Below are 101,182 nucleotides of genomic sequence, written 5' to 3'. Positions count from 1 at the left end.
GGAAGAGAAAAAGAGGCAAAGAAAATGAAAAAAGGAAAGGGAGAAAAGGGGGAGAAAAGGGGAAAAAAAGAAAAGGAAAAAAGGAAAATATGAAGAAGAGGAAAGAAAGGGGGGGAAAAGAGGAAAAAAGTTAAAAGAAAAAAGGAAAAAGGAGGGGGGGAAAGTCCCTCAGCCCGCGCGGACGAGGTGCAGCACTGGCCCCCACTCGCTCCCCGACGGCGGGGGTACGAGGGCTGGCGCGGCGCCCGCTGCCCGGCGGAGGGCTCCCCCCGCCACGCCGGCCTCCCCTCTGCTCGGCCCCGGGGCGTTTCGGGGCACCCGCGAGCCCCGTCCCACCTCCAGCCCCGGGGGCCGCGGCGCGATTCCTCGCGACGCCCCTCCGAGCCCCCGCGGCACCGCCGGCCGCGGCGCCGAGCGACCTGCAGGAGCTCGAGCCCCCGAAGCGCGCTGCTCCGCGCGCTCGGCTTTGCCGGCGGTAGAGCTGCACCAGAGGGAGTTACAAGTTGCGCGCTCCCCCGAAACGCGGCAGCGTACCCCTGCAGCAGGTGTCATAGCTTTTAATTCTCCCCAACAACAAATTTCTGTGGACTAGAAGCCCAGCAGAAAGCAATCACGGACAGTTTCATTATGGCTTTCAGCTGATTATCCAAATTACAGCTGAGAGCAGAGGGCAGCCTTTTTATTATCACCACTGCTGTACAACTAGAAAATGCTGATGAAGCTCCACAAGAGCAGAAATTCTCACTTTTGCTAGTATTTCTCCTTTTTATAAGCACTCCCTTGGGCAGTATCTTAGTTTGATTTAACACAACGGGAACAGGTATGTAAGTGGGAAGGGAGAAGATCAGAAGAGGGAAAGGGGGCAGCTCTCCATTTCAGCTAATCTATCAACCTCTGCAGTCTGGTCCAGGTTTCACCACTCTTCCAGACATATCTAATTCTTAGAGCCCGGCTGTAAATAATGCTGCATTTGCTACACTGGGGACACATAAAATCCAATTAAGAGCCAGGTAGACATCTGCTGGCTTGCTCTGCGCTTCTGTTTCCTTTTTACTTTTATGAATATGTAGCAGAGCAACCAGAACAGGATTAAATATGGTATAAGCGCAACTACAGCTGATAGGCTTGTTATTTATCTCTGTGGCAGTGTAGGAGAGCACAGTGCTTTATGTGCATACAGCACCAGCCATAACAGTGCCTCTGAACGAAACCCTACCACACCAAGCCCTGGGGAGACGAAAGACAAAGCGTTTCCCTTCCCGAAGAACTTGCTGTCACTGTTAATAAATTCCATAAATTAATAGGAAATTGCTTTACCTTTAATCCCTGTGCAGAAGGCGTTAGTGCAGCTCCACCGTCCTAAGCAGATCAGCCGGGGAGCCCTGCTTGTCCCTCTCGCCGCTGCAGCCAGGGGATCCAGGCACGGGCTGACGATACGTGTTCCTGCAGACGTACCCTTATACCTTCCACCTGCTAGTGTATTTTTCAGCTGGGCTGGAGCAGTCCCTGGCAGGAAGAGAAAGGAACAAGGTGGTAAATATTTCTGCGTTTAGTTCTTTCTCTCAACAGCCTGCAGTGTTCACCCAGATAAACAGCTTTGTGAAGAATACCGAGACTTTCAAAACATTTCAGAAGGCCGCACGAATCCTACAGAAACGCAACAGGCGCGGGAGTGAACATCTTCCCGCGTGCTCAAGTGATTTAAAAGCCATTGGCTGGCAATAGTGATTTAAGTTGCTTCTCACCATGGATGCCTAGTTATTCGCTTGAAAATCCTGAACTGTATCAATATACTGTTTGCTTTTTATATATACCTGTGCAAGTACACACCTTAAAATACTGTGGGAAAACAAAACCATACCATACTGTAGCCATATTCAAAGTTAAAAGCCACGTGGAACGATATGCTGAGTAAATTAATGCAAAACGTAATTTCTAACAGTGACACAGACTTTAGCAATGACTGACATGAGTGTGGTTGTTTGTAAAATGCTAACGAAAGTACAGGTAAGTAATATTAAAGTAAAATCAGGAAAAAACACTGCATTTGAAGCTCTTCTTGCTGGACTTGTCAGTTATTACTTAGCATTATTTGCACAGATAACTGCACACATAATGTGGAGAGTTAGCATCTAACAGCCTCGCATGAGGCCTGGGACCCCTCCCCGCCTGCCCAGGGAGGGAGCGTGAGCACCCTGCAGCGCACGCGGAGGCTTCCCCGGCCGCCCCCTGCACGGCCCTGGCCGTGGCAGCTACCCGCTGCTCTTGAAACCTCCTTGCTCCAGTCTGCACAATGCCAAGCGCGGGAGAAGGGAGGCAGCGAACCCTACGTGTGATTTTCGTGATGGGTGTATCGCAGCCTGGAAACTTTTCAGACATGTCGTTTTTGAAATATCACGTTGTGCTTTAAAAAAAAAAAAAATCGGCCCTTGAAAAGGAAACAGTCCCATAGTGTAGTTGACATGATAAATTAGTGTGGCCCTGGCAAAGCTCTCACTCTTCATTGGGCAAATACTTATTTATGGACTTTCAAATTGTAGCTTATGTAACAACACGGTGAGTGACTTTCAGAAAACCTCCACCATTTATTGACCTGATAGAGCCTAATGGGTCCTTCAGAGCAATTAGGATTTATTGTGTTAGTGTCTATTGTGTATAGAGACCATTTAAAAAACGTGTTATTTACCTAGAAGGCAGTAATGACTGTTTAAATACATACAGATAGATGGTTTCTGAAATGGTTGCTGCTCTATATATTGCAAAGTTACTCCAAGTATTTTTCAGAGTTAAATACTTTGCTCCACTGAGATTTCCGAGCAGGGTGATTGGCCTGAACGTACACTTGTATGCTTAGAGCTATAAGCGAATTTGAGCCGTAAGGGAAGCTGCCAAATGAGCAACTCTGAAACATGAAATCTGAGAGATTTCCCTTGACCACAGGAGTAGTGCTGGCCCCAACCGAGAGCGCAGCATACTTTCCACGGGCCACAGGCATTTTGGCCTGTCTGAGCCAAATGTCCAGCCAAGGGGACCTTCACAGCAATAAGGCAGTGGTTTTCACCATGGCGCAGCCAACCCCTTGCTTGGGTGCAAGGTGGCCCTTCAGCCCTTTCCCTGCGACCTCCTGGGAGCCAGCTCGCAAACACACAAACGTTGGCTCCCAAATGCTGCTGGGGATTTGCAAAGTTAACCTACGCCCGGCTCACCAGCAGGCGCGGATGAGCACAGCCGTGCTGCCTGGCCAAGATCCGTGCTGACTTACACAACTGCCAGCCTCACCACGAGCGCAGAGCAAAACCAAACCCCAACTCATAGGCAAGAGCAATCAAATTCCTCTATTAAACAACAACAATATAGGCTAATTATTACCAACGCTCTTTTGGTCAATGCCATCTCTAGGTAAATATTTCCTTTTCTTGCCTTCTCCACTGCCACGAGATACCATCAGGGTAAGACTGTTCAAGGCAGTTCAGCCTTGGCACATAGCTTTCATTACCATGCTTCAGACCAAAATGTTTGGAAACTTGTTTCTCTCTGTTTGCTTTACACCCTGATTTAAATAAAATCTGTAAGTACGCATTATATAAGTACTTCCAGAGGGAAAAGTACTAAGCAGTTTTCTAACCTAGCAGAGAGAGACAGACTATAGGGACCTCTGGTTGAAAACACAGTGCCAAGTACTTCAGAGCTGGGACGCAAGTTTTTAATAGCCAACATGAAAAATCCCCTATAGAAAATACTCAAGCAACTTGAGCAACGCTCAAGCAATTGGAGCTGGCTGAAACTCAGAATTTCCATTCTGTGGAAAATTCCAATATTAAAAACAAAGTAAAACACCCATTTATGCCAAACAGGGCAAGTTGCCTGTATTCCTGAGAAAACCAGTAGCATCAGGAAAAGCTATGAGATTTCCTGCCATGTAATGGAAAGGGCTGGAAGCCCAACTGCCCCAGGAGGACCATGGGGGAGCCTAGAGCTGGGGATGGGGAAAGCCTGGGGTTCCTGGAGCTGATCGGGAAGCAGGGCAGCTTGCAGCCAGCTAATAGCCTGACAAGCCCTTGTCTGTTAGACCCTGCCTTGCTCTCAGAGAAAGTCAGGCAGGAATGTGTCCAAGATACAGCCCGTCTACGCTGAGCTGACGCTTCACAAAGAAACCGCTATCAGTATAAACATCTGCGGTCACGTGTGGTCCCTTAGGGCCTTAAAAATCCCTGAAACCAGAATGATAACAACTGTCACTGCTAAAAGTGACTTCAGTCTGTGTTCGGACTAATCCACGTTCAGTCTGACCTTTCCCGAAAATATAAAGATTCATATGACCAAACCACTTTGACTGCATTTCTCCACTGATCTCTCAAGAGGCTGTGATCAAGATTTTCCAAATGCAGTGATTGATCCTGGACCCGATTGAGGCCACCTGAAGAGATCTTTATTTTCATAAATGTTTATGTATCTGTCCTCTGGAATTCAAGCATATTGCAACCCATATTGGCCACCCAAGATTACAGGCAACCAAAAAATCACACATCGGTTGAAAATTTTATCCTTTATGCTTACTCATCTGTACTGGTCTCGAAGGAGAAAAAATTTACATGCACTTCACACATGTTGTGCTTCTAGGTTTTCATGAATCAGTTAGTAAATATAAGGCCGGAGACCTCCCCAAACAACGTTCCCTCTCTGACCTTTCAGGCATTCTTGCTAAGACTAGGCACTTCAGAGTCCCAGTATATGCTTTTGACATCCTTGAAGTGCTTGATGCAGAGTTGGAGGAATATTTGGAGCTAAGAAGTAGAGAGTCATGTCATTCACATCAAATGAACCAAATTATGTTGAAATACAGATTTAAATCCCTGCATAATCAACATCTATTGGACACAAGTAGAAAGAGACAGAAACTGAGATGAAAAGGCAATTAACACTAGCTGAAACTATACATGTTTTGCTTACTTCCTTCTGCAAGTCATTCATGAGATAATACAATACATAGGTCACAGTGATTTTGGAAAGGATGCTGCTAGCAACCTTCAAATTCATGCTTCTGTTAAACATGTAGAATTAACAAATGCAAGTGAGCTACAGAGCCAGATCTTAAATAGCAACAGCTTTAACAGGAATTGGTGTTACAAAATCGGAGCACACGAAGAGATTTGTGGGGCAAGAGAAGGCATCCATGCTCTAAATCCTACACTCCACTGTAATACGCAATGCTGTCAAGCATGCAATGATGTCACCCTGCTTAGAACATGATCTAGTGAGGCAAAAAAGAGCTCTGAAATATTTCCATCTTTCCACAAATGCTGGAGCAGAGTTGCCAAAAATCTCTGCTGACCAAGGAGTAAATCCTGTTACAGGCTCTTTTTTACCAAACTGATGCAGTCAAACTGGTTTTACATAAACAATAAGCTAACAAAAAGGTAGGACAGCTTCTACAGTGATGGATTTGGGCTCACACAGACCAGCATGTTCCTTATGGCATAAAACCAGTTAAGTATCTTGGTTTTGTCTTTTTGCTCAGAGAAGCCTGTCTGGCAGCAGCAGAATTCACTCTTCGTTTGCGTGCATTTCCTTATGTTAACAAATTTAACCATTCTGCTGTTTGGGGCAGGGAAGCAAGGAGCCCTTTCCACACCTCATGGAAGGCAAGCACTGTACCGTGAAGCAGACGGGCCTCAGCTGGGCATATGCTAAGGAGATACCACGCAAGCTTCCACCAAGCAGCTGCGTTATCTGCCCTTCCTTGTGCCAGGTGCTGAACTGACCTGCTGAGGAACAGCTCTTGGGCTCAACAACCACAGAACAAAACATGGGAAAAAGAAAAGAAAGTTCTCCCTGTTTTTGCAGGTAGAAAAATGACCCGAGTTGTCCACATGGCCACACAGAGCTAGGAAATCAACTCTGACATCCTCAGCCCTTAGCTGAGAAAAGACTATTCTGGCTCCTGCACTGCTCTCTGTCTCTGTTTCTCTTCAGCATATGAGCTTGCTGACCACGGGCTATAGGGCAGCATGTCCCTGTGGTCAGACTAGAATGACTGTCCTGGGACCTAATTTTGTTTCCAGTAGACATACACCTTGGGGGGTAGATCTGCTGACTCCTCACCTTAGCTGCCAGCAATCCTTGCCTACATCCTGATGGGACTAAACCTCCTTCATTGGGGGGAAGGGGCAGGACAAGATGAGGAGACAGTTTAATCCTTTCAGCGGAGAGCCTGCCATTAACATTGCTAATTAACACAGTGTGGAAGTGTTGGGGTTGGTGAGAGACAGACACGCTCTGCATTGCTAGATAGTGCCTTAAACCAAGTCACTACCTGCGTGAAGCACAGACACTGCGAGGGCTCCAAACGACACTGGCAGTGTGAGAACATTGCCAATAACTCCCACTGTAACTCCCCCAGTAACTGCCAATAACTTCCTGATACCAACCAAGCTACACTCGGCTTTGTGCGAAACCCATGATGGGATTCGGGGTGGGCCAAAAGTCTTGGTTGTGAATCCAGTTTTCACTGTCCCGATCCAGTCAAACTGACTCTGTATAGACCCACAGAATGGTTGTGGTTTCCAGGCCTTGAAAAAAAGACTGGTACTAGAGCTATAACGGCATTTCCCAAACTTGTTCAGCTATCTTAGAGAGAAAAGTGTAGCTGAGAGATGAAACAGGGAGTTGTTTCCAGTCTCTTCCTGAAAAGAGACTGCACTCCATAATTGTACACACACATGTGCATGTGTGTCATTTCTGTGCATTACAGTTTGGGAATGTTTCCAGCAGAGACTACTGAATTTGGTGGGTTGGCATCTGGCCTAATTTGTACTGAGTTGTATCCACGAGAACTCAGCATGAGCTCTGTGGGGTCTCGTGTTGCTGGGCCTGAAATCCAAATCTGGTCTAATATTCCTGGATTCAAGGAAAAACGAACGGCAAATCCATCAGCTGAGAATAGCTAATAAACTAACCACTAAGCCCCACTACAGCTATTTCCCTATAAATTTTCTTTACTTTCAATCAGAATTTAAAATAAAAGGAATCACTCAGTATTTTGGCTATTTACACTGGGTTAAGATCCCTTGAGCTTCTCTTCAATACTTAAGCATGTCTTTATGAGGTTAAACTGGCTTATGGATCTTTTAACTTGGCATACTCCTGAAAGCCACAGCCAGGATGGGCCAAAATGTGTTTTAAGAAATTGTTAGCCCTTATCATACCGGGAAGGGGCACAAAATGAGGGAAACGAGTGTTTGCAGGGAAGAGGAGATTGCTCACGTTCACACTGTCACACCTCCATGAAGAGGGCAGAGCAAGGTTTGGTTTTCAACCTCAGCATACTCCTTGTAGCTACTGAGCTGACAGAGATGCTGTCAGGCCTTTACCTAAACAGCCTTTGAAGGCCTATAAACCTGATTATTTTATGAATAAAGAGGGAAACAAAGGAAGCAGAAGACCAGAACGACAGTGGCGATCTCTGCGGTTCTGCTGGGGGAAAGAAGAGCAGGCCATGGACAAACACAGCCCAGCCACAAGGCGCATCATGCCAGGCTGCAAAAAGGGACAGATCTGCTTTAAAGGTCCTTGAAACAGGCACAATGGTGATTCCAAAATCATACCCATATGTCCTATTCTGGTTGCAAAATATCTCATGTAATTGGCTACAAGCTTTAGAGAACGAAATCCAATTTACCTGCCACAAAGAAGAGCTGGATGGGGCCTCTACAGAGTGTGGTGGGTAAAGGAAGGCTGCCAATTCCCATCCCCTGGCTTTTCCCCTCCCTTCTCCCAGTTGGATCCGGTGGGAAGGGGGAAGGGGAAGCAGTGGCAGTAAGAGCAGGAACAAGCTGCTGGAGAGCCACCGCGCTCTTTGCAGTTTGCCCACTAATTACTATTAAGCCCTAGTTGCTTTTTGTGTTGCGAGGGGCGTCTTCAATGTGGCACTGCTTCTTGGGCCTTTCATGTGCCTGGGCTAACCCCTGAATAGCAGATTCTCCCCCCCTTCCTCCTTTTGCTACCTCTCGCTCTCTTTTTCTTTCCCCCTTTTGCTTTTCTGATAGTATTTTCTGTCCATGTTGTGTAAGGCCCTAAATGAATCTTGACTGCCCCTACGGCCGACTGGAGACGCACAAAAGCGGCCCATTCCAGTGGCCACAGCGCCATTGTGTGCCCTAACAATGCACTAATTGGCGGTGACAATTGTGCGGCTGGGGAGGAAGAGGGGGCTGGAGGGGGGACATGGGTCTTTTCCAATCACTGAGCGGGGTCAATAAAAAGAAGAGAAGGAGTGTGAGGAGCGAGAAAGACGCATGCTGCTCTCCGTCTCTCCCGTGTGCATGCACCTACCAGTCCCAAGCAGTTTGCTCCAAGGTCCCCCCTAAATTCATAAGAACAACCAAGCTCGTAATTTTAATCGGTGTGTAAGCAGAGCAAGACGGTACAAAGTAAAGGGGTCATCTCAATCTCCTAGGCTGCCTTACCATCCCAGAGGCTGAAGAGCTCATGTGATGAGGACACCACTGAGATATTCATGGGAAAAGATCACATACAAAGCCAAAGGGCTGCTGGTGCCACAGCACTCTGCTCTGGGTACCTGTGTAGGACAGCGTGCTCACCTCTGACAAAACAGAGCTTAAAAACTCCTATTTCTGCACAAGGCCAGGCAAAACCAGGGACAGGGTGTCCTACAAGTGCTTTGCTGGGGTAAGTGGTGGTCCTGTGGAGCTGGAGACTGACATCATGTTGATGAAGTAGGGGAACACATCTTCAGCGCTGGCTGAGCTGGAAACCCAAAGAAATAGCAGGAACCTCAGGTGACACGGCAATGAGCCTGTTTATTGCCACTGTGGCACCTCCCAGGGCTCTAAGGAGGGACCAGCTCCCAGTTTTCACCACACTGACTGGACTGAGTCCACTGCCTATGAGACAGCTGCTCCAGTGTGAAACTCTGCTTAGAGGTTGATGATGCACTTGATGAGTGAGAGACAGATTTCAGCTCTACTCATTAGCTTTTAAGATAAAATCTGGGGAAGGAAACAGCATGGACAATGCTGCCAAGAGAGGACATGATAAGAAGTAAGGTCTTAGAGAAGAAGGCTGATCTAGTGGCCTATGCCCAAAATTAGTTTGGCCAGCTGAGGGAGGTGGGGTCAGATATTGAAGTGCTCAACATCTATCCACCCATTTCACAAACAACCCTAATCAGCTCCTTGGGAGAACAGTGAAGACTGGCAGGCATGGAGCACTGCTTCCTGACAGACAACACAAGGGGACCCTCTCAACTTGCCAGCATCCTGGGCTCACAGCATCACTCAGGTTTATGAAGGGTTTTGAGAAGTCCCTTAAAGACAGAGGTGCTTTCTGTTTTCTGAACACGGCTGATTTTTGAGAAGCACTGTTTGGAGCAGCATCAGGAAGCAGGTATCTCTCCCATACTTGGGCAGGACAGCTCTGAGACTGCTACAGGGGTGGGGGGAATGGACTACTGCTAAATACTTTGATGGAAAAGAATTATCTCCTTCACGTGGAAAGAAGCAGCACATCACCTTCCCTTGCAGTAGCATCCAACAAGAGAACTAAACAGGAACCACATCTAGTGAAAGAGTAATGCCTTTCTATGTTAAGACTAATGGGTCCTACTGTACTGGGAAGGTTCAGAGAGGAAATATTACTGTAACTACAAGAAATGAAGAGACAACAAGCAGGGGAAATAAACTGGAGTCATAGACTCACAAAAAGCGATGCACTGTGCCTGGCTCCAAACTCCAGCCCACAGCAAAAGCGTGCTGAGCCCAGGGTGTGCTGGAGAGAAGCCCTGGTGCACAGGAACAACCCTCTTAGCTTCATGGCCTGACCTTTTGGCTGCTGCAATACAGAAACTGCATGGTGACTAGCCGCATGCTCCTTGCTTCATGGATGCTCCAACTGAAAGCCCCAGAAGTGGGAGGATGAAGATAAGAACATCATTTTCCCCAGGCAACTAGTTCAACCCACAGCTACCGGAGAAGCAATTCAAAGAAGGCTGCTCTATCTGGCAGCAGAGGGATAGGGTGGAGGGCAAGGGGGTAGCAGGGATCTGCTGATCCTTGCAAGTCAGAGTGAATCTCTTCTAGCACAGCTCTTTTCATTGGGGGGTTATATAGGAACCTGAGATTAGTAGAGGCTAAAGCTCTGTAGAAATCTCCTAAATTTTGAGACTCTAATAATCCCCACCTCTCTGTACATATTGTACCTTGGCCTGTTGTCCCTGCATTGGAAGAACTGGGAAAAGGAACATGTATTAAACACACGAATGCTATATTACACCTGTTAGTGCTGCCCTGTGTTTAGAAGCAAGGAAATGAAAAACCACTGTGTATCGTAACATACCTCTTAATTCATCCTCTGCTGCAATACGCACACCTTTACCCCTGTTGTCCAACCCAGGCAGTGTACCACACCCTGCGCCGAACCCAGCTGCAGCAGCACTGCCATGAGCACCCTGGTGGCGGCACACTTCCCAACAGCCAGAGGGACTGCCCTGTTCGTTAAGACAGAAGGCCACGCTTAGCTAAACATGCTAAGGTCAACTCTCAGTATTTGTGGGCCTTGCCAGCATTTCTATGAAATGTCAAAGGATAATTCAGTTCAAATAAATCCCTGCTCTCTGGAAGAGCACTCACCTCTCTCCATGGATTGCAAGGCAGACTCTTCAGCTGCCTAAGGCTACTAAAATTGTGTAGTGGGAATATCCTCTCCGAGACAAAAATCTCTAGTTACCTGCTCTGAATGTAGCAAATAGGCTGCTTCTGCTCCCCTTCCCCTAGCAGGCCTCCATATGGCTCCTACTGACAGCTATGGAAAAATTTGCATGGATTACCACAGGAGCTGGAGGAGGGTCTTATATAGTGAGACTTTTCTGTCTCCCCTTTGCCCTAAGCCCTTCACAGAAGTACTTTACTGTTTTATGACAGTGCAGTAACACTTGACATAAATTTCTAAGCACAGCTAACAATGTCAATATTGTGTAAATACCTACAGTAAAGACCCATACTTTTATTATACTTTCTCTCTCTCTCTCTTTTTTTTTTTTTTTTACCTGCTATCACCCAGGGCTAATTCTGTGAAGAATGCACATCCAGTTATTTTGTTTTACAAGGAATCTGCCAATTTTATAAACTGCTACAGCTCACGTCTCTAAACACTGAGAGCCCAACTCCGGTACTTTTACAAACTGCAGCTTTCACTGAAGTCAGCAGAGCTCATATCTGCTTAAAGGATCGATCATGCTCTCTGTTAAATCAAAGAGACTAATACTCTTCAAAAGTGCAGAGTCCAAGTCAAAACAGGACATTTTGCAATAAGTACACAACAAACAACATGAACCAATGTCACAAGCCATTGCACACCAATGTCTGATGACAGAAATAAGCTGGGATCTCAGTTCTCCCATCCCTAACCCTGCTCCCACAGGAGTCTGCATCCTGTTGCCCACGGAAATCAGGGGAATTACTTGCAGGGGAAGGCACAGTTCAGTAGAGAGCTGCTCACCACATTTCACGCCTTAGTCACTGTACTTTTAGTACTTCCTGCACTGTTAGTCACAGGTGAGATTAATTTATAAACTTCAGTGCGATGAAGATACTTTGGACTGAACTGCTCCATGCACACTGATTACATCTATTACTTTATTACACAGATTAAGTAGGTGTGTATTCTTACATTTAAACAATATTTAATGTTACTAACAATTTCTTCCCGTTCACTTTTAAACATATCTTATTGTACTTATGCAATAAACACCTGGGAACTATCAAGTCTATATGAAGTTCAGCCCTTCACACAAGTTCTTATCTGACTTCTCTTGCTTTCCAGATGAGCCTCATAACCTCATTTTTTATATCTGAGGCTAATGCCTCAGATTTAATTATAGAAAATCAAGACTTTTACTGTAAACAATGAAGCCACTTTTTAGCATGTTTGCAGCCTCAGTGCCAAGGTTTATATTTGTCTGTGCTTAAAATGGTTGGAATTTATTCCTGCTTGCCTTGGAGACTTTGTCTGGTTTTACTTGTGACACCTAATTATCTGAGATGCTTTTCACCACCTTCTCATATTAGTAATACTAAGGCCTCTAGATGGAACCACTGTTTTGGAGAGTATTGAATTAAACAAGAACTCCATATAGCCCAGAGCTATATGCACATGAAAGCCCACTCTCAAGAATATTTCACTTGCCCTCAGCATGCCTTTTTCAGTGAAAAGCTATGGTAACCTCAAAACTGGAAGGCCCCTCCCCAGTGGGAGAAAGCCAGCCACATTTGGGTTAATTTATTATTATAGTGTAATCTGGACTATGTCATACACATAATGGAAACCTGACAAATTGGATGAAAAAAAAAAAGCATCTTTTTGAGCCTAGAGCACAGTTCTGAACAGAGAGCTTGGGCCATTTTATTTTAAATAGTGTCCTCAAGACTTCTTAAACTTGTAGACTTACCACTGTTACTTATTCCTGGAAGAAGGATTATGTTCTACTTATGCCACCTTTTAGAAAATCAATCAAACAAACAATAAACCTAGTGATAAAGCGGGAGACTTAACCTCAGACCTTTCAAATTCATCATTTAGGAAAAGTCTTTCTGTTCTGATACTGCAGGGTGCATTCTCCTTTGTCACAGAAAACTCATCATAGAGACAATTCCTGAATTAAACCAAAGTGTTAATTTTGGTCTAAGGGCTAGAGAGTAACTTTTTTTTTTTTTTTTTTTTTTTTTTTTTTTTTTTTTTAATGAACTGTTCTAACCTTTAGGGGAAGAGCTGGAGCTTGGCTTGGCGTGTTCAGGTCTATATAGTACTATTCACAGGACTTGGCCACACTGGTTCAATCTACCATAAAGCATTTAATGTGTGAAGAAAATATGGAAGGACAAAATCCAGAAGGCTGTATGCTAGACTTAAGGGGTTGCGAGATTTGCTTCTGATCTAATATTGCCTAACACATAAGCCTACATGGTTATACTACCTGCCCCACCAGAATGAGAGGTGTCAACCATGAGGGAGACAAGGTTGGTGGATAGTTTGTGGGTGCTAGCCTGTCCCCATTGCTCAGCATCAGAAGCAAACACCAGTTTTTCTACTGTTTCCCAGGGGACCTGGAAAGGCTGAGGTTTTCCGTGGCCTGCTGAGCTAAAGGCTAGTTGATAAATTGCAGAAAAGGTTAAGAGAATTACCCAACAAATCTGGCTTTTGGGGGATTAAGAACAGGGCTGTCAATGTAAGGTTTTATTGGGATAGTTATACCTCACTGCAGGGCACAGCTTCGTTGTGATGACAACATAGGGCAGGAAGAAAAATCCCAGTGATTCAGTTCCTGACCGAAGCCAGAAGAAATGTTGCCTGAAACTCTAGCCCCAGTTTGCCTTGTGACTGCTATTGGAATATGCTCTTTTAGCGACTCATTTCAATGATGGGTTCATACATTGAAACAGAGCACAAAAAGGAGGTCGGAAAGAGATGGTGAGGGCAGAAGCTGCACAAATACAGCCGTGTGAGGACAAGAAAAACAAGCAAAGGCTAATGCTCCTCCCAAAGCTTACCAGACCCATCATCTCCATTCTGCAGCGATGCTTCCTTCCCACTGTCTCTTACTCCGACAAATAAGGAGTGCAGGGGGCAGTGAAAGGGGATGGAGGTGTCGTAACTGAATTTGCTCACCTTGTAAAGCAAGTAAGAAGGAAGAGATGGTCATGCACATGGTTCCCTCATGCAGCTTGTGTGGTCCCAGTCAAACATTAACCCGTTGCTCATAGCCAATTTCATCGTGTCGATGAAGTCCAAAGGTACCTGCAGGAGAGAGGGTTGACATTCCTGGTGGCCTCTCGGTCTCTCTGAGGAGGAGATTGAGAGAGGGGATCTCACCTGTCGTTCTGGGGGGCTCTTTGACAGTAGGTTTTAGTCTCTGGTTCTGCTGCAGAGACTTTGCAGTCTTTACAGTCCTTACTAAATCCCAGGTCTTGGGGAGCTGCTGAAGCTCCTTGCTCGGTGCACCAGGAGAAGGCAGCTCAGGAGAGTGGCAACCACACCTTCTCCTCTAGCCGCCAGGCAGAGCTGCCTGAACCAGAAATCGCTACAGTGAGGGCATGATCCTGCTCTCACAGGGCTTTAGCCCTTCAGTACAACTGGAAGGTGCCTCCCTTCTGGCCCTTAATCTGGACCTTCTAGTAGAGGTCCACAGGGTAGCCGTGCACAGAGGCTGCATTGTGGTGGCAGGAGCAGCAGCCTTCCTACAACTCCTGCATGCCATGCAGGAGCTTGGTGTCCAAAGGTGCCAACCATCGCTCCCGGTAAGCTCCACTGGGAGCTGCTGAGGCTCTTCACCTTTAAAAATCCTGGCAATTATGACTTCTGAAAAAGCTTAAGAGATTTAATTGGAAATCCAAATACCCAAAACCTGGAAATACCATCAATGACTGCACCAGAGACTTCCTGGCTCAGACCTGAGAACAGTAAATACGATAATTTGCTTAGATTTGGAACATTTTCACCAGCAGCTTAGTTTTCTTAAGGAAATCAGTATTCTTTCAAAGCTTTTGTCCTACCCATGGTGCAGTACCCAGCAGAAAGCAAATTAAACAGGACACAAGTAATGTTTTTGTAGTATTTATTGAGAGTTGCCTTTATACACGAGGGACTGCTGCTCTGATGCTGTCACAAATGACCCAAAGAAACCCTGCTCAAGTGTCAACAAGCAATTCAACTCACTTAATTTAAATTATAATGTCATTACACATCAATAATAAATTAAGACTATTGCCCAACAGTTGCAGATTAATTTAAAAAATCCTTGTCAAAAGTAAATAAACCGAAACAAACAAGAGCAACGAACACAAATAATGATGTTGCCAATAAGTTAACAGATAGAGTACAGCAACACATAGTGGTTTCCAAAAAATTTGGGGTGCACTGCCACTAATGCTAAAATCCATCCATAAGTGCTGTAGGCGACCTGGGAGCTCAGGAGGGAAGGAAAGCCCAGATCGACACAGACAGAGGCAGCTCAGCTCTCTGTCGGTCAGACCCAGCTTCACCCATTCCACCAAATTGCTCTGAAGTCAGTTTTGAAGCTGTCTTTATAGTTTAGGTGCAAAACCTTTCAAACATCCTTTTTGCTAATGAATTTTTACTTTGTTTAGCTCAAGTACAGAAGGGATTATACGGCTAACCTGCTATATAATAGGTGTCAGTGTCATTAAAAATCAGTTTGAAAACAAACACCTTTTTAAACAAGATCAACTTCGTAGACAAGTGCATAAGCAAAACTGAAATAAATCCTTTTTCCACTGAAACAGCAGTGTGTATTCAAGGATTTATATTACTTTAAAGCAGCGATTAGGCATGAATAAATAAATAATTGAGCCATTAACGCTTCAGTATGAAGACAAAGCTTAATACACTTTGGTCCTAGACAGTTAATAGCTTTCCAGGCCTGGACTGCTCTGGTGCTGCCCATGAGAGGTGTCCTTGTGATTTGGATTAATGACTACCCTAAGGGATTTGGAGGCAAATGGCATTTGAAGATATGTCCCAAATCAGTGTGCACACTGTGGTTTTCAAGTAATGAAGGACCACGCGCATTATCCTCTGGGCTGTCTCCTCACTTCACTGCTAAAATGCAGTGACAGGACTGCCATTTTCAAATGGGATTCCTGCTACTGGTGTCAAAAGTGGACTTAACAGATCACAATCAGTATAGACATATGCCCAGGACCGAAAAACACACACTAAAAGGGTTAGCTGCTTATTTGCTAAAATTTAAGCAGATAACCCCCTCGCTAACATAAAACTGCCCAAATTCTTGCTGGATTAGCCTTCAGAGAACCAGGCTGCAGTCAAACCTGGCTTTGAGGCAATGCCTTTTCCACCACAGTACTGACCCCACGCTGCAGCGTGGGCAGGGAGGCCAGGTAGGACACCCTCTCCATGTAGCATGCACTGGCCAGTGGTCTCATGACCTAAGCCTGTTCCCATGCCCAATGCTTCTGAGTATTATAATGTAAAACTCCTAAAGGTCTCATGTAAGCACAACTTCATTTGCTGCTGAAGAGAAGCCCAGCTATTCTCCAGAATATCGGTAATCAAAATCAGTACCTTCTCCATGTTAACCTTTCCCATCTTTTCCTCTCAAAGCAGAGATAGTAAATAAATTTTATGGTTATCTACCTAGCAAGACAGGAACTGCCAGGAGTCTTCATTTTTGAAAATTTAAGGCACCAAGTTAAGCAAAAGTGAAGGGTTTCCATGCAGCTTGGTGATATCAGAGCTGATGTATGTAGTCTGTAGAGCTCAATTCATGAGGGCAAAACAAGCAAACTGATTCACTCAGCTGCCCCTGCAAAGCAGCCTGTGCAACCATGGGACAGCTTCGGTTTAAGTCTACAAGTTAATCAAAAGCAGATTCAATCAGGAAATCCAAAATAGGAAGATAGATGCTAATATACAGTACTGTAAGGCACTCCTACTAGAAAGGGAAAATTGGAAGGTAAATTACGAAGAAGAGAACGATTAGTCTTGACTGGTTCAACATCAACACAATGAGCTACAAAACCTCAAGTCTAGGTTTAGACTCATCACTGTGAGCAGAGATGACAGAGAGAAAGTGAGAAGAAAGGAGAGGAATTGGCTTACAGCAGAGCAGTAGACAACAAGAGATAAGATTAAATGATTATTTGATTAAACTCCTTTTATATAGACCAAGAGTTGGTTGTAATCCAGCCCCTGACCTTAGAAAGCACAGGGAACTCAATTGCTTCTGTTGCTACAGGGAGAAAACAAAATAGAACTTTGCAGCTTCCCCATTTCATTGTAATCAGACATCCTATGTTGCTTTTTTTTTTTTTTTTTTTTTTTTTTTTTAAGTCTTGCAGGACATCATCATCAATCAATTAATATATGCACAGCATCCTGGTATTAATTATTAAGAAAAGTCTTAACAAGAGCATCGCTAGAGGTACCTTGATGATTCATTCCTAAGAGGGCCATCAAAGCCTGTGGAGTACCATGGTCATCCTCATCAGAATTCCTCATCAGAAAGAATCTTATCTCACTTATCTAAGAAACCAGCAAAACTACGAGTTTCTATCAGTCCAGCAATGAGTCCATACTGGTAAGTACCAACCAGGATATTGTGTCATATCATGAGGTAATTGTTTTTCATCACCTAAGACAGACGCAGAAAGGTGATAGAAAGATTTCTGCATGAGAGATCCAAATATTCCAGGACAGGGGAAGTAAAGGAATCCAAAATGGCCATTTTCCTTTTCCTAATTTTAGTGCAGCAAGAACGCTAAGAATCAACAAGAATAGTTTACCAGTAAAAGCCCAAACACAGATGCCTCAAGATGCATTTTACAGACAGATTAGGACAAGGACGGATTCAGACATCCAAATTCGGTGAGACTTGGTGAATTTCTTGTTCTATAGTTTGACGATATTAAAAAAGCTGCAGTATGCATCCCCTGGATACACCCTTCCCCCATTAAAGGAAAGCTAAAAGGCATGGATGAAAGAGGAAAAGACAAAGGGTTGAATAAATATCTCTATGTTGCCCTGTGTTAAACAATCTCAGACTAACTAAACTGAGATTTGAAATATTCTGTGTAGTTGTAAAGAATCAGGCAACAGTCAATTTCCATGAAGCACTCTACTTCTACATGATTCTAAGCTCTGTACAAGCAAGTAACAGCAGTAACTGGATGTATGGATCAATGCCTCCTCCATAAGCTAAGACAGCACTTTGTGAAGGAGACAAGCAGCGCGTTTTCTATTTGATTCACAATGAAATGTTATTGTCCAAACTTACTTCATGCACGGACAGAACGAGATGAGAAGTACCAATATATTAAGTTCCACTTGTGAGTAGTGGGGAAGAGAGATTCACCCAGTCTGGAGAGATCCCAGGTACTTTTCCAGCTGGTGCCCACCCAGAAGTCTACAGACTGCAGCATGTGGCAGGCTATGGGAAGCAGAATGGGAAAACAGTAGCACTGGCGACCAGCGTGCAGCAACACTATGTAACGGCAGCAGAGACAACCACGCGAGAGTGGCTGGAAACACTGCTGTCGGAAAGCCAAACCACCTACAGAAACCAAGGCTGCCTCCCAGCTACCAAGTGGCTTTTGTAGGAAAACTGTCCCTTTAGTAATACGAGCAGTAGTTTCTGTTTATTCTTTTGCCTTGCAGTCCTGAAAAATGAACTGGGTTTGTTCCTACTCCATCCATACTTTCTGAGGACAAGATCAGGTCTTAGTTATGTTCTTGAAAGAACAGACGATTAGACTCCTGTCTCCGAGGCAGAACACTACATTCTGCCATGCACATCTATACAGAATGACTTTTTATGGATAGGAGCTAAGCATCCCTGAGAAGAAAATATCTTCCACATTACGGTCTACTCCTACAGCTGCCAGAGGAAGTTATGTTACTTTTCCAAGGTGGAAATGAACATATATCCATTTTAGAAACTGGCTCTCAAATTCCAACACACTACAGTATGAAAAACACCACTTTTTTTTTCTTTAAATGACCCACCATTATGTCTGCAGCCAACTCAAAATAGCACCTGCAAAGTCCTGACAGTTTCTGAGCTACTGCCTTTACCATAGTACTGGTCTCAGTGACACATGCTGAAAATAACATGGGAGTGTACTGTTTATTCAGCCACTACTACTGCAGTTCCTGTTTGCATGACTAATTCCACAGCACATCTCCTGGTGTTTGCATTTGTGAACATGCAGGGAATTCTTCACGTGGAAATGGACCTGCAAGGAGCATTATGGATGATAGCTGAAAGCAACTCATTTCACATAAAAAACAATGAGCTGAGGCACAGCAGTCCTTGTGTAGAGGAAGTATTAATTTTAGTAATAAAAGTACATGATTCACCAAATTTGTTAAATATGGGAATCCCTCTACTATTTCGCCAAGAACATGAAAAAACCCCTCACTTCCTTCTTAAAAAAAAAAAAAGAAAGAAAGAAAGAAAAACACCACTGTGAGGAGGACTTCTGGAAAAGAAAGGCACTGGTTGTCTAATGTACACAGATATAAACATGCTTCTATATGTATAGTACTTGCACTCATTTGAAAAAGCTCCGACTCAGCTACTTTCTTTGACTGGAAGCTGGAAAAGGTAACTACCTATACTCCAGTGCAAGGCAATTCTTTGTAGCTTTCTTGGCCCTTAACATAAGCATTATGTACCCTGTTCTTTTATTTAAAACAGGTCAGTGACTAGTGAGCTGCTTCAATGATTGAGACTGCTTTCTGCCTTGAATATAACAGCCCATGGATTATATAGTAAGCAAAGATCAATATTCTGCATTTTAACAAACCTGTGTGAAAGGAGAGAAAAAATACACATGCATATGACTGTGGATTTTTTCCTGAAACCATATTTGCTTTCTATAGACACATACATATATATGTACATATATATGAATGCATTCATATGTATGTAATACACATTACTGCAGGGTCTGCAGAAAGAGTTAAGAATGTCAATTCAAGTGAGGAGGATCTCCAGGTACTCACTGGAGGTGACACCATAATGAACTAAACATACTATCAGTGGTGACACACACATATTTCCCCAATCAAATCTATCACATACTCCTCTTTCACAATATACACAATGTACTGTGTTTAATACTTCCCTGTGTTCCAGGTAAATGAGGCAGAACCGTACCTCGAAGAACATCTCTCTCCACCATGCAAGTCACTATAGAAGTATAAAATCCTTAGAGCTTCCAGAGAATGTGGGACACAAATTGCACGTGAACACAGCAAAGGAAATAAATATGTTTCACAATTTTGGAGATATTTTCTAATTAAGGAGGACAAGACACTTTTCTGTCTAGCAGTCTATGACGTTGAGGTTAGAGAAGCAGGTCAAGTAAACTTCATGTGATAAAATCAAAAGTAATGTGAACACCTACAGTGTCTTCAAATGTGAGACTAGCAGGAGATCAAAATCAACATCATCTTACTGGAGATGAGGATGTGGCCTCAGATAGACCAAGAATAACTATCGTAAAACTGAATGGACTTCAGTGAGGAAGCATGACTGATATACCTAGACTGAAGAAAAATAGTAGTAAGTTCCCTGCTTATCTGCTTATGTAGTATTCCACAGGGCTGGGTATAAATATATAAACATAGCTAAAAGAATTCTTCTGCATCTTAGGCTTGCAAGCATCTTGAATAAGGTTAAATGGGAGATACTTTTCTTCCCTCAGGAGGAGTGACAAATGCACGCATTGATCCTTTAAAAATACCACTCTCCGGTTGGAAACATGAGGAAATGCAATCCCACGTCCATGTCAGATGGAGCAGGTAGGCTTAAAACCACTCCTGCCCTATTTGGTTCTGTAAAACCAAACCTCACCAAAACCTCTGCCAAGGCTAATAATAAATAATATAGATAAATAAGTAGATGAGCCATCAATTCTAAATGAGCAACATCAAAAATAATAACTAAGAATGTGGTCATGGCAAGAAATATTTTCTGCCTTGAGAAAAAGTCTTTTCTGAAGGTGGAATAGAAAAGGTTGGGTGCTTAATTAGTTAGACCTAAAGCATTTCAAGTAAATCACATTTTGTATGAGAGCTACCAGCTGGACTTCAACGCAAAATGCAATTTGGCCATCAGTATTTCAAAGCCAATAAGGCTTTGTGGCCACTTTGGCAGCTGCTATTCACAGATGAAGAAGGTCAGATATTATTTTGTAAAAAGATTTCTGCCTGGCTAAGTTGAGAAGTTTCTTGAACTGTCAACTGGGTAAGAGATTCTCTTCAGGCTGGCCATTGCCTTAAGGCAGTCATGTGTTCTGATATGACAGCTCAAACATATTGTAAGACTCTTCAAAGTTTTCATCCATATTCAGTCGCCTCCAGAAGGATTTCTGCTTCTTCTGTAATTCTTTACGCACGCACCGAGGGCATGGTACAGCCTTCACTTTGCACTCAGAGTGGAAGACAGCACCACAGCTTTCACACCTGCAAATACAAATTAGCATCAAAATGAATGACAAAATATGACCAGAGCATGCAATGGACTTCCAAAGGACTGTGGGCAGCAGACATTCGTCCAAACAGCTGTAGTAGCTCCAAGAGTGCTGAGGTTCAAAAGCAGGAAAGCTGCGTAAGACACGAGCTTCCCCACACCTCTACTGCTGTAAAGCCACTCAGGGCTACCAAAATCAGTTGACTTCCATCTACTTGAACTTGCTGAGAATCCCTCCCAGCATTTCCACTTTACAGACAGAAATTATTAAAAAGATTAATACTTATCTTCTTAAAAACTAGCATTCAGGTCTTTCACAGAATAGACTTTTTTTCTTGTTTATGAAAGACAAGTCTGCTGCTTTGGTTTCTAAATGAAGAAATATTTGTTTTCATTAAGATGCATTTTGGCATTAGGAACAATAAAGATGCAACATTTTGCTCATTAAAATTCCAGTGGTGTGGTCAGCTATTCTGGAAAAAGTGAAGTGCAGGCTACTTCAACAGCAAGAAAAAAGTCATTCAACAAACAAAAAAACACAGAAAATGATTAGATTATATTTTCTGCTCTGTGTCATGTGGAAGGTTGCACTAGATCATTGTAACTAGGTCCTGGCACTCAAAAACTGTGTTATTTTTTTCTAGAATGTGATACGATAACATCGGACAAATGAAATGCTCTGTGAAGGTGGCTGGATTACTTCGAGGGCACTCTGAGCCCACGAATGTAATGTCATGGCAGGTCAATGCCCAGCTCTGGATGGCTCCTGTGGAGAGGGCTAGAGCTGAAGAGCTGGACAGTCGCATCTTTTCAATGCAAATAACTGTCTGTAGAGATGAGTAAGTCATTGTCTTACTGCAGCAAATGGATCAAATGAAAAAGATAAAAGGATGACAGTGTCAGAGGTGCAAAGTCTTAGTTTACATTTGCATAAATAAATAATGAAAGTAACAAAACTTGAATCTTTAGAGCAATTTTTCGATAAATGAGGGGCACTGATCAGCCTTGTGAGTTCGTGGTAAGTCTTGCAATGCCTTGTACTTTACTTTCCTTATGTCGCAGCTACTATAGTTGAATGATTATGTGAGAATCTGAGCCTGCATTATTATGCCTTTACTTTTTTTTTTTTTTAAAAAAGCAAGGTTCTTGACTTCAAGACTGAAGAAAAATTGAAAACATGAAGAAATAAACGCTAAAAAAAAGAGAGAAACTAAAAGGCAAATAAAAGCTACCTTTAAAAACAAATCTGTGATATTTGGCTTGCAGTCTGGCAACACAGAGAAGTTCATAAGGTAATACAGACAGCTTTATTAACTATATTGGCTGCATTGGCCTCTATAACGTTTTAAAAGCAATTCTTGATCTGGCTATGCTTTAAATTCTATACATGACTCCAAACATGGTCTAAATTTTAGTCACTGCAGAGCTCAGAGAGGCAGATTCTTAGCTACCATAATTTGATAAAATTCAAATAACAGAAAAAACAAGTAACGTTAAAGAAGCTAAATGAAGTATAATGCCTTATATCTGTTCAATATTATGCTTTTTACACTAAAATTTGATTCTTTTACTCACATTTTTAAGTCCAGCTGATGCGTCTGAATTAGTTTTTGAATCAAGAAACCAGCTCATGCAGGTATTTATCATTTGTGTGATCAGAAAGAGAATGCGTGTTATGGCTCTGTTCCAGTAAAGCACATAAACACATTCTTACGACTGATATCCTTGTGATTTCCTTGGGATTAGTGATCTGCCTAAATAAAGCATGTGCTTATGTGCGCTGCTGGATTGGGATCTCCACAAACAGACACACTAATGGATGAGAGACAGACAGATTGGACAGCCACGTCTTTAAAACTTTCCATCATTCTGAACAGACACTGATGGTGATTTTATCAAGCTAATTCACCCTTGTTAGTCAGCAATTTACAACGCTCTGGAAGCTGCTAGAGGGTAATGATTGATGAGGAGCATAATTTTATGTTCTGGCACTGCCACTCCCTATGCTTGCTCAATAATTCTCCCCAGTACTCACAGAAGTGACAAAACTTATCAGAAATTGCTGCTGAAATGGATGCCAGCAGGATTAGAAAGGAGCCAGCACACCTGCTCCACCAGCCAAAGGTCATCCACAGAGAAAACAATTAAAGATTAATAGTGTAATTCATTTTTCAAAAATAAGCTCAGTGAAAAAAATTAACAAACTTCTCATATCCCTCAAAATCAAAACAGAGAGAAGAAATGTCTGCACTGTTATTGTGCTGGTGGAGTAGCTGAAGCCCAGAGCAAGACCCCACGCTGAGGCATGAAGCAGACGCAGCACAGACGGACAAAGCTGCCTCTTGCTCTCTGGAAGGACTGTCTGAGAGGATGACTACATTAGCTTTCACCATGCGTCTGTATCTTCTCACTGCTAAAGAAACTCCACCATCTAGGGCCAATGTTGCTCCTGTTCTGCATTTTAGGAAATGGTAAGTTACTCCCTCTAAAGTGATGGAGCTATACTAGTACAAGCCCCTACCTTTGTTTTTCATCATGCCAAATTTAAAGCCACAAAGAGGAATTTATACAAACAGTGTTAAGTGACCCTGGAAAATCAACTGGTTAACCACTCCTCATCTCTCTGGGAGAAGTTTTCCAGTGATAACAAAAAAGCTGCACTAAAACTATTTCTTCTTGGAATATTACAAACAGATTGCCTCTTACTTAATCCTGAGGTCTGATTTTACCTCCACTGTTGCATCAAAAAAGGGCCATCAGGGCTAAGAACATCAGCCTGGTGATTCTTCTTGATCATGTGTTCTTAAGTCTGTTTCTTGGTATAAAGAACTTGGACAGATGGATTCTGTATTTCAAACAATATATTTTTGTTTAACAAAATAAACATCTTTCTCTGTATGCTATGAAATAAAGACCAAAAGACAATGAGTCCTAGAAAAGCAGTACTGGGGTCTTTCTCTCACCTGAAGGGTTACATACAAAATGCTGGACTTGCAAGATTAAATGGTTACATATTGCTTAAAATATTGCGCTCAGCATAAGAAGCTGCCTTCCAAGAGGATTACTGGACACTAAAACATCAAGGCTACTTTGTACTTTAGGTGTTGATCCCATACTCAGTTCTGCTTCACAGCTCTAGAGTTGCAGAGGTTACTCTTAAAGGCATTCAGGAATTCTCCCTGTTTGGATTAATATTTTTTCCTAGATTCAAAACTCCACGTAAGCCCCATTTTGATCTTGTGGATACTCTTACATACATTAATATTCAAATACCCAGTTCAACAGCTTAACTGCTTCATCGATTGCCCTTGTCACTCAGGAGCTGCAAGTTCAATAATGGGGGGGAACAACACAACAGTTAACAAAACTGATCTGAACTTGAACTGGATTCCAAAACTAAAAACCTAATTTACAAATACTCTGATCAAGCTGCATGCATGTAATGCATACCATGCCATGACAGAGCCCTAACAATAGAGATCACTTCCCCACCCAACCCGTCTCCTTTGCAAACCGAGGCATCCAGAAGTAGGATTAGTAGCAGCTGCATCTTGCAAAGGCAACAGCAGCACCTGTGTTAGGAAAAAGGGTGGTCTGCCTGCACTTCTGCAACGATACTTGCTTTGCAAAACTACCTCACTTACAGAGCTCTTTCTAAGCCTCTCTTTACATCATTTTGTAAAGCTTCTGACAAACAGAACAGCATTGCTGGAATCTGCAGAGAATAAAAGACAAGAACTACCTTTTTACTTTTTAAGAAGGCAGAGAACAGAACAAATATTAAAAAGCTGGAATTTGTCAGGCTGGCAATCTGGGCACCTACACAAGAGTAAGTGTTTTGACGTGTCTATGTGACCAAACACTTCTCTGCTCAACGACGGAGAACATCAATTTTCCTCTCTGACAAAGTCAGCCAGTGATTTTGCCTCCCTTGGCATGATGATTTACAGAGCGTTTTTTCCTCACTCCCATCCCATAGGACCTCCTGCAGTCTCGCCAGAGCTGCCACAGGTTTCTTCTCATGCCCTCTCTGGACTCTGATCATGGCTGCCATCCTCAGAGAGAAGCAAGGAGACCTGTCTGACTGACCTGTGATGGAGGAACTGCTGGGGTTGGCGATAGCTGCTGGGTCAAACAGTGTAGCCTCTTCCCTGTGCGAACTGAGAGATCAAACCCAGCTCTCCCTCCAATAAGAAAATATTGATGCCAGGGGACATCAGGCCAGGCACGCTCTTTCCTTTTCTCATTCACACTACAAATATTAAATGTTAATAACATGCTGCCCTCTGCTTTATGAAAAAAAATAAAAACCTGACAACTTCACAAAACTATCAGCTTTCCTTGGCTTCCACAGCTTCCCTAGGTCCAAATTTTAGAAAAACCTGGCTATGGCTATTTGGCTTCGAAGAGTGGCCTCTGGAATATCTGGGAACATAATGTGTGCCATCCCTTATCCACACAGCATCTGCACAGGCAGCCTATGCCTGCCAAATCTAAACTCTGCAGGGTTCCTTTTCCTTACAGTAAGTAATCAAAATCACCACTGAGCAGAGTAAGCTTCAGCATAAATTAGTTACATCTTCCTACCTCAGTGTCCCCATACATCCCCATCCAGCAAACACTGAAAATACTTCCGCAAAACTCCTCTTTCAGATACATAGGTGCTCCCAAGAAACAGCAGTAAATCTAAGGCAGATTCAGGTCTGCTCCAGCCTTTTTGGGGGTCCTATTCATCCCAGCACTTCTGCTGGACTTTCCCAGAGAAGAGGGGTTGAGTCTTCTGTCATCTGATATATTACAATGTCTAGGTCCAGGGCCAGATATTTCAGAAGCACTCTACATTCAGCATGAAAACTTTGCTGAGAAATCTGATAGTTTAAGGACTGTAGCTAGAACAGCACAATTCCATAGTGAACAATTTTCAATCAGCTTGACAGAGGTGCAAAAAAAAAAAAAAAAAAAAAAAAAAAAAAAAAAAGAGGAAAGAGGTGGTTGCCAGTCATCAATACTGTTCATTCTCTGACCATCTAAAACCAGCCTACAAACAGTTTTGTATGGGACTTTCACAGTTTTTCTTTACATCTATTTGCAAACCTCACTGTTTTAAAACATTTTTATTTCCCCAGAGAAGAAATATATTTTGTAGCCTACAACAAGCTTGTGTAATAGTTCACTACACTTAGTTACCTTGCTCTTAACCCTGGTTATTGTCATAGGTAATTCATGGTTCAGGTACTATTTCTGAATCTTCTTCCATTCTTTGGCTAGAGGCCAAAAAGTCTTTACATCTTTTGTGAGACTTTGATATACTACTGATAATAAGCTGATGAGCCTGTAGTTATTCAAGCCTTTCATGTTTTCTTCTGTAATGAATGATATTGTGATACTGCACATTAACAGTATCTTGCTATTTTTCAAACATTATTTGTAGAATTGGTGAACATAGCATGTTGCTTTCATACTGACTTTTAGCCTTTTAAGAAGGCATCTTAAATAGCTTCCTTTCTATTTTGGTATTTTCTCTGTTTCTTTGCTCTTTCCTGATCAGCTCAATTTCTGTTGAGACAATACAATAGGAGATGTTTTGTGTTTTAATGCTAGAGGGCTTTTTTTTTTTTTTTTTTTTTTTTGGAATGCTGGAGTAACAGAAATGCAGAGGATTATTCAGTCCTCTAAATAGTGTCTACTGCATTGAAGAGAGAGAGAAAAAGCAAACCTTCCACAGCCAGACAGGCTTTATATTGCTATTATTACTATCATTATTACTTAAAAAAGAAAACCTTTTCTACATTAAGAGTCAAAATTATTCCATCTGTGCTGAGGAACAGCCAACATTATTATGTCTCATTAAGTATGGACTTTTTATACAAATTCATATCAATATTTGGCAAATTGTAAATACTAGCAAATTCCCACATGTATTTCACAGACTTATTGCTCAAATAATTCTATAGTCTGCACAATCAATTGATCATACTTGTATTTCTCCCCTGTATTAGGCCACCATTTAGGTGCCAAAGAGGGGCTGCTGCACAAAGAGGCAGACTGCCTCAAAGCTCTTTCACCTTGAACAGAGAAAATAAAGCAGGAACGATCAACTGGCGGCCCAGGATGTGGTCTGCAAGGCAGCTTTACCTGGCTTCCAGGAACCTTACAGGTTGGCAAGCTGCCAGCATGACCATGCTGGGATGAAGGTGCTGGAACTGGCCAAGATGAGCCGACTTAGGTACGACGCACAAGGGGTTGTACTGCCCTGGCTTCCAAACATCTAGGCGGGAATTCAAGTGGCCCACAGTTATACAAAACCTGTTCATCCCTGAAACAAACACATGCTGGATAAGAGATATACCAGCATTCCCATTTTACAAATGGGAACAAGAGGGGAACAAGATGGGAACTTGCTTGAGGTCTGCCAGGAACTCTCAGAAGAGCTGAGAAGTAAGAACAGCTCTCTTCTATCCCAGTGCAGTGCTATAGCCACCCACCATCCTTTCTCTTTTGTAATTTTTTATATTTTTAATTTTTTATAGAAGAACAACTTCCCCTGTGCCAGATTTGGCATACATTTGTTCAAAAAGCAATCCCTTGAAGGGAGTTTCACTAAGCATTTGATTTAGGACTGAGCCCTTCATTGCCTAGAACTCTTCAGGTTATTATTTTTCTTCCCCACAAAGAGTGAAAACAAGAAAAAACATGGTTGTTCATTATATTTTCTTTAGATGATGCCAAACACGCACTAAGCATCCAAAGTACTAAGCCATCTGTAACTGGCTATTAAAAAAAAAAAACAAAGGGCAAAACACAGTAGCTTAAACAAGCCTTGTCTAGGGGATTCCATCTTGCACCCCATCCCATGCCAGGCACATGTGCCTGCTGCAAGGACAATTGCTCAGCTGTGAATATTGCACTGGTGCCCTCCAGAGCTCTCAGAGACTTTAGCAAAACACAAGGGAAAAAAATGTACTAGCTTGTGTTCACCGACAAAACAAAAAAGCCCCAAAAGCAATCAATGTCTGACACACACGTGCAGCAATATTACTACAGTTGCCTAGGAACGAATCCAAGCAGCCTGCCTCGGGAAGAAAAAGGGACTCCAGCGTAGTAAATGAATGGAAGAAAGTTGGCACTAATATAGCATTGATTTGCCCCTAGAAGGAGCTTGTTAGGATAATGCCCTCTCTCTCTTTCCTTTCACATCACACTTACGGTCTTTACCAGACAGTCTTTTTCTTTCTTCTTTTCTTTTTTTTTAATAAATACCATACTTAAAAACTGTGATTTTGAAAAAAGAAAAAAAAAAAAAAAGGTGCTGTGGGGGGTCGGGAGGGGGGGTAGAGCCATACAAAACAGAGTCCTCTACCTGCTGCATGAAAGTTGAAATCATTACATGTTTGAAATTCATTCTAAATGATGAATTTAGTGCTCCAAGAGCCAGTATTAGCCAGAGGTGGTGATTCAAAGCATAATCGTAGTTCTCCTCTCCATATCCACTCTCGCTAGGTGAGGCCTACCCTTGGTGTGCTAACACAGCTTGAAGACGTTTCCTGTTCTTTAGGGAACAGCTGGGTTCTGGGCTGGCCTTGGAGGGTAAAGTAATAGCATGAACAACAAACTGTCATGCATCAGCCCAGTGTGTGCGCTGTAGAAACCAGTGTAGAGAGGTGAACTGGTTACAGGTGGCAGCTAGCAGTTTCTGCTGACAGGGCTCACCACGGAGAGCTACACCAAGGCAGGAGAATGACTCACCGCAAGGTATTCCCAAAAACAAAGCAACACCAGGGTTAATGCTCCCTTACACACAGTGTGGGTTAGGTGAGCTGCTGGGGAAGTGCCCCAGGAGGGGAGCAGCCACGACTGAAGGAGCCTCCCATCCCCAGCTCAGCCGGCCTGGGCTTGCTGCCAGCTGCCCATCCAGTCACAGCAGCACCCATGCATGGGCCAAGGTCAACTACATCCAACACACATACAAACTGGTCAAAGGTGTTAAATTTCCATTAAATTTCCATTTGGGAAAAAGCAGGCAGCTTGCTGGAGGGGAGAGAAAACCATTAGCGCCCCACCAGCAGGGGGGAGCCTCAATGTCATCTCCTCCCTTATGAGAACCAGCAAAACACAGAGTAGAGAGAAAAAAATGCCAAGCTGGCCTTCGCTTTGGGTGCTCACAGAACAATTTGTTATGGACTTGGGCTGAACAACAAGAATGGCTTGATTTAACCACCTGCTATTTTCCAGTGACAGTTGTGTGTACACACTGAGCTACCGCACCAAAGTGTGGCAGCAGGGTCAAACAGGAGCAAAGAAATGCTGCAGCTCTCAGATGCCTCTCTCTGCAAAGCCCTGTCGCTCCCGATTAAGGAGGGAAATGTGTCCTCAACTCCTACCCCAGCTGTGGCTGCAGTGATTTATCGTGCATTTATCCACGTGTGTTTCCATTCCATACTTGCATTCAACAGGAGAATTAAGGAGTGACTGTGCACCTCAGCACTGCATTTTGTGAACCATGTGAGTTCAAAGATCCCAAGCCAAGTAATTTGGCTAGATTGGGGCTTGTTCACAGCAGTTCACAAGAAACCAGTAAAGGGACACTAAAGCCACTATTAAAACATGCAATCTGAAACAGCAGTGTTAAACTCTAATCAGCGGAGCTGAGTCACTCTGGAAACGGGAAAAGTCCTACACATGATAGATCCTCTTTCTGCAAACAACTGGAGAGGCTGAGGTGCCGCAGAAACTCAGGTGTTTACACTGCTGAAACCCACATCCTCTGCCAACTGCCACACCATGAACCAGACTTGTCCTCTTTACCTCTCATACTGTTAGTATACTGTATTCACAAAGTGGTGGTTGAAGACCTAAAAGCAAATAACTAGATAGTATTATTTATAGTTATATTAATATTATGCCCTCAATCATCGTAATCTGATTGTACGACTTTGTACTATTTTGCATTTTTCTTTAAATCTCTACTCTTGGAATCCTGTGATTAGGTCAGAATTTTTGTTCTTCTTAAGAGAGAAAAGCAAAGGCTTCTGGATTTTACAGTTCTGCTGTAATGCTGAAGACATGCTCACCTCAACCCAAAATGAAAATAAGGAACTTGACATTTAAAAAATAAAGCTAATGAATGAATAGCATGATTCTTAAGGCAATCTTAGGATTTCGGAACACTTAAGAATCAGTAGTGTTGCCTTTCGTGGGCTAAAAAGGGTAGCATTAATGCACAGGCAGCATTGCAGAGGTCTTCCTGCTTGAAATACATCGAGGACCAAAACTGGTCCCTGGTGACCTTCCCTCTATTCCTCCACTATTGTATAGCAGCAACAGAGGAACAGTAGTATTACTCACTGAGAAGTACTGCTGAACTGAGTTGAACAAGCGAAGTCACTTACATGTCTGTATTTAATCAGGCTTTACACAGAACATATCTAATTAACACCATTGTGACATGAGGGAGGTAAAATCAATCTCTCAAACTAAGCCAGTTCCAAAATACAGTGCTTGACAGAACAGCCAGTGTATTGTAGGGAAAGGGGCGTAAGCAGGCTAGTGCCTTCTTTGTGCACATTCTAGGTAAAGTTACATTGCACAGACAAAAACAGAAGATTTGATCCAGAAGATTTTTGACTAGTTGCAAGAGATTCAGGTGAAACTAAATTATCAAGTGAGCTTAGCATCTCCAAGTTTCTTTAAAGAAAGTCCTGAGCAGATCACTTTGGGGTGCTTTTAGCCAAGCTTTTAAAACTATCAACATCCAATAAACTACTCTCTTTTGAAAATTACTAGCATAGCTCAGTGGAACTGGGCCTGGGGAAGGGCTGTCCAGCGTAAAACAAACTACCAAAGGTAAAATGGAAAATAATACACTTTGAGTGATGCATATGAGCTCTGCCAAGGTATTTTTTGGAAGTGCTCTATGCTACGTATTTCAGTCTCCTCTCCTAGTATACGTCTTTAACATTCCCCCAAATGCTCAAGGCCATTTTTCTCCAGTAACAAAGTATCCACAACAGAAGGAGTTGTAATCTTGCAAAGACTTTGGCATGTTCATAAAGTTAAGTACAGCCTCAGAGCCTTTAGTAAGACTTCTCACTATGTGTAAAGCTAAGTACATTCATACATCTTATCAGGATGGTGGCCAAAGGCATCCAAGCTGGTTGATACAGTCAAGCCTGTTCTGTGGCACGTCTATTTTAAACTTGGGTCTTCTGGTTTGTATCTATATCGATATGTCCTTAATTGATCTGCAGAACAAATTAACTTTGCAAAGTGAAAACAGTTTAGCCTTGATAAATGGATATGAACACAAAAGAACCATTCTCCATGGTTCACATACATCCACAGGGACCACATAAAAGGCAAACAATTGACTAACCAGGTTTTAATCAAGTGAGCAGCTCAACCAACTAACCACAGCAAATCACCCAGGAGAGCAGTCACTCATGTGCCTACGCACTGGTAAGATCAAAACTTTGTTAACTGGGTAGCATATACTAATTTTAATCAAAACTATTAATTACTTAATTACCTAATTAAAGAGAAAACCCTTGTACTGAATAAATCTATACTCTTTCCAATGGCATTTTTCTCAGTATTCCTAAAGATTTAAAACTTGCTAGAGGTGTTTGAAGTCATAAAACAAATAAGGTCATGTATTACAGACTACAGTATCACTGCATGGGCATTTTTTCATTTCTGCTTTTATTTTTTATTTCAGGAGGAAGAAACAAAGTTTTCACCATAGTAATGGTGACAGCTCAAGGGGCAGTGCCTAACTGCTAATAGACAGACAAGGATGAGCTAACCAGACAGTTTATAATCAGGCATATTTAAATTTATTTCTCAATACTTTTGTAAATGAAATTAATGATTTCTTTCATCCAAGAAATAAAACAGGAGGCAGATGCTCAGATGTTTTAAGTTGCCAGAGCTCCAGCAAAATCAGAGCTGTGACAGTTTACATTATTTGGCAATTTGTTCCTTGAAATGTGTAATTAACTCAGGAGACTTTAAATGTAGTTCTCATGATTTAAAGACCTTCTGAAAGGGGCAGATATTGTGAAATTCAAAAAAAAGATGTGATGAACTCTTACATAAATGAGAGGGAAAAAAGACAGAAAGTAGGAAATAGTGAACAGAGGAATCAAATAGATCGGAAGACCCCAAAGGATAGGCCAATTTTTCAGATTTTCTTTAACTACTGAATTACAGCCTTCATTAAGCTTCATGCAGAATGGCCACGTCCCATGAAAAGCCACAGAAAGGAAATATCATTAGAAAGCTTCTGACTTTGGGAGCCCCCCCCTTAGGCTCAAGTTGCTGCAGCAAGCTGCTGCGCTGCACTGGGGAACAGGCCCAACAAGGGAGCCTGCCAAGCACAGCCCACAGACCCACTAATTAAGTGACCTGATTGTGTTTGTTTTGGAGCAGTTTGCCAACAAAGGAATGTGTCATGCTGATTAGGGAGAGGAGGGTATGTAATATATGTGTATTCAAACCCCGTGGAGTGCATATGGAGTGCATAACCCAGGTATTCGCTCTGTTTGCTCGAGGACTGACAAAAATGACTCTTAAGCAAATAACCTGACCAAAGAGAAACTCCAACCCTCAAGAGCGGCCCCCATTTTCTCTCAGATATAGCTATCTAAACAAGAGCCCATCCTTCATAAATTCCAACTGAAGACTGCTCTAGAAACTGCTGGGAACATTTTGGAGAGAAACAATCTCTCTGCCTCAAAGCTGACCTAAGAGACCAGAAAGCTGGAAAGTTAACAGCCAGCTGAGAACCACCTTGGCATTGTGATGGCTGCTCTGACAGCTGTCACTCTTCTCTCCAAAGAGCCAGAGAGGTCAGGGAGGTAGCCAGAAAAACAAATGCCTACTCAACACACACACACACACACACAGAAAAACACACAAGCACACTTCACTTTTCAAACATTCTACAGGGAGGCAAAGTTTGCAACAGCTGCCATGCGCCCACTTTTGTGTATCTCTAACCTGGCAGCCCAGTTTCTTGATAGATTAGTAGCACACTCAAAGTAGGTGAGCAATATCTGAAAGCAACAAGGAAAACCAGGTCTCCAGCATTCCGCTGTTGCGTCAATTCAGCAGCTACTGCTGGGGTACTTTTTAAAGCCTAGGCGGCCATGAGTATTAGATGCGAGTACTACGATGTAGGTTAACAATTCTAAAAAAAAAAAAAAAAAAAGTGGAAAAAGAGAACTGTAGTCAACTCCCACTACACACTACGGATTCAAAACAGTACAACTGAATTATGAATATGAGTTAAGCATTTACTCAGACATCTGTATTAAGCTTAACTAACAAGCAAAGCCAAATATACAGCATCAGAGATTTCAGGTATAATTGCAAATCTTCACATTAACTTTTTGCAACATGCAATTACATCTGCTTCAGTTTATTATGCACACCTACCTACTTCTAACTTACCACTTCACTTTATGCATCTCACTGTAGTGGTTAGGGCACCTACCTCAGACACATCTGTCATCTGTGTAAGATGGAAACAAACACTAAAACCTCTCTACCAGTCCTTCTCCCCCACTGCTTTACAGCTGATGGGGTTGCACAGTAAAACGCAGAAGTTTCTCTGTTAGCATGACTTGCCTTCAGCTTGAAGGTGGAGAAGAGCAACAATACGAAACTGAAATAATCTTGTTAGCTTCATAGAGGCACATAAGCACACATGAGTAGTAATGAGATGAGGAAACTAACAAGGAAGGGAAATGGAAGAAGATGGGGGAAAAAAACAAGGTTTAGTGGTGAGGAACACAGAAGGAGTAAACAGAATGACCTCTGACAAAAAAAAATAAAGAGAAATATTGGAGAACTTTTCATGCCAATTGTGTTTTAATTAAAACTGTTAATGAAGAGCACTGTCTTTGGCATGAGATCAACCACAATTTTACATTTGTGAGATACGAACAATAGTAATTTCTGGCTTCTAACTCACATAAAAACAAGAGATAGCAGTTTCTTTTGGCTTTTACTGAATGCTGACAAATGCTATTTGATTTCAGAAGTTTTTAAACTCTGCAATTGCAAGGTATGTCTGATCTCAAACGAAGGACAGGGGAGTAATATCTACCCTGTAATGCTTTTGTGACCTAAATTCCCCCAGGCAAATCAAACACACAGATATTTCTAGTGAACTTGTCTTCCTAAATACTCTTATACGTTTCTATCAAGTTTTGGGGAATATTTTTAATTGCCTTATATAGTCTAAAGAGTTATCAAGCTGTGTTTCGTCTTAGTCTCCCCCTTTTTAACTAAACCTACCTCCTCATCCACCCTAGATACATTTTTTTCTTAAAAATCATTCATAGAGCTCAACTACACACCTTGTTTAACTTATGTCCACTGCTTTGTCTCTGCATTTTTTGGAACGTGGATCTCGAGAAAGAATGTGCAAATAGCCTTTGAAAGTCACGTCAGGCTGAAAATCCCCAAACAGGAGGCCTCGGTTAGAACCAATTTAATGTCTTTGTACATGCAAAGGAATCAGTTTCTAAATGAAACATTTTCAACAGGTTACTCCTGATTGTTTCCAAAGGTGGCTCTCTAATTTTCTTTTTCTCTTCAGCACAACTAATGCTTTGGAGAGCCAATTAAGAGGACTGAGAATCTGAAAGTGCCAGAAGGGTACTTCTGCGTGGGGGGAAATGCTATGCTGTCATATATACCATTTTTCCGTTGCATGAAAAAAAAATTAATTCCCTTTCTTCAAACTTCAAGACATTTAGTACCAATGCTGTGTTGCCAAGTCTGCTCTGGTTTCCTGCATTTTGCATGGTTTTCCATGCAACTGCAACTAGACATAGCCTCCTTTACTTCTTGTCCCTGATTTGTCATCAAGCATTCAATGTATGTTAAATAAAAATTCTTTTGTTCTACTTAGAGCCTGCCGTATACCTATACTTATATATCCACCTGAGAACAGCAATCATTAGAAACAAACAAACAAACTTGCACACATACCCACAGAGGAGTATGCACACAGGCAGCAGAGAATTAACCGTAACATTTCATGGAAAAAACATTTCAGAACAGACAGTTATTACTTTATAATGTAAAGTCCCAGTACCTCATGGGCCTAGTGACATCAGAGACCAGAAAGAAGTCTGATCACTCTGAGAATCCTTTTGGCTTTGCAGGACACTTTGCAAAATCAGAAGAGCTTTGGGCAAATCACACTGGGGTACTACTAGGGACCTTCCCCATTTTGAGCAGCTGTTCTGAGACTTAAAGGGCTTTGGGAAGTAGCTCTTCCCATCTCATGGTGGCCTTCCTGGGCCATTAATCCAGAGCACCTGTCCAGAAATGTAAATCAGTGGGATCCAGTCCCAGTAGGGCTGGAATCTGCAAGGATACTACATGCGAGTCAGATGCATGAATGACATACAGTACCTGCTTGTAGAAACGTCCTCAAAGGGGTAAAGGATTTCTCCATTGTTGCAAATCTCACAGATGAAACCCTTTTGGCTACAAAGGCTGCAGCTGTACACATGAGAGGTGGCAAACTTGATCACCTTCCCCAAGAAAGGAGCCAGTTTTCCTTCAATAACCTGAGAGGAAGACAACATTGAATGAACCCATAAAATTATCAGAATTCCTTGAAACACTGGAATAATATTTATAAATGCAGAGACGCAGCTGGTTAAAGTAACTGGAAAGTAATTTCCCAACAGTTACAGCTGTGTGAAATCACAAATAATAACAGTGGCCAATGAACTGTCAATGATCCAAATGTGGAAAAAATATTACTATCTGTCTCTATATAGCAATGACATACATGAATAGTGATCACTGTAAGCACAACAATGGATTCACATACTAAGTCTCAGAATAGTATATATGAAAAGAGTTTAAGGCTTCCAAATTATCACCTAACCAACAGCTATGGAGACTGTCTTACATTTATGAGTTTCATTTATTGTTAACTTTAACGCACAGATCACTTTGGTCTCTGTTTCCTTTCCTCATAAGCACAGCTATAGCCCACAAGCTATTTCTCATGAACAGACTCCCAGCTTTTCTACTTTAGTAAAGGTTTTGTTCCCCATTGATAAGCATTAAATACATTATTTAGTCATTTATGTAATGAGGTGAATTCTCATATAAACTCTTAAATGGGTACTAGTCTTTTCCTTCAGCATCCAGCTCTCAAATCAAGAAGTCCCTCATATCCCACTGCCAAACAATCCTGTTAGACCATTAGAAGTGAATAGCACTCCCTGTGTTGGCGTGAAAAAAACCTACCATGCAGTATAGATTAAACCGCTAGCCACAACACTCATCTAAATTTGTGACTCAGTGACAATGTCTCAATAAGGGGTGCTATTCAGGCAAAATACTTTCCATTCAGATTAAATTTCCAGAGCCTTTAAGGAATGTTGCTGGTGTAGGGAATAATGAAGATGGAATAAGGCCCTAAGTGTATATTCTTCTCTGCCAGGTTTCCTGTGGTCTGAATGGCAGCCTGCCAGATTAGTGATAGAAACATGTCACAGAATTAGATAGTGACCTCCTATAAAAAGCAAAAAGAATGCAGTAATTGCTGTTTTAAAGCTGTGCCCTGAAACCTAGGAGTGAGGAGATTTACACTTAAATGTATGTCAGATTCTGCTCAGGCCTCCCTTCCCTTCAATATGGTAACATACTGCTTGTAATGGGGGTTTAGCATAAACCTATCTAGAGTAGGCACAGGTTGAGGCAGAGAAGAACAAGAGGGACTGTAGAAGCATTCCTCTCCTATGCAGAGCAGGAAGAAAATAAATTGGCATTGCAGGGTAGCTTTTTCTGCATTAGCTGAGCCAGCCACTGTTAAAGCGTACAAGCAGAAAATGAGCTGCATAGGTAGCATTGATGCTGACGGCATCAAGCGGCATGGGTTGATATGTGCCCCTCTCTGCTTTGAGCTCTAGACTGCTAGCAGCATCTGCAACAACAGGAAGCAGCAATGTTATTGCTAGTACCACAGATAGGACATCTGCTCATGCTAGAGGAAAAATGACACTCCTGTTGTATCCTGGTATAGGAAGATCTCCTTAAACCAGGATATAAACAATGTAGAGAGATTGCTGCATGAAACAGAAAAACGAAGGCACAGTTCAAGGTAGCGCTATTACTAACCTTCTAACAGATGGTGGGATATTAGTCTAGCTCTCCGAGACTGGCTTTTGTTTTTCAGTTTAAAGGAGGAAAGTCTTTGCTTTCAGACTCCAGAGTTACAGAGGGCCATAAAGTCAAAAAGTTGGGAGTAGGGAAAAGCTGCAAAACCTAACAGCATAAAGGGAACAGGAGGAAAGAAACAGTGAATCACCTAGCCAGTGGCACTGCCAAGATCACCCCTCACAAAAAGCCATTTAGCACTAACAGATGATATACACATACAAAGATAATAAATGAACCAAAATAAGTACATATTTTCAAAGCATTTTCATGTTATACTAATCATCTCTAACACGCTATACAAACTCAGCTCAAAATATCATACTGGAAACAGAGCGCCATCAAACTCTAAATCTGGACTAATGTCAGCAAGACTTAAGAGCTACCTCTCTGAATTAAAATTACATTTTATATAATGTAACATATAGATTTACCATATTCTATTACCATCCTAAGCACCAGAGGTTAATTTAAGTCTGTACGAGGTACAGAGGGTTTCCTATCCCAAAGAGCTCACAACCCAAGCAAGATAGACTGAGAACAGTCAGCTGATTCTGTGGAGCTAGTGTTATTTATCACAATTAATTAATTTATTTGTATGGCTCATCGTAGCACTGTAGTGGGTTGACTTGTACCTTTGGCCAGTGCAGACATACAATGAAGATTATAACTTCAAAGAACCATGCATGCCAATTTTGCAATGTGAATTATAGGCCATTTTATTGTATTATGGGAGGAAGACAAAATGCAACATCAAACTGATGTTATCACTATTTTTAGCATCTGCAAATTTTGTGTCATTTTGTTTCATCACAGACCTCAAGGCTGTGCAGAGGATATGACTCCTCCTTGAAGCCTTTTCTCCTTTGTATTTATACCTAATAAAATTCTCCTCTCCATTTACCCTGACAAGCAAAAGAGATGATTTCTAATTGCTGCCCCCAGAGAAGGGTTTCATGGTAATACTTCCACAGTGAGTGCTTTATGGCTTTGGGTTACGGAGCGCAGGACATGTAATCAAAGGTGTCAAAACTCCTCCTATGACTAAGTACGCCCTCATGACAGACAGAGCCCCAGGATGTCAGTTCAGACATCCATGATGGCAGGGTCCCAGGACATTCTCCAAGTTGATGCTGGAGTCAGATCTTGAGTTTCATGAAAACACAAGAGATCAAAGAATAGAAGTGTGTTAAAAAATCTAATCCATTAGCCAGATATCAGAGTAACCCATGGAAAAAAAAGACCTCAAGAGGCCATCTTGGCAGGCCAGTTACATCTATGTCATATATTAAAGTTGTATCTGTTTTTAAAACCCTTCAGTGACAGAAGTGCCACAGCCCCACCCCCCCACGACCTAACTCAGCCGAATTCTATTCTCACTGTTACACTCACTCCTAAACTTTAACCTGAACCTTTCCTGAGGACATTTCAGTTTACAATAGAAGCCGAAATCTCATCTCCTCCTCCAAGGGCATCACAGGGGGGTTTCCTGCCGGGTCTCCAAGGAGTGACCAAGCTTGAAAGTCTCAGTGTGGAGGATAAAGGAGGCTACACAGGCACCATGAGGAGTAGTGCATGCTCCAGCCCTACTGACCCACAAGGCCCAGCTCCTTCCACCCATGCTGCTAACTGATGTGTGGGCCTGGAGCTGACAGCCCTTGCTGACATCTCCCAGGCTTTCTCCCAGCTAAAAGCTGGCCTGCTTCATCCAGAAACTGTTGTAATTGGCAGAGAATTGGCTATCGGCCTGATTAATACAATACCCTGTTGTGGTGAAGCGTTCCAAGACCCTAAACATTTGTGCTAGGTGATATTAACACTTTTGCAAGATGACGTCACGTTTACGTGTGTATCCTCCCAGAGAAGCTTTTGGAGATATGTTTCTCAATAGAAAATCAGCTAGAGGGGGACCAACCCAGTAAAGCAGAGCAGAAATGGAGCATGGAGGGAATCCTCTGAAATTTAAAGAGAGGAGACAATGCTTTCAGTATGGTGCTGGGTATCAAACATGTCATCCAAATCAGATCTGTGAACCTGCTGGAATTAGATGACATTCGGGGGGGGGGAGGGGAGAGGAGGAGAAAAAAGAGCCTCAATTGGCCTCTAAGACTGCAGCTATTATTCACATGTGGAGCAGGGAAATTGTAGTGTCATGTTCAAGACCTGCAGCCAGTACTGGTTTGTTGGAACTAGAAAGTAGTATATATAATCCATCTCTTTTGGCTCTCTCCAGTCTGCCCAAAATAGTCTCACACCACGAAAAGAAAAGCACATTAAGAGAAATGGTAGAGGAGTATGTTTTTCCACATGCCTGTAATCAACCTATCTAAACAATTAATCAAAGGCTTAAAAATAGTAAAATATTACACTGTCGGGAAGAGCTCATGTATGTGACAGGTGTACTGAAAGGATCTAACCAAATAAGGAAAAAAGTTGCACCTTACGCAGCAGCAATAAGGAAGTATTTGTGTTGTATGTCGCACACATCCTCACCACAATAACACCTGTTCCCGTTTGCATCTCCAAAATCCCACTGCAATATTCTCAGGTCCTTCTCAATCCCCTGTTTGCCTGATGTATTCAGAAAGAATCCAGATCTTCAGAGCTACTTAATTCTCTTTAAATTAATGAAAAAAATAAATGTCCAAATCCTTTGATATCTGAGCTAGTAGGAATCAGCTGCCTGCACCAATGAAGTCTCCCACAACTTCTGAGAAAATTGTAAAGTTTACAGACTTTACACAATGTAGAGACCATTAAGTCTAGAGACTGCGAAACTACACATTACAAGCTGCAGAACAGTCTATTCCATTCCATAACAAATGTGGAAATTCAGAACAAAACTTACTAAATAAAGACTATGTCAAAGGAGCAGACACCAAAGACATCAATATTGTCCTAAATCCCTCTAACGTAATACAGTCTTGGCATATATCTGCAAAGGCTTAAAAACATTCCTGTCTCTAAAAAGAAAAATTTAAATGAAATTAAAATTTTGCAAGTTATGGTTGAGTTCAAATTCTCTTCTACCTACAGATGGTAGCAATGGGAGTAAACTATTCCTGTTATAAGGCCCAAGGCAGGTCCTCTCTCAAGAGCACCAGTATTCAGAACAGTCGTTCTGGAAAAACAGTCTTCTGTAAGCTGACACAGAACATAAAGCCATGGTTTTATACATGCCAGGTCCTAACTGTGCATCTCACTGTGTTAGCAATTGTATAAAAATACATGCCCTTTTGTGTGCATACACAAAAGACAGGCCATGCCCTCAAAGAACGATTTACACCAACAAAAAGTTGATTTAACTGACAACATTGGGTTTTTTGTACTATCTGCCCCATATTTCCTACCCTAAATGAGACAAACTCCTTGCTTTGGAGGAGCTTCCCAAGGAGGCTCCCCAGGCTCTGCACTAGGCGAGGTCCGTCCCTCCAGCCAGAGCACTCGGCTGCAGGTGGCGGGGCTGCAGTCCTTCCTCTCTTTGGTATCACAGGGAGAGGAGATCTAAGAGCCAGCAGGAGCAGGGGCTGTCAGCTGCCCAGCCTCTTCCTCTCAGCTCGGAAAAGCTGAGACACTGAGGAAGGCCTGGATGGCACTAGAAAGCAAGAGGGAAAGCAGACAATTGCGTGCAGTAAGAAATTAAAGGCGGATGGGGTATCTGATCAGATGAGAAAGGGTTGTTGGGAGCAAAAGGTTTAGAAACAAAATTGTTTTAGGTGCTTTCTAGAGAGGGAGCTTTTCAGACAAGTCCGAAACTTAGGAATACAGGTAAACCAAGCTTTCTTCTCTCTATCTTTGTGCTATATCCAGCTGGGTAGCAGCACAAATCCAAAGAAACAATTAAGCTCCATATAAGTGAAGTGGAGATGGGGAAACTGCTGAACACTAGAAGACAAACCAATGTTAACAACAGCTGTGAGTGCCTGGGATGGGGAGAGGCCAGACACACATGCACTGGGATATGTTTTTCCTGATTCAGCAGGAAGACATAGAAGATGAAAGGCAGTAGGGGCTATTGTACAAGTCAAAATCCCTTTGGACACATCACATTAATATGATCATGAGGGCAATGTGAGATCACTCAGTTTCACTACTTGCCAGGATAACCACTGGTCCTCTGAGATTTTCTGATTCTTCTATCAAAAGACAAAGTTACCTCACTATGTCAAATTGTATTTCCAGATACAAGAGTGCAGCAAACTACCTCCAGAGAGGCCATGGCCTGCAGCATCCTCCACAGGCAGAGCAATACTCCTTAATAGCCCACTGTGAACAGAACAGAAGGAGGCAGCACCCCAAACCTTCACAGACAAGTTCCAGGAGAAGCAGAAGTAGCCCAGGGTACTCTGACTGGTATCTCTGTCCTCTACCTTCATGACACATTTCTGAGCCCACATTAGTATCAAGCACCAGAGCCAAAGGAGTCCTGTCCCACTCCAAACACATGCTGAGCTACAGCTCCATTCTGATACCATCTCTCATCCCAGCTCACTGGGCTAAGCACATCTCTGGCAGAAGTTCATCTCAGAAGACATCCACACTTCCCTAATCCTAAAACCTTGTCTCAACCGTTCTCCCACCCTGCAGCACAGCACAGAGAACCCCCAAAACAGCCCACTACACACTGCAGAGAGAAGTCAAGTCACTTGGTTTTCATTTTCCAGCCAACAGAGACTTCTTGTATTTACTTAAGAGCAAAGAAGTGTTGCACAAACTAGTCTGACAGGAGAGCCAACTAGTAAGCACGATATAATATGTACATTTTTCATATCAAAAACTGAACTAGAAAAGCAAATGGTTGAAGTAACAACAGTAGAACTTCTCATCTGTGTTAAGATGTACTTCTACCCACAGAGATGGCAATCTAAACTCAGATTTAAATGACGTTCTGTTTGGAAAACAGAACAAGTCAAAAAAGATACCCCAAAAAACCCTATGCAAAATTATTTGTTAGGAATTTCATTCAGCCTAACTAAATGACAGTTGTTCCAGTTAGAACAGTCAGCAGCCTCTGACTGGGTGTCACAGGAAAGCAAAAATAGATTAGATATGGTAAGGACAGAATTCCTCTCCAGACTCAGAGCATTTCATTCTCAAAGAGATAAAACTACGAGGGTTTTAGGGAGACCGACAGGTAAGAATAAAACAAACAAACAAACAGAAAGAAGGACAAGTCAGTTGTAACCCTCCACTGCTTCAAGTAATGCCACCATACTCTTCTGTCCACCTATTAGCTGAGAACCACAGAAATACCCGGCCCTTGCATCATGGCCATATACACCAACACTCTGAAATCTATCAGACATGAGATGAACTTTCTGGACAAGAGAGGGGAAAAAAAAGTACAGTTTTCAGACATTTCTAATGTGTTTGTTTTGAGTGGCAGGGTTCCTGTCAGCAATGCTAGCTAAGAAGTAATAGATAAGGACCCACAGGAGTCCGTATGTTCTCAATTTGTGTGAGGGTCATCAAATCTCCTACTGTATCTGTGCATTTTCACTAACTTCTAAAAGTGCAGGAAATGCTTATTTCACATGGAGATCATAAATACGTTTGATGACCCACATTAGGATTGTGAAGACCTGTGGTATACAGTTTTCAGAGCTTTTAGACATACTGTTCTGCTCAGTGTGAGTAACTGCCAAGGTTAAGATGTACAAATTCTGAAAAAGTGTCACAGTATGTTAGACCACATCAAGGGTTTCTGGATTAAAACAATGGTTTAAATTTGTTGGTATGAATGATTTCCAACATACGCTAAGTGAAAGTGAAATACAGGAAGGGGAAGGGGAAGGGGAAGGGGAAGGGGAAGGGGAAGGGGAAGGGGAAGGGGAAGGGGAAGGGGAAGGGGAAGGGGAAGGGGAAGGGGAAGGGGAAGGGGAAGGGGAAGGGGAAGGGGAAGGGGAAGGGGAAGGGGAAGGGGAAGGGGAAGGGGAAGGGGAAGGGGAAGGTTTTTTTAATCTATAAAGAGCCAAGAGAACCAAAGATCAACAGGTGCAGGATATTTTAATGGAAGCTATCTATGATCTGAGGGAAAGGAAGGGAAATCTACATACATCTGTATATTCTAAGAGCTCTAATACAACACAGAAACAACCACAGTGCACCAAGTAACAGTGCGTCTAGAAATATCATCATCGTATCACTGTGCCTAACTGTTCATAAAATAAGCACTGAGAAGGGAGGTAGGAACATCCCCAACTCTTCTATACCCTCAAAAGAGTATTTGTAATTTCCTCACGTGTCCGAAGCACAGCGGGAAATCCTGGTTATCACCCTCATAATAAAGTAGCTGTCACTACTGCTGTGCTTAACAGCCCCACCGCCAGGGTTAAGTACTCCACGTAAAGGGGTGAAAATACTGTAAAACTCAGGTACTGTATCACTGCCACTGCAAGACCAGCAAAATTCGCCCAATGGCTTTGTGACTCCACCCTTGTAAATCAGCTTGTTAATCATTATTGTCATAGAGGTGATAAAAGCCGTTTTATAAGCTAATACTGAAGCAGTAACATTAACTACTTATGCAGGGGCTGGTGTATTTCTTTGCATATAACGTTTATTTGAAGGTACTCTCTTTAAAGACACAGGTTTGCCTCATAACCTACTGTAGTGCTAAACAATCTGTTCCACTTATTCCTCCAGTCTGATTTACATGTCAGACACAAGTGATGCCTGGAGAGGATGGGTTAAGTGAAACCCCAAAAACACCTTGAACTACAGGTTCAAATCTCAGCTGTATTGTCCTGGCCTCGCCTTCTGACAGAATAAAATTTATGATTATTTCTCAAGGCTAGAAACACACTTGGCTCTATCTGAGACACAGACACAGACAGAATTTGCCAGGAGGCACTTACGCAATGCAAGAGAGACATGAAAAGGCCAAGAGGCACTCAGAAAATAAAAGGGGGGGTAAACATGAACCTCATTCACCATCCCCAATTATATAAATGAAAGGGATGGAAAGTCCTTTAATTACTGGGGTTAGTGTCACAAGTATGCCTAGAAGAAGGAAAGTATCTGAAGCAGCAGTCAACAACAGCGCACAGCTTTCCACCTCTTCTACAGCCAGTTTCTGCTCTTCCTAGTCACTTTCTTTTTACTCCTTCAGAAGCAACTAATCTGAATCAAGCCTTTTGCTAACAATCTTAGAGCTAAGCCCCAGCTTTGCCTAGACATTACAGCAGCAAAAACAAAACCAAAGACAATAAAATCTCCTGAACAAATCATCTTGGCTTCACCACTCTGCCCACTACCTTCCAAATGCAACAGGTGGAGGAGGACTAAATATCCAGTAATCTTTCTTCACCTCCATGACAGTCAAGAAGCAAGTTTTGACGGAACTAGCATTGATATCATAAAAATCAGGGCTGGAAGAACCTCCTCAAGATATCTCCACTTTGTCCCTCATCCTACGGCACAGTCGACTGACAGATGAATTGCTTAAAAAATTCTGACCATGGAGGTTCCACAACTCTCCCAGCGCTCAAAACAGCTAGAAAGTTTCTCCTAACACCCATCTCAAATCCCCTTTGCTGCAATCTAATCTTTGTTTCCTGCTCTATCTCCCATCCCTGTATTTTGCAACATTTCAGAAAACGTTTTGTGACACATTCTCTTCTCTGTCACAGGTGATGTCTGTTGCAAGCCTGGAACAACAAGAGCAGATCTGGGAGCAGGAAGAATGCATTGGTTACCTTACCTATTTGCTAAGTGTAGAACAAGCAGGTTTTTAAGCAATTGTTAAGTGTGGTGATCAGGCATTAAAACACAAAAGGTAAAATGGAAATCTCCATCCCACAATGGATTTCAGCATTGTCAGGATTTCTCCCATGCAAATATGGACTTAGAGACTAGCACACTACAATATGTTTAGCTAACAATAACACAAGCTACAGAGAAAAGAGAGGGAAAATACGTTCCCTGGTTGGGAAGTTCCTAGTCATTTGGATTTAGGAAACGGACAATGCTCACAGACCGTTAATTTCCTTGAGGATTTTTTCCCTTCTGTTCGCCAGATTCTTAACACTGAATTCTTGTTACAAGTTCAATACACAATTAATCTTTAGTTCAGAGGAAAGGGAAATGGAAGGAGGAAGGATGATCATGAGGTTAAAGCCAGGGAAGAAGCTACTGAATCTCAGCTTTGTCCTGGCTTTTGTGCAATGTACTGGTCTGGTCAGCTTTCCTTGCTCCATTTTGACTCCTAGTCATCTCTTTCAGATTGCCTGTCTTGTTTATTTAAATTGTAAGTGACTTAAGGGAAGAATGATTTCTTAATACTTGTGTGTACACAAATAAGGGCTCTTAGGGTGGTTAGAGTCACTACATGTTGCTGTAAAACAAACAAAAAAAGACCCCAGAAATAACTTCAGGAGAGCACAGCTCGTGTTTGAGTTGAACCCAACATGGGCCCTGCTGCCTCCAGCCACCTGGGAAGAATAAGAAGGTATCACAGCAGTAAGAAAAGTCTGAAGATCTAGCTTAAGAGAGGAAGTGTGTTAGATACAGAAGATGATTCGACATTCCTAGGGACAACTTTTCATGTCTTACCAGAATTTGTTCCTGGACGGGGAGAGCAAATGTGGTGTTTTGGCTGTGGGCTGACCTAGGCTGACTGTGAAAAAACCCACCTTTCATGGCCACAGCCTCTACCATTGCCATGCTATGGGCCACACACTCCCAGTTGCTGACAGCAAAGGATATACCGCTCCATGCTCCCTCTTCTCTCCATTCACAGTCTTTGCTGGTCCCTGAGTGTCCCAAGGGGCTGCAGTACAGGTGGCAGCAGGGTGGAAGGGAATGGCGAGGGCTGGCACTGTTTGCCTGCTGCTGACAACAGCACTCTGTGCTGGTCTGACATAATGCCACCGTTTTGCCATTACTGGCCTTGACACACAATGTTACATTGCGCAGCCACATATTGTGCTGCATTAACTAATCACTCACACAGGGCAGAGAACATCCCGAAAGGAAATGTGGTGATAAACACTGTGAAGAACAACAACAAAAAAAAAAAACCTCAAATAAATCAAACCAAAGCAGAAATGAGTGAGAATTTGAATAAACAGAAATCAGTAGCTTTCTTTGACCTCCTTGCACCAGGCAATCTGCACTGGCAGCAGAGCCATTTTCTGTTTGCACTCCTTCGAAACCAGACCACTCTACGTGTTGCTGAGAGATTTGGCATTAATGTGATGTTGCACCCATGCATCAGCCAGTATGGCTCTGAGAGGCACTGAGGAGAAGAGGAAAAAGCAAAACAAGGTCAAGAGGAAATACTGCTAATCTGCTTCCCTGTCCTTACAAGTACATACAGGAGGGGAGCACAGGCAAAAAATAGAGTTATACATTGGTTAAGGGAGAAGAACAAACTCAATACGTAGAGTTTATCCTCCAGTCCAAGGGAATTTATAGCAGAATGCAGAGAGGATGACAAGGTCCCTCCAAGTCCTCCCCCACTCTGCTCAGGGAAAGACTGAAAATTCAGCAGTTCTCTCCACTCAAGCTGATACAAGTGCGAAGGAGAGGGAACTGACTCAGTATAAACAACACGCCTTGCAACAACTTGTGCCAGCTCTGCAGGCAGCCCTGCAAAGAGGCTCCAGCCCCACAGCTTCGGTCTTGCATTCAGTGTTTCAATCCTCTTTCCTCTTTTTTCCTTCCCCCAAGGTTTCCAGGCAGCTACATGTCAATTCTGTCACACCCTGAATTCTCCTAATCTTGTTGCAGGGATGAGTTATAGTTTGTTTTAAGAAAGAGCTATTCAAGCTAAGTTTAAAGGCTTTTTAATCAAATAAGGCTGAAAGAGTACCAGGAATTTGGCTGGTGGAAAACAGAAAGCACCTTCCTTAGCTTAAAAATATACATGACTTTATATACACACAGAGGCAAATAGGCATGCATGCACGTACGTGTGTGTTTGTATGTGTTTCTGTGTGTGCACGTCTTTTTTTTAAGACTAAGCAGGCAATTACATATGCAGGTATTAACTTAGTTTACACATCTACTCAATAGGACATTATTCCATGAATGACATCAAAAAGTTAAAAATTTTTCAGCCTCACACAGGACTGGATGAATGTATTTTAAGGCAGTCTTCTGAAGGACTTCAGAACAAGAAAGCAATACATCAAGGAAACGGCTAGGGTTACATTGGAAAAAAACTCTGTAAGTACAAAGTACATTTAAATTACTTTTACCCTTTTCTCATCTAAGTAGGTAACCCTGAGACAGTATTTTATTTCTTTGATAAATTTTATTGTTTGAGATTTTATTCCTTGGGACATGTCCAGCTGCCTCTCCTGAACAGACAACATTTTACATGAAGTACAGCACTGAGGTTACCACCCAACCCTTCGCACTGCTAACCCTGCTTTTCAGTGCTGGGCTTTTCATTCTCCACAGCAAAAAAAGAACAAAAGAAACCTAGTTAGCACAATGCATTAGAAAAGGGCTACCTTATATTGCTACTGCCTCTTCTAGAGGCTGAAAAAAATCAAGATCTCTGGAGCTCTCAACTCAGAAGCTCTCAAAAATCCACTCACAGCACTGCTGGATTGTTTTAAAGCAAGTTTCATTCTGGAAGGCAGGTCCTACTATACTTACCCCAGGTGGTCCACATTACATGCTCACTTGGAAAAGTACCACATACATTATCTAAGCCTTGTTGAAAACTTTGGTTTCAAGTAGAACAAAAACCAGTTCTGCTATTAAAAATATCTATTAATAATCTTGCTGTATCTCCACACTTCATCTTCAAGATTTTGACACATTTAATTAAACTTGGATGAACTTGTCTTCCTGGCTGTCACCTGCCAAACTCTCCTGGCCTGCTCTCCCGTCCACAAGTCTTTCTGACTCTATCAGGCCCTCTGCCTGACCATAAGTCATTCATGACTGCAACTCATTTGCCCAGCAGAAATTCAGTAAAAAGGAAAAGCTAGTAAAATCTTTGCCATTACCACCAATTGTAAACTGAGCTGTCAGCAATTTGGGGAATTACACACACACCTGGAATATCAGCTGAAGAGTTTCCTGTTCTGCTGAAAGGACACTCAGTGCTAGCAAACTCTAGGGAGTGACAGAGGAAGGTGCCACAGACACAGGAAGCTATCTAAACTGCTTATTTGCTGTTCTGCCACCAGACATTTTGACTTTTATGGAAATACATATTGCACGGGTTTTTTTCGTCCCAGGGTTATTTTCATATTCTTCTGCTAATATAGCTATCTCTGTTGGGGGTGTTGGACTAGATCTCCAGAGGTCCCTTCCAACTCCCACCATTCTGTGATTCTGTGATCCTGGTCATACTTTACAGGCCTCAAAGAAGGGATGTACAGATGGGTATTAACATTATGTTCTTATGGTCCAAGATACTTCTGTCTATTCACATAGTTCAAGTACATACAATTATCTACATGCCTTGCAATCTTTAATGTATTTGAATTATACAACACATTTGCTAAAACACCAACATTTGACTCTAAGACTCTTAAAGTCTGAGCTGGTCAGTCACTCTGTTCCCTTTCGCTTGCAATAGGGGGAAGCTGGCTGCTTCCATTCTAAAAGACATCTAAAATAGGTCAGATGGACTATCCCTCTGAAATGTTGTTTTCCCTCTGTTGCCTTTAATCATGCCTAGGATGACTAGCTTAAACACGTACATAATGAAGTGGGACCCAACTTACCTGAATCCCATTAGAAATGACTTGCCCTGTATCCCAGAGCAGGGGCCGTACCTGACACACCTCTGGAAACACCCATCACTGCTTTAAACCAGCTCTTCTTCCAACTTGTGGTCAGTTGAACACTGGCAGTAACACACTGCAGGACTTACAACTCTGTCACACATGCTGGGTTCACCTCTTGCTTGGGAGGCTGGGGGTGTTTATCAGTGTTTCCACTTGCAGTGCTTAGCTGTGAACTGTGGCTGCTCCGGCACAAAATGTGCCTGGCATTTTGCTGCCCTTGCTGAGCACTGTACACCCCAGCAGAGGACTGGGGCAGACACATCTTCAGTCATCTCAGCAGGATTTCACAGCACTCACTGGCCTGCTGAAACCCTAATACTCTATCTCATGTGCTGCCTCCTGCCCCTCCTGCAAAATAAGGGCTTGTGTAAACTTAAAAGGAACTGCAGGGCACAGCTGCATAGGTAGACCTCTTTTACAAACAGAAGTTAAGCTGATACAGCTTAAACTGGTTCCCTGAATGAAACAAATGATCCCAGCAAAAAGACTTTCTCATTGATATAACCAGGTTTGCACAAATGCTTTTATGTGCAAAGTCATAGCCATTAAGCATAGGATTCTGTCACACACCTATCGAGTAACGCTTCTGAAGTCAGATCAAATCCATATTAGCCAAAAACCAGTTTTGCCAATACAGCCACATTTACACTTCTGGCTTTCACCAGCAAAGTCATGTGGGTTAGTTACTACATCCCATCACCTTCCTGACAGACAGTGCTGTGGTACCAAAATCCTGCAGCACAGACCTGGCCCACACCAGGCTAACAAACTGAGATTTTTTAGAAGACATGTTTCCTCTCCTAGTACAATGCTCTGCAATGAGCTCACTTACATCCTCAGTGAGAGCTAGCATCACTGAAAATCCATCGAGAAAGGCCTCCCATTTCTGTCTCCTTTACACCTCGGTGCTGAAATGCAAAAGTAAAGAGAGCAGGAAGCTAGAAAGCTAATTACACTGCCAGCAGGGACTCTCATCAAATGAAGGTTATATAGTTTGCAAATTCTACTGGGGAGATTGTTTTTATGAGTGAATGAAAATATATTGTTGGACAAGGACAACACCACTGATGGGTCTAGAAGTCGTTAGGCAGTGTATTATAAATCTAAGATGAGTATTCTCAGTAATAATATGAGGACTGAGTGATCAGAAGTTTTAATTCTAAAGAAAAGAAAAAAAAGAGCAAAAGAAGTCTAAACACGTTTCCACATCTCCTTGGAGTCTTTGTTATTGTTGGGGCTCATGTATCAAATAGTCTAAATGAACTCAAAGTTTTGCATGTGCACGAATGCTAGAAAGAACATCTCCAATCTCCTCCTCTGCCTCAGTCTAGGAAAATATAGGGGTCCCAAATTTGCCCCTGGAGGAGGAGGAAAGAGAAAAGTGCAACATGTGGAAAGAGTCTGCAGAAGTGAATCAACCTTAACCATTTCTCTTTTCTTCTAAGGCTTTTTAATTTTGGTCTAACAGGCTTAAATTAGGCTGAACTTAAGCTTCATTAAGTTTATATTTTTCTTCCCCACATTTCTGTTAGGGAACATTATATTTGTAAAATTTTCAACAGAAACATCAGAATTTTTGTATCCTTCTATCAGATCAATTGTTTACGAAAATCCTATCAGAAGCTGTAATCACTACTACGTATGTCAGAGGAAAATGAAATCATTGATCTATCAGTAGAGAAAATACCTTCATAATCTCATCAATAAGTAGTATGTCTATTCTGAAACCTTATAATCTCTTTATTTTATATAGTGTAACTGTGGACATTCTTATTATGGATATTTAATCCTCTCAGAGATGATAAACTTCTGGCCTCAGCAATATTATTGTGGCATTAAGTTCCTCATGCTCACTATGTGTTCTCTAAAGAAGCATTTCCATTAATGAGTTTTATATGTTCCTCATATTCACTGTATGACTTGCGCTGTATTATTGTGAGAAGGGGCTCTCCTGTTCATCCTTCCTCTCCACTATTCTTCACATTGTCCCTGATCTCTTCCCTAATGGTTTATCTACACATAGATAGCCAGGAAAGTTGATCTGAATTAAATGGATGTCTTAATGAAATGTTAATGGATTAGTTTATCCACAATGTTAAAATGGATGAATTGCGCTACATTAAACTCCTGTATAGGCACATATATTCAGAATTAAAACAGCCTTAATATAATTCAGCTTGCTTTGCTTCCAAAGAAAATGGAGACAAGCCAAATGAAAGCCACTTCATTTTTGAACATCAGTATTTACATAGGTGTTCAACGCAGTTCTGTTCATCACATTAAATCCCCATATTTCATTACTTCAAAGAGAACTTTTCCTGAGTGTTCCTATGTAAACAAATCTTCAAATCATCATGTTTTTATATCTCCTATCAGCTTCTGTCCTTGACCTCCAGTCATTTTTACTGTTACATAGCTTTTTTTTTCTTTATCTCTTGGGGGCAGTATAACCAGAATGGAAAAAAAAATAAAATAAAATAAAAAAATAAAGGTACCTCGCTACAGTAAAGAATCTGATTGTAATATACTCTTTGTGCACTTGTATATCTTGTTTTTTAAGATAAAAACAGGCAATATATAGTTACTCTGTGGATTAAGCACATGAGTTTTGAGCTGGTCACAGCAGCGCCTTCAAGATTTTTACTTGAAAAGATACAGTTACGCTGGAATCTAGTTTAAGTAACAAGAACTATTTTTCCTAAGAAAGGCAAAAGTCTCATCTGAGTCAGCTTTGTCCAAATCAGTGCAGTTTAAAAGCTGTTAGTCTCACCAGAAAGTCCCTCATCACATGAAACAAATGGATAATTTTGAATTTCAGTTTGGAAGAACTGTGTGTCCACCTGTCACAAAACCAGTGACACCTCTAGTAGTCATATGAGCAGAGAACAGAGTTGGCACCACTGCAAGGTTTATGGTGAAGCTACCCTAGACTGTGACTGCACCATCACAGACTGTACTGTATATAAAGAAGAGGCATCATTTTCCCTAATATACTATGTCTGCTAAAAACAGTAATTTCAGGAGGTCTTTCTCTTTGAAGCTTTAATTGATTGGAATGGCCTGGGATAAATTGGGTAACTTAAAAACAGTGGAGTTCTAATAGAAGCCTCACCAATGACTCAGGCCAGGGTTGGCAAGGAAAAACCATAGCCAGTGGGGCAGAATAGGCGTGCTGCCGCACTTTTCATTCCTGCTCGTTAAATCTGAAGGCACCTTATTAGTTGTCTTGCGTGCGAATACCTCCAATGACAACAGTGACAAGAGGAGGCTAAGAATACATACCCCACGGTAATGCCCCCAGACAGATTTGCTGTACATTTTGCTGTAGTTACAGGGGCACCGGTTTGCAATGAAACCCTGCTGGGGTGTGTGGTGTGTGCAGTGTGTGGTGTCTGTGTTTGTGCGCACGCGCATACAAATAAAGACCATCACCAGCTGCCTCTTTGATTAAAGGTCAAGCCTACTCACATCTGCACTTGGAGCATCTGTTAATCAGCAAAGGCCTAGCAAAAGCATTACCTCATTGGGAGCTTGGCAAGCTTCTAAAACTAAAGACATTTTGTTTCTATTCTCTCCCCAACAGGCTTTTAATCTCACAGTTATGGTCTCCTCCAGCAGAGCCCTGTCCAAACGGATCCAAACAACAACCATCTCCAGACCATCAGATAGCTCAAGTACATACTCTGCTGCACCTCTAATGCCCAGCCATGAAGCTCTATTGCATACATAAAGAGTTTTAAATTGGATTTCCTTTCAAAGTAGTATTACATCCTACTTCATCTACTGGCAAACATACATTTCAACTTTCTTGCACCCAAGAACAGACCCTCAGATCATGTTGTAAAACCCACTGCTTGTCAGAAAAGGATTCCTTGCCTTCTAGGATCTTTAAAGAGAACCAGGCAACAAATCAGAATTGAGCTGCGACTAACCAGGGTAAGGTTGCTTATTCCTGCAGATTACCCCTCTCTGCTTTTCTAATTCACTCTACATGTCTTATCTTTCCATTAATCTTTAATAAATCTTTCAGTTAATTCCCCAAACACATACAATATACATGACAGCAGGATACAGTGTGAAAGCAGCCCATGGATATGAAGAAACAGGCAGCAGAACAATCAAAAGAAGGGGAAACATTTAGTATCAAAAAACACCCAAACTGCCTGTCAGTGGAAAGCAACGAGCAACCAAGAGAAGGCAGAGGTAAGGGACAAAACCAGGGAGGAGACAGGGCGTTAGTGTTTCTCTGACTGCTGTATACATTTTCTCAATGGGGGCCTCCTTCCTTTTCCACTCTGGTTCCACTTTGACAAAACAGGCAATCTGATTTCAAACTTGGAGCCTCTGAAATGTGGAAAACCCCATCTAGGCTGATAACAAGGACATGGCTAGACTAAAAAGTAAATCCAATTTAACCCACCCTAGTAGAAATGGTAATTGAATTATACTGCCTTCAAATACGATAAGTTTGGGGCTGGGGCCCTGCAGGAGGAGGAGGTGTCTTGCAAACACAAATAAACACAAAGAAATGTGCTAACGGGAATGGCTAAATAAATGGATGAATTGTGACTTCTACACACCCTGCCCCCCACAGGTTGCTTGATAAGCTGCTGATTGCTTCTAAAACATCTACTACCAATGTTAGGAACAGATTAAGCAGCTTACAAAGCACTAGGGTCTAACAGACAGGCCCACCAGGGAGACTGCAGCTCTGGAGTTAAGTAGCTTGCTATTTCATGGCTTGATTATTAAAGATGAGATAGCAGAACATGCTGAAAAGCTGTAGAAACAGTTTTAGACCTCAGATGACTGGCCTTTTTATTTTTTATATATATAAAATCATTTCCACCTTACGGTTTTACCAGCCAACAAAAGACATGTTGCTTCCTGTGGTTCTGCAGTTCCCAGCTCTGAGACACATTTGAACAACCTCAACCTAATGTGTTAACTGAACATGCAAAACTGACTATGTAACCCCTCACCCTGCAGAAAAGGCAAGGTCAAGCACAGGAACCCTCTGTGAAAGCAGCTTAAACTAATGTGTTTCAAATATCACTGGCAATGGCATAAGACTGTGTACACAGATGTGCATAGATCAGCTAGCCTATCTTACCTCATTACTTCAGCTGCATCTGAGCACTCCTTAGCCTCCCTCTCTTCTCTCTCTCTTTTTTTTTTCTTCCCTAATTCTTCTTGTTTAATCTACTATGTGATTATGTGATAAAACTCTCTTGTTCAGGTAGATGCACTGCAAGCTGCTTGCTTAGCTCAATCAATATCAACATCAATGCAAAGACACATCTTGCCAGCACACATCTTGTGCTGTGCTTAAAAATATCACAGAAGCACTGCACAGTTTAATTTTGTGCAGTAGCTCTGCTGAATGTGTTTTTAGGGTTTGTTTTGTTTTGTTTTCTGTTTTGGTATTGTGGTAATACCTAGCAGACTTAAAACTATTCTTTCAGTAAATATTACTTGTCACCTGTGAGCTGAGCCTTAGACGAGTCTCCCCCATCCCACCTCTAGCTTTTGTCCAGATGAAAAATTTCTCACAGCAAAGCTGTCTTTGCAGCCTACACTCTTCTTTCATAACCTCTTTCAAGCCCCATTTCAACTGCAGCTCTAAGGTTGCTTTCTCTCAATCCTAACCCAATGCCCCTGTTAACCCATTTTTGTATCAAACTATAAACCACAGAAATGGCTTGGATGCAGAGCTGCTTATGCTATGATTAGCAAGAAGGGAGAACATGCAATTAGCACTGAAGATGAGAACTTGCTTGGTGTATAACATGTAGAATCAATGGAAGAAACTTACCTGCTGGAGGTCTGCAAGAGAATAAAGATGGATTTGCTGAAGAAGATACTCTCTGGGAAAGATCCTGAAAAAGAGAAAAAATGGATGTGTTGACATCATGCTTCAAAAGGGTGGCTTCTTTTCTGGGAAGCTCAGTGACTCTCTCTCTCCCCCAAAAGACTGCAAATATGACCCTAGAAAGAGAGAGATGGTCAGAATTTGTAATTACATTACCCTATAAGCATCAGCTGCTTTTGCAGCAGTTTTCATGGACACTGATTATTTCCACGAGAATGAATACTGTGCCAGTGTTACTCTCTGCCTGTCAGGTAAACATGTATGATGACATTCATAGCTACAGAACACTCATCTTGGGCACAAAAGCTTTTTGTTTTTTGTAGCAATTAGCCTAGTAATAAAAACAAGTACTTGAAAGTAAAGTTTAGATGTGCTTCTTATATTTCTTAGTAAAAGATTCCTGTGCTGCTAGAAAGCGTTACAGTCAATTTGAGATGCAACTTTTTTCTTTTAAATGAAAGAATTATACTGGGGAAAAAATGTCAGTGCAGATACTGTTCTTCCCATATAAAGTTGATCTATATTGGTAGAGTTACTCCCCTTGGCATACAGAAATATCTGTACTAGTATAGACATTGTAATGACTTACTTGAGAAAGGTGTATTTTTCCTTAAATGAAACAAGATTTAAAGCAAGATCACTGATCCTCTGACAGACCTATGCAGTAAAGCTAAATTACATAAATTTGAACAGATAATAGATGTCCTAATTAAAATCATGTGTAGTAAAATGAACAACCAGGTTAAAGCAAGGTTATGGTGAAAAGTAGATTTTGTAAAGCTAAGTTGATATTAGCAAGGAAAGTTTATGAAAACCTGTGCATCTGCCATGAAAACATCACGAAGAGAAAAGGTGCACCTAATTAAAAAAGTCTATCTTTGTGGGCACACACAGAGGCACGACCAGCTGAATGGCTTTGTTTTGTATCTGCACAGAACAAACACAGCACCATGTTCAGGTATCCTGGGGAGAGGAGAATCATCACTCTTGCAATAAAAGCTACCAGGTACATTAAGAGCAGCATTTTTTTTTACAATGTTGCTTAGAGCAGAAACCATGAACTCAATTCCTAATTTATCATCATGCCATTTTAAAGCAATGCAGAAACCAAAGTCTTCATGTTACTGGATGTCTAAACAAAGCTCTGCTGAAGGTTTGTTTGTAACAACAGAACTGACACACCAAAAAGATCATTGGACACGTGCAAAAAAAGCCAAGCTACTGAAAGGCCAATATGAACTTACATGATCATGACATAAGACTAATGAAAAAGTTCACAGGAAGTCAAAGAAGGCATTTCAGAAGTTGGGACAACATAATTAGCAATAACACAGATCAGCAGGGATAAACATAGTCCCAACTACATAGTGCGAACTTCATTCTTTGACAAAACACTGACTTTAAGAAGTAACTGTCTTAACTATTGTAAGCTGACCTTTTCAAAGATGCTTTGGAGAGGCTCCTGTTAAAGTGAGTGGCTACAAGGCCCCACAGTCTTTCTGTGCCTTTGAAAAAATCCAATTTTCATTGGGATGGGAGGGGAAAAGTCTTGCAAGCAAGGCACTGACAGCTCTGCCACTGCCCATCTAATGGCACACCTCTGGCAGCAGGAATGTGGCCTCACCACTTCTGACTCACCAAGCATGTAGGTCCACCCAGCGCACCTAATCCTCAGGTGCACTCTCCCTGGGATACTGTGCTTTCCCCTTGTAGTTCTGTAGGCTATATCATTGCTCCTATTGGAGGTGAATGTGTTTCAGTGGCAAGTTAGCTGATCTTTGCAAGTGCTCTGAGGCTCTATTACACCATGCCTTCATATTATGTTTGGCACAATGGCAAAGATAGCTAGAAAACAGTCAAAATCCAGATATTAGACACCATGCTGATTCCTCATTTGTACACTAAAGATTATTAGAACTGACTGCTAAGGGGTCGGCACTAAACAGCATTTTGGAGCTATTCATATTTTTCAGCTCTGATAGAATTTTTTCGTTAAAATTTCCCCACTGTTCTCCCCTGATCACACAGGCCAGGCACTAGACAGTGCAGTAGCACTGCCAGGAACCATATTATTTGATGACACCCTCACAGCACTGCTAAGGAAAATCATTAGCTAATGAAAGATTTCCTTTCTCAGGCTAGGTAAAATCTTTAGCCTGAATAGCCCATGAGGCAGAAGCTGTCAATGACTAACATCAGTGACTAATACCTCATTCCCCTGCCTTCCAGGACTGCATTTTATTTCCTGCAAGATCTACTACTAATAAGATTCACAATAAGAGGAGTGCATTTAAGGCACAACCCATGATCAGCTCCACTCTGTCAGGTATTCCTGGCCAGTACAGGAACCGGTGACAGCTGTTCTCTCCCTGCATCAGTTCCCATCCCCAAAGCACGCTGCAGTCTGCCTTTCTGCCTTCCCAGCATCATGTGCTTCCTGTTAGTTTGCAGTAGTTAGCTCCTCAGAGCCAGTATCCAACACTCCTCATCCTTTCTAAATCTGTATCCAGGAAAAGAAGTTGGTACTGCCCTCCCAGTCTTCAGTAAGACACACATGCACCTGCAGAAGAGGCAATCAAGTCAGAGGAGCACTTACTTCTAGTGCTATGGAGACTGAGAGATTAAAAAACATTCAGTAAGTAAGGCTGGTCCAGCCTTAGCTTCACAGTCCTTCTGTTGACCTGAAAATCACATTCTGATTGTGGATGCCCACAGAAAAATAGCTGAGCAGCTAGAATGTTTTGTTTTTGTTTTGTCTTAGAGAAAATGCTAGAGCAGCATTTGCAACGTTCCTTACGTATGCTAGTGCATTCGGCTAGCTCCTGTGTGGTACCCAATGCATGCAGAGGGAAAGAGAGCTCCTGGAGCACCTGCCTACATCGCCAAAGGCTGAGATCCCACAGCTCCATGAGGACAAAGCCACTGAAGAAGCCTAGAAGTAGCTGGCTCAACCTCTGACCTTTCAAAACGCAAACGATGTTCACTCAGCACAGCTGTGGTGCACTGAGTGGTAGTTTCAAAAACACATCTTGTTACGCTGCACGTCTGGGGCTAAGGTTCCCCTTCAGAAAATATCCACCAGTCCCATTTGGGAAGAAGGAAACACACAAAACTCAGCTGATCCCTAAATGTGACTTTTGAAGCCACTTGTTGGCAACCTCTAGTCGATGGAGAACAAAAGCACAAAATGTACCAAAATATCAAACTCAAGCACATTAAAAAAAATCCTCATTATAAAATGCAAACAAACCACTTGGAGTAGGAAATTCATATCAGCAAAGTAGTTCAGCAAGCAACCAAATGAATGATGTCCAGTTTCCAATGGCTAGCTTGTCTGCATGGGTTCTCTCAGCCTAATGAGGTGATGGCTTATTTAAGTCCTTTTCAATAGGGACAGATAGGGCTTATTCAGTGTCTTTTGCTCAGACATCTCATGTAACTCAGAACTGTCTTTGCAATCTCCATCCCTCTGTCAGCTGCGACTGAAATTGGCCAAGGGCATTCAAAGCCAGTAGAGTACAGCAGGTGAGATAAGGTGCACATAAACACCATGCTTTTGCATTAGTGATCAGACAAAATACTATACTGAGGTCCAAGTAGATTTTAAAATCACACTTTGGTTGAAAATCTTGACAGAGACTACAGAGCAGGCTGGGATAACTACACTTAAAAACAATTCAGTAGAAAATATTTACTTTCTGCATGAGATGGAGCTTTCAGTATGTTTGGTTTAATAGAAGGCCTTGACCTGAAAAGACCAAAACGTGCTTGCATTTGTGCTTTAAGTTTTTCTTTAACATAAAGGCCATTTACAAACTCCAAATAGCAAATCCCTGTTTGAAAGCAAAATATAAGATAATCAGTTTCATAAATCTTTTCACTGATGCTCTATAAGGAACTGTTTGCCAATTAAAAGTATTGAATAAACAGTGTACTTTAAGTCAAATTTTAAAACATAGGAAGAACCGCAGTGAGTTAGAGAGGTTAAATGAAAAATGTTAGGACTCATCATAATAAAAACTCAAACCTCTGCAGCTTCAGAACATGACCTGCAGCCCCTGAGAGGCAAACAGTGTTGAGTGCATGTCCCACTAAAAGCATCTCCTAAGCATTTATGCAGTTTGGAAACTCCCAGCCCAGTTTCAGCATCACTGAAAACAGAGCAGTTGTGAATGACGAGACTGCTGCGCTGTAAACTCTGCCCACCAGTCAGGGTTAAGTTTGTAGTGAACAAACTGAGTTCAATGCTAACCAATCCTTTAGCTTCATTAATTCTGTGAACAATGAAATCCAAAGTCCTGTCAGTTAAAGGTCTCTGAATTGCTTTCTTGTAATGTGCTAGAAATAAAAATAATCAAGGCAAGCAGGAAAGAAACCCACCATGGGAGATTTTGGGACAAACTAAAACAAAGAATTGTGCATTCTCAATTTGCAACTATTACAATTTTTTATTTAATACTGTGTAATCTGAAGTATAACCTTCAGGCAAGACAGACCCAGAAATTTCACTCGTTCCCTTTCAGATGATTTTATCAGGCAGGTATCTACACAAACAAAGGTTATCTTCTGGTGTTCCCCTGCAAACACTGATAAGGCTTTGCTTTTTGCATTTGGACAAAGTATGCAGCCATGGTGCTTTGTTAGCACTAAGTAATTGCTCTGCATTTAAAGCCTGTTTATCGTCAGCTTAGGTGATTTTTTCTCCAATGGGTTAAATACCCTGACAGCTCTGCTAAAGCTACAACCAATTAATCTGCCCAAGTCTGACACTATAACCAAAGTACAAATGTGATAAGCAGAGCAAACTCTTCTTTTGACACTGCAATCCAAAGAAATTGAGTTAGCTGGCAGGTGGGCACAATCAAGTCTCTTTTGTGAAAAACTTGTTGAAAACTGCTAAGACATGGAAAAAACAAACAAGCAAACAAACAAACAAAAAAAAGGCTGGCACCATGATTTCACATGCCAGCCAGGAAGGCCTTGTTTGACCAGGTTGATAACTGCTTGACTGAGCTCTGACTCACTCATCTACTACAGACGCACCAGTCCAAAACGCAGTCACACTCAGACATCCTCCCCACCCTTCTGCTGGAAATGGCTACACCCAGAGTTGACGCAGCATGTTAGATACCACATCCATTCCTTAGCCACCACAGTTCATACCCTGGCATAACAATTTGCACCACCATCAACTTACTTTTAAAACTGGTACCAGGCTGTGAACTCAGGCAGCTGACAGACAAGGCAAAACATGCTGCTTTCTGCTGTTCCCACCAGACTGAACACGCTCTTGCCCCAAAAGATGAGCAAGAGTACCTCTAAACTGCCAGCAGCAAGCCCCGCCGGCAGCTGGGGCCATGCACGTGGGGAGAAGCAGTGTGCGCACAGCAGTCTTGCTCACTGCATGTCAGTCTGCAGAATCACCATTTGATCTAACAAGTATAGAGGGATATAAGTTAATTACCGGTCATCCCAGATACGTATGGCAGGGTAAACACATCTCTTACTAGATTTTGTCTTGCAATTCATTTGACGTGCCACCTATTAAGATAAATTAGAGAACAGAGATGGAGATGGAGGGGAAAAGGGAGGATGTTTTCCAGTGCTGCCAATTCTTAGAGTTTTACTCAGGCTTTTGATACATGGCATTTCCTTGAAAACCCTGGCTCCTGGAAGTAGTTAGGAGATCAGAACCTCAGCCTTCAAGTCAAATAAAAAAGCTACTCAGGGAACTGGGGCATTGCAAAATCTGATGATTCAGAAGTAAAAAGTTAAATAAAAACATTTGCCTCCTACCCGCAGATGCGACTTGTTTACTTAATTATTGTGGTATTTGCACCAGATTAATGATTTTTTTTTTCAATTCTAGAGGTTTCGCTAAAAAGGCATTTGTGAACCATTTCACATTCATGAGGTATAAACACTCTTGTGGTTATGTTCTGGGAGCAGACATTCCCTAAATATCTTCAGCCCATATTGAGGGCTAGATTTAGTACTGAGCATGTTTAAGCAAGGTGTTGTTTAACATTGTTAATGAAATTTCGCATGAGTATCCCTAAAAAGAATTACTCTTATCATTCATCAGCAATCCTAAATCAGAATATAAACCTTCTGTTAAAATGTAGCTCACTAAACTCTTCTCTCCTCTGTGGTTACTTGAGCAAGATTACAGCAACACTGTGAAAGGCAAGAACCACTACAGACAAAAAACAGGAATTAAATATCACTGACATGAAAAGCAGGATGCAGAGAATTAGAGGCATGCAGCTTCATTTTGAAATCAAAATAGCTCAGATCCCCCAATTAACTTGAAATGAAATGAACAACCAGCAAACGCTCTCTATTCTTGTCAGACACACTTCTAAATCTTTAGTGCAAGTTCTGAAGTGAAGACACAGGTAATATTTAAAGTAGCAGCAAACTAGTCTACAAAGAAGAAGGAAAACTACCATTTTGAAAAATGTCTAATATTACTGATGTATTTGACAATGAGGTGTAGGTGTGTCCCTGGACAGGAAAATGCTAACGTGAACCAACAGACCAGCCTGTCCTCTGGAAAACTTATTACATACACCTTGGCAAGCTCCTCAGCTTACCACAGTAGAGCACTGGCTCGCATGTTTATAATCTTCCCTTGGCTTAAACAGACTGCAGTGCTGCTGCCACCTCTGGCTGCTCTGGCACATTTCCTGGATCCCCAGCTCTCTGTTTATTACTCTCAGTTGAAATGAAAGCTCAAAGTCCACCCAACTTCCACCCAAGCCCCCTGCAGTTTTAGGGAAAGCTTTTCAAGATCTTTGCCTTGCAAGGAGCCTGCATGCACAGTCACTTCTTCAGAAAGACACAAGAGTTGAAGGCAAAGAGATGGTCTATTTGTAAGTGCTCCACAGACATCCCTTATTTTAGCTAGTGCAATGATTACACACATGCACTATCTATGTAAAACAACATATGCATGTGCATACCTCCCCACATTTCTTTCCTCACCTTTCCTCATTTTTGGTTGTTGTTTGGTCTTAGGTCTGGATCCTCACAGGATATTCAGATATGCCCTTTGGGTGAGTTTCTCCCTCTTTCTAATCACCTGTGCAACAAATTTTCTTCTTCTGTTGGACTCTCATCTAACTTGGAGCCTTCTGCTAGGAAACCACAGCCTTCTGTTCCTTTCCCTTGCCCAAATATTCCTTTTGCAGTCTACTACTTTCCCACGCTATGACTTTGTTCTACTTTGGGATTTTCCGTTCTCCAAATGGCCTGTGTGCTGCAAAGAAAATGGAGAAAACGAGTCTCCTTTGAGGGTTGCACCATGACTTAATGATCTTCTGTCATCCTCTGTCTGAAAGATGACCTGACACAGCCCCAGCTTCACATACGTGAGGCATTTGGTGGTACAATGATTGTGTAAGATCAATCAGGATTCCTGTGATGTGTTTAGGCAGGTTCCCCAATTGCCAAACAAACATTTTGAAAGTAATCTAGCCCTGTGTCAGAAGCGATATTTCTAAGGCCTCACTGTAAAAAGCGACAAGATTCTATTGTTCGGCATCACTGAATTTGGCATCACATTCTGCACTGTGCTGACAGAACGTCAGGCTCAGCCAAGACCATGTGTCTGCAGCACTGCAAGGGGACCTTCAACCTATTCCTGCAACAAACAGCTCTAATATGGTCTTCCTGTAACACACTTAGCACTGGTGTTTTGCTAAGTAAAACTAATATATTGCTGTTCTGGAACTGATAGACAAATGGTATCCTACAGAGGAGATGAAGAACGAGATGTGATTTTTTCCCTAGTTTCTCACTGCTGTACAGGAGGTCTACTTCCAGATAGAGGGCACTGAAAGGAGCACGAACATGTAGGGGAACCTCCTGCAGATGCAGATAAAACTTCTATGTTCTATCACCGTCATCTGTCTAAGAATATCTGAGCAATGCAGCTGAGAGAGCAGAGAGCCCGGAGAGAGCTCTGAAGTTGACCAGGGTTGGCCTACCCCTACAGAAGACATGAAGGTGCCTGAAGACTTTCCAAAAAAAATGCTCTGTCAGCTCCTTCACTAGAAGAGCATTTGACCATGACAAGAATGGAGAACGACAGACTATGGCACAGGGAGAAGCTGTTAGTGTTACTTACGTCTAGAGATAAAGAGAAGAAAGCAAAACCAGAATGACACACCACTTAAGAGTGGCTTCCCAGAATATCCTAGTGGCTTAATGGAGTTGGGGACACTTTCTTTCTCTCCAAGCTATTTGGCTGACTCCCTCCTGTTTGCTTGTGCCACTCTGCCATCATCATACAGTCAGCCAGCTGTGCTGGGATCTGCACAGTTCCACTTGCAATAACTACTTTGGCTCTAGGCTTCAGTCTTGTTCAGTTCTATCTGAACAGCACCCACACGAGCAAGGCAACCAGTAGAAGCAAGCAGAATTTGTTGAGTAAAGACTGTTGAGGTAAATTATGTCCGTTGTAATACTGAGGTGACAGCCACAGCAAACTAGGCATAATCATGCTCCTTGTAAAATAGAGTGCTCAATAACAGGCTAGGATATCAGTTGGCTATCTCAGCGGTACTCTGCTGACTGATGGAGGGTTTGAGTTCACCTCACAGTCAACTCTGATTTCCTTTATTTTTTTTCTCCTTGCAAATGCAAGAAGAATTTAGAAAACATTTGCGAAAATAAATCATTATTAGTGATGCAGATCATTTTCACTTTATGCCTCCTAGCTACTTTAGGATTTCTTTTGCTTCTCTTCCTTCCTTCCTTTCTATTTGGTCACCTGCCTCTTAAAGTTCACATTGTGGTTCAGCCCTGAGTACTCTGCTAGATGCCAAGTTTTAAAAAGTTCCTGAAGTACCTATCTATGGACACCAGCCATTATAAATAACATTTCCACATTTAAACCAACCGGATCCTGAGCTAACTTGGTTTATAGCCATCTGGAATTCTTCAGAAAAAGCAACTTGTAAGCACTGTAAACAGTTTTGTCTTCCCAGAGGACATCAAGAGTTTCCAGATTCACTGCCATCTTCATTTTGAGATCTGAGTTCAAGAGCAAGGTATAGATTTAAAGAATATGATGATACAAATAATATTAATATAAGAAGACTCCAAGTGATCTGCTTTTTCCTAATAAGGCAGGCTCTATCAGTGTCCCTAAGGCAGCAAGGTGCCAATACAATTAATCAGTCTGTTTTTAGTTCACCTTAGACAGCAATATTAACAGTTTGTTTCAGTCTGTTTATATGGGTCTGACAGGCCTTCAAGATGCTGTGTTCACTTGCTTATGATTAATAGTCATTCTCATAGTAAGGTGAAGACCAAGCAGAAAAAGAACATTTTTAGAGCAGGACTGATAACTGGATTCTCTCCCTCAGACTTTCATTTCTAAATAGGAAACAGTACTAAATTTAGGAATGCTGCCTAACAGTATTGTTTTAACTCCCCCTTTTCTTGAAACTTGCTCATGTGAAGAGCCAAAGGGAAATTTAAATTATCTATTTTCTTTGTTTACTTGTCACTTGTGCTCTGTAAAGCCATCACACTGAGCGTGAGGGTCTGTATGCTCATATGCTATATGAAGAAAACAAAACAAAAAAAATAGAACCAGTTTAGAGCAAGGAATAGCTGCTTCCAGAAAAGGGACTTTTCTTTCTTTACATCCCTGCAAATCTCTTATGGGAGACCTCAGGAACCAATCGAGTACCAAAACCAACCCTGACAGAGGTTTCACAATCCAAGAAGGAGCTGGATTCAAGGTTTATTCTGTGCTTTTGAAACATTGCTTCACTGGCTTTTACTGGACTTTGCAAGTCCAACCAGAGTGCAGCTGCTTCCGCAGAACAAAAGTAACACCCTAGCATTCTCACCCTTCTTGGGCTAGGGTCCTTCTCACCAATCTACACAGAGATCAGCTGCAGGCACACAAGGAGACGAAGTTTAAATCAGGGTTATTGTGAACCAACAAAGCACCTCCCATACAACAGTGGCTGCCAAAGTCTTCTCAGCTTTAATCTGAGACAGTGTTAAGGAACCCTTAAATAAGAAAAGGGAGCATTTCCCACACTTCCCTCTTCTGCGAGTTTGGGTGTTTCACTCTGGCAGAGGGAACAGGGCACCAGCGGTATCCAGCCAATACAGCATAAAAAGCTATCACCCAAGCCAGAGCTATGAAACTAGAAGTGACATATCTGCCCACACTGCTGCTTCCTCTTCTCTCTTTATGCTAACCAGAGTTAGTGTTAAATGCTTAATATTTTAATAACCCATTTCTCTTTTTTTTCCCTAAAACATCACACACACTTCTGTGCTATTTTTTGTCCATTCTTTCTTCTCTCCATTTCTTCAGCATTTGTCATCTCTCCCTTTTGGAGGCAAGTTTTTGGGTTCCCTCTTTGTCTTGGTTCCCTCAGTAACTCTTCTCTTCCAGAGAACCCTCCCCACTATCTCTTTCTCTCAGCTCTGGCTCTCAAAATCTCCTCTATTCTCCTGGTTTTCCCTCTTCCCATTTTAACTAGTCCATTGATTTCTTTCTCCGTTTAGGCCTCCTTTGATTTCTTTCTTTTGCTCTCCTACCCAACTCCCTTCAGTCTCTCCTGCCTCCTCCTCTCTATTTTAAGGGCATTCTTTTCTTCAGCATTAATCAGAGGGCATAATTTCTTTTCTAACTCTTTTTCTGAACGGCAGCCGTCAGAAGTCTTGCTCTCCTTTCAGTTTTATTACAGTTGAAGAGGCTGGTATAGGAAAGTTATTACAGCTGAACAGCAAGACAGTCTGCAATATAATACTACCCTCTAGGATAACAGAAAAAAACAATCAGCCTGATTTTTAAAATGCTGCAAGCTGTCCTATCAAGTAATAGGAATTGAGCATTAAGACACACACCCATATTAGCATGCTGTGGATCTGATACAGGAGCTCAGTAGTGCTCTGCAGAAACCTGCTGCTATATCCTTCTCCTTGCTGTTCTTGAGGTAGCTATTCAAAGCAGTGACCTAAGTTATCTGCTGAATAGCAAACTTCATCATCACTCCTCTTCCTGTGACAAAAACACTGGTGTATTTTCCTCCTCCTCCTCCTCTCAGAGAATTCAGGTCCTCTGTCCTTAAAACTTAATGCTTAAAATACAGCCACCAATGCCATCTGCTTTCTTATCAGTTGGCAGCTGATCATTCCAACACAGAGGCTTTCTTTTTTTGCAGGCTTGCCTTACTTGCAAACCTGGACACAAATGCTTACAGATGGGTTTACCATCATGTCAGCTCCATGTGCCTGCAGCCATTCACCCCACCTCAGGGAGCCTGAGGTGCCACACCTAACTAAAAATACTCATGCAGAGTCAGGAAGTCTAAGGAGTCAAAGATGCATTCAGGCCCTATAAAACCTACTGGAACCATTTTCTTTTGACAGTAGGTACCCAGCTGCTCTAAGAGGTCGGGTAGAAGCACAGTGTCTTTCTAAATATGTAACACCTTCAAAATTGGATTGTGGGAACAAAAAGCAAAAACAAAACAAAACAAAACAAAGAAACTATATCCTTGTGCTACATGTTGCACTTGGTCCTTACCTTCTACGCAGGTCTTCAGCCACTGCTGCTCTGCAGCTGAACAAATAGGCCCGGAGAGATTTTAGCTGCTGTCTCAGGCGGACAACAGTTGCCAGAGATTCAACATGCTGGTACAACATGGGATTTTCCTGTTGGATGTCAATCAACGGTTCCTCATACACATATTCCAGGAACTCTTTGGCTTGCTTTGACACCTGAAAAATAAAGTAACTAGTTTAGCCAGGCTTTCCTCCCAATTCTTTTTAAGTGGCTCTTCTCCTCTGTGATGTCAGTCATTCTCTGCTTCTGAAATGTTATTCTGTTACCAGATACAGATGAAGACAAAGCTAAAAGAGATCCAATTGTCTCTGCTTACCCAGCTCAAACTTCATCAAGCCTATCAAAGCTGAATGTATAAGCTAATTGCTCAACCAAAGTACAGTGATATTTTCAGCCACACGTTTTCACTTCAGGGTAACATAGCATACTAGATATTTTCCAAGTCTAAAAATTATGATCAGTAAGGTTCTTCCCTGTCAATATTTTTATGTTTGTTTGTTGTTTTCTTTTGGGCAAAAAGGCAAAGATCAAATAAGTGCAATACTGGAAAAGAAAAAAAAAGCTTGACATTAGAAAAAGAAACATATACACTACAAATCCAGTTGCACTGTACTATCTCAGGGTATAGAATTCCAGTGTACTGTATTATTCCAATTTCTTTCATTCTTAGTTATGTGGTTAAAAAAAAAGATCAGAAGCAGATCTATCAAGTTTTTAAAAATAAAGATAAACAAAATGGGTTTTACTGGCATTATTCTCAATATTTCATCTGGAATAAAATTTTCTTAAGCCTTTTTCATGACAGTGCTCTGTTAGATCTTCACCTGCAAAAAGCTACTATAATGATGATAAATTAATGGGACTTTAATTCTCTAGAAAAGATACTCCTATTTCTGAGGTGAGAAGGCCTAAGACCCTCTCATTCCTTACTTCTGTATTTTATCACAGCTGGAAAAGAGAAGATGGGATTATCTGAAATGAACTGCAAATCACTTGAAACTGTGCTCTAAAAATACTATGTGTTCTGCAATTAAATTAGTCCTCCAGACCCTTAAAGCAGTATTTACACTGAGGCAAGGGAGGGATGAATGCGGCCACCTATGCTACCTTTGCTGCAATTAACAAAAAAAGAAAGGGCACACCACAATCTCCTCAGATTTAGAAGTTATTTCCCTTCTGTAAGACAGCAATGTATGTCCATACAAATAGCAGCACTTCCACTAACAGAGCACATCTGAGACAGGAATTACTATCTACAAGGAAAGTTAGTCCTACCTGTAACCTTTTCACAATGTGTAATAATAATACAGTAAATAACACCCAGGACAGTCTTTCTACCAACAGCTACACAGATAATGCAATGTGCATTTTTAACACAGTAGACCATAATTTCACAGACCTCTCAGGTCCAGAAGCCATATTAAACATATCACTTATTTCTATAAAACATTCCACTCATATTTCTCTCTCTCTCTCTCTCTCTTTTTCTTTAGCAGTGCATGTACAAGGAATCAGGCTGTCTGAATGGAGGAACAGACAGCATACTGTGTAAGGAGCAGCACAGATGACTTGGAATTCATAGAACAAAATTTTACAAATCTTAAATATGTCAAGAGTTCTAACATTAGCAATGCTGATGTTTTATTAGACCCAGTAACTGCAGCGCACAGAAGAGAACGCAATTAAACAACTACTTCCAAGCTGATTTTGCAATCATTAAATGATTCAGCTGTAGTATCTCAGCCATGTCCTAACAACTGCTGTATCTATAGTAAATATTCCTCTTTCACTGATGGGCAACTTAAGCTTTAAGTTTTAAACTCCCGACTTCTGTCCTCTGCAGGACCTGGTGCTTAGTCTTGTCTTTGGAGTCTTACTCCTTTGCTCTGAACCTCTGTTCAAGTGATGGGCTGCCCCCATCTACCTGGTCTGGTGCCTGGGTGATGGGATCCCATTAGCAAGATGGGATTACTGTCAGTATGTGTTACACCCTGGCCCATGCACACTCATACCCCATATGGGGGAACCCACCTGAGATTGCAGTTCAGAAACAAGAAAGCCACAGAACTGAGGTCACCTGAGTGACTCTGCAATATATAAGCATTATGAGACAAAGTTTAAAATGACACTTGTATCTTTCTCTCCTATATGAGCTGAACCTCATATTAGGATAGAGGCTGCACAAAGAGCGGCTATTCTCCATCATCCAGTGTGCAGCTCCATGCCCTACTTACTACACAAATCCAGATCCCAAAGGACAAAGTATTACAGTGCAGCTCCGGTGGAGTACAGTCTGAGTGTAGCCTTTGAGAGAAGGGGAGGGAAGGGAACCTTCTTCTTTCTTTGCCAACAAAGTACCTGAGGAGCAGTGACCACAGGGAAAGCAGCTTTACCTGATATCCTTTACCTGGCTGGCAGGTAGGCTTAGCTCACTCTGTGCATGCTTGATGCAGGCACACCAGTCACGTAAAACATTAACTCACATAACCAACCATGACAAAGTTACAAGAAGCTGAAATGAAGTCTTACAACAGGAGGGGTCATGCACTCATAATAATTCAGCATGCTACCAGCCAATATATTAGTACATGTATTAACATCCTTACAGTCCCATTTATTGAAGAGACTAGACTATCCCATTAAAATAAAACCAGTAGGAATGGAAAGATACAGTGTGACAGGATTTTAGCCTTTAACATCACACAAGGATGGATGCTAACATTTTCAGACCTTGATTTTCTAGAGGCTGCAAACTTGTACTTCAGAATTCAATTTGCCAGAAGTCAGCCTCCCTTGAAGCCTTCTGGTACAGGAAGTTCATTTCCTGCTATGTTCATCTGGCATTTTGATCAAGCTGGAAGTCACCAGAACCGAACTGCAATGCTTACTGTTTTTTGCATGTAAACAGGGAAACCAGCTGGCATGAGCAAAGGGAAGAAGGGATGTTTCCAGGATTGCCTCTTTCTTTTCCCTTCACACAAACACATGAAAAACAGAAATATGGAAACAATAGAGAGACAGGAAAAAAACCCAAAACAGTGAGTTGGGGACTGAACTGATGGTTCGGTTATGACAGAAGAAACATGACTAATGGTGAAGTTCTTTGAAACATCTTTAATTACAATCACGGCAATTTTTCTTTTCTTATCCGCATGCTTTTAGGTGTTAAGTGCATTGTTGTTTTTCAAGGGTATGGGAAGACCTAACTTGGCAGATTTCTGCTGCTTCTGTTTTTTCATGTCCTGTCTTGCCAAAAGCAGACAAGAACCTCTCCATTTGCAAAGCTTAGTTAATTCTTGCAAGTTTACCTTACAGATGCTGTTTAGGTGTTGGGAAATCCAATAAACATAAAAAAAATGTGTTCAATCACATCATATCACCATAAAAGCCCATGTCCTGGGGTAGGTATCAGCGCTTGCTTTGCCTGAGACAGACATGACAGACTCCAGAGACCTCTGCAGAGGGGAAAAAGATGGTAATGGGAAGGAATGAAGCTTTTCAGTTAACTTCATTCACTTTCCTCCCTTGGTGGACTGACAGGCACATTTCATACCATGCGAAATACAGAAGCATTCAAAGACTGAAGCTCTGTTTTAGTTCTTCTGGTCAACAAATATGGTTTGTATCTGGAGTAGCTTCACTTTCAGGCATTACTGCACTACCTGTGCAAGGCAGAGCTGTGTGCTTAGGAGAAGCTCTGTTGTTTAGCTTCATTCTGGGATGTTGCTGGACAGCTTCATGTGGGCACATTCACCAGACAGGGGGGCGAAATGCTAACATATTAAGTGATCTTCCTTTGAAAATGAGCCCAAAGAAAATGGAAATTATTCATGCTAAGATCATCTCAAGAAAGTAAAATATCTGTCTTTGCCAAATCAGAGCATTTAATCAATATACTATTAAGGAATCACACAGCTTCATTACCATTAGTTAGCACTGCAGCAAGCATTAAGTTGCCTTTTAGACAACTCAGAATAAACAGACATCAAATTTTATCTCTGAACGGAGAAAAGAGATATAGATGTAGAAGTGCAGGCACTATATGCTGTACCTCAGAAAAGCACTGCTTAGTTCCTATGGGGGAACTGCAGGAACAGATATGCATATAAAAGCATATATGTGCAGAGTTGAACAAAAAAGGGAGAAAACAGCAGATTTCACAAAAGCAAAAAGATTTTATCCTATATGTGGACTGGATGAAGTTGAAGAGGTCCAACCACTGACCTCAGCTCAGCTTTAACATTGCCACTTTGGCACAAGACCCCTGCATGACCTCCATTGCTCCTCTAATAGTTGGGGATGACACAGTGTTTAGGAAAAGGACACCTAAGGAATGGTGTTCCTTCTTTAAATCTATTTCTCTGAGTGCTTTGCCACAATCAGACACTGGTACAAATTTGGTCATGCTTTCAAATCACCTCACAACTGTTCTGACTACAAAAAGTGCAAATTGACATTTTCTCACTATAATAATCACAGTGAATTTGATTTTCAATTGCAGCTTAAGCTTAGAAGTCTCATTTTGTTTTGTGCCTTAGCTGCCTATACCTAGACTACAGAAAGCAGAGCTTGGAGTATAGTTTTTACACAATAAACAAAACAGTTTATTTTCTTTGCAATATCACTGATACCTTGATATGAGATGTCTTTGCCTTACTATGCACTTTCTCTGTGTTAGGACTAACTATACTGCCTTGGGCCAGTAAGTTTAGTCTTTGGGAAAAGCATTCAAAGAAATAATTCTTAAATATTTTTCCTGGCTTCTAGAAAAACGAGGTTTTTAGTCTCCACATGTAGGAGCTTTACAAACTTTGAAGAATCTTGCATTTCTTAGCACAAGACTATCATTTTCCTGATGGTAGGCTCTAGCTACCTTTTAATAATCTCCTCTTCTGACAAATTTTCATCTTCAAGAGAGCTGTTTTTCCTCTAATAGGGCATTTACTGGTTATTTTTTTCCTTTTCAAATAGCCCGTAATAATAATATTTGCAGACACAAAACATCAAACAGCCTCTCCTAACTGCTGCTGTTAGGTTTGAAGCTTTAGCATGGTCTGTATTCCTTACGAGTTTGCTGTTGTTTCAGCATATTCTCTCTGTGACAGCAAAACACAACTACCATGTTTGTTGGCATATTGCCTTGGGGCACATAATCAGTTGACCCTAACAAGCAACCTACCACTCAGGCAGCAGCAAACAGCAGATCACTGAAGTTTTAGAAAAGCTGTTTGTGTAACAATGAACAACTGTAGAATTTTCTCTTTACATTATTTTTGGCTGCCTGGTCCAAGCAAGTGTTGCCCTGACATCTTTCTAATGTTTTGGAAAGGTCTGTGCCAACAGATGCAACCTACTGGACTTTGCAAGAACCCACGTTTGGGTTATACCAGTTTTCACTGGGTCATCATCAACAAGCAGCACCAATTCAAGATAAACAGATGTCACCAGGGAGAGAAGAATGGCTGCTTCTGTGCAGGGAATGCCTTAGGCCTGACTAAGGAAGTTGTGGAGAGAACATGTCTGGTTGAGAGAGAGCAGAATCACTAGTACTGGCTCATTCTAGCTAGATGGACATTAGCAGACAATGCATTTAATCCTCAACCCACTGTGATGTCTGTGTTTCGATTTAAATAGCAGTTCAGTTCACTTGTTAGCAAACCAACCTGCAGGCGGATTACCTTGTATTTCGAAGTGTCCCAGTTATGAACGAGGCGTGCAGGGATGAGGAAGGTGTCATCCACATGGCAGGTGCTGCAGTAATACCACCCACTATAGCTGCACACCTTGGCTTTTCCATTGGACAAGCCTATTGAGCGCTGACAGCCTAAGGAACAGAGAGGGGAAAAGACTGAGTTTGTATACCATGCCAGAAGTGCACAATTGGGATGTACTAAGAAAATAATTTAATTGTTCCACCCTCTGAAACTTTTTTATTTTTAAAACAACAAAGTATTTCTTGTTCCCTGGAGATAAAGGAACAAATATCAATATTCTGCCACTAACATGGAAACACCATACATTGACTTTAGCATCTAACATAAGAAAAAGAGCTCAGAGGGCAGTCAAAGGGTCTTAGCAGTTCTCAAGAAACAAAGGCAAAAGACCAGCTCCAAGATGTCTCAACACTGAGTATTTAAAAGCCACTATCTTCTGAAAACTGACCTGAAGCTGAAATAGAAAACCTCAAACTAGGGAAGCACCAGGCATGCACTCCAGACAGACAGGCCTGTTCCCCACAGGCACATGGGTCGGCAGTGGCTGCCTGGAGGAGCGCACGCAACCTCCTGCCACCAACTAGGAGAGATGCTTACTTGGCAGGCAGGACTCAGCCAGGGCAAACCACAACCAGACCACCACCACCAACTGTGAGCAGCGGTCACATTAAGCATGAGTAATCCATATGACTCAGGCAGCTCAGCTTCCTGGATCTCTGCGCCTCATGGTTGGATTACCCTGTGCCTTACGAGCTCTGATGTCTGCCTGAAACGTTTTCCACAGGAGGATCGCTTATCTCTTTCCATCCCTTCCTGTGTGGAGTCCCTGGGTGAAAAAAATGCAGTCTAAAGCTTCTCCTTTGGTTGAACAGGACTAACGCAGATCTCTCCCTCACTTGACTGCTTGTTCTCACAGAACACATAGAAATGCAACCTCTGTCTTTCTCTCAACCATAGTAAAAAAAATAATATTAGAGTGGAAGACTGGAAGACACATAGCACAGTCACATTGATCAACCTGTTCAGGAAAGAAGGCTAAAAATGCTTGGATGAGATTAATGAGATGTCTGTGGTTCTTATTAACACCTCTTTGACACAGCACACAAAGGTATTTCTGCACACAAAGGTATTTCTGCTTTTCCTTCAAACGCTAGTGTCCCCGTATGACACCTACAGCTACAGACACAGCCAGCAGCAAAGCGCCACTCTGGAATCTGTTGTAAGCTCAGACGGTCTCTGCTGCAGTTGGTTAGTAATGTTGATTAGGAAAATCATTGTACACCACTTCTAAGGCAAAACTATTAGTTCAACATCATTTTACAAGCAAAAGTGTGCTTTTGTCAATGTAGTCAGTTTAGTGTAATTACATAACTTATCCTAGTAAATGCATTTTTTCTCCAGTAGAATTTATTCTTATTTGAGGAGAGCTTACAGCAGCTCAGCTACTCCAGATATCATTTGAACTCCTCTCCATTATCTGATGCTACCATGTCCCCACTGCTCCAATCAAAATAATTGGAATAATCTGACCACTGATTCTGAGCAATACACTTGGTCAACACAATCAGTGCAGGACGTGCGCTATCTTTGTTCCTGTCTCACTCTCGTATCAAATGCATCTCTCTTTCTCTCCCTCTAATCAAATACTTCTCTCTTTTTTAAACTGACATGCAATTTCTTGAAAAGGCAAATATATATACAGTCCAGTTGATGAAAAGATGCATATGTTAATGCCGCCTCTTCTGGCATTCATAAGATCAGATATGATCTAAACATATGTCTGAGGTGATATCATTCCATATACATAATAAAAAAGCGATATCTCATCTTAGCTAACAGAAAACCCAAATATTAGAATTAGGACTCTAAATTAATGTCATTGTAGAAATAATTTTGTATGATAATTGCTGGTAGAACTTTTTGCAAAGCAAAAGTTCTTCACAGAAAGAATGTCGGTATACCTTTTTTAAGGGTGAAGTCAATGCAAATAATTCAACGGTGTGTTACAAAAAAAGATAACCTACAGCTGCAGCTTGTGACTAGAACTCAGGAGTCAACAAATTTGTACTTCCCTTAGAGTGAAGCAAGCACTTGCCTGCCTTTTCTTTTTGTGCTTGCTTCCGTATTTAAAATAAGCAGATTCCTGACTAGTCAGTTAGGAGAGCTTCCACACAGTCCTGCTCCACTGTGCTGGCACAGATGAAATTAGCAGGCACCCCAGTAGTAAGCTCTGCTGCAGTGGACTGTGGTACACACAGAACTTTTCTTTTAATTTTTAAAATGCATTAATACCTAAGGGTGAAGGGTTTGAACAGCTGGAGAGACATGAAAAAAATGCCCTGTTTGTCTAATATGCCATCCTATTAGCCCTGGAAGATGCTCACAGAAGGTACTCGCACTGTTGCTATGGAACCTGTATTTTTAAGAGCTCAGCAGAGGTAAATCTTGCCTCTCTGCAAAGGAAACACAGAAACAGCCACCTTCTTTGCTCACAGAAATAAATGAAGGAATCTATGAATGAGAGCGTTCCCCTTTCCCAAGCTCTCAGAACAGGGTAATATTTGCATTAGCAGTAGCTCAGCACAGCAAAGACTTCAGTGCCAGCCTTGCTCAGAAGAACAAGTGAAGAGTCAGAACACTTCTCCTCATAAGTTGCCTCTGAATTTCAGATCACTGAAAAGCACTGAAGCATCAGTGTTTATACTTTGACTGGCTCGAGTTTTAGCATTCATTATACATACACCAAGCCCTCAGGTTGGATGAAACAGTGCAAAATGGCATGTAGGATTTTACCAGCTCACTGTATTTGGAGTGGGTGATGCAGTCCAAGTGGTAAAGCTAAGACTGAATTAGACCAGTCTCCTAACTCAGTACCATTAAAAACATTATACACATTCCCCTCTAGCCAGCACTTAACTCTCAGTGGGGGTACACGACATAACACCAATGTCACCTGCCTCAGCCCACTCCCTCTTGCTCCACAGCTGAGGAGCTGGTTTGTCTGAGTACTCTGACTCTTATCAGCTAAAATGAAAGCAAGGATAAGCTAAACTCTCATTTTTTAGATTTCAGATGTCATCATTCTAAACTGTTTGCATTTGAGAAGTCATAATTTTAAGGTCTAATTGCTTGCAGCCAGAAACACATTCCAGCTCATGGAGAGAGCTTCCTCGGGAGAGGAACGCCAAAGCACAGAAGTGCTAAGGGCTTTGCTCCTTCTCCTCCCACAGATGGTTACGTACAGCTCGTAAGGACTGAAGTTCTCCTGACTGAGGAGAGTATTGGTACACAATCTGGGAAGCCTCTTCCTTCAGGACAAGTAGTTTTAAAACAGAAGGACAGGGAAGAAGTTTCTACCAAAGCATCATGCACCACTTACTCCAGTCCTTCTCTGAGCCCAGTTTCTTTCCTAGCTCTTCAAAAATGTATTTTCATGCATATTTCCCATTCCTCTTCACATCCTCAAGTAAATTATATCCAGCAAAGCTACATAACATTTGTAAGGTTGAGGTTACTTTTAGATGAGAACGTGGCACCTACCTTACATTTTTCTTTACTTTACAGGCTTTGCTGTTGGAAAATCATCATCTTTTCCATTCCTATCTGTTGTGATTCATAATGATGGCTATTTCTACAATCCTTTCAAATCAAGTTATCAAAGCACTGATTTTCTTTGATGTTATGCAGTTCAAAGTGATGTAGTGTGACAAACATATTTCTGTGGCATAGACCACTTATGCTACTTTGTTTTTTTAAGGAGGAAAAAAAAAGAGCAAGAGAGACAGAAGGTGGGAGAAAGAAGAGGAGGAAGAGATAGCTCATGGTTTAACACCTTGGAAATCCTGTATTTGGAAGTTCAGGAACATAAACTTGCCATCATCTTTGCCAGAAGGGAAGGCATTACCTTTTCCTTGCTTTAAACTCTTGAGGGTCCTTTCCAGTGAACAGAGTCAGATACAGCAGACCACCTCAGAGAGATCAATAGCACAACTCAACAAATAGCTTGGAGTGGAGGGAGGGAGGGACCATTTCATGTCTGCAGAGAGAATACTTGCCTACAGCTGGAGAAAGCAGCTCCCACAGGACAAGGGAAAAGCAGCTTAACATTCACCAAGTCTCTTTTACCTATACCTAGTGCTCACATAGACTATTATCCATCTAAAATCTGTGCAAAGGGCTGGCAAACCCAGAGTCTAGATCGAGGAGAATACTGTAAAAATTACTATTACCACAAAATCACCCTTACCTAAAGGATGTTGAAGAGCAAGCTATATATAAAATGTAGCTGTAGATGTACTGTTAGCAAAGTGAGGGAAGGAACAATCCCAAACCTTTCATCAAAGAAAATACACCAAAACAGCCTTGGAATCAAGCAAGGAAAACAGAGGTTGGAAAAAACAACAGCAATAAAGTGCTGCTGTGCACAGATGAACCTCTCTCAACAACACCTCTGAGCAGAGCTGCAGCATCAACATCAAGAGGTTCACCTCCAAGTGCGAACACTTTGGGAAGAAAGTAGCACACAAGATGGGGTGAAAGTGCCGTAACAAGCCCCTCTCCTTGATTTAAGGTAGTGGCAAGGGAGCCTAGGGAGGAGGAACCCAAGACATGTGGATACAATTCTTCTTCTGCAAAGTGCGGAAAATACCATTTCTGCTGCTTTCAGTATGTTGCGATGTGCTCAGATTCGACAGTGACTGCAGACACATACAACTATTTTTTTTACTCAGATACCTATTTATTTAAACTTGTAGCAAGAAGAGATTGGAGTAGCTCCATAGTGAAAGAGAGAAAATGGAAGACCAAACTAGAATTAAGTACCTAACTGTTTTCCTTATTCAATAAAGCTCCTTGCTTAGTATCAGGAAAAAGCAACTCTCTCATGATTGTGTATAATAATTAAATCTGTGACAGATTAGCTTAGAAGATAATTCATTTAAAAACAACATAAAATACAAAGAAAAGATAATGACCCAGAGACTTCAAAAAGCTTTCAGCTTGATAAAGCCATAAAGCAACGTAATCAGAAGCACAGCAACAAATTTTCAGTGTTAAATCAGACATACAACATTTCTCTAGCTGCTCAGTACAAAAACAGAATAAGAAGGTGAGAAGTACTTCAGTTTCAGGCTGTATTTTTTTATGCATCTGCCTCAATTCACTCCACATTTTTTTTTCCATCTGAAAACTCAAACCCACAAAGGAGGAGGACAGATTTACAAGCCAGCTTGGTCCCCAAGATGTCTCATGCTATTCATTTTCTGTACAACTTCATTGTTTCCTCCTCTTATGCCTACTCCGGTTTAAATTTGCACCTATACTTTACCCCTTTCCCAGTATTAGCTTTCTTTCAAAGAAATTCTCTTTCTAAAGGAATTATCAAAACTCTTATACCTCTAAACAAAGTCTGGCCCTCTACTCACCTTTGTCTACTTTTCGATGAGCTTCTTACTAACTTTTTCAAAACAATCTAACAAATCAAACACAGATAATTTTCCCTGTTGAAGCCATGTGAGTTTGACCCTATCCAATTATTATTATCTATGTAATATACAAATCCCAGTGTAATTATTGTCTAGATCAGCTTCCTCAGAAATCAGGAAGGGTTCAGTGGTCCCCAGTTCCAGTCTCATTTTTTTTAATAGGCTCCAAAGGATGGACCCAACCCTCCTGAGTCCGCGGAAACTTTCTGACTATTAGAAGGAGCTCAGGACTAAGCCCTAAATTAAGAGCCTTCCCATCTTCGATTATGGCCATTTAAAGATACAATGCATAGCCCTGTCTTTGCTATCTGTCATATGATCCATCTCAGCTACCCTTCGTCAGCCTATCTAGGCTCACTGGCAATGGTCTAGGCTGGGAAGACAGCTCAGTCCAGAGAGTGATCCACCCCAGTCTACCCCCAACATCTCACACACAGCATCTCTCCATGGCAGATGAGGTGAATCATCCCCTAGGCATCTAGGCCTTTTTCCAATCAATGAAGACCGAATTAGCCTAGACATCTAGTATTTAGGTTGCTACAGTTAGGTGATGTAAACAACACCCTTTATGTCAGTCATGTTGAACATGCAGAATCATGAAACTATCCAAGAGGAGAGAAAAAAAAATACACTGGTGGAAATTATGCATAAATAACGTTCTGCATGTTTGCATTATACCTATCCCTTGTATAAGACATGCTACATGCACGCTGCAGGTTACAAGGCTATATTCTACCTTCCTAATAAAAAAATGACAGTAATTAAGTCTGAAAATTTAACATTGAAAAGACATAAATGTCAAAATCTAATCTTGCACTTTGTAGATGTTAATAATCAAGCTTCAGAAATAAACCAGGACCAAAAAATACTATTTGTGTGTCAAACAGCTACAATGAAACCTTACTTTCGGAAACTTATGCCGTTTTATTTGCTTGGACTTTCCTATTCGAATTTCACCGGAATATGGGTTCCTTTACCTTTAGTGTCTAATGCTGAGAAGTGCCGAGATGCCATTTTTCCCAGAGAATTTGCTCCAAGGGAGTTAGAAACAGTCATAAAAAGACATACTTCACATACAGTTACAGTGTGTGAATCCTTCAGCATATAGGTAGTTTGCTTTCTCCTGACTAATCCCTTCATTCTTTCCCATCCCCAGGGAATGGGAAGAGCTGAGGAAGAGTAGCACATGCTTCAGGCTAATTCACCATTCTCTCCTCCATGCCCTCACAGGATTATTCTCTGCAGTATCTGGTGCTTTGCTGAGACATGGAAGTGCTGCCTGACAGACAACAGTTCCAGTGGAATGACTGACTGGCAGGAGTCAGCAATTCCACAGCCTCTTAGGCAGGGATGGGCAGTGAACACACGCTCCGGGCCAGCTCGTGAAGCTAGGAGTAAGCATATAACTTGAGGATAATTAATAATGGTACTCCTAGTCCTACAGTTGTTTACATTCATGCTCAGCTTTCTATGCTGGGAAGGCAGACAAGAAGCCAGGGCAAAGAGTAAGCGTTTGTGTGATCAGAGCAGATGCTGGCGCTAATGACCTCAGCTATGGCCAGGTGAGAGAGGCATTTAGCAAAACAAGTCTCTACTTAATTCAGTTTTCATATCTGCTCTGCAGTTCACTTTAGGAGCATTTACCCCTGCACTGTTCATTCATTTACTTACACTGAAGACTTCCTCATTTGCCAAGTTTCTTATATTTGATACAGGGGCTACTAATGTACGTAGAGATAGGTACATCAGCCCTGTTTCAGTCTGGACACACTAGCTGGTTTTGTACCTTCTTTTAAGATGAGGAATGACTATGCAGTAAGTGTGGTCATTTATTTTCAAATGAGTTTTGGCTTGCCAATGTTATTTTGCTTAATTTCCTCTTGGTCACATATCACTATGAAGGTAGTTGATATCCTGGGGCACAAGCGCTGTTCAGATCTATGCAGCACAGGTACGTATCAAGAATCTTTGACATGCAGAAGGCCAGACCTAGAGTCTGAAAACTGCTCAGCAGCTGATCTCTAGTTTAGTCTCTAACTTCTTTTACACCGCTTCTGATCTGATCCACATGTAATAGTTCTGCCAACAATACACTGCCTTGGCATGTGAGAAAGGGGGAGAGCCCTACCACCCTCCAACACAGACACAAACACTGTAATATTGCTGTAGTGGACCTAACAGCCTTGTTTCTTCTGCATTTGTCTCTCAGGGCTGCATACCCATGTGGATTCCCAGACACTTACCAAAGGCAAAACACACACCGCAGCTTTTCTTCGAGAGAAGCATTAAGAAGTGCTCCCTCTGATGTCTGCTTCTGTGGAACCTGTAAGATCCTAACACCTTTGCCACCTCTTCTCTTCTGTCAAATTTTGTTAAAACTGTCAGACAGATTCAAGCCCTATAGGGCAGCGGTAAAACTGAGAGCAGACATAATTATAACATAACTTTTGTTTCCTTAGGAAATCGAATGAACAGTCCTACCCCAGTTTAGGGGAGCTGGTAAAAGCTGTACCTGCAGAAAGTGCTGCAGAGTGTCTTCCTGGGAAGAGAAGGCCTTTATTAGCAAAAGCTGACCTGATTGATTAAAAGAATGCTAGCTCACCAAATGAAGTTCTCTCTCATATTGTGATTCGCATGGAATCTTCAGGTCCTCTAGAGAAGAATATGCAGAGCTTTCAGGGCTGAAAACACTGACATTTGTCAAGATGTAGCCTTTCCCATCTTGACAAATGGGAAACACAGTTGAGACTAGGACATTTAGATTAATTTAGGCATTTTCGTCTGAACAGGGGAAGATGGACAAAAACCATGAGTTCTTTGGGGCTAGTGTAAATAATATGAGTCTGGAGGAAACAAGGAACAACCAAAAACAAACAGAGAGCCTACAGGGAGGACAGACATCCTCAGATAGAGAAGAATTGAGGTCATTCTGCCAGCATCATGTGTACCAGTAAAAGAAAAAAGCACAAGTATTTATTTTTTTTTACGGAGAAAAAAAATCAACATGCTGAAAACCTGTGGAATAGTTCCCAGAGAGCAGATCAGAGTGATAGGGTCACCCTTCCCCATACAGGGAGGGCAGGAAGTCTTTAAACCTGCCAGGAGAAATACTTAGACTTATTCTGTCCAGACATTTGTACTGGCTGTTCTGCCCGCAAGGCTGAGGCAAAGACAACACCAACTGAGGATTACAAACGGCATGTCAGGGTGAAGGACAGGCACTGAGCTGGCCAGGTACGTATCTAAACTGCCCTTCTGGGCAAGAGCAGGCCAATTCCAGGCCAAATCCTACAAAGAAGAAAATCCCTCTTCGCTAAAGAGTGAGCCAGCTCCCAAGAAGGTGAAGGACCTAACTTCTGCCAGCTTAGACAAAGCTATTTTTGATTGTCATTTTCAACAGTCAACTCATTTTAAAACTCGACTGAAAACCCCACACACTTACCTTACTTCTGAAAATCAAATGGCTTCTATGATCCTAACTGATCACTAGTAATAGGCTTAATCAACTGTAGCAAATGGAAGAGACACCACACAGTATCTTCTTATCTCTCGCCAAACAGTAGAGAGCAAAGGTACCATGGAATAGTGACCTCCTGCTTTGAAACACGCAGGTTTACTTCAAATAAAGTATTCCCCACTACACAAATTCCAGCCACCCTTGACTCAAAACTTCACCATCCCTCCTCCCAAGAAGTCAGGGAACTTATTTAGCCATGGTGTTATCTTCTGAACAATAGTTTAGCCATGGACAATGGTTTTTTGCTCAACTGATTTTGTCTAACGAAGTAAAATAAGAATTTAAAAATACCACTGTTATTAATGGAAGCTTCACTTCTGAATCAATAGAAACAGGCCCTGGAAGTCACACACAAGATTGGAGGAATCAGTCTAATGTGCATGTACTTGAACAACACAGCCATTACAATGCAACACACATTCTCAAAGGATATTACAGTGTCTCAAATACAAGAAAAGCAAAAAGCTGCTAAAGTCACAGAATGAAAAGAGATGAACTGTAATGAACCAAGCGCAAAATAGGTAAGCACAATCCTAAGTGCCTGAGACAGATGAGAGCAATTGCTATTTGGGACTAGCAAATTCATAAGAACAGAGTGCTGACAGCTTTCCGAAGGACCTTCCGGTATTCTTTTATTGTGCTAAGTTTGCTAAGATTTCTCCCCTAGTATTTTTAATTTGGTGACTTGCTGCCATCAAAAAGGTGCTGTGCATGATGACAGTTCATGAAGTATTTGCTAAATTCAAGCAAGGAGCACCCATACTTTTAAGCTATCTAGGTTTTTTTGGACAAGCTGGACTAAGTCAATGTACCACTAAATCCCCCCCCTTTTTTTTTCTGAAATCACACTTGCTGCCTTGCAGGTTATAGGGATTTTTTTTTTTTTTTTGAGGAAAACAAGGAAATTTACTTTTACTGAAGATAGGACTGGTTTCAGATGAGTGCAGTTAGGAAGAGCTGCATGAGCTGGGCATGTTGCATTAGACTCTACCCATACACATATGATCACAGCACTGGATGCAGAGAGACTCCTTTCCACCTGCTCCTCAGTTGGACAAGGCTGCAGGCTCAAGAAACAGGCCATTTACTAACCTTGGCTTCTCTACTGCTAGTGTTCAGTTCAGTCAGCCAAGTCAACAGAGCTCTAACAGCAGTATTTATCCTTTTGGCAAGTGAAGAGAAAAAGGAAAAAGCAGCAAAGGAAAGACAGAAGGCACCCCAGATTAGGAGCAAGGAAAGCAACACAGACAGACAGACGGGTATCGAGCACATTTTGCTGAAGGCAGAAACTCTCATATCGATTAGGACTTGCTGTCTAAGCAGCAGACAATCCTGGAAGACACAACCAACTTCTCTGAAAAATGCTTGTTTGTTTTAATAAAGTACAAGGTAAAAAACAGCAAAAGGTGAAAGGAAAGAACAACACTGAAAGAACAGGAGCGAGGTAAAAACCAGCAGACAAGGGGAAAGGCCATTTGTCTTTGAGTCAAGGGAATAGGAAAAGTGCCACTGGGGAGATTTACTTCTGAAGCCCCCAAGAAGCAATGCCTGCCTTTCTCCAGGAGCACCGAGGAGGCCAGAGAAGGAAACAGGACAGCCACTGGAGTGCTCGCCACCGGCCACCACTGCCTGGAAGGTGCTGCACTTGTCGAATAGATGGTTTGATGGAAGTCACTTCATCCCAAATTCCTAACCTGGTCAGTTGTGGGATTTTTCTTGCATCCAGATTAAATAAATTTATAAAAAAATAAAACCAACCACTATATCATGATGCACATCTCTCATTAGCTACATATTGAAGAACAAATCACAAAAGCTAATGTTTATCAGCTTGGACCCATGACCAGCTTTCACTTCATATCCATGTTAGGGCACGGGCAGGTCTCCCCAAAGTCTCATCTGTGCAGACCAGGGCTCACAAATGTCACACTTGCTCAGAGCCCCGAACACTGCTCATGGGAACACAGATGTACCTTGTGCAATAACAACAGGAGGAGACCAAGCCTACAGCTATGTGAACTGTATGTGAAGGACAGACAAGGTTACCATTCTGGTGCCAACAGTTTCTAGCTCCCACTACTTTCCAAAAAATATTACTGTTCTAAGCCAAAACATATAAATAATGGCAGTAAAGGTAAAAAGGTTTAGAAAAACATGCCTTTTCACTGTTAATCAGCAGCCTATTCATTCATCTTTGGAAATCACGAGAAGTAACATGCTGCCTTTTGCAACAAGAGCATTAGAAATGTGGGGAAAAGCCATCCGACGACCAAGCAAAGGAAAACTTTTTGCAAGCTGCTCTTCTGACCCCAGTGTATCAACCGCTTGCCCCCCTGCTCTATGATGACATCTGACACTACGGCCAGGGCTTATATGGAGAGTTGAAAAGTGCTAGTCAGATTCCAAGATAAACTTGTCAATAGCAAGGCACAGACACTGGCATTCTTCCCTACCTGCTTGTGAGTGTCAGCTGTTTGTCTACCAGCAGTCCCTTGAAAAGCTTTTTCAGAAAGAGAAAGGGAAAGGGGGATGTAGAGGGCAATTCAAACAGAGCAATGGGGTGGGGAACCCCACAAAGACTGCAAAGAGAAGGAGGGGAATAAAACAGAGAGTCCCCATCAGGTCCTCCCAACAACCTGCTTTATCAGAGGTTCATTGTCAATCAATTAGCCAAGGCAGCAGGGGTCTGCAGAAAGGGGGGGAGCTCGAGAGACAATGGTCTGCCCTGTTGTATTACTATTTAATCACTTTTCCTAAATAAATAAAGCAGCCCTGAGGTGCTGTCATGTCAAGGGAATTTATAACAAAAAAACCCTTCATTTTTCATTGGTCATTACTTTTCCTTTCCTCCCACCCCTGCAGGACTACAGAGGGTTATTACTGTAGCCTTAAGTTCCATCTTTGTGTTGCTCGCCTTTGATTCCCACTCGGACCTTGCCACTTTCTGGCACTAATTTGTCAGGCCGAACAAAGGAAGGATTTGTACCTCCTGTAAGGTCTCAATTAGGAAAAGCTTCTGCTGTATTATGTGCCATTGGGACAGGACACAAAGACGGTAATTACAGGAATTTGCACTAAATGGCTGAAGAATTCACAGCAAAACTTTTCTTCCTCCCCCCTCCTCGTCCTTTTCCAAGCTTACTCCTCCCAGCAGCCCTGGGGAAAACGGTTCTCAATGCCTGCAAGATGTAATTACCAACAGCAGGCCCCTCAGGTTAAACAGCAGCCCATGCAGGGGAACAGCACAAACTGCCTGCAGGGAGCAAGGCGCAAGGGGAGAGCCTCAGCTTGCTGGTGTGCCTCCAGGGTCTCAGCACAGGCTTTTCTGAACCGGACAAGATTTCCTTGTTTCTCCCAGTTATAATTATGATTATTCATTCACTTGTACTGTGGTAACAGCTAGAAGTTCTAGTTCAAGCTTAAAGATCTCCTAGGAGGGTCCCAGGACACACTGCAAACCACCTGAAGGAAGGGCTGTGTGTCCCTGTCCTCAGGTAGCGAGTCCCATCATCCTGCTTCTCACAGGCTCTCCATAAGTTGTGTTTCTCGTCATGAGAGCTTTTTTTCAGTATCGCACACCACAAGGAGCTTACAGGAGCACTGGGTATGCCTCATATAGAAGTGTATCACAAAAAAACTTTACGCAACTCTGGCAGAGTGCTTTATTTCTGTTGTGTATACATGATTGAGTGAAGATGACACATCCCAAGTTTGGGAGAGGAAATCCACCCTTTTCCACGTAAAATTCTGCATCCACACTACATAATGCAGGACTAAAACCCCTTTCACATTAGAAAGGAGGGGGTTTTTTGTGTTGCTGTTCTGGGGTCTGATCCCACTTTTGAGGAGATTGATGCCAATGCTCACTTGAAACTCTCCTGCACCTCAGACAGAAGATGGAAAAAATGCCAAAATCTTTCTCCACTGAACTTTGAATGAAAAGAAATAAGGAGAACAAATAAAGTTTGAATGGAATCTGGGACATTACCATAAATTGAGGTTGTTAATTCTGCTGTCTTTGGAGTTTCACAAAGCCAATCTGCTGGGTAACACACCAGGCTGGATCCATCCTGAGGACTTTTATCCAACCCATTCGCAGAGTTTCCCTGCTGCTTTCATTCTCACAGCTACCACTGATGGTAGGACACCACTGTGTCCCTGTTTTATAGGCAGCAGATATTTTTAAAGTGCTTAGGTACCCAGTGGTGTTCAGCTGATCAGTTATTATAGTACCCAGGCACCTTAGCTTTCAGCAGGGGCTTGGCACATTGTTATTCCTATAAAAACCACAGGTGACTAGGTGGGGCCTGTGCACCCTGCAGAGCTGAGCAGTAAGACCATCTGCAGGGATGAACCCAGCTGCACCCACAGCCCGCTTCACAGGCAGCCTACTGGTTCTGGGGGATCAGGACTCCCCCAGTAGGGACTCAGGCCAGCCTGCAGGCTCTGGGCCCCCACAGCCTCACACCATACCTCCCCAGAGCCACGTGTGCATCCAGAGCAACAAGGGATTGCCACATCAGACAGCTCCCCCACCCCACGGCAGAGCGGAGAGGAGGCAGGACCCTAGTAGCTTCTGTAACAAAATGGGAAAATCCTTCTAAAAAGCTGTTTCTAATGCATCTGACAATTTCTAAGTGCATGTAACTGAAGCCAGACATAGAGCACAATTTGGGCACAAAGTACCTTTGCCAAAGTAAAAGGACAATGAACTGTATTTACATGGGTCCCCTCTATTTCTACTTCACTCTCCAACAGGATAAAACCATGCTTTTGCCTTGGATTAGGGTTAGCATTCAAATGAACTAAGATTTTGGTTAAGAACAATTAGATGTAGATGCTTAAGGTCATGTTTTCATCTCTGCCTCAGATAAGCAGTTAAGCTCATGCCTGAATCTCGGTGTCAGAACACGTATAGCCAAACAACAGTATTTCAGGGAAGCTTTGAGGACTTCTCCCCAAAAGACTCAGATCTGAACTTGAGCTCCAAAAAGATCTTGCACAGGAGACAGTAATAAAAGGAAACAAACATGCTTGAAGTTAGAAAACTGTAATAGTTAGAATTTAAACCCCTTTGATTCTGGACCATCCTTTCAGTGGCCTGAAGCAGAGAAGAGATCTGCTACCCTGTAAAGCCCTGGACCATTCAATGTTGTATGCTACATGTGCAGGACCAAGTGTTTCACAGCTACTCAAACACTGCTGAATTCCTGCACATCTCATAGGTTTTTCTCCCTATTTTACAGAGAGCAAGAAAAGGCTAACACACCAAAGTGCCCATGGCTGGAGATAAAGGAAGGGAACACCTTTGCACTGCCAAAACGCATGTGAGTTCTTCCAAGGGATTTTCCCCCCCCTTTTCCTGGACAAGGGGACTAGGTGCAGATTCTGCAGTTCAGTTGCTTACCTGCACACTTGAAACTCTGAACTGTGAGTCCTCTCTCTAGTGACAACGTGGTCAGGATGCTCAGGAAGCTAGTGGTCACAGACTGGCGCTTGCTCTTTCTAAGATCTTTTCCAAAAGGCCGATCTCCAGGTTTGTTCCTAAGTGTGACTTGCAGGTCCTGACCTAGACTTCTAGCAGCACTGGCTGCTGTTCGTAGTGCCTCCATCCACTCCCGGGCTCTCTGACGGGTCTCTGCACGCAGGCGGAGGACATCTTGAGGAAAAATGACCTGAAAGCAAGAGTCACAGCCATCCTGAGTATCTGTCTGGACGGACAAGCACACATCAATGTTGTAGCTCAGTAGAGGGTCTTCATCAAGCCTACCCGGTTGGAATGCCATGAGATAGGATCTGTTCAAGACAAAAGTAAATGCCTTCCAGTTATTCTGGACAGTCAACCTATAAAGAGTCCCTGATTTGAGAATATTTTGGTACTCTTTAGTGTTTTCAGTCAAATTCATGGACAGAAAAAGCTCCATGGGCTTCTCTAGCAATCCATTGGTTTGAGGAAGGTCACTGTTATCATCAGGCTTTGGCACATTCTCCAGCTTCTCTTGCTGTCTCATGAAAGTTGGCACAGAGGCACGCACCACTTCCCAGAGTTTCTGCCCCCAGTCCAAAGCCTCCCATGAAGACTCTGCCTTCAGCTGTAGCTGTGAGTTGTCTGACAGAATAGTGTCCACCACCTTGGTTTCAATACTACCAGTAACAGTGACCCTTTGAAAATGCATGAGTGGATACACTGTGGGAAGAGTCTGATTGCCACTGCTGTCCAGGCAATACAGGTAGAGTTCGTATGGGGAGAGCTCAGCGTAAGAGGTTTGCCAGTAGCTGTCATTGTCCCGTCTAATTTCTAAGTATCCCTTCTTCAGAATATTTGGGAATGTTGGCTTGTGTTCTGGAAGACAGAAAATGAAATTTAACTGTTAATTCTTTTTACTTCAGTTTCACACTTATGTCATTTTGGTTTATACATCCCTTCTATCAACATGCTCTATGTTTCCAGACGAGAATCACTGAAATAGCCCTCAGCCAGTAGGCTATATTCATCAAATGCATGCACTGACTATACATTTGAGTTGAGAAAAGTATAGCACTTTTTTATCCACAAATGTAAAAACACTATACAAAAAGGTGATGGGGAAACAGAGGGACAGAGAAACAAAATGATTGTCCCGAGATTATCCAGGAGGATAGTGACAAAGCAACAGAACAGTTGCAGGTCTTCCAGATCCTAGTTCAGAAGGGTACAGTATTATCAAGTAAAACAAGAGTGACAACCCCAAAAAAGCTAAATCCTACAGAAAAGTGACCAGTTATCTCTACATTGTTGTCTGGCTGTTTCTCTCACAGTCTCTATCAACATCTTTGACAGCATTTTACACTCCTTTCACACTCATGTAATAGATTTACCCAAGCAAGATACAGGGAATGGAGAATTGTGTCCAATGACAGTAGTTTCTCATTGCATTTCAGCATGACCCAAGACCAGAACATTTTGCCTAGCTCCAATTACTAGAAAGGAGTTTTGCTGATCTATAAGATTCAGGCTTCGGATGAGCAGAGATGACAAAAAAAAAAAAAAGCTGCTGCTGCCCAGATGCACATGTCTAAATACCTCAGTACTTCAGGCCCTACAAAAAAAATGGCCCAAAGCAAATTTAAGGGAATTTTTCTTTGTTTTGAGAAAATCAGCCCATACACAAGTTGCTCTGGGCATCAAAACAGTAAGAATTTAAACTGAGTTATCAAAAGATTTTCTGAATTTTAAAAAAGGTTGCAGTGCAAAACTTGTTCCAATTCAATTTGCCCCTCTTCAGCCACTGTTAACACTTGTAAATATTATATTTTCACCTGGGGCTAGGCATGTGGATTTATGCAATATATAACTTCAGTGGAATTCATTGTTATATTCCGACGGCAAATTTAATACTTGGCATCCCAAAGTAATCCAGCACTGAGAAACAAATTATTGCTCCCATTTGACTTCTACTTCACCCTCCCTGTAAGGGAAACTGTGATAAGGTTTTGACACTACAAACAGTGTCAGAATTAACAAAGAAAGATAAGAAGGTTTCTACTTCCAGTTGCCCATCGCCCTTGGAGGTTTCTGTTCCCAAAGCAGGAACAAGGTAACTACTTGGGAACAGCTCTTCATCCGTTACCTGGCACAATTAGGCCAAACTAAAATCACCATCAATTGACCTTAACACACTGCAGCAATTCTGGAGCTGCTTCACTAGTGGTTTCTGCCCTCAGGCTGACAGCTTTTGAAGGAGGGATGGGGTAGACAGCTGGAGGTAGAAAAGATTTTCAGAATCACAGTTAAACCAGTTACCACTTACAAGTTAACAGCACATATGCCAACAAATTTTAGACACGATCACTTCTGAGCACCCCTCAGATGCTTTTCATGAAGGGTGAAGAGAACAGAAACATCTGGGTTTGATGATGCTGGGGAACGAACAGCCAAAGATGAGCCTATATAGAAGTTACATACACCGTGCTTCCCAGGGAGTACCGCTAGGATAGGTGGCTGAACCTATCCCCACCATGGGCTTATTGGCAAGTCTGTCGATCCTTCCAGGGGCACAGGGACAATCAGGGAAGGGTACCAGACTGTGAGTATTTGAGGGACTTAGTGACAGTCTTTAGTCCGAAGGGCTTCTGACACCAACTTGTGAGAAAGCAGAGTATGGGCTGCAACATACAGCCTAAGGAGATGTTCCTGTCCTAAGAAGAAAGCACCATTGTAGACAGCTGAGATTTGTATATGGGCAGCAGGACAGCTAAGGACAGCAATTGGCTAGCTCTTCAGTGAAGATCAACTTTAAGGATTCACGAGAACTAAGTAGTCAAGTTCCAGTCAAAATTAACATACATAAGAATTAATTGGTTTGATATACTTAATGTGACCATGCAAACACAAGGCAGGCAAATAAAAATGGGAGAATCATAGAATCATAGAATGGTAAGGTTGGAAGGGACCTCTGGAGATCATCTAGTCCAACCCTCAGCGAAGCCCATACGGGGATTGAACCCGTGACCTTGGCATTAGCAGGATGCTGCTTCCCATCCACACTCACAAAAAGGACACCCTTAGGTTTTGCTTAGCCAGACTATCCTCAGCTTCCCCATTTAGCTCACACATATCTAGAAGGGAGATTGTATTTAATATCATGTTCAAAATACTCTGCACTTTACTTACAAAGATTTCCTGCACAGATGCTAGAAAGCATAATAATAATTAAAAAAAAATCACTACTTTAGCACTAGGTCTGAAAAGGTTCAAAAGAAGTCAATATAACTATACCTTGCAGACAAATAAGCTACTCAAGAGTATTTTGGCTAAATGTGAAAACTGAAAGCTCACTCTAAAACTTAAAATGTCAGAGAAAAAGCACGCTTTCATACCTCAAATGGATAGATACACACAGACACACAGAGGCACGTGCGTGCGCACACACACAAAAAGAGAACCAATTTTGTTCACCATACATCTCTGGCCCTAACATTCATTAGTATTTCTGTGCTAACTCAAAAGCCATTAATTTCTCTGAAACCCACACTAATCCCTTTGTAGTGCAGATAATGGACAGCCATTCTAGAGTCATCTTCCTTTTCTATTAATCCAATCAGAGAGGTAGTGCTTCTGCAGCTCCAACTGCAATCTCTCTCGCTTCCATCAAGTAGAGATGACAGTTCAAGTTTCTCCATAATAAGACAAACTCGTAACCTTCCCCCAGCCACCCCTCCTTCATCTGCACACAGGTTTGCTTGCCTTTTGTTGAGTTAGAGAAAAGCTATCTCTCTCTGCTTTTCATAGAGGCACTCCCTCTCCCTCCTTCACCCCACTCCTTCCCTCAAGCTCTTGCGAATTGGCTCCACACATTCGCACCCTATCTAGGACAAAATCAGCAGCCAACTGGATTAAAATTCAGATGTCTCATATTGTTTAGGTCAGGGCAGTAGATGCTGCCAGAGATGGGTTGAATCCATACGCATCCATACACCAAGCGCATACACCCCTTACAACACCCTCTGCTTCTTTATCTCCTTGATGTGCAGTGTGCCAGATAATACCTTTGCACTCAGACAGTAAATGCTACCTTCCTTCTGTCCACCTTCCAAAGAGAAACAGCATCTCTTTTCCTCCCTGCAGAGATGGGGAGAGTAAATTGAAGAAGAGTAAAAAAGGGAAATAATCACAATAAATGGCCCATGTCTGAGCCATTTGGAGTTATAATTTCAAGGGAGGAGGGGGAAGGAGGCAGAGGGAAACAAAAGGGAGATGCAGGAGCTGAGGACAGGGCGATGTCCTCCCTCTGCTTCTGCCCTCTTCTTCAGGAGCTCCCGCCTCACCCCTTTTGGGCGCCCTGCACTGCACACACCTACCACTCTCCACACTCTGGGCCAGTCAGGGAAGTTAAATGCTTTTTCAGCATGTCCAGAAGATTTATTTTGTTGGACAGCTGACTGTCCCTGCTGGTAAGGCAGGAAAATTTGATTGGTACCATTGAAGCATTTCTGGTAAGAACAAGTAACTTGGAAAAGCGCAGAACCAGAGATGTCCAGTTTTGGAGCTATTTGCGTCTTGAGGCAGCCCTCCTTTCTGGATGTTCTGGTACTGAGTAAGACGTTAGTGCATATCACAGGACTTTTGTCAACAGCTCTTTTCCCCTATCTCCAGAAACCTGTCTCCAAATAACTTAACAGACACCTACAGCACCTATAATGCTCTCTCTAGTCAGGCTGGATCTGTTCCACAGGCTCAGCAGTTTTTCAGATGGCACTGCCAGACACATGCTCAGAAAGTACAACTGCAGAAACCTCCTCTCCTCAGGAAGTCACCTGGAACACCAAAACACAATTTCTCCAACAACTGTCCAATTTTAGCATAGTTTTGGCATAGCAGTCTTGGCCAGAGATAAAAGAGCCTCCTGGGAATGATGCCTCCTATGTCTCACTCCCAGCTTTGCCACAGACTCTGTAAATGAACTTGGTCGACTCGGTTCACTTGTGCTTTTGTCTACTTCCCATGCAAAACAGTCAGTCTTCTGCCCGCTTTCCCAGGAGCTGAGTGCTTTTACTCACTGCTGTTCTCAAAGCACACAGGAAGCCCTCAATCTGAGAACCACATCATACAGCCTCATCTCACACTGCTAATGTCAACAGACAACAGCCAAAAAGGCAAGGTAAAAGTTACTGGACTACTCATCTCTGGTCAGTCCTCCCAAAGAATAGGCCATCAAGCCTTGTACAAGCAAACAGTCTAAACGTACACCCGCAGTTTAGCTATATGAGCCCCCTCCCCTTCAACTCAGCAGAACAAGTCACCTGCTTGGTGGGTTTTGCTGGATCAGGGACAAATTGATCCTCAGCTGGTATAACTGACATCCACAGTACCCATTTCCCTTCTACTTAAAAATAGTCTTTCCTTCCCACCTGTTTTCCCATCTGGCTCTGCAGATGTATCTTTTTCAGGCAGCTATATCAGATTTCACTTGGTCCTGAAGCAGTGGAATTGTTATTTAGCAACAAATTCCCTGCAGCTGGCTCTCTTGTAGCCAAGCCTGCCTTACTCTCCCTATGCCACCTCTTTTCAAGAGACCATTACAGTAACAAAACCTTTAACTAGGGAGCAGTTTGCATTAATTCATATCAACTTAAAAAAAAAAAAAAAAAAAAAAAAAAAAAAAAAACTCCCTCCAGCTCAAGGGTGTTCACTCTTTTTTCATGTTCTTAAGTTCAGGAAAGGCAAAACCTGATCTGAAATGTTAAACATGGCAACCTCTTAATTTTAGATTTGTCCATTGCTGGTGACATTGGCTTTGCTTTCCTTTTATATATATATATATATATATATATGTATATATATATTTTATTTTTCCTCACTCCATTATATTAGTTAGTCATGGTAAATGCAAATATCTATAAAATAACTGCACTTCTCTCCTAGAAGCACTGGATTTATGCTCTCATGTGTCCCTTTCACAAGTGGGAAGAACAAAAATGTAAAAAAAGCAAGCTGGACTTGAATGTGCTTTTAAAAGCAGTTATAATTCAGTTGGCTGTCCTTGCACGTTAGTTAATATCCAAAAGTTAGAACTCTTGAGCCAGACCTTTAGAGTATACCTGTTTCCAGAAATCCTCTCAGCAGAGTTTTGGGAGACAGCACAAAGCAACACCAAAACCAAGCACCTAACTGAATGAACCTCCCAAACAGGATGGATGAAGAACTTGAACAAATTATTCTTCTTTCTTTCAAGTGTGGCTTTGTACATTCCTCTGAACCAGGAGCAACCCCACTGGAAGCCCACAGGATGGACTCCCTGTTGCCCACCACTTCATCCAGTCCTTTTTGCTTCTCCGCAGCAAGTCACCCACTTGTGGAGCAGACCAGCACCCTGTGCCTCCTAGCGCAACGCCTATGCAAGGGGACAGTGGAGAAGCAGGCTTGACTCTCTCAAAATGATAGAAAGGTACAAGACCAACACAGAGCAGGACTCAGATCCTCATCTCTGGCACACCAGGAAGGTATAGCATGCTGAAAAAGATGGTTACGTATCACCAGCTAAGAGATGCATAAAACAGCAGCACTTGCAAAAGAAGTGGGAATATCAAATGAAGATGCATTTGCTGATTTTTGTATAAACTCATTCAACTTCAAAGAAAAGGAAGGAAGGGAATAAAGTGACTGACAAAGCTAAGAAAACAGGGTCAGTTCACATTACGAGAGTTAGCTGACATCACTAAGGGAAAAGTCTTACACAGTGTAATAGGAACTAACCTGAAAATTCAGTTATGAAAGTCATCACATCATCACTGGAAGCAATCAGCACTGCCCCAGGAGATGAACACTCTGATCATTAGGTTTATTGAGTGCCATAACTCCAGAGCAAATTCTCCATTAAGAACAGCCCTCCTGACCAGTATGGCCTCACAACCAAACTCATCAGTGCTGCTTACTGTAATCCCTCCACACTGTGAATTTATTTTCTACTCTAAACGAGCCCCTCCCATCACCTCCCACTGCACTCCCATTTCCACTGCTCTGCACCCTCCCACAGCCTCCCGTGCCAGGGAGCAGATCAGGTCACATCACCCTATGCCAACTCAGCCATCAAGCCCCCGCACCCTCCACTGCTCCTGCTCTCTGCCAGTCCCTGGGACCCTTCCAGCTCCAAGGGAGCCCCAGCCAAAGGAACATGCAGGAGCGAGCTGCAGGGACAAGGTGCAGCACTGCCGGAGTTCACAGAGGGACTAAGATGGGCAGATCCATCCAGCAGATGAACTGAAGTCAGGCAATCCAGTCTGTACTCCTAACTCTGCTCCTGTCAGACCCTAAGCAAGGCACCTCACCTCTCTGTCTCTGCTCATCCACCCGTTCTCTACTGCATGACTTATTTAAGCTATAATATCCTTGGAGAAGGGACCATCTCTTGCTAGATGCACACACAGCACCTGGCATGCAAGGACCAGAGCTCAGTGGAGGACATGCAACTCAAATGGGATCTTAAATTACAATTTTACCCCCTCAAATCTTAAGAAGCCCCTATGTTTCCTGGCGTAGCCGCCTCTTTCCTGATTATCGTTTAATGCCAAAAATAAATTGGCCACGGGAACATTGGCTCTCTAAATGGCTTGACGTCTCTAGGATTATTACTAAGCAGTACAAGGCTTTCTGCCCTCAAGACAGGGAGGTGCAGAGGCACTGTTTCCGCACATATGTCTCTTGGATGACCAGTACCCTTATCTTCTGTGCAGTTTCACACAGCTGAAATGTTCTGACAACCAAATGGCAATTAATAGCAAATCAGTCTGCCCTGACTGTCTGGCTTACACACACAACAGAACAACAGACAGAAAAGATAGTTCTATAGGGATGCTTTTGCAAAACTATAAATGTACTATCCCTCCCTTGGTCACTCCAGATAACAGGTTATGCCGGAAGAGTTTGTGGAAATCTGCAGGCCTAGCAACATGTGCTATATCTGCTCCTGTGAAAGATCATAACACCACAGCTCTCACACATGCTCCTTTTACAAGCAATAAATTCAGTCAAAGAAGAAAACCCTTTGTACTTCCCTCATCAACCCATATACTTAGTTAGGATCCCCTCAGACTCACCCTTCTCTTTGCTGCTGAGCACAACACTTGTCACTGCACCTGGGTAAGGTGGAATCTAGGCTTCTTTATGCCATGTAGGGCTAATATTTGCTGCAGTAGATAAATGAGATCCCTGAAGTCTGTTGATCCCTGGGATAGGAGGAAGTAGCATAGTAAAATGATTCCTCAAACCTCAAGAATCCCCACTCCTCAATCTATGAATCAGTGGCATACTGCTCATGGGTACAGGTTTAGCTACGTCTCGCCATCACAACAATACACTAGAAAAGTACGTCATATACCCAAGAGGTATACGAAGAGGGGCCCAAACCTCTCTGGAAGCATCCCCTGCATAGTCCTGGAAGACAAGATCATACTTTAAAGTGCCCCCAAAAATGGCTAAGCCCCTGGCCAGGTAAAAAGATCTGAAGAGAAGGGGGGGAAATGGATCTGGCCCTGCTGTACAGCTTTAGGGAAGCCACCTTTCCTTGACATGCCTATTTTGCCATGCCACAGTGCTGCAAATTACCCTACATGCCCAGCTTCCTGACAGAGTACACCACCAAAACCAATGGGACTGGTTGGTATGTGCATAACTTTGCTGGAGAGGGACACGAAGCCATTAACTCTCTGCAGTAGGAGTATTTTATTTATTTATTTATTTATTTAGCATGCAGGTGCCCAGCACAAGGAAAGCTCTGCACTCCCCAGGGGCTCACAAGCATGGCAGGCAAAGAAAGAGTTACCCAGGAAAAGTACAATAGCACCCATACTCTCAGGGAGTGGCTGTGTTTAAATGAAAACATCCCCATGACTATCAAATATAACTGCTCACATTTTGTGCTTTAATGATCTAAACAGGCTTTCACTGGCTACAGCAGAAACAGTGTTCTCCCTTTATTTGCCAGGCCATATGCCCAGAAATACAAAAGCCTTCCATGAATTTGCTTACAACTTCCTTCTTCCCTAGTTCCACTTAGGGCTTGACACTGCTCTCTAGCACAAACAGCACTTTTCTAGTACACTAGTTGTTTTACCAGCAGGATCAAGGAGATACTGCCCCAAAAGGCAAAGCTTCTTTTCAAATCTTCTTCTTTCACAGTGCATAGAAAGGATCCAGTTTCACATTACTTGTATTATGAAAAAGTGAGCATCAGGAACAGATAAACTCATAGCAATAAATATATCATGAAAGAAAAAGATAATTCCGAAAAGCTAGTCCATGCAACAACCTGCCTAGCCTCAGAGTACTAAGGGACCTCTGCAGGCTATGGAGGGAAGTTCTTTACCATAGTGAAGACTAGAAGGAGGGGCTGAAGTTGTTCTCAGTATCTCACAGACATTTGTTTAATCTTTGTTAAAACCTTGGGAAGTAATCCCTCAACAGGGCGAGGCCACTATGACCCCTTTAACCACTGCAGCAGCTGATGGCCAAGCTTAATATACATTTTTGAGCCAGACTTAACATGTATATAAGGTCTCCAGTGGAAAATAATGATCAGTCCCAAATACACATATCTGCAACACTCACTTTCTTGGTTTTACTTTTCTCTTTTCAGCTCAGCTCACAGTAGCAGCAAACTCTAAGGCAGGCTCTCTTGTTAACTCAGAGGGAAGAAATACCACAGACACCTTTTAAAACCTGCACAGTAGCTGAACAGAACAGGTCAAGCAAACAGGTTAAGAGAATCCATTTTCAGAGCACAGAAGAAGTCCTCCTTCCTCAAAGACGGTACCATCGCCTTCAAACATCCCATGCAGAAAGGCTTTTGGGAGGCACAAAGCGAACATTGACAAATGCCTTGACCACTTCTGTAAAAAGCAGTAGAGTAAGTGTGGGCAGAGCTCCTCAAAGCTACTGACAGCAGCTAGGCTATAGGAGTTTCCTAGAATTCTTCAACAATTATTACTAATCTGTCTCCTTCCCTTGCACAGCTCACCTCCGAGACCCCAGAACAACCTGACCACACTGCGTCTCTGCTGCCAAGAGCCCAGGCTCTTACACAGGACGGGGAGAGACCTCAGCACGCAGTCTGTGACTTTAGAAGCAATCGCAACCTGGGATAGCACTTCCTAACAGGTTTCCTTTTTTTTGCCTGGGGAGGGGCACAGGGGGCTGTGTGTCGCAAAATCATTTCAATTTTTCATTTTGCTTCCCTTTATGAACAGCTGCATCATTGCATGTGTGTATATGGGTGGGTATAATGTGTGTCACCCCAGACAGAGGTGTACTGCACTGAGGTGTATCCCCATGCACTCTTGTAGCTTCCTGTCCTTGAGCCATGGAGTGATGAACCTGCGCAGCCTTGGACACTGTTGCTCTGGGCCAGCTGCATTACTGGCTTGCTTCTTGGAGTCTGGGGAACCAGTGACAGCTTGAAACGACACTCACTGGACAAGTACATGAACAAGTTTGAATGGCTTATACCAGAAGCTCTGGAGTTCTTTGCTCTAGATATTTCTTACTATAAATAGTATAATTAACCACCCCTTTCTCCTCCTCTCACCTTTTTTTTTTTTTTTTTTAAGGCAGCATGGGGAAACTGGGTCAAAAAGATTAAGCCTCAAATGCAATCAGGGTACATGTATTGACCTGTATGACACTAGATTTTACTAGAATTTCTGTGGGCACATAAATGTGTCATGTCTTAAGTTTAACTCCTTAAATGCCCAGACCGGATATTACAGCTGACAGAACACAACAGCTCTACTCCAGGCCAGCAGATGCCTTCCACAGGAGGGACAGCAGCAGCATTGAACACCTAGCCTACAGGAGGCAAAATATATCCCTGAAGAAAAAGAACGGTAAGTATGTTGCTTTTGCAAACCATAAGCAGCTTGCCTGGGGATACAGCAATTATGTCACAACATAATACAGAAACCTATGGGTAAGATTTGTGCGTGCGTGTGTATACATATATTTTAAAACACTGCCATTTACGTACCTGCTTTTCAAGCCCCATAACTGCTGACTTATTTGGAAAATCCACTCTACAAGGCTTGTTTTAACCCTGAACAGCCTAGTTATTCATAACTGGTGTCATTCTACCACACATACAAGCTTCCCCAACCCTTTGTTTTTTTGAAATTCCTTTATTAAGCCATGCCTTTATTTAGATTATAAAATTTTTGTGGCATGAACTGTTTTTCTTTCCCTTAAGTGCACAGTTCACTTCTGGTATCTACAAAATAAATCACAGAGAGGGAGACACCAGTTCAGCTTTTCCAAAGCCATGAACACAATTTCTTCTAGTGGACTGCTTGGGAAAGGAAAAGGAAAAGTATCGTTTGCTGAAACATTGCTTCACATGCCTCGCTGGAGATGCCTGCGTCAATCTGATAACAAGACTTCCTGTATCCCATACAAAGCTGGCAGAGATGCATTAGTATTGACAAGCACAAATGGCATGTTTGAGTTTTTGCTAATTGTATTGTTTATGAACTGAATAGTCAGCATTTCTTAAAGAAATAGAGCAGAGATTTCAGGCCTTGCAGTAAAGCTTTGTATACCCTCTATTTAGCAGTTGTTCTTTTTCGTTTTTTTCCTTTTTTTTTTTTTTTTTTTTTTTAACTGCCTTTGTTTGGATTTGCCATTCTTCAAATAGCTTCACCACTCAAAGATTTTTAGTTTAGGAAAATCAAGTAAGGAAATGATCAGAAATACACAACAAACATAAATGCTTTTTACCTGAGTCAAACTAAATGAAGTAGGAATAAAAATTAAAACAAATGTAGTTTCTCAAACTGTGAAAGGAACAGAAGTCGAGATTGCTTTAAAAACAGACCCTTAGCCACAAAAACAGAAAAAGCTATACTGCAGATAACAGAGCCATGCTGATTTCCATCATCTGAGGAGCTAGCTCACAGCTGGGTTTTCTTCTTTTTAAACAAACAGCTCCTCTTTCAAGATAAATATAAACAAACAGGAAAGCCCTCACACCAACAGAAACAATAAAGCATCAGTACACACCTGTGTTTCCTTGGATGTCCTCCCCTTTAGTTAATGCCAGGTAAGAGAGCAGAGCGCAGTTATCGTCCTGAGCAGGCGGAGGAGGCTGCTGCAGAGAGGTGCCCGTGAACAGCGCTCCCCAGTCCACACAGCTTATATCAGAGCGGGATCTGTTGTGTCCTGGCTTGAAAGTGGAGGCTTCCTCATTCTGCACTAGGATGTCATTCACAGAGCGAGGCCTGTCTCTCCTCCGCTGACAGATATTGAAGATGTTAAAAGCTGAGGTCTCTCCTTCCCCTACCCAAGCAAGGTTGTCTGCAGCTCTCCCCCTCCGCACCGCAAGCTGTTCTTTGGCAGGGAATGCTGCCTGGGCTTTGGTTTCCAAAAGTCCATTTTTGCAGCGATCCCAGATGAGGCTAGTTTTGGCTAAGGAAGTGACATTCCTCAGGTTCCTGCTCTCTGTTATCTGATCAAATACCTCATGCCCAACCAGCTCAGGGACTTCCTGTACACCATATACCTCTGAAGGCTGTACGATCTTATCAAGCTTAGTATCAAAACTATTGAAAAAGTCTTCAGTCACTTCCAAGGCAGGGCTAATATCATCAACTTCGAGAGCCTCCATATTCTGTGCTGCCAGTGGCACCGATGTATCGTGATGCACTAAGAAGATACTGCATGAATATCCAGGCTAAGAGCTGCTTCACACCTGCCCTTTAACTCCATTAACTTAGAGGTGGCGGGACAAATACATTCACCAGTCACAATCTTTAGTGGTAGAAAGAAACCAAACCAACTCGTGTCTTCAGATGTGAGACTTAACATCCACTAATTCAGCTGGTTATAGTTGAGTGCAATGCAAATATTCCATGGAATAAACTTACAGAGCTGAAGAGTGCCTGTAAAGCAGAGCAAAATATCATCTTAATATGCGCTTTTTCCCACAGAAAGCTGTTTAATCACATCACTCTTCCCATCATCCTAGTTCCTTTTTTTTTTTTTTTTTTGACTCTTGCCTTCATTTTGCAACAACATCAGTGAATAAAGTAATCCCTTTGAGGCCTGTGCTGTTCATCAGGTGTGAAATTTGTGGATTACCACTTCTTGAATTGGAGACTGCAGAGAGTAGGGTGGGGTACCAGATAAAGAGGAAACATAGTGACAGCATTTATTAACCAAAATAAGCTTTACAGAGCTGCACTGATGGGTGCAGCATTGGTCAACATTGCAAACTCAGCCACCTAGGGAATGTTTGGTACATGTTCCCAAGAGGCTGTAAGAAAAAATATGAAAAATAAGGGTCAGCAAAACAAGCCAGTCAGCCTTGAATAGTTTTAGGAGTGTTTTTTCTCATGGATTGTTTGCATTCCCATGTTTAGGAGACTGACACGAATTTTGCAGCAGCTACTTTCCTACCTGTCTGCATAAGCGCGACTGTGGTATTTGTCAAACTAACCAAAGCTAATAGGCTGCTGCAGAGCACTTCACATGGTCTTTTCTCTCTAGGATACCTCTGGGTACCTATGTGAAATGATATGACAACCAAAGTCCTGCTGGTAGGACACATCCTACCAGCAAAACAAAACATACTATACCCAGAACTGTCAGAAAACTGCAGATCTTTACTTCCAAGCAGCTGACTCACTGTGGAAAGCAGAAAGGTGAAGGAAGGCTTTCAGGCTTGAACCACTGAGAGCTGTACTGACCCGCCCGAGGGGGGGAGGAAACGGGTTCGTACTCCTTGTGGTGCAACAAGGGGGTGTCTCACAGCCAACTGCTATCTTACCAGGCCTGCTGCTCTCTCATCTCTCTGACCCAAAGCTCCACCCACAGCTTTGCCATGCTGCAGGAAGTGCAAAGTACACGTTTAAATTGGAGAAAACAGTCAAATATGTGCAAATTCTTGGGACCTGGAGACTGGTCATTTGCTAGCTGGAGAACAGGTCTTACTGCTGCTAGAAGAAATCACAACACCTACAGCCTATACACACAGCACAACCTAAAGCCAGAGAGATCTTTGTCCCAGTTTTGACTACACAAGCCCAAGTCCTAAAAGCAGCAAAGCTGCATTAGCTCAGCGTTCTGCCTAGATTAATATAGTCTTAATGGAACTAATTAGTCTGGGCAGGGCTGATAATTAGCAGCTCATTAGCTTGTGAGTGCTGCTAAAGTGCTAGCAAGACCCATATAGATTTATGCTTAGCAGGAAAAAACATCAATTAAGCAGCATGAAACACACAAAACATTTACATACATTTTTTTTTAATCCAGAACAGTCTATTTGCCTTGCTCATGAGGAACTTGCATCATCTAAGCGGTCTGAAGAGACAGTTCCCACCACAAGCCAAAGGAGACCAGTGCTGCCACCACCCCCAAGAAGGGGGCACAGATCCCTGCAGCACAAACCACTTCACCACCACTGGCTTCCCCCATCCCCACCTCTGCTTTGGCCAGCTATGACACGCTTATGTTCAAAGCAGCATCTCACCCTCCCTCATAATCCAGATCGGGATCTTTGTAAA

At 42.2% G+C, this 101,182-nt stretch overlaps 1 protein-coding gene across 2 annotated transcripts; it reads right to left on the bottom strand.

The window, feature by feature from the left end:
• Positions 1-13,743: 13,743 nt before the first annotated feature.
• PLEKHM3 (pleckstrin homology domain containing M3) lies at positions 13,744-99,371 on the bottom strand. 2 transcript variants are annotated; one of them, XM_062579148.1, is made up of 7 exons: positions 98,682-99,371; positions 86,565-87,500; positions 72,122-72,267; positions 66,405-66,598; positions 54,785-54,848; positions 35,453-35,610; positions 13,744-13,809 (listed from the first exon to the last, which is right to left on the bottom strand). In XM_062579148.1, the coding sequence occupies exons 1-7, from the start codon at positions 99,283-99,285 to the stop codon at positions 13,782-13,784; spliced, it is 2,130 nt and encodes a 709-aa protein (XP_062435132.1). In that variant the 5' UTR covers positions 99,286-99,371; the 3' UTR covers positions 13,744-13,781. The 2 variants fall into 2 exon arrangements, with proteins under 2 accessions (XP_062435132.1, XP_062435131.1); XM_062579147.1 differs by lacking the exon at positions 13,744-13,809 and adding an exon at positions 14,613-21,018.
• Positions 99,372-101,182: the final 1,811 nt, after the last annotated feature.

The sequence above is a fragment of the Rhea pennata genome, chromosome 6 (assembly GCF_028389875.1).
Source record: "Rhea pennata isolate bPtePen1 chromosome 6, bPtePen1.pri, whole genome shotgun sequence".
In the NCBI taxonomy this organism is placed as follows: domain Eukaryota; kingdom Metazoa; phylum Chordata; class Aves; order Rheiformes; family Rheidae; genus Rhea; species Rhea pennata.
The sequence above is the reverse complement of the archived record's forward strand: the minus strand, read 5'-3'. Positions and strand labels throughout refer to the sequence as shown.

Bases quoted from the DNA above. Each gene is read 5' to 3' on its own strand.
- PLEKHM3 (XM_062579147.1), bottom strand. From the start codon at position 99,285: ATGGAGGCTCTCGAAGTTGATGATATTAGCCCTGCCTTGGAAGTGACT. The intron at 54,849-66,404 runs GTAAGGACCAAG...TCTCTTTTTCAG, and splicing joins GCTGAAGACCTGCGTAGAAG to GATCTTTCCCAGAGAGTATC. The intron at 21,019-35,452 runs GTACTGTATGTC...TTGTATTTGCAG, and splicing joins GAGGACGTTTCTACAAGCAG to GTGTGAAAGCTGTGGTGCTG.